Here is a 143,692-nt window from a genome sequence, read left to right as displayed (position 1 = left end):
CTGTCCCCCTCTCTCTGTCCCCCCCTCTCTCTGTCCCCCTCTCTCTATGTCCCCCCTCTCTCTGTCCCCCTCTCTCTCTGTCCCCCCTCTTTCTGTCCCCCTTCTCTGTGTCCCCCTCTCTCTGTCCCTCTCTCTCTGTCCGCCTCTCTCTCTTCCCCCTCTCTCTCTGGCCCCCTCTCTCTGTCCCCCTCTCGCTCTGTCCCCCTCTCTCTCTGTCCCCCTCTCGCTCTGCCCCCCTCTCTCTGTCCCCCCTCTCTCTGTCCCCCTCTCTCTGTCCCCCCTCTCTCTGTCCCCCTCTCTCTCTGTCCCCCCCTCTCTGTCCCCCTCTCTCTCTGTCCCCCCTCTCTCTGTCCCCCTCTCTCTGTCCCCCCTCTCTCTGTCCGCCCACTCTCTGTCCCCCTCTCTCTGTCCGCCTCTCTCTCTTCCCCCCCTCTCTCTGTCCCTCTCTCTCCGCCCCCTCTCTCTCTGTCCCCCCACTCTCTCTGTCCCCCTCTTTCTCTGTCCCCCCTCTCTCTGCCCCCTCTCTCTCTGTCCCCTCTCTCTCTGTCCCCCTCTCTCTCTTCCCCCTCTCTCTCTGTCCCCCCCTCTCTGTCCCCCTCTCTCTCTGTCCCCCTCTCTCTGTCCCCCCCTCTCTCTGTCCCCCTCTCTCTCTGTCCCCCCTCTCTCTGTCCCCCTCTCTCTCTGTCCCCCCTCTCTCTGTCCCCCTTCTCTGTGTCCCCCTCTCTCTGTCCCTCTCTCTCTGTCCGCCTCTCTCTCTTCCCCCTCTCTCTCTGGCCCCCTCTCTCTGTCCCCCTCTCGCTCTGTCCCCCCTCTCTCTCTGTCCCCCTCTCGCTCTGCCCCCCTCTCTCTGTCCCCCCTCTCTCTGTCCCCCTCTCTCTGTCCCCCCTCTCTCTGTCCCCCCCTCTCTCTGTCCCCCCCTCTCTGTCCCCCTCTCTCTCTGTCCCCCTCTCTCTGTCCCCCTCTCTCTGGCCCCACCTCTCTCTGTCCGCCCACTCTCTGTCCCCCTCTCTCTGTCCGCCTCTCTCTCTTCCCCCTCTCTCTCTGTCCCCCCCTCTCTCTGTCCCCCCCCGTTCTGTCCCCCCTCTCTCTGTCCCCCTCTCTCTGTCCCCCCTCTCTCTGTCCCCCCTCTCTCTGTCACCCTCTCTCTGCCCCCTCTCTCTCTGTCCCCCCCCCTCTCTGTCCCCCCTCTCTCTGTTCCCCCTCTCTCTGTCCCCCCTCTCTCTGTCCCCCCTCTCTCTGTCCCCACTCTCTCTGTCCCCCTCTCTCTGTCCCCCCCTCTCTGTCCACCCTCTCTCTGTCCCCCCCTCTCTCTGTCCCCCTCTCTCTCTGTCCCCCCTCTCTCTGTCCCCCTCTCTCTCTGTCCCTCTCTCTGTCCCCCCTCTCTCTCTCTCCCCCTCTCTCTGTCCCCCCCTCTCTCTGTCCCCCTCTCTCTCCCCCCCTCTCTCCCCCTCTCTATCTCCCCCTCTCTCTCTCCCCCTCTCTCTGACCCCCCTTTCTCTGTCCCTCTAACTCTGTCGCCCTCTCTGTACGCCCTCTCTGTCACCGTCTCTCTGTCCCCCCTCCCTCTGTCCCCCCTCTCTCCCTTTCCCCCCCTCTCTCTGTCACTCTCTCTCTGTCCTCCTCTCTCTGTCCCCCTGTCTCTGATCCCCCTCTCTCAGTCCCCCTCTCTTTCCCACCCGCCTCTCTCTGTTCCCCGCTCTCTGTCCCCCTCTGTCTGTCTCCATCTGTCTGTCCCCTTCTCTCTGTTCCCCTCTCTCTCCCACCTGCCTCTCTCACCCACGCTCTCTGCCCCCCTCTGTCTGTCGCCCTCTCTCTGCCTCCCCCATCTCCCATCCGCTTCCCTCTATCCCCCCTCTTTGGCCCCGTCTCTCTCTGCCCCCCTCTCTCTGTCCCACGCTCTCTCCCACCAGCCTCTCTCTGACCCCTCTCTCTCTCCCACCTGCCTCTCTCTCTGTCCCCTCTTTCTGTCCCCATCTCTCTCTGTCACCCTCTCTCTGTCCCCCTCTCTCTCTGTCCCCTCTCTCTCTGTTCCACTCTCTCTCTGCCCCCCTCTCTCTCTTTCCCCACTCTCTCTGATCCCCTCTCTCTCTGTTCCCCTCTCTCTCTGCCCCCCTCTCTCTCTGTCTCCCTCTCTCTCTGTCCCCCTCTCTTTCCCACCCGCCTCTCTCTGTTCCCCGCTCTCTGTCCCCCTCTGTCTGTCTCCATCTGTCTGTCCCCTTCTCTCTGTCCCCCACTCTCTCCCACCTGCCTCTCTCAACCCCGCTCTCTGCTCCCCTCTGTCTGTCGCCCTCTCTCTGCCCCCCGCCCATCTCCCATCCGCTTCCCTCTATCCCCCCTCTTTGGCCCCCTCTCTCTCTGTCTTCCCCTCTCTGTCCACCCCTCTCTCTGTCCCCCCTCTCTCTGTCCCCCTCTCTCTCTGTTCCCCTCTCTCTCTGTCTCCCTCTCTCTCTGTCCCCCTCTCTCTCTGTCCCCCCTCTCTCTGCCCCCTCTCTCTCTGTTCCCCTCTCTCTCTGTCTCCCTCTCTCTCTGTCCCCCTCTCTCTGTCCACCCCTCTCTCTGTCCCCCCTCTCTCTCTGTCCTCCTCTCTCTGTCCCCCCCTCTCTCTGTCCCCCCTCTCTCTCTGTCCCCCTCTCTCTCTGTCTCCCTCTCTCTCTGTCCTCGTCTCTCTGTCCCGCCCTCTCTCTCTGTCCCCCCTCTCTCTCTGTCCTCCTCTCTCTGTCCCCCCCTCTCTCTGTCCCCCCTCTCTCTCTGTCCCCCTCTCTCTGTCCCCCTCTCTCTGTCCCCCCCTCTCTCTATGTCCCCCTCTCTCTGTCCCCCTCTCTCTGTCCCTCTCTCTCTCTGTCCCCCCCTCTCTGTCCCCCCCTCTCTCTGTCCCCCCTCTCTCTCTGTCCCCCTCTCTCTGTCCCCCTCTCTCTGTCACCCCTCTCTCTGTCCCCCTCTCTCTGTCCCCCTCTCTCTCTGTCCCCCTCTCTCTGTCCCCCTCTCTCTCTGTCCCCCCTCTCTCTGTCCCCCTCTCTCTCTGCCCCCCTCTCTCTGTCCCCCTCTCTCTCTGTCCCCCCTCTCTCTATCCCCTCTCTCTCTGTCCCCCCTCTCTCTCTGTCCCCCTCTCTCTCTGTCCCCCCTCTCTCTGTCCCCCTCTCTCTCTGTCCCCCCTCTCTCTTTCCCTCTCTCTCTGACCCCCCTCTCTCTGCCCCCCTCTCTCTTTCCCCTCTCTCTCTGTCCCTCTCTCTCCGCCCCCTCTCTCTCTGTCCCCCCTCTCTCTCTGTCCCCCTCTTTCTCTGTCCCCCCTCTCTCTGCCCCCTCTCTCTCTGTCCCCTCTCTCTCTGTCCCCCTCTCTCTCTTCCCCCTCTCTCTCTGTCCCCCCCTCTCTGTCCCCCCTCTCTCTCTGTCCCCCTTTCTCTGTCCCCCTCTCTCTGTCCCCCTCTCTCTGTCCCTTCTCTCTCTGTCCCCCTCTCTCTCTTCCCCCTCTCTCTCTGTCCTCCTCTCTCTGTCCCCCCTCTCTCTCTGTCCCCCTTTCTCTGTCCCCCTCTCTCTGTCCCCCTCTCTCTGTCCCTCTCTGTCTCTGTCCCCCCCTCTCTGTCCCCCCCCTCTCTCTGTCCCCCCTCTCTCTCTGTCCCCCTCTCTCTGTCCCCCTCTCTCTGTCACCCCTCTCTCTGTCCACCTCTCTCTGTCCCCCTCTCTCTGTCCCCCTCTCTCTCTGTCCCCCTCTCTCTGTCCCCCTCTCTCTCTGTCCCCCCTCTCTCTGTCCCCCTCTCTCTCTGTCCCCCTCTCTCTCTGTCCCCCTCTCTCTCTGTCCCCCCTCTCTCTGTCCCCCTCTCTCTCTGTCCCCCTCTCTCTGTCCCCCTCTCTCTCTGTCCCCCCTCTCTCTCTGTCCCCCTCTCTCTGACCCCCCTCTCTCTGCCCCCTCTCTCTCTTTCCCCTCTCTCTCTGTCCCTCTCTCTCCGCGCCCTCTCTCACTGTCCCCCCTCTCTCTGTCCCCCTCTCTCTCTGTCCCCCCCTCTCTGTCCCCCTCTCTCTCTGTCCCCCTCTCTCTGTCCCCCTCTCTCTGTCCGCCTCTCTCTCTTCCCCCTCTCTCTCTGTCCCCCTCTCTCTGTCCCCCCTCTCTCTGTCCCCCCAATCTCTGTCCCCCTCTCTCTGTCCGCCTCTCTATCTTCCCCCTCTCTCTCTGTCCCCCCCTCTCGCTGTCCCCCCCCGCTCTGTCCCCCCTCTCTCTGTCCCCCTCTCTCTGTCCCCCCTCTCTCTGTCCCCCCTCTCTCTGTCCCCCTCTCTCTGCCCCCTCTCTCTCTGTCCCCCCCTCTCTGTCCCCCCTCTCTCTGTTCCCCCTCTCTCTGTCCCCCCTCTCTCTGTCCCCCACTCTCTCTGTCCCCCTCTCTCTGTCCCCCCCTCTCTGTCCACCCTCTCTCTGTCCCCCCCCTCTCTCTGTCCCCCTCTCTCTCTGTCCCCCCTCTCTCTGTCCCCCTCTCTCTCTGTCCCCCCTCTCTCTGTCCCCCCTCTCTCTGTCCCCCTCTCTCTGTCCACCTCTCTCTGTCCGCCTCTCTCTCTTCCCCCTCTCTCTCTGTCCCCCTCTCTCTGTCCCCCTCTCGCTCTGTCCCCCTCTCTCTCTGTCCCCCTCTCGCTCTTTCCCCCTCTCTCTGTCCCCCTCTCTCTCTGTCCCCCCTCTCTCTGTCCCCCTCTCTCTGTCCCCCCTCTCTCTGTCCCCCTCTCTCTCTGTCCCCCCTCTCTGTCCCCCTCTCTCTCTGTCGCCCCTCTCTCTGTCCCCATCTCTCTGTCCGCCTCTCTCTCTTCCCCCTCTCTCTCTGTCCCCCTCTCTCTGTCCCCCCTCTCTCTGTCCCCCCACTCTCTGTCCCCCCTCTCTCTGTTCCCCCTCTATCTCTGTACCCCTCTCTCTCTGTCCCCCCCTCTCTGTCCCCCCTCTCTCTGTTCCAACTCTCTCTGTCCCCCTCTCTCTCTGTCCCCCTCTCTCTGTCCCCCTCTCTCTGTCCCCCTCTCTCTGTACCCCCTCTCTCTGTCCCCCTCTCTCTGTCCCCCCTCTCTCTGTCCCCCTCTCTCTCTGTCCCCCCTCTCTGTCCCCCTCTCTCTCTGTCCCCCCTCTCTCTGTCCCCATCTCTCTGTCCGCCTCTCTCTCTTCCCCCTCTCTCTCTGTCCCCCTCTCTCTGTCCCCCCTCTCTCTGTCCCCCCACTCTCTGTCCCCCCTCTCTCTGTTCCCCCTCTATCTCTGTCCCCCTCTCTCTCTGTCCCCCCCTCTCTGTCCCCCCTCTCTGTTCCAACTCTCTCTGTCCCCCTCTCTCTCTGTCCCCCTCTCTCTGTCCCCCTCTCTCTGTCCCCCTCTCTCTGTACCCCCTCTCTCTGTCCCCCTCTCTCTGTCCCCCCTCTCTCTCTGTTCCCCCTCTCTCTCTGTCCCCCTCTCTCTCTGTTCCCCCCCTCTCTCTGTCCCCCCTCTCTCTGTCCCCCCTCTCTCTGTTCCCCGTCTCTCTCTGTTCACCCCGTCTCTCTGTTCCCCCTCTATCTCTTTCCCCACTCTCTCTCTGTCCCCCTCTCTCTGTCCCCCTCTCTCTGTCCCCCCTCTCTCTGTCCCCCTCTCTCTGTCCCCCTCTCTCTCTGTCCCCTCTCTCTCTGTCCCCCTCTCTCTCTGTCCCCCTCTCTCTCTGTCCCCCCTCTCTCTGTCCCACTCTCTCTCTGTCCCCCCTCTCTCTGTCCCCCTCTCTCTCGGTCCCCCTCTCTCTCTGTTCCCCCTCTCTCTGCCCCCTCTCTCTCTGTCCCCTCTCTTTCTGTCCCACTCTCTCTCTTCCCCCTCTCTCTCTGTCCTCCCCTCTCTGTCCCCCTCTCTCTCTGTCCCCCCTCTCTCTGTCCCCCCCTCTCTCTGTCCCCCTCTCTCTCTGTCCCCCCTCTCTCTGTCCCCCTCTCTCTCTGTCCCCCCTCTCTCTGTCCGCCCCTCTCTCTGTCCCCCCTCTCTCTGTCCCCCCTCTCTCTGTCCCCCCTCTCTCTGTCCCCCTCTCTCTCTGTCCCCCCTCTCTCTGCCGGCCCCTCTCTCTGTCCCCCCTCACTCTGTCCCCCCTCTCTCTGTCCCCCCCTCTCTGTTCCCCCTCTCTCTGTCCCCCTCTCTCTCTGTCCCCCCTCTCTCTGTCCCCCTCTCTCTCTGTCTCCCCTCTCTCTGTCCCCCTCTCTCTCTGTCCCCCTCTCTCTCTGTCCCCCCTCTCTCTGTCCCCCTCTCTCTGTCCCCCCTCTCTCTGTCCCCCACTCTCTCTGTCCCCCTCTCTATCTGTCCCCCTCTCTCTGTCCCCCTCTCTCTGTCCCCACTCTCTCTGTCCCCCTCTCTCTCTGTCCCCCTCTCTCTGTCCCCCTCTCTCTGTCCCCCTCTCTCTGTCCCCCCTCTCTCTGTGCCGCCTCTCTCTCTGTCCCCCTCTCTCTCTGTTCCCCCTCTCTCTCTGTCCCCCCTCTCTCTGTCCCCCCTCTCTCTCTGTCCCCCCTCTCTCTGTCCCCCCTCTCTCTGTCCCCCCCTCTCTGTCCCCCTCTCGCTCTGTCCCCCTCTCTCTGTCCCCCCCTCTCTCTGTCCCCACTCTCTCTGTCTGTCCCCCTCTCTCTGTCCCCCCCTCTCTCTGTCCCCCTCTCTCTCTGTCCCCCCCCTCTCTGTCCCCCTCTCTCTCTGTCCCCCCTCTCTCTGTCCCCCCTCTCTCTGTCCGCCTCTCTCTCTTCCCCCTCTCTCTCTGTCCCCCTCTCTCTGTCCCCCCTCTCTCTGTCCCCCCACTCTCTGTCCCCCCTCTCTCTGTCCCCCCTCTCTCTGTCCCCCCACTCTCTGTCCCCCCCTCTCTCTGTCCCCCCCGCTCTGTCCCCCCCTCTCTCTGTCCCCCCTCTCTCTGTCCCCCCTCTCTCTGTCCCCCCTCTCTCTGCCCCCCTCTCTCTGCCCCCTCTCTCTCTGTCCCCCCCCCTCTCTGTCCCCCCTCTCTCTGTTCCCCCTCTCTCTGTCCCCCTCTCTCTGTCCCCCCTCTCTCTGTCCCCACTCTCTCTGTCCCTCTCTCTCTGTCCCCCCCTCTCTGTCCACCCTCTCTCTGTCCCCCCCTCTCTCTGTCCCCCTCTCTCTCTGTCACCCCTCTCTCTGTCCCCCTCTCTCTCTGTCCCCCCTCTCTCTGTCCCCCCTCTCTCTGTCCCCCTCTCTCTGTCCCCCTCTCTCTGTCCGCCTCTCTCTCTTCCCCCTCTCTCACTGTCCCCCTCTCTCTGTCCCCCTCTCGCTCTGTCCCCCTCTCTCTCTGTCCCCCTCTCGCTCTGTCCCCCTCTCTCTGTCCCCCTCTCTCTCTGTCCCTGCTCTCTCTGTCCCCCTCTCTCTGTCCCCCCTCTCTCTGTCCCCTCTCTCTCTGTCCCCCCCTCTCTGTCCCCCTCTCTCTCTGTCCCCCCTCTCTCTGTCCCCCTCTCTCTGTCCCCCTCTCGCTCTGTCCCCCTCTCTCTCTGTCCCACTCTCGCTCTGTCCCCCCTCTCTCTGTCCCCCTCTCTCTCTGTCCCCCTCTCTCTGTCCCCCTCTCTCTGTCCCCCCTCTCTCTGTCCCACTCTCTCTGTCCCCCCACTCTCTGTCCCCCCTCTCTCTGTTCCCCCTCTCTCTCTGTCCCCCCCCTCTCTGTCCCCCCCTCTCTCTGTTCCCCCTCTCTCTGTCCCCCCTCTCTCTGTTCCCCCTCTCTCTCTCTTCCCCCCCTCTCTCTGTTCCCCCTCTATCTTTGTCCCCCACTCTCTCTGTCACCCTCGCTCTGTCCCCCTCTCTCTCTGTCCCCCCTCTCTCTGTCCCCCCTCTCTCTGTTCCCCCTCTCTCTCTGTCCCTCCCCTCTCTGTCCCCCATCTCTCTGTTCCCCCTCTCTCTGTCCCCCTCTCTCTCTGTCCCCCCTCTCTCTGTCCCCCCTCTCTCTGTCCCCCTCTCTCTCTGTCCCCCCTCTCTCTGTCACCCTCTCTCTGTCCCCCCTCTCTCTGTCTCCCTCTCTCTCTGTCCCCCCTCTCTCTGTCACCCTCTCTCTGTCCCCCTCTCTCTCTGTCCCCCCACTCTCTGTACCCCCTCTCTCTGTACCCCCCTCTCTCTGTCCCCCCTCTCTCTGTACCCCCTCTCTCTGTCCCCCCTCTCTCTGTACACCCTCTCTCTGTCCCCCCTCTCTCTGTCCCCCCTCTCTCTGTCCCCCTCTCTCTATCCCCCTCTCTCTGTCCCCCTCTCTCTGTCCCACTCTCTCTCTGTCCCCCCTCTCTCTGTCCCCCTCTCTCTGTCCCCCTGTCTCTGTCCCCCTCTCTCTGTCCCCCTCTCTCTCTGTCCCACTCTCTCTCTGTCCCCCCTCTCTCTGTCCCCCCTCTGTCTGTCCCCCTCTCTCTGTCCCCCTCTCTCTCTGTCCCACTCTCTCTCTGTCCCCCCTCTCTCTGTCCCCCCTCTGTCTGTCCCCCTCTCTCTGTCCCCCCCTCTCTCTGTCCTCTCTCTCTGTCCCCCTCTCTCTGTCCCCCTCTCTCTGTCCCCCTCTCTCTCTGTCCCACTCTCTCTCTGTCCCCCCTCTCTCTGTCCCCCCTCTCTCTGTACCCCTCTCTCTCTGTCCCCCCTCTCTCTGTCCCCCTCTCTCTGTCCCACTCTCTCTCTGTCCCCCCTCTCTCTGTCCCCCCTCTCTCTGTCCCCCTCTCTCTGTCCCCCCTCTCTCTCTGTCCCACTCTCTCTCTGTCCCCCCTCTCTCTGTCCCCCCTCTGTCTGACCCCCTCTCTCTGTCCCCCTCTCTCTCTGACCCCCCTCTCTCTGTCCCCCCTCTCTCTGTCCCCCCTCTCTCTGTCCCCACTCTCTCTGTCCTCCTCTCTCTGTCCCCCCTCTCTCTCTGTCCCACTGTTTCTCTGTCCCCCCTCTCTCTGTCCCCCCTCTCTCTCTCTCTCTGTCCACCTCTCTCTGTCCCCCCTCTCTCTCTGTCCCACTCTCTCTCTGTCCCCCCTCTCTCTGTCACCCCTCTGTCTGACCCCCCTCTCTCTGTCCCCCATCTGTCTGACCCCCTCTCTCTGTACCCCTCTCTCTCTCTGACCCCCCTCTCTCTGTCCCCCCTCTCTCTGTCCCCCCCTCTCTCTGTCCCCAGTCTCTCTGTCCCCCCTCTCTCTGTCCCCCCTCTCTCTGTCCCCCTCTCTCTCTGTCCCCCTCTCTCTGTCCCCCTCTCTCTCTGTCCCCCCCTCTCTCTGTCCCCCTCTCTCTGTCCCCCCTCTCTCTGTCCCCCTCTCTCTCTGTCCCCCCTCTCTCTGCCCCCTCTCTCTCTTTCCCCTCTCTCTCTGTCCCCCTCTCTCTGTCCCCCTCTCTCTCTGTCCCCCTCTCTCTCTGTTTACCCCTCTCTCTGTTCCCCCTCTATCTCTGTCCCCCTCTCTCTCTGTCCCCCTCTCTCTGTCCCCCTCTCTCTGTCCCCCCTCTCTCTGCCCCCCTCTCTCTTTCCCCTCTCTCTCTGTCCCCTCTCTCTGTCCCCCTCTCTCTCTGTCCCCCTCTCTCTCTGTTCCCCCCCTCTCTCTGTTCCCCCCTCTATCTCTGTCCCCCTCTCTCTCTTCCCCCTCTCTCTCTGCCCCCTCTCTCTCTGTCCCCCCTCTCTCTCTGTCCCCCTCTCTCCCTGTCCCCCCCTCTCTCTGCCCCCTCTCTCTCTGTCCCCTCTCTCTCTGTCCCCCTCTCTCTCTTCCCCCTCTCTCTCTGTCCCCCCCACTCTGTCCCCCTCTCTCTCTGTCCCCCCTCTCTCTGTCCACCCCTCTCTCTGTCCCCCTCTCTCTCTGTCCCCCCTCTCTCTGTCCCCCTCTCTCTCTGTCCCCCCTCTCTCTGTCCCCCCCTCTCTCTGTCCCCCCTCTCTCTGTCCCCCCTCTCTCTGTCCCCCCCTCTCTCTGTCCCCCTCTCTCTGTCGCCCCTCTCTCTGTTCCCCCCTCTCTCTGTCCCTCTCTCTCTCTGTCCCCCCTCTCTCTGTCTCCCCCTCTCTCTGTCCACCCTCTCTCTGTCCCCCCTCTCTCTGTCCCCCCCCTCTTTCTGTCCCCCTCTCTCTCTGTCCCCCCTCTCTCTGTCTCCCTCTCTCTGTCCCCCCTCTCTATCTGTCCCCCTCTCTCTGTCCCCCTCTCTCTGTCCCCCCTCTCTCTGTCCCCCTCTCTCTCTGTCCCCCCTCTCTCTGACCCCCTCTCTCTGTCCCACTCACTCTGTCCCCCCCCTCTCTCTGTCCCCCTCTCTCTGTCCCCCTCTCTCTCTGTCCCCCTCTCGCTCTGTCCCCCTCTCTCTGTGCCCCTCTCTCTCTTCCCCCTCTCTCTCTGTCCCCCTCTCTCTGTCCCCCTCTCGCTCTGTCCCCCTCTCTCTCTGTACCCCTCTCGCTCTGTCCCCCTCTCTCTGTCCCCCTCTCTCTCTGTCCCCCCTCTCTCTGTCCCCCTCTCTCGCTGTCCCCCCCTCTCTGTCCCCCTCTCTCTCTGTCCCCCCTCTCTCTGTCCCCCTCTCTCTGTCCGCCTCTCTCTCTTCCCCCTCTCTCTCTGATCCCCTCTCTCTGTCCCCCCTCTCTCTGTCCCCTCACTCTCTGTCCCCCCTCTCTCTGTCCGCCTCTCTCTCTTCCCCCTCTCTCTCTGTCCCCCCCTCTCTCTGTCCCCCCCCGCTCTGTCCCCCTCTCTCTGTCCCCCTCTCTCTGTCCCCCTCTCTCTACCCCCTCTCTCTCTGTCCCCCCTCTCTCTGTCCCCCTCTCTCTGCCCCCTCTCTCTCTGCCCCCTATCTCTGTCCCCCCCTCTCTCTGTCCCTTCTCTCTCTGTCCCCTCTCTCTGTTCCCCCTCTCTCTGTTCCCCCTCTCTCTCTGTCCCCCCTCTCTCTGTCCCCCCTCTCTCTCTGACCCCCTCTCTCTGTCCCCCCCACTCTCTCTCTTCCCCCCCTCTCTCTGTCCCCCCTCTCTCTGTCCCACCTCTCTCTGTCCCCCCCTCCTCTCTCCCCCTCTCTCTTCCCCCCTCTCTCTGTCCCCCCTCTCTCTGTCCCCCCTCTCTCTGTGCCCCCCTCTCTCTGTCCCCCTCTCTCTGTCCCCCTCTCTCTGTCCCCTCTCTCTCTGCCCCCCCCTCTCTTTCTCTTCCCAATCTCTCTCTGTCCCCCCCTCTCTCTGTCCCCACTCTCTCTGTCCCCCTCTCTCTCTGTCCCCCTCTCTCTCTGTTCCCCCTCTCTCTGTCCCCCCTCTCTCAGTCCCCCTCTCTCTCTGTCCCCCCTCTCTCTGTGCCCCTCTCTCTGTCCCCCCTCTCGGTCTGTCCCCCTCCCTCTGTCCCCCTCTCTCTGTCCCCCTCTCTCTCTGTTGCCCTCTCTCTCTGTTCCCCTCTCTCTCTGTCCCCCCCTCTCTCTGACCCCCCTCTCTCTGTCCCCCCTCTCTCTGTCCCACTCTCTCTCTGCCCCCCTCTCTCTCTGTTCCCCTCTCTCTCTGTCCCCCCCCTCTCTGTCCCCCCTCTCTCTGTCCCCCCTCTCTCTGTCCCCCTCTCTCTGTCCCCTCTCTCTGTCCCCCCCTCTCTCTGTCCCCCCTCTCTCTCTGTCCCCCCTCTCTCTGTCCACCTCTCTCTGTCCCCCCTCTCTCTGTCCCCCCTCTCTCTCTGTCCCCCTCTCTCTCTGTTCCCCCTCTCTCTCTGTCCCCCCTCTCTCTGTCCCCCCTCTCTCTCTGTCCCCCCTCTCTCTGTCCACCCCTCTCTCTCTCTTCCCCCCCTCTCTCTGTCCCCCCTCTCTCTGTCCCCCCTCTCTCTGTCACCCCCTCTCTCTCTCTTCCCCCCCTCTCTCTGTCCCCCTCTCTCTGTCCCCCCTCTCTCTGTCCCCCTCTCTCTGTCCCCCTCTCTCTGTCCCCCTCTCTCTGTCCCCTCTCTCTCTGCCCCCCCTCTCTCTCTCTTCCCAATCTCTGTCTGTCCCCCCTCTCACTGTCCCCCCTCTCTCTGTCCCCCTCTCTCTCTGTCCCCCCTCTCTCTGTCCCCCCACTCTCTCTCTTCCCCCTCTCTCTCTGTCCCCCCTCTCTCTGTCCCCCCTCTCTCTGTCCCCCCCTCTCTCTGTGCCCCCTCTCTCTGTCCCCCTCTCTCTGTCCCCCCTCTCTCTGTCCCCCTCTCTCTCTGTCCCCTCTCTCTCTGTCCCCCTCTCTCTGTCCCCCTCTCTCTGTCCCCCCTCTCTCTCTGTCCCCCTCTCTCTGCCCCCTCTCTCTCTGTCCCCCCTCTCTCTGTGCCCCCTCTCTCTGTCCCCCTCTCTCTGTCCCCCCTCTCTCTGTCCCCCCTCTCTCTGTCCCCCCTCTCTATGTCCCCCTCTCTCTGTCCCCCCCTCTCTCTGTCCCCCCCTCTCTCTGTTCCCCCTCTATCTCTGTCCCCCCCTCTCTCTGTCCCCCCTCTCTCTGTCCCCCCTCTCTCTCTGTCCCCCCTCTCTCTGCCCCCTCTCTCTCTTTCCCCTCTCTCTGTCCCCCCCTCTCTCTGTCCCCCATCTCTCTGTCCCCCCTCTCTCTGTCCTCCTCTCTCTGTCCCCCCTCTCTCTGTCCCCCTCTCTCTGTCCCCCTCTCTCTGTCCCCCCCTCTCTCTGTCCCCCTCTCTCTGTCCCCCTCTCTCTCTGTCCCCCTCTCGCTCTGTCCCCCTCTCTCTCTGTCCCCCTCTCGCTCTGTCCCCCTCTCTCTGTCCCCCTCTCTCTCTGTCCCCCCTCTCTCTGTCCCCCTCTCTCTGTCCCCCCTCTCTCTGTCCCCCTCTCTCTCTGTCCCCCCTCTCTGTCCCCCTCTCTCTCTGTCCCCCCTCTCTCTGTCCCCCTCTCTCAGTCCGCCTCTCTCTCTTCCCCCTCTCTCTCTGTCCCCCTCTCTCTGTCCCCCCTCTCTCTGTCCCCCCACTCTCTGTCCCCCCTCTCTCTGTTCCCCCTCTCTCTCTGTCCCCCCCTCTCTCTGTCCCCCCCCCGCTCTGTCCCCCCTCTCTCTGTCCCCCTCTCTCTGTCCCCCCTCTCTCTGTCCCTCCTCTCTCTGTCCCCCTCTCTCTGCTCCCTCTCTCTCTGTCCCCCCTCTCTCTGTCCCCCTCTCTCTGCCCCCTCTCTCTCTGTTCCCCTCTCTCTGTCCCCCTCTCTCTGTCCCCCTCTCTCTCTGTCCCCCCTCTCCCTGTTCCCCCTCTCTCTCTGTCCCCCCCCTCTCTGTCCCCCCCACTCTCTCTCTTCCCCTCTCTCTCTGTCCCACTCTCTCTGTCCCCCCTCTCTCTGTCCCCCCTCTCGCTCTGTCCCCCTCCCTCTGTCCCCCTCTCTCTGTCCCCCTCTCTCTCTGTTGCCCTCTCTCTCTGTTCCCCTCTCTCTCTGTCCCCCCCTCTCTCTGACCCCCCTCTCTCTGTCCCCCCTCTCTCTGTCCCACTCTCTCTCTGCCCCCCTCTCTCTCTGTTCCGCTCTCTCTCTGTCCCCCCCTCTCTCTGTCCCCCCTCTCTCTGTCCCCCCTCTCTCTGTCCCCCTCTCTCTGTCCCCCTCTCTCTGTCCCCCCCTCTCTCTGTCCCCCCTCTCTCTCTGTCCCCCCTCTCTCTGTCCACCTCTCTCTGTCCCCCCTCTCTCTGTCCCCCCTCTCTCTCTGTCCCCCTCTCTCTCTGTTCCCCCCTCTCTCTCTGTCCCCCCTCTCTCTGTCCCCCCTCTCTCTCTGTCCCCCCTCTCTCTGTCCACCCCTCTCTCTCTCTTCCCCCCCTCTCTCTGTCCCCCCTCTCTCTGTCCCCCCTCTCTCTGTCACCCCCTCTCTCTCTCTTCCCCCCCTCTCTCTGTCCCCCTCTCTCTGTCCCCCCTCTCTCTGTCCCCCTCTCTCTGTCCCCCTCTCTCTGTCCCCCTCTCTCTGTCCCCTCTCTCTCTGCCCCCCCTCTCTCTCTCTTCCCAATCTCTGTCTGTCCCCCCTCTCACTGTCCCCCCTCTCTCTGTCCCCCTCTCTCTCTGTCCCCCCTCTCTCTGTCCCCCCACTCTCTCTCTTCCCCCTCTCTCTCTGTCCCCCCTCTCTCAGTCCCCCCTCTCTCTGACCCCCCCTCTCTCTGTGCCCCCTCTCTCTGTCCCCCCTCTCTCTGTCCCCCCTCTCTCTGTCCCCCTCTCTGTCCCCCTCTCTCTCTGTCCCCCTCTCTCTGTCCCCCTCTCTCTGTCCCCCCTCTCTCTCTGTCCCCCTCTCTCTGCCCCCTCTCTCTCTGTCCCCCCCTCTCTCTGTGCCCCCTCTCTCTGTCCCCCTCTCTCTGTCCCCCCTCTCTCTGTACCCCCTCTCTCTGTCCCCCCTCTCTCTGTCCCCCTCTCTCTGTCCCCCCCTCTCTCTGTCCCCCCCTCTCTCTGTTCCCCCTCTATCTCTGTCCCCCCCTCTCTCTGTCCCCCCTCTCTCTGTCCCCCTCTCTCTCTGTCCCCCCTCTCTCTGCCCCCTCTCTCTCTTTCCCCTCTCTCTGTCCCCCCCCTCTCTCTGTCCCCCCTCTCTCTGTCCCCCCTCTCTCTGTCCCCCTCTCTCTGTCCCCCCTCTCTCTGTCCCCCTCTCTCTGTCCCCCTCTCTCTGTCCCCCCCTCTCTCTGTCCCCCTCTCTCTGTCCCCCTCTCTCTCTGTCCCCCTCTCGCTCTGTCCCCCTCTCTCTCTGTCCCCCTCTCGCTCTGTCCCCCTCTCTCTGTCCCCCTCTCTCTCTGTCCCCCCTCTCTCTGTCCCCCTCTCTCTGTCCCCCCTCTCTCTGTCCCCCTCTCTCTCTGTCCCCCCCTCTCTGTCCCCCTCTCTCTCTGTCCCCCCTCTCTCTGTCCCCCTCTCTCAGTCCGCCTCTCTCTCTTCCCCCTCTCTCTCTGTCCCCCTCTCTCTGTCCCCCCCTCTCTCTGTCCCCCCACTCTCTGTCCCCCTCTCTCTGTTCCCCCTCTCTCTCTGTCCCCCCCTCTCTCTGTCCCCCCCCCCGCTCTGTCCCCCCTCTCTCTGTCCCCCTCTCTCTGTCCCCCCTCTCTCTGTCCCTCCTCTCTCTGTCCCCCTCTCTCTGCTCCCTCTCTCTCTGTCCCCCCTCTCTCTGTCCCCCTCTCTCTGCCCCCTCTCTCTCTGTTCCCCTCTCTCTGTCCCCCTCTCTCTGTCCCCCTCTCTCTCTGTCCCCCCTCTCCCTGTTCCCCCTCTCTCTCTGTCCCCCCCTCTCTGTCCCCCCCACTCTCTCTCTTCCCCCTCTCTCTCTGTCCCACTCTCTCTGTCCACCCTCTCTCTGTCCCCCCTCTCTCTGTCCCCACTCTCTCTGTCCCCCTCTCTCTGTCCCCCCCTCTCTGTCCCCCCTCTCTCTGTCCCCCTCTCTCTCTGTCCCCCCTCTCTCTGTCCCCCTCTCTCTCTGACCCCCTCTCTCTCTGTCCCCCCTCTCTCTTTCCCCTCTCTCTCTGTCCCCCTCTCTCTGTCCCCCTCTCTCTCTGTCCCCCTCTCTCTCTGTTCCCCCCCTCTCTCTGTCCCCCTCTCTCTCTTCCCCCTCTCTCTCTGTCCCCCCCTCTCTGTCCCCCCCTCTCTCTGTCCCCCCTCTCTCTGTCCCCCCCCTCTCTCTGTCCCCCTCTCTCTCTGTCCCCCCTCTCTCTGTCCCCCCTCTCTCTGTCCCCCCTCTCTCTGTCCCCCTCTCTCTGTCCCCCCCTCTCTCTGTCCCATCCTCTCTCTGTCCCCCCTCTCTCTGTCCCCCCCTCTCTCTGTCCCCCCTCTCTCTGTCCCCCCTCTCTCTGTCCCCCTCTCTCTGTCCCCCTCTCTCTGTCCCCCCCTCTCTCTGTCCCCCACTCTCTGTCCCCCTCTCTCTCTGTCCCCCTCTCTCTCTGTCCCCCTCTCGCTCTGTCCCCCTCTCTCTCTGTCCCCCTCTCGCTCTGTCCCCCTCTCGCTCTGTCCCTCTCTCTCTGTCCCCCTCTCTCTCTGTCCCCCCTCTCTCTGTCCCCCCTCTCTCTGTCCCCCTCTCTCTGTCCCCCTCTCTCTCTGTCCCCCCCTCTCTGTCCCCCTCTCTCTCTGTCCCCCCTCTCTCTGTCCCCCTCTCTCTGTCCGCCTCTCTCTCTTCCCCCTCTCTCTCTGTCCCCCTCTCTCTGTGCCCCCTCTCTCTGACCCCCACTCTCTGTCCCCCCTCTCTCTGTCCGCCTCTCTCTCTTCCCCCTCTCTCTCTGTCCCCCCCTCTCTCTGCCCCCCCCCGCTCTGTCCCCCCTCTCTCTGTCCCCCTCTCTCTGTCCCCCCTCTCTCTGTCCCCCCTCTCTCTGTCACCCTCTCTCTGCCCCCTCTCTCTCTGTCCCCCCTCTCTCTGTCCCCCTCTCTCTGCCCCCTCTCTCTCTGTTCCCCTCTCTCTGTCCCCCTCTCTCTGTCCCCCTCTCTCTCTCTGTCCCCCCTCTCTCTGTTCCCCCTCTCTCTCTGTCCCCCCCTCTCTGTCCCCCCCACTCTCTCTCTTCCCCCTCTCTCTCTGTCCCACTCTCTCTGTCCCCCCTCTCTCTGTCCCCCCTCTCTCTGTCCCCACTCTCTCTGTCCCCCTCTCTCTGTCCCCCCCTCTCTGTCCCGCCTCTCTCTGTCCCCCTCTCTCTCTGTCCCCCCTCTCTCTGTCCCCCTCTCTCTCTGACCCCCTCTCTCTCTGTCCCCCCTCTCTCTGTCCCCCCTCTCTCTGTCCCCCCTCTCGCTCTGTCCCCATCTCTCTGTCCCCCCTCTCTCTGTCCCCCCTCTCTCTGTCCCCCCTCTCGCTCTGTCCCCCTCTCTCTGTCCCCCCTCTCTCTGTCCCCCTCTCTCTGTCCCCCCTCTCTCTGTCTCCCCTCTCGCTCTGTCCCCCTCTCTCTGTCCCCCCTCTCTCTGTCCCCCCTCTCTCTCTCCCCCCTCTCTCTGTCCCCCTCTCTCTCTGCCCCCCTCTCTCTCTGTCCCCCTCTCTCCCTGTTCACCTCTCTCTCTGTTCCCCGCTCTCTGTCCCCCTCTGTCTGTCTCCATCTGTCTGTCCCCTTCTCTCTGTTCCCCTCTCTCTCCCACCTGCCTCTCTCACCCCCGCTCTCTGCGCCCCTCTGTCTGTCGCCCTCTCTCTGCCTCCCCCATCTCCCATCCGCTTTCCTCTATCCCCCCTCTTTGGCCCCCTCTCTCTCTGCCCCCCTCTCTCTGTCCCACGCTCTCTCCCACCAGCCTCTCTCTGACCCCTCTCTCTCTCCCACCTGCCTCTCTCTCTGTCCCCTCTTTCTGTCCCCCTCTCTCTCTGTCACCCTCTCTCTGTCCCCCTCTCTCTCTATCCCCTCTCTCTCTGTTCCACTCTCTCTCTGCCCCCCTCTCTCTCTGTCCCCCACTCTCTCTGTTCCCCTCTCTCTCTGTTCCCCTCTCTCTCTGCCCCCCTCTCTCTCTGTCTCCCTCTCTCTCTGTCCCCCTCTCTTTCCCACCCGCCTCTCTCTGATCCCCGCTCTCTGTCCCCCTCTGTCTGTCTCCATCTGTCTGTCCCCTTCTCTCTGTCCCCCACTCTCTCCCACCTGCCTCTCTCACCCCCGCTCTCTGCTCCCCTCTGTCTGTCGCCCTCTCTCTGCCCCCCGCCCAACTCCCATCCGCTTCCCTCTATCCCCCCTCTTTGGCCCCCTCTCTCTCTGCCTCCCCCTCTCTGTCCACCCCTCTCTCTGTCCCCGCTCTCTCTGTCCCCCTCTCTCTCTGTTCCCCTCTCTCTCTGTCTCCCTCTCTCTCTGTCCCCCCCCTCTCTCTGGCCCCTCTCTCTGCCCCTCTTGCTCTCTGACCCCTCTCTCCCTGCCCCCCACTCTCTCTGCCACCCCCTCTCTCTGCCCCCTCTCTCTCTGCCCCCCTCTCTCTCTGTCCGCCTCTCTCTGTCACCTTCTCTCTCTGTCCCTCTCTCTCTGCCCCCTCTCTCTCTGTCCCCCTCTCTCTGTCCCTCTCTCTCTCTGTCCCCCCCTCTCTGTCCCCCTCTCTCTCTGTCCTCCTCTCTCTGTCCCCCTCTCTCTCTGTCCCCTCTCTCTGTCCCCTTCTCTCTCTCTCTTTCTCTCTCTGCCCCCCTCTCTCTCCCCCCTCTCTCTGCCACCTCTCTCTCTGTCCCCCTCTCTCTCTGTCCCCCTCTCTCTGTCCCCATCTCTCTGTCCCCATCTCTCTCTGTCCCCTCTCTCTCTGTTCCCCTCTCTCTCTGTCTCCCTCTCTCTCTGTACCTTCTCTCTCTGCCCCCTCTCTCTCGCTCTCTCTCTGCCCCCTCTCTCTGCCCCCCTCTCTCTCTGCCCCCTCTCTCTCTGCCCCCCTCTCTCTCTGTCCCCCACTCTCTCTGTTCCCTTCTCTTTCTGTTCCCCTCTCCCTTTGTCTCCCTCTCTCTCTGTCTCCCTCTCTCTGTGTGTCTCTCTCTCTCTGTCCCCCACATTGTCTGTCACCCTCTCTCTCTCCCCCCTCTCTCTCTGCCTCCCTCTCTCTCTCGCCTTCTCTCTGCCTCCACGCCCCCCTCTCTCTGCTCCCCTCTCTCTCTGCCCCCGCTCTCTCTGCCCCATCTCTCTGTCCCCCTCTCTCTGTCCCCTCTCTCTGTCCCCCTCTCTCTCTGTCCCCTCTCTCTCTGTCCCCTCTCTCTGTTCCCCTCTCTCTTTGTCCCCTTCTCTCTCTGCCCCCCTCTCTCTCTGTCCCCCTCTCTCTCTGTCCCTCCTCTCTCTGTCTCCCACTCTCTCTGCCCCCTCTATCTGCCCCCTCTCTCTCTGCCCCCCTCTCTCTCTGTCCCCTCTCTCTGTCCCCTTCTCTCTCTCTCTCTCTGCCCCCTCTCTCTCTGCCCCCCTCTCTCTCTGTCCACTCTCTCTCTGTCCCCCTCTCTCTCTGTCCCCCTCTCTCTGTCCCCCTCTCTCTCTGTTCCCCTCTCTCTCTGTCCCCTTCTCTCTCTGCCCCCCTCTCTCTCTCTGTGCCCCTCTCTCTGCCCCCTCTCTCTCTGCCCCCCTCTCTCTGCCCCCTCTCTCTCTGTCCCCCTCTCTATGTCCCCTCTCTCTGTCCCCTTCTCTCTCTGTCCCCCTCTCTCTCTGTCCCCCTCTCTCTGTCCCCCTCTCTCTCTGCCCCCTCTCTCTCTGTTCCACTCTCTCTCTGCCCCCCTCTCTCTCTGTCCCCCACTCTCTCTGTTCCCCTCTCTCTCTGTTCCCCTCTCTCTCTGCCCCCCTCTCTCTCTGTCTCCCTCTCTCTCTGTCCCCCTCTCTTTCCCACCCGCCTCTCTCTGTTCCCCGCTCTCTGTCCCCCTCTGTCTGTCTCCATCTGTCTGTTCCCTTCTCTCTGTCCCCCTCTCTCTCCCACCTGCCTCTCTCACCCCCGCTCTCTGCCCCCCTCTGTCTGTCGCCCTCTCTCTGCCCCCCCCCATCTCCCATCCGCTTCCCTCTATCCCCCCTCTTTGGACCCCTCTCTCTCTGCCCCCCTCTCTCTGTCCCACGCTCTCTCCCACCAGCCTCTCTCTGACCCCTCTCTCTCTCCCACCTGCCTCTCTCTCTGTCCCCCTTTTTCTGTCCCCCTCTCTCTCTGCCCCCTCACTCTCTCCCCCTCTCTCTCTCCCCCCTCTCTGCCCCCCCTCTGTCGCCCTAACTTTCTGTCCCCCTCTCTCTCTGTCCCCCACTCTCTCTGTTCCCCACTCTCTCTGTCCCCTACTATCTCCATCCCCCCTCTCTCTCTGAACCCCTCTGCCACCCCACTCTGTACCCCTCTCTCTCCCCCACTCTCTGACCCCCTCTCTCACCCCACTCTGTACCGCTCTCTTCCTGTCCCCCACTCACTGACCCCCGCTACCTGCCCCTCTTTCTGTCCCCCTCTCCCTCACACCCGCCTCTCTCTTTCTCCCTCTCTCTGTTCCTCCATCTCTCTGCCCCCTCTCTCTGCCCCCCTCTCTCTCTGCTCCCCTCTTTCTGTCCCCTTCTCTCTCTGACCCCCTTTCTCTCTGACCGCCTCTATCTGTCCCACTCTCTCTGTTCCCTCTCTCTCTGTCCCCTCTCTGTCCCCTTCTATCTCCCCCACTCTCTGTGCCCCTGTCTCTTTCACCTCTCCCTGTCCCCCCCTCCCTCCCACCCGCCTCTATCTTTTCCCCTCTCTCTGTTCCCCTCTCTCTCTGCCCCCTCTCTGTCCTCCTCTTTCTCTGACCCCCTCACTCTGTCCCCACTCTCTCTGCCCCCTTCTCTCTCTGCCCCACTCTCTCTGTCCCCTCTCTCTCTGTCCCCCTCTATCTCTGTCCCCTCTCTCTCTGTCCCCCTGTCTCTCTGTCCACCTCTCTCTCTGTTCTCCCCTCTCTGTCCCCCTCTCTCTGTCCCCCCTCTCTCGCTGTTCCCTTCTCTCTCTGTACCCCTCTCTCTCTGTCCCCCTCTCTATCTGTCCCCCCTCTCTCTGTCCCCCTCTCTCTCTGTCCCCCCTCTCTCTCTGTCCTCCTCTCTCTGTCCCCCCCTCTCTCTGTAACCCCTCTCTCTCTGTCCCCCTCTCTCTGTCCCCCCCTCTCTCTCTGTTCCCCCCTCTCTCTCTGTCCCCCTCTCTCTTTCTCCCTCTCTCTGTTCCCCCTCTCTCTGCCCCCCCCCTCTCTCTGTCCCCCTCTCTCTCTGACGCCCCTCTCTCTCTGTCCCCCCTCTCTCTGTCCCCCTCTCTCTCTGTCCCCCCTCTCTCTCTGTCCCCCTCTCTCTCTGTTCCCCCTCTCTCTGTCCCCCCTCTCTCTGTCCTCTCTCTCTGTCCCCCCTCTCTCTCTCTCCCCCTCTCTCTGTCCCCCTCTCTCTCTGTCCCCCCTCTCTCTGTCCCCCTCTCTCTGTCCCCCTCTCTCTGTTCCCCCCTCTCTCTGCTCCCCCTCTCTCTGTTCCCCCTCTATCTGTCCCCCCCCTCTATGCCCCCACTCTGCCCACCTCTCTCTGTCCCACTTTTTCTCTTACCCTCTCTCTCTGTCCCACTCTCCCTGCCCCCCTTTCTCTCTGTCCCCTCTCTCTCTGACACCCTCTCTCTGTCCCCCCTCTCTGTCCCGCCTCTATATGTCCCCTCTCTCTCTGTCCCCCTCTCTCTGACCCCCTCCATCTCCCCCACACGCTGTCCCCTCTCTCTGTCTCCCTCTCTCCTCACCCCCTCTCTCTGCCTTCCTCTCTCTGTCTCCCTCTCTCTGTCACCCTCTCTCTGCCCCTTCTCTGTCCCCCTCCCTCTGTCCCCCTCTCTCTGTCCCCCCTCTCTCTCCCCCCCTCTCTCCCCCTCTCTCTGACCCCCCTTTCTCTGTCCCTCTAACTCTGTCGCCCTCTCTGTACGCCCTCTCTGTCACCGTCTCTCTGTCCCCCCTCCCTCTGTCCCCCTCTCTCTCTTTCCCCCTCTCTCTCTGTCACTCTCTCTCTGTCCTCCTCTCTCTGTCCCCCTGTCTCTGATCCCCCCTCTCTCAGTCCCGCTCTCTTTCCCACCCGCCTCTCTCTGTTCCCCGCTCTCTGTCCCCCTCTGTCTGTCTCCATCTGTCTGTCCCCTTCTCTCTGTTCCCCTCTCTCTCCCACCTGCCTCTCTCACCCCCGCTCTCTGCCCCCCTCTGTCTGTCGCCCTCTCTCTGCCTCCCCCATCTCCCATCCGCTTCCCTCTATCCCCCCTCTTTGGCCCCCTCTCTCTCTGTCCCCCTCTCTCTGCCCCCTCTCTCTCTGTTCCCCTCTCTCTGTCCCCCTCTCTCTGTCCCCCTCTCTCTCTGTCCCCCCCTCTCTCTGTTCCCCCTCTCTCTCTGTCCCCCCCTCTCTGTCCCCCCACTCTCTCTCTTCCCCCTCTCTCTCTGTCCCACTCTCTCTGTCCCCCCTCTCTCTGTCCCCCCTCTCTCTGTCCCCACTCTCTCTGTCCCCCTCTCTCTGTCCCCCCCTCTCTGTCCCGCCTCTCTCTGTCCCCCTCTCTCTCTGTCCCCCCTCTCTCTGTCCCCCTCTCTCTCTGACCCCCTCTCTCTCTGTCCCCCCTCTCTCTGTCCCCCATCTCTCTGTCCCCCCTCTCGCTCTGTCCCCATCTCTCTGTCCCCCCTCTCTCTGTCCCCCCTCTCTCTGTCCCCCCTCTCGCTCTGTCCCCCTCTCTCTGTCCCCCCTCTCTCTGTCCCCCTCTCTCTGTCCCCCCTCTCTCTGTCCCCCCTCTCGCTCTGTCCCCCTCTCTCTGTCCCCCCTCTCTCTGTCCCCCCTCTCTCTGTCCCCCCTCTCTCTGTCCCACTCTCTCTCTGCCCCCTCTCTCTCTGTCCCCCTCTCTCCCTGTTCACCTCTCTCTCTGTCCTCCTCTCTCTGCCCCCCTCTCTCTCTGTCCCCCTCTCTCCCTGTTCCCCACTCTCTCTGTCCCCCTCTCTCTGTCCCCCCCTCTCTGTCACCCCTCTCTCTGTCACCCTCTCTCTCTGTCCCCCCTCTCTCTGTCCCCCCTCTCTCTCTCCCACCTGCCTCTCTCTCTGTCCCCCTTTTTCTGTCCCCTCTCTCTCTGCCCCCTCACTCTCTCCCCCCTCTCTCTCTCCCCCCTCTCTGCCCCCCCTCTGTCGCCCTAACTTTCTGTCCCCCTCTCTCTCTGTCCCCCACTCTCTCTGTTCCCCACTCTCTCTGTCCCCTACTATCTCCATCCCCCCTCTCTCTCTGAACCCCTCTGCCACCCCACTCTGTACCCCCTCTCTCTCCCCCACTCTCTGACCCCCTCTCTCACCCCACTCTGTACCGCTCTCTTCCTGTCCCCCACTCACTGACCCCCGCTACCTGCCCCTCTTTCTGTCCCCCTCTCCCTCACACCCGCCTCTCTCTTTCTCCCTCTCTCTGTTCCTCCATCTCTCTGCCCCCTCTCTCTGCCCCCCCTCTCTCTCTGCTCCCTCTTTCTGTCCCCTTCTCTCTCTGACCCCCTTTCTCTCTGACCCCCTCTATCTGTCCCACTCTCTCTGTTCCCTCTCTCTCTGTCCCCTCTCTCCCCTTCCCCTTCTATCTCCCCCACTCTCTGTGCCCCTGTCTCTTTCACCTCTCCCTGTCCCCCCCTCCCTCCCACCCGCCTCTATCTTTTCCCCTCTCTCTGTTCCCCTCTCTCTCTGCCCCCTCTCTGTCCTCCTCTTTCTCTGACCCCCTCACTCTGTCCCACTCTCTCTGCCCCCTTCTCTCTCTGCCCCACTCTCTCTGTCCCCTCTCTCTCTGTCCCCCTCTATCTCTGTCCCCTCTCTCTCTGTCCCCCTGTCTCTCTGTCCACCTCTCTCTCTGTTCTCCCCTCTCTGTCCCCCTCTCTCTGTCCCCCTCTCTCGCTGTTCCCTTCTCTCTCTGTACCCCTCTCTCTCTGTCCCCCTCTCTATCTGTCCCCCTCTCTCTGTCCCCCCCCTCTCTCTGTCCCCCCTCTCTCTCTGTTCCCCCCTCTCTCTCTGTCCCCCTCTCTCTTTCTCCCTCTCTCTGTTCCCCCTCTCTCTGCCCCCCCTCTCTCTGTCCCCCTCTCTCTCTGTCGCCCCTCTCTCTCTGTCCCCCCTCTCTCTGTCCCCCTCTCTCTCTGTCCCCCTCTCTCTCTGTCCCCCTCTCTCTCTGTTCCCCCTCTCTCTGTCCCCCCTCTCTCTGTCCCTCTCTCTCTGTCCCCCCCTCTCTCTCTCTCCACCTCTCTCTGTCCCCCTCTCTCTCTGTCCCCCCTCTCTCTGTCCCCCTCTCTCTGTCCCCCCTCTCTCTGTTCCCCCCTCTCTCTGCCCCCCCCCTCTCTCTGTTCCCCCTCTCTCCGTCCCCCCCCTCTATGCCCCCCACTCTGCCCACCTCTCTCTGTCCCACTTTTTCTCTTACCCTCTCTCTCTGTCCCACTCTCCCTGCCCCCCTTTCTCTCTGTCCCCTCTCTCTCTGACACCCTCTCTCTGTCCCCCCTCTCTGTCCCGCCTCTATATGTCCCCTCTCTCTCTGTCCCCCTCTCTCTGACCCCCTCCATCTCCCCCACACGCTGTCCCCTCTCTCTGTCTCCCTCTCTCCTCACCCCCTCTCTCTGCCTTCCTCTCTCTGTCTCCCTCTCTCTGTCACCCTCTCTCTGCCCCTTCTCTGTCCCCCCTCCCTCTGTCCCCCTCTCTCTGTCCCCCTCTCTCTCCCCCCCTCTCTCCCCCTCTCTATCTCCCCCTCTCTCTCTCCCCCTCTCTCTGACCCCCCTTTCTCTGTCCCTCTAACTCTGTCGCCCTCTCTGTACGCCCTCTCTGTCACCGTCTCTCTGTCCCCCCTCCCTCTGTCCCCCTCTCTCTCTTTCCCACTCTCTCTCTGTCACTCTCTCTCTGTCCTCCTCTCTCTGTCCCCCTGTCTCTGATGCCCCTCTCTCAGTCCCCCTCTCTTTCCCACCCGCCTCTCTCTGTTCCCCGCTCTCTGTCCCCCTCTGTCTGTCTCCATCTGTCTGTCCCCTTCTCTCTGTTCCCCTCTCTCTCCCACCTGCCTCTCTCACCCCCGCTCTCTGCCCCCCTCTGTCTGTCGCCCTCTCTCTGCCTCCCCCATCTCCCATCCGCTTCCCTCTATCCCCCCTCTTTGGCCCCCTCTCTCTCTGTCCCCCTCTCTCTGCCCCCTCTCTCTCTGTTCCCCTCTCTCTGTCCCCCTCTCTCTGTCCCCCTCTCTCTCTGTCCCCCCTCTCTCTGTTCCCCCTCTCTCTCTGTCCCCCCCTCTCTGTCCCCCCCACTCTCTCTCTTCCCCCTCTCTCTCTGTCCCACTCTCTCTGTCCCCCCTCTCTCTGTCCCCCCTCTCTCTGTCCCCACTCTCTCTGTCCCCCTCTCTCAGTCCCCCCCTCTCTGTCCCGCCTCTCTCTGTCCCCCTCTCTCTCTGTCCCCCCTCTCTCTGTCCCCCTCTCTCTCTGACCCCCTCTCTCTCTGTCCCCCCTCTCTCTGTCCCCCATCTCTCTGTCCCCCCTCTCGCTCTGTCCCCATCTCTCTGTCCCCCCTCTCTCTGTCCCCCCTCTCTCTGTCCCCCTCTCTCTGTCCCCCCTCTCTCTGTCCCCCCTCTCGCTCTGTCCCCCTCTCTCTGTCCCCCCTCTCTCTGTCCCCCCTCTCTCTGTCCCCCCTCTCTCTGTCCCCCTCTCTCTCTGCCCCCCTCTCTCTCTGTCCCCCTCTCTCCCTGTTCACCTCTCTCTCTGTCCTCATCTCTCTGCCCCCCTCTCTCTCTGTCCCCCTCTCTCCCTGTTCCCCACTCTCTCTGTCCCCCCCTCTCTGTCACCCCTCTCTCTGTCCCCCTCTCTCTCTGTCCCCCCTCTCTCTGTCCCCCTCTCTCTCTGACCCCCTCTCTCTCTGTCCCCCCTCTCTCTGTCCCCCCTCTCTCTGTCCCCCCTCTCGCTCTGTCCCCCTCTCTCTGTCCCCCCTCTCTCTGTCCCCCCTCTCTCTGTCCCCCCTCCCGCTCTGTCCCCCTCTCTCTGTCCCCCTCTCTCTGTCCCCCCTCTCTCTGTCCCCCTCTCTCTCTGCCCCCCTTTCTCTCTGTCCCCCTCTCTCCCTGTTCCCCTCTCTCTCTGTCCTCCTCTCTCTGTCCCCCCTCTCTCTGTCCCCCCTCTCTCTGTCCCCCTCTCTCTCTGTCCCCCTCTCTCTCTGTTCCCCCCTCTCTCTGTCCCCCCTCTCTCTGTCCCCCCCTCTCTCTGTCCCCCTCTCTCTCTGTCCCCCCTCTCTCAGTCCCCCCTCTCTCTGTCCCCGTCTCTCTGTCCCCCTCTCTCTGTCCCCCCCTCTTTCTGTCCCCCCTCTCTCTGTCCCCCCTCTCTCTCTGTCCCCCTCTCTCTCCGTTCCCCCTCTCTCTCTGTCCCCCCTCTCTCTGTCCCCCTCTCTCTGTCCCCCTCTCTCTGTCCCCCTCTCTCTGTCCCCCCTCTCTCTGTCCCCCCTCTCTCTCTGTCCCCCCTCTCTCTCTGTCCCCCTCTCTCTCTGTTCCCCCTCTCTCTCTGTCCCCCCTCTCTCTGTCCCCCCTCTCTCTCTGTCCCCCCTCTCTCTGTCCCCCCCTCTCTCTCTCTCTTCCCCCCTCTCTCTGTCCCCCCTCTCTCTGTCCCCCCTCTCTCTGTCCCCCCCTCTCTCTCTCTTCCCCCCCTCTCTCTGTCCCCCCTCTCTCTGTCCCCCCTCTCTCTGTCTCCCCCTCTTTCTGTCCCCCTCTCTCTGTCCCCCTCTCTCTGCCCCCTCTCTCTGTCCCCTCTCTCTCTGCCCCCTCTCTCTCTCTTCCCAATCTCTCTCTTTCCCCCCTCTCTCTGTCCCCCCTCTCTCTGTCCCCCTCTCTCTCTGTCCCCCCTCTCTCTGTCCCCCCTCTCTCTCTCTTCCCCCTCTCTCTCTGTCGCCCCTCTCTCTGTCCCCCCTCTCTCTGCCCCCCCCTCTCTCTGTGCCCCCTCTCTCTGTTCCCCTCTCTCTGTCCCCTCTCTCTCTGTCCCCTCTCTCTCTGTCCCCCTGTCTCTCTGTCCACCTCTCTCTCTGTTCTCCCCTCTCTGTCCCCCTCTCTCTGTCCCCCTCTCTCGCTGTTCCCTTCTCTCTCTGTACCCCTCTCTCTCTGTCCACCTCTCTATCTGTCCCCCTCTCTCTGTCCCCCTCTCTCTCTGTCCCCCCTCTCTCTCTGTCCTCCTCTCTCTGTCCCCCCCTCTCTCTGTCCCCCCCTCTCTCTCTGTCCCCCCCTCTCTGTCCCGCCTCTCTCTGTCCCCCTCTCTCTCTGTCCCCCCTCTCTCTGTCCCCCTCTCTCTCTTACCCCCTCTCTCTCTGTCCCCCCTCTCTCTGTCCCCCATCTCTCTGTCCCCCCTCTCGCTCTGTCCCCATCTCTCTGTCCCCCCTCTCTCTGTCCCCCCTCTCTCTGTCCCCCCTCTCGCTCTGTCCCCCTCTCTCTGTCCCCCCTCTCTCTGTCCCCCTCTCTCTGTCCCCCCTCTCTCTGTCCCCCCTCTCGCTCTGTCCCCCTCTCTCTGTCCCCCCTCTCTCTGTCCCCCCTCTCTCTGGCCCCCCTCTCTCTGTCCCCCTCTCTCTCTGCCCCCCTCTCTCTCTGTCCCCCTCTCTCCCTGTTCACCTCTCTCTCTGTCCTCCTCTCTCTGCCCCCCTCTCTCTCTGTCCCCCTCTCTCCCTGTTCCCCACTCTCTCTGTCCCCCTCTCTCTGTCCCCCCCTCTCTGTCACCCCTCTCTCTGTCCCCCTCTCTCTCTGTCCCCCCTCTCTCTGTCCCCCTCTCTCTCTGACCCCCTCTCTCTCTGTCCCCCCTCTCTCTGTCCCCCCTCTCTCTGTCCCCCCTCTCGCTCTGTCCCCCTCTCTCTGTCCCCCCTCTCTCTGTCCCCCCTCTCTCTGTCCCCCCTCCCGCTCTGTCCCCCTCTCTCTGTCCCCCTCTCTCTGTCCCCCCTCTCTCTGTCCCCCTCTCTCTCTGCCCCCCTCTCTCTCTGTCCCCCTCTCTCCCTGTTCCCCTCTCTCTCTGTCCTCCTCTCTCTGTCCCCCCTCTCTCTGTCCCCCCTCTCTCTGTCCCCCTCTCTCTCTGTCCCCCTCTCTCTCTGTTCCCCCCTCTCTCTGTCCCCCCTCTCTCTGTCCCCCCCTCTCTCTGTCCCCCTCTCTCTCTGTCCCCCCTCTCTCAGTCCCCCCTCTCTCTGTCCCCGTCTCTCTGTCCCCCTCTCTCTGTCCCCCCCTCTCTCTGTCCCCCCTCTCTCTGTCCCCCCTCTCTCTCTGTCCCCCTCTCTCTCCGTTCCCCCTCTCTCTCTGTCCCCCCTCTCTCTGTCCCCCTCTCTCTGTCCCCCTCTCTCTGTCCCCCTCTCTCTGTCCCCCCTCTCTCTGTCCCCCCTCTCTCTCTGTCCCCCCTCTCTCTCTGTCCCCCTCTCTCTCTGTTCCCCCTCTCTCTCTGTCCCCCCTCTCTCTGTCCCCCCTCTCTCTCTGTCCCCCCTCTCTCTGTCCCCCCCTCTCTCTCTCTCTTCCCCCCCTCTCTCTGTCCCCCCTCTCTCTGTCCCCCCTCTCTCTGTCCCCCCCTCTCTCTCTCTTCCCCCCCTCTCTCTGTCCCCCCTCTCTCTGTCCCCCCTCTCTCTGTCTCCCCCTCTTTCTGTCCCTCTCTCTCTGTCCCCCTCTCTCTGCCCCCTCTCTCTGTCCCCTCTCTCTCTGCCCCCTCTCTCTCTCTTCCCAATCTCTCTCTTTCCCCCCTCTCTCTGTCCCCCCTCTCTCTGTCCCCCTCTCTCTCTGTCCCCCCTCTCTCTGTCCCCCCTCTCTCTCTCTTCCCCCTCTCTCTCTGTCGCCCCTCTCTCTGTCCCCCCTCTCTCTGTCCCCCCCTCTCTCTGTGCCCCCTCTCTCTGTTCCCCTCTCTCTGTCCCCTCTCTCTCTGTCCCCTCTCTCTCTGTCCCCCTGTCTCTCTGTCCACCTCTCTCTCTGTTCTCCCCTCTCTGTCCCCCTCTCTCTGTCCCCCTCTCTCGCTGTTCCCTTCTCTCTCTGTACCCCTCTCTCTCTGTCCACCTCTCTATCTGTCCCCCTCTCTCTGTCCCCCTCTCTCTCTGTCCCCCCTCTCTCTCTGTCCTCCTCTCTCTGTCCCCCCCTCTCTCTGTCCCCCCCTCTCTCTCTGTCCCCCTCTCTCTGTCGCCCCTCTCTCTCTGTTCCCCCCTCTCTCTCTGTCCCCCTCTCTCTTTCTCCCTCTCTCTGTTCCCCCTCTCTCTGCCCCCCCCCTCTCTGTCCCCCTCTCTCTCTGTTCCCCCCTCTCTCTCTGTCCCCCTCTCTCTTTCTCCCTCTCTCTGTTCCCCCTCTCTCTGCCCCCCCTCTCTCTGTCCCCCTCTCTCTCTGTCCCCCCTCTCTCTCTGTCCCCCCTCTCTCTGTCCCCCTCTCTCTCTGTCCCCCCTCTCTCTCTGTCCCCCTCTCTCTCTGTTCCCCCTCTCTCTGTCCCCCCTCTATCTGTCCCTCTCTCTCTGTCCCCCCTCTCTCTCTCTCCCCCTCTCTCTGTCCCCCTCTCTCTCTGTCCCCCCTCTCTCTGTCCCCCTCTCTCTGTCCCCCCTGTCTCTGTTCCCCCCTCTCTCTGCCCCCCCCTCTCTCTGTTCCCCCTCTCTCTGTCCCCCCCCTCTATGCCCCCCACTCTGCCCACCTCTCTCTGTCCCCCTTTTTCTCTTACCCTCTCTCTCTGTCCCACTCTCCCTGCCCCCCTTTCTCTCTGTCCCCCCTCTCTGTCCCGCCTCTATATGTCCCCTCTCTCTCTGTCCCCCTCTCTCTGACCCCCTCCATCTCCCCCACACGCTGTCCCCTCTCTCTGTCTCCCTCTCTCCTCACCCCCTCTCTCTGCCTTCCTCTCTCTGTCTCCCTCTCTCTGTCACCCTCTCTCTGCCCCTTCTCTGTCCCCCCTCCCTCTGTCCCCCTCTCTCTGTCCCCCTCTCTCTCCCCCCCTCTCTCCCCCTCTCTATCTCCCCCTCTCTCTCTCCCCCTCTCTCTGACCCCCCTTTCTCTGTCCCTCTTACTCTGTCGCCCTCTCTGTACGCCCTCTCTGTCACCGTCTCTCTGTCCCCCCTCCCTCTGTCCCCCTCTCTCTCTTTCCCCCTCTCTCTCTGTCACTCTCTCTCTGTCCTCCTCTCTCTGTCCCCCTGTCTCTGATCCCCCTCTCTCAGTCCCCCTCTCTTTCCCACCCGCCTCTCTCTGTTCCCCGCTCTCTGTCCCCCTCTGTCTGTCTCCATCTGTCTGTCCCCTTCTCTCTGTTCCCCTCTCTCTCCCACCTGCCTCTCTCACCCCCGCTCTCTGCGCCCCTCTGTCTGTCGCCCTCTCTCTGCCTCCCCCATCTCCCATCCGCTTCCCTCTAACCCCCTCTTTGGCCCCCTCTCTCTCTGCCCCCCTCTCTCTGTCCCACGCTCTCTCCCACCAGCCTCTCTCTGACCCCTCTCTCTCTCCCACCTGCCTCTCTCTCTGTCCCCTCTTTCTGTCCCCCTCTCTCTCTGTCACCCTCTCTCTGTCCCCCTCTCTCTCTGTCCCCTCTCTCTCTGTTCCACTCTCTCTCTGCCCCCCTCTCTCTCTGTCCCCCACTCTCTCTGTTCCCCTCTCTCTCTGTTCCCCTCTCTCTCTGCCCCCCTCTCTCTCTGTCTCCCTCTCTCTCTGTCCCCCTCTCTTTCCCACCCGCCTCTCTCTGATCCCCGCTCTCTGTCCCCCTCTGTCTGTCTCCATCTGTCTTTCCCCTTCTCTCTGTCCCCCACTCTCTCCCACCTGCCTCTCTCACCCCCGCTCTCTGCTCCCCTCTGTCTGTCGCCCTCTCTCTGCCCCCCGCCCAACTCCCATCCGCTTCCCTCTATCCCCCCTCTTTGGCCCCCTCTCTCTCTGCCTCCCCCTCTCTGTCCACCCCTCTCTCTGTCCCCCCTCTCTCTGTCCCCCTCTCTCTCTGTTCCCCTCTCTCTCTGTCTCCCTCTCTCTCTGTCCCCCCCTCTCTCTGGCCCCTCTCTCTGCCCCTCTTGCTCTCTGACCCCTCTCTCCCTGCCCCCCACTCTCTCTGCCACCCCCTCTCTCTGCCCCCTCTCTCTCTGCCCCCCTCTCTCTCTGTCAGCCTCTCTCTGTCACCTTCTCTCTCTGTCCCTCTCTCTCTGCCCCCTCTCTCTCTGTCCCCCTCTCTCTGTCCCTCTCTCTCTCTGTCCCCCCCTCTCTGTCCCCCTCTCTCTCTGTCCTCCTCTCTCTGTCCCCCTCTCTCTCTGTCCCCTCTCTCTGTCCCCTTCTCTCTCTCTCTTTCTCTCTCTGCCCCCCTCTCTCTCCCCCCCTCTCTCTGCCACCTCTCTCTCTGTCCCCCTCTCTCTCTGTCCCCCTCTCTCTGTCCCCATCTCTCTGTCCCCATCTCTCTCTGTCCCCTCTCTCTCTGTTCCCCTCTCTCTCTGTCTCCCTCTCTCTCTGTACCTTCTCTCTCTGCCCCCTCTCTCTCGCTCTCTCTCTGCCCCCTCTCTCTGCCCCCCTCTCTCTCTGCCCCCTCTCTCTCTGCCCCCCTCTCTCTCTGTCCCCCACTCTCTCTGTTCCCCTCTCTTTCTGTTCCCCTCTCCCTTTGTCTCCCTCTCTCTCTGTCTCCCTCTCTCTGTGTGTCTCTCTCTCTCTGTCCCCCACATTGTCTGTCACCCTCTCTCTCTCCCCCCTCTCTCTCTGCCTCCCTCTCTCTCTCGCCTTCTCTCTGCCCCCCCCGCCCCCCTCTCTCTGCTCCCCTCTCTCTCTGCCCCCGCTCTCTCTGCCCCATCTCTCTGTCCCCCTCTCTCTGTCCCCTCTCTCTGTCCCCCTCTCTCTCTGCCCCCCTCTCTCTCTGTCTCCCTCTCTCTCTGTCCCCCTCTCTTTCCCACCCGCCTCTCTCTGATCCCCGCTCTCTGTCCCCCTCTGTCTGTCTCCATCTGTCTTTCCCCTTCTCTCTGTCCCCCACTCTCTCCCACCTGCCTCTCTCACCCCCGCTCTCTGCTCCCCTCTGTCTGTCGCCCTCTCTCTGCCCCCCGCCCAACTCCCATCCGCTTCCCTCTATCCCCCCTCTTTGGCCCCCTCTCTCTCTGCCTCCCCCTCTCTGTCCACCCCTCTCTCTGTCCCCCCTCTCTCTGTCCCCCTCTCTCTCTGTTCCCCTCTCTCTCTGTCTCCCTCTCTCTCTGTCCCCCCCTCTCTCTGGCCCCTCTCTCTGCCCCTCTTGCTCTCTGACCCCTCTCTCCCTGCCCCCCACTCTCTCTGCCACCCCCTCTCTCTGCCCCCTCTCTCTCTGCCCCCCTCTCTCTCTGTCAGCCTCTCTCTGTCACCTTCTCTCTCTGTCCCTCTCTCTCTGCCCCCTCTCTCTCTGTCCCCCTCTCTCTGTCCCTCTCTCTCTCTGTCCCCCCCTCTCTGTCCCCCTCTCTCTCTGTCCTCCTCTCTCTGTCCCCCTCTCTCTCTGTCCCCTCTCTCTGTCCCCTTCTCTCTCTCTCTTTCTCTCTCTGCCCCCCTCTCTCTCCCCCCTCTCTCTGCCACCTCTCTCTCTGTCCCCCTCTCTCTCTGTCCCCCTCTCTCTGTCCCCATCTCTCTGTCCCCATCTCTCTCTGTCCCCTCTCTCTCTGTTCCCCTCTCTCTCTGTCTCCCTCTCTCTCTGTACCTTCTCTCTCTGCCCCCTCTCTCTCGCTCTCTCTCTGCCCCCTCTCTCTGCCCCCCTCTCTCTCTGCCCCCTCTCTCTCTGCCCCCCTCTCTCTCTGTCCCCCACTCTCTCTGTTCCCCTCTCTTTCTGTTCCCCTCTCCCTTTGTCTCCCTCTCTCTCTGTCTCCCTCTCTCTGTGTGTCTCTCTCTCTCTGTCCCCCACATTGTCTGTCACCCTCTCTCTCTCCCCCCTCTCTCTCTGCCTCCCTCTCTCTCTCGCCTTCTCTCTGCCCCCCCCCGCCCCCCTCTCTCTGCTCCCCTCTCTCTCTGCCCCCGCTCTCTCTGCCCCATCTCTCTGTCCCCCTCTCTCTGTCCCCTCTCTCTGTCCCCCTCTCTCTCTGTCCCCCCTCTCTCTGTCCCCTCTCTCTGTTCCCCTCTCTCTTTGTCCCCTTCTCTCTCTGCCCCCCTCTCTCTCTGTCCCCCCCTCTCTCTGTCCCCTCTCTCTGTCCCCCTCTCTCTCTGTCCCCCCCTCTCTCTGTCCCCTCTCTCTGTCCCCCCTCTCTCTGTCCCCCTCTCTCTCTGTTCCCCTCTCTCTCTGTCTCCCTCTCTCTCTGTCCCCCCCTCTCTCTGGCCCCTCTCTCTGCCCCTCTTGCTCTCTGACCCCTCTCTCCCTGCCCCCCACTCTCTCTGCCACCCCCTCTCTCTGCCCCCTCTCTCTCTGCCCCCCTCTCTCTCTGTCAGCCTCTCTCTGTCACCTTCTCTCTCTGTCCCTCTCTCTCTGCCCCCTCTCTCTCTGTCCCCCTCTCTCTGTCCCTCTCTCTCTCTGTCCCCCCCTCTCTGTCCCCCTCTCTCTCTGTCCTCCTCTCTCTGTCCCCCTCTCTCTCTGTCCCCTCTCTCTGTCCCCTTCTCTCTCTCTCTTTCTCTCTCTGCCCCCCTCTCTCTCCCCCCTCTCTCTGCCACCTCTCTCTCTGTCCCCCTCTCTCTCTGTCCCCCTCTCTCTGTCCCCATCTCTCTGTCCCCATCTCTCTCTGTCCCCTCTCTCTCTGTTCCCCTCTCTCTCTGTCTCCCTCTCTCTCTGTACCTTCTCTCTCTGCCCCCTCTCTCTCGCTCTCTCTCTGCCCCCTCTCTCTGCCCCCCTCTCTCTCTGCCCCCTCTCTCTCTGCCCCCCTCTCTCTCTGTCCCCCACTCTCTCTGTTCCCCTCTCTTTCTGTTCCCCTCTCCCTTTGTCTCCCTCTCTCTCTGTCTCCCTCTCTCTGTGTGTCTCTCTCTCTCTGTCCCCCACATTGTCTGTCACCCTCTCTCTCTCCCCCCTCTCTCTCTGCCTCCCTCTCTCTCTCGCCTTCTCTCTGCCCCCCCCGCCCCCCTCTCTCTGCTCCCCTCTCTCTCTGCCCCCGCTCTCTCTGCCCCATCTCTCTGTCCCCCTCTCTCTGTCCCCTCTCTCTGTCCCCCTCTCTCTCTGTCCCCCCTCTCTCTGTCCCCTCTCTCTGTTCCCCTCTCTCTTTGTCCCCTTCTCTCTCTGCCCCCCTCTCTCTCTGTCCCCCTCTCTCTCTGTCCCTCCTCTCTCTGTCTCCCACTCTCTCTGCCCCCTCTATCTGCCCCCTCTCTCTCTGCCCCCCTCTCTCTCTGTCCCCTCTCTCTGTCCCCTTCTCTCTCTCTCTCTCTGCCCCCTCTCTCTCTGCCCCCCTCTCTCTCTGTCCACTCTCTCTCTGTCCCCCTCTCTCTCTGTCCCCCTCTCTCTGTCCCCCTCTCTCTCTGTTCCCCTCTCTCTCTGTCCCCTTCTCTCTCTGCCCCCCTCTCTCTCTCTGTGCCCCTCTCTCTGCCCCCTATCTCTCTGCCCCCCTCTCTCTGCCCCCTCTCTCTCTGTCCCCCTCTCTCTGTCCCCTCTCTCTGTCCCCTTCTCTCTCTGTCCCCCTCTCTCTCTGTCCCCCTCTCTCTGTCCCCCTCTCTCTCTGTCCCCTCTCTCTCTGTTCCACTCTCTCTCTGCCCCCCTCTCTCTCTGTCCCCCACTCTGTCTGTTCCCCTCTCTCTCTGTTCCCCTCTCTCTCTGCCCCCCTCTCTCTCTGTCTCCCTCTCTCTCTGTCCCCCTCTCTTTCCCACCCGCCTCTCTCTGTTCCCCGCTCTCTGTCCCCCTCTGTCTGTCTCCATCTGTCTGTTCCCTTCTCTCTGTCCCCCTCTCTCTCCCACCTGCCTCTCTCACCCCCGCTCTCTGCCCCCCTCTGTCTGTCGCCCTCTCTCTGCCCCCCCCCATCTCCCATCCGCTTCCCTCTATCCCCCCTCTTTGGCCCCCTCTCTCTCTGCCCCCCTCTCTCTCTGCCCCCCTCTCTCTGTCCCACGCTCTCTCCCACCAGCCTCTCTCTGACCCCTCTCTCTCTCCCACCTGCCTCTCTCTCTGTCCCCCTTTTTCTGTCCCCCTCTCTCTCTGCCCCCTCACTCTCTCCCCCTCTCTCTCTCCCCCCTCTCTGCCCCCCCTCTGTCGCCCTAACTTTCTGTCCCCCTCTCTCTCTGTCCCCCACTCTCTCTGTTCCCCACTCTCTCTGTCCCCTACTATCTCCATCCCCCCTCTCTCTCTGAACCCCTCTGCCACCCCACTCTGTACCCCTCTCTCTCCCCCACTCTCTGACCCCCTCTCTCACCCCACTCTGTACCGCTCTCTTCCTGTCCCCCACTCACTGACCCCCGCTACCTGCCCCTCTTTCTGTCCCCCTCTCCCTCACACCCGCCTCTCTCTTTCTCCCTCTCTCTGTTCCTCCATCTCTCTGCCCCCTCTCTCTGCCCCCCTCTCTCTCTGCTCCCCTCTTTCTGTCCCCTTCTCTCTCTGACCCCCTTTCTCTCTGACCCCCTCTATCTGTCCCACTCTCTCTGTTCCCTCTCTCTCTGTCCCCTCTCTGTCCCCTTCTATCTCCCCCACTCTCTGTGCCCCTGTCTCTTTCACCTCTCCCTGTCCCCCCCTCCCTCCCACCCGCCTCTATCTTTTCCCCTCTCTCTGTTCCCCTCTCTCTCTGCCCCCTCTCTGTCCTCCTCTTTCTCTGACCCCCTCACTCTGTCCCACTCTCTCTGCCCCCTTCTCTCTCTGCCCCACTCTCTCTGTCCCCTCTCTCTCTGTCCCCCTCTATCTCCCCCACTCTCTGTGCCCGTCTTTCTGTCCCCCCTCTCTGACACCCTCTATTTCCCCCACTCTCTGTCCCCCTCTCTCTGCCCCCCTCTGTCTGCCCCATCTCTCTGCCCCACTCTGTCTCTGCCCCCCTCTCTCTGCCCCCTTCTCTCTCTGTCCCCCTCTCTCTGTCATCCTCTCTTGTCGCCATCTCTCTGCCCTCCTCTCTCTGCCTCCTTCTCTCTCTATCCCCTTCTCTCTCTCTCCACCCCTTCTCTCTGTCCCCCCTCTCTCTGACAACCCCTCTCTCTGTCCCCTATTGTCTGCCCCCTCTCTCTGCTCCACTCTCTCTCTGACCCTCTCTCTCAGTTCCCGTCTCTCTGTCTCCCTCTCTCTCGCCCCCCTCTCTCTCTGTCCCCTCTCTCTCTGCCCCCCTCTCTCTCTGTCGCCTCTCTCTCTGTCCCCTGTCTCTGTGTTCCCCTCTCTCTCTGTCCCCCTCTATCTCCCCCACTCTCTGTGCCCGTCTTTCTGTCCCCCCTCTCTGACACCCTCTATTTCCCCCACTCTCTGTCCCCCTCTCTCTGCCCCCCTCTGTCTGCCCCATCTCTCTGCCCCACTCTGTCTCTGCCCCCCTCTCTCTGCCCCCTTCTCTCTCTGTCCCCCTCTCTCTGTCATCCTCTCTTGTCGCCATCTCTCTGCCCTCCTCTCTCTGCCTCCTTCTCTCTCTATCCCCTTCTCTCTCTCTCCACCCCTTCTCTCTGTCCCCTCTCTCTCTGACAACCCCTCTCTCTGTCCCCTATTGTCTGCCCCCTCTCTCTGCTCCACTCTCTCTCTGACCCTCTCTCTCAGTTCCCGTCTCTCTGTCTCCCTCTCTCTCGCCCCCCTCTCTCTCTGCCCCCTCTCTCTCTGCCCCCCTCTCTCTCTGTCGCCTCTCTCTCTGTCCCCTGTCTCTGTGTTCCCCTCTCTCTGTCCCCCTCTCTCTCTGTCCCCCCTCTCTCTGTCCCCTCTCTCTGTCCCCTGTCTCTGTGTTCCCCTCTCTCTGTCCCCCTCTCTCTCTGTCCCCCCCTCTCTGTCCACCCTCTCTGTCACTGTCCCTCCCCTCTGTCGCCTTCTCTCTGACCCCTCTCTCTGTCCCCTCTCTCTCTGTCCTGCCATCTCTCTGTCCACTTCTCTCTCTCTCCTTCCCTCTCTGTCCCCCCTCTCTGTCCCCCGTCTCTCTGCCTCCCCCTCTCTGTCCCCCTCTCTCTCTGTCTCCCTCTCTCTCTGTTTCTCTCTCTCTCTGCCCCCCTCTCTCTCTGTCCCCGTCTCTCTGTCTCCCGCCTCTCTTTGTCCCCCCCCGTCCCTCTCTCTCTCTGTCCCCTTTCTCTCTCTGTCCCTCTCTCTCACTGTCCCCCCCGTCGCCTCCTCTCTGACCCCACTCTCTCTGTCCCCTCCCTCTCTGTCCACTTCTCTCTCTGTCCCCCTCTCTCTGTCCTCCCCACTCTGTCCCCCCTCTCTGTACCCCTCTGTCCGCCCACTCTTCCCCCCTCTCTGTCCCCCGCTCTCTTTCCCCCTCTCTCTCTGCCCCCTCTCTCTGCCCCTCTCTCTCTCTGTCCCCCACTCCCTCTGTTCCTCTCTCTCTGCCCCCCTCTCTCTGCTCCACACTCTCTCTGCCCCTCTCTCTCTGTCCCCCTCTCTCTGACACCCTCTCTCTCTGTCCCCCCGTCCCCCTCTCTCTCTGTCCCCCCTCTCTCTGCCTCCCCCTCTCTGTCCACCCCTCTCTCTGTCCCCCCTCTCTCTGTCCCCCTCTCTCTCTGCCCCCCTCTCTCTCTGTCCCCCTCTCTCTCTGTTCCCCTCTCTCTCTGTTCCCCTCTCTCTCTGCCCCCCTCTCTCTCTGTCTCCCTCTCTCTCTGTCCCCCTCTCTTTCCCACCCGCCTCTCTCTGTTCCCCGCTCTCTGTCCCCCTCTGTCTGTCTCCATCTGTCTGTTCCCTTCTCTCTGTCCCCCTCTCTCTCCCACCTGCCTCTCTCACCCCCGCTCTCTGCCCCCCTCTGTCTGTCGCCCTCTCTCTGCCCCCCCCCATCTCCCATCCGCTTCCCTCTATCCCCCCTCTTTGGACCCCTCTCTCTCTGCCCCCCTCTCTCTGTCCCACGCTCTCTCCCACCAGCCTCTCTCTGACCCCTCTCTCTCCCACCTGCCTCTCTCTCTGTCCCCCTTTTTCTGTCCCCCTCTCTCTCTGCCCCCTCACTCTCTCCCCCTCTCTCTCTCTCCCTCCTCTCTGCCCCCCCTCTGTCGCCCTAACTTTCTGTCCCCCTCTCTCTCTGTCCCCCACTCTCTCTGTTCCCCACTCTCTCTGTCCCCTACTATCTCCATCCCCCCTCTCTCTCTGAACCCCTCTGCCACCCCACTCTGTACCCCTCTCTCTCCCTCACTCTCTGACCCCCTCTCTCACCCCACTCTGTACCGCTCTCTTCCTGTCCCCCACTCACTGACCCCCGCTACCTGCCCCTCTTTCTGTCCCCCTCTCCCTCACACCCGCCTCTCTCTTTCTCCCTCTCTCTGTTCCTCCATCTCTCTGCCCCCTCTCTCTGCCCCCCTCTCTCTCTGCTCCCCTCTTTCTGTCCCCTTCTCTCTCTGACCCCCTTTCTCTCTGACCCCCTCTATCTGTCCCACTCTCTCTGTTCCCTCTCTCTCTGTCCCCTCTCTGTCCCCTTCTATCTCCCCCACTCTCTGTGCCCCTGTCTCTTTCACCTCTCCCTGTCCCCCCCTCCCTCCCACCCGCCTCTATCTTTTCCCCTCTCTCTGTTCCCCTCTCTCTCTGCCCCCTCTCTGTCCTCCTCTTTCTCTGACCCCCTCACTCTGTCCCACTCTCTCTGCCCCCTTCTCTCTCTGCCCCACTCTCTCTGTCCCCTCTCTCTCTGTCCCCCTCTATCTCCCCCACTCTCTGTGCCCGTCTTTCTGTCCCCCCTCTCTGACACCCTCTATTTCCCCCACTCTCTGTCCCCCTCTCTCTGCCCCCCTCTGTCTGCCCCATCTCTCTGCCCCACTCTGTCTCTGCCCCCCTCTCTCTGCCCCCTTCTTTCTCTGTCCCCCTCTCTCTGTCATCCTCTCTTGTCGCCATCTCTCTGCCCTCCTCTCTCTGCCTCCTTCTCTCTCTATCCCCTTCTCTCTCTCTCCACCCCTTCTCTCTGTCCCCCCTCTCTCTGACAACCCCTCTCTCTGTCCCCTATTGTCTGCCCCCTCTCTCTGCTCCACTCTCTCTCTGACCCTCTCTCTCAGTTCCCGTCTCTCTGTCTCCCTCTCTCTCGCCCCCCTCTCTCTCTGTCCCCTCTCTCTCTGCCCCCCTCTCTCTCTGTCGCCTCTCTCTCTGTCCCCTGTCTCTGTGTTCCCCTCTCTCTCTGTCCCCCTCTATCTCCCCCACTCTCTGTGCCCGTCTTTCTGTCCCCCCTCTCTGACACCCTCTATTTCCCCCACTCTCTGTCCCCCTCTCTCTGCCCCCCTCTGTCTGCCCCATCTCTCTGCCCCACTCTGTCTCTGCCCCCCTCTCTCTGCCCCCTTCTCTCTCTGTCCCCCTCTCTCTGTCATCCTCTCTTGTCGCCATCTCTCTGCCCTCCTCTCTCTGCCTCCTTCTCTCTCTATCCCCTTCTCTCTCTCTCCACCCCTTCTCTCTGTCCCCTCTCTCTCTGACAACCCCTCTCTCTGTCCCCTATTGTCTGCCCCCTCTCTCTGCTCCACTCTCTCTCTGACCCTCTCTCTCAGTTCCCGTCTCTCTGTCTCCCTCTCTCTCGCCCCCCTCTCTCTCTGCCCCCTCTCTCTCTGCCCCCTCTCTCTCTGTCGCCTCTCTCTCTGTCCCCTGTCTCTGTGTTCCCCTCTCTCTGTCCCCCTCTCTCTCTGTCCCCCCTCTCTCTGTCCCCTCTCTCTGTCCCCTGTCTCTGTGTTCCCCTCTCTCTGTCCCCCTCTCTCTCTGTCCCCCCCTCTCTGTCCACCCTCTCTGTCACTGTCCCTCCCCTCTGTCGCCTTCTCTCTGACCCCTCTCTCTGTCCCCTCTCTCTCTGTCCTGCCATCTCTCTGTCCACTTCTCTCTCTCTCCTTCCCTCTCTGTCCCCCCTCTCTGTCCCCCGTCTCTCTGCCTCCCCCTCTCTGTCCCCCTCTCTCTCTGTCTCCCTCTCTCTCTGTTTCTCTCTCTCTCTGCCCCCCTCTCTCTCTGTCCCCGTCTCTCTGTCTCCCGCCTCTCTTTGTCCCCCCCCGTCCCTCTCTCTCTCTGTCCCCTTTCTCTCTCTGTCCCTCTCTCTCACTGTCCCCCCCGTCGCCTCCTCTCTGACCCCACTCTCTCTGTCCCCTCCCTCTCTGTCCACTTCTCTCTCTGTCCCCCTCTCTCTGTCCCCCCCCACTCTGTCCCCCCTCTCTGTACCCCTCTGTCCGCCCACTCTGCCCCCCTCTCTGTCCCCCGCTCTCTTTCCCCCTCTCTCTCTGCCCCCTCTCTCTGCCCCTCTCTCTCTCTGTCCCCCACTCCCTCTGTTCCTCTCTTTCTGCCCCCCTCTCTCTGCTCCACACTCTCTCTGCCCCTCTCTCTCTGTCCCCCTCTCTCTGACACCCTCTCTCTCTGTCCCCCCGTCCCCCTCTCTCTCTGTCCCCCCTCTCTCTGCCTCCCCCTCTCTGTCCACCCCTCTCTCTGTCCCCCCTCTCTCTGTCCCCCTCTCTCTCTGTCTCCCTCTCTCTCTGTCCCCCCTCTCTCTGGCCCCTCTCTCTGCCCCCCTCTCTCTCTGTTCACCTCTCTCTCTGTCTCCCTCTCTCTCTCTGTCCCCCCCTCTTTCTCTGTCCCCCTCTCTCTCTGCCCCCCTCTTTTTCTCTCGCTCTCTCTGCCCCCTCTCTCTCTGCCCCCTCTCTCTCTGCCCTAATCTCTCTCTGTCCCCCTCTCTCTCTGTCTCCCTCTCTCTCTGTCCCCCCTCTCTCTGGCCCCTCTCTCTGCCCCCCTCTCTCTCTGTTCACCTCTCTCTCTGTCTCCCTCTCTCTCTCTGTCCCCCCCTCTTTCTCTGTCCCCCTCTCTCTCTGCCCCCCTCTTTTTCTCTCGCTCTCTCTGCCCCCTCTCTCTCTGCCCCCTCTCTCTCTGCCCTAATCTCTCTCTGTCCCCCACTCCCTCTGTCCCCCTCTCTCTCTGTCCCCCCGTCCCCCTCTCTCTCTGTCCCCGTCTCTCTGTCCTCCCTCTTTCTGTCCCCCGCCTCTCTCTGTCGCCCCCGTCCCCCTCTCTCTCTGCCCCCTCTATCTGTCCCCCTCTCTCTCTATCCTTCCCTCTCTCTGTCGCCCCCTCTCTCTGACCCCCCTCTATGTGTCCCTCTCTCTCTCTGTCCCCCCATTCTTCCTATCTTGGTCTCTCTTTTCCCACCGCCCTCCGTTTCTCTCTAACCGAATCTCTCTCCCTTCTGTCCCGCCCTTATTCTCTCTCTCTGACACACTCTGTCTCCCTGGTCCTTCCCTCTCCCTCTGACCCAGAGACTGCAGGTTGGTGGTGAGTCTGCTTGTGGGGGTTGGGGGGTTGGGGGGGCTTGTGAGTGTGAGATGATCGAGAGATGTGGGAAGTGGGAGGTGGGGAAAATGGGGTAGAGCCAGAATTGTGAGAAGGAGATAGAGACGGCAGGAGAGAGAGAGAGAGAGAGAGAGAGGGTGAGGGGGAGAGAGAAGAATGGAGGCAGGTGGATAAACTCATGTTGGGGGTGTGAGAGAGAGAGAGGGGGAGAGTGAGGCAGAAAGAATAGTGGAGGCAGGTGGAGAAACTGGGGTTGGGGGCTCTGAGAGGGGACCAGAGAGAGTGAAAGGGAGAGGTGGTGAGAAAGAGAGATTGTGCAGGAAGGGAGAGATGGAGAGAATTGAGGAGGAAAAGTGGGGGTGAGGAATTGGGGAGGCCAGGTTGGAATGGGGGGGTCAGAGGGAGTTAAACCCAGCTCCTGAGCTCAGGGCGCGGTGCCCTCCCCTTCCCTGAGGACCAGGACTTGGGGCTGAGTCTGTCTCTCTCCAGTTCAGCTTCTCCAACACAAAGACACACAACAACATCGGTCACTCTGCTGCTCGGCATGCTTTAATCAACATTTTTATTGGTTACAAATGGAAGTGATGGATACAGTCAGTGGGATGGTGCCTTTTCTCACTGGCCCCTGAGTTGTGAGAAACATTGAAATGTTTCCCTGTAACCCCCCTGTGGGATAAGGATGGACAAACCAGCCCTACCCTCAGTCTGTTACCAGAGTGACAGGTTGCTCCATCGCTGAAACACTGAACTGAAATGAGAAAATCCCGGATGGATTGATTAATGAGGGAATTTGATGGATGGATGGATTTGGGTGAAGGGATATTTCAGCACATTCTTCAGCTGCTGCCTGAACTTAGTCTGGGTCACGGCATAAATCGCGGTGTTTGTGCAGCAACTGAGGAGCTGCAGCATGAAGCCCAATTCCCGCACAAAGGGATGGAGATACACAGACCGATACCCCATCCACCACATCCGGGCCCATATAGAATACAGCATTAACGTTGACCATAACAGGATGAAATTGGCCGAGATCACAAACAGTAAAATGATGGATTTTTTTCGGTTTCTCATTTCAGTGTCAGACTGAGCGTCCCCATTGGTGTGAGCGCGGAGTCTCCTGCGGGCTCTGCTGGTCACTAAAATGTGTCTGACGGTGAGAACATTGAGCAGCAGAATCAGGAGAAATGGGACACACGGGGTTAGAATGTGGTGGAGGAACTCGATTGTGACCCAGACACTGGAGAATCGAACAGCGAGTGTTACATCACAAAACCAGGGCTCGTTCATCAGCCAATACCGAGCCTCGAGCATAAAATACCAGGAAATGTTCTTTAAACAGCTCAGCACAGTCACTGCTCCCAGAACCACAGCCGCCGTTTTCTCACTGCAATATTTACTTTTCAGCTTCTGGCAACAAATGGCCACAAACCGATCAAAGGTGAAAGTGACGGTGAACCAGACAGAGCAGTCAGTGGCTGCATAAAGCAGGACCCCGTGGATATTACACACGGGGACGGAGTCCTTCAGGAAATAAAACTGTTCCTCATAAACAATGGGAATGTGTCTCAGGATCAGGTCGAGGATAATGACCAGGAGATCCGCCGCTGCCATGGCCCCCAGGTAACGTCTGACACATGGAGACAATCCACAATCTTTATAAAGCAGGACGTAGATGGTCACTACGTTAACTGTGAGGAAGGAAAACAAACCCATTATCCATCAGCCTGGAGGCAAAGGGATTCGTTTGATCGGGGACCCAGTGAGATTTTCAAATGTGTCCCTGTATTCAGGGATTTATTAAAATAATTGGAGCTGGAATAACAAATGGGAAGGTCGGAATTACTGACAAAAATGTGACATAAACCACAAGAAACCCTCCCTCCCCAAACACACAGAGACACATCCATAAGGACAGATGGTTTCTAGAACATTCCCACACACTCGATCACTCGAGAGCAGACACAGGTCACTCCTTCCCAGTTCCTAATACGGAGGGTGGGAACGTTGCTGTCCTGAAGGATTCTCTCCCAGTTTCCTGAAGACAAACAGAGTTTGGGAATTCCTGTATTTTGGTCTAAATTGTGGTCGATCCTGTGTCGTGGAGAAATGTAAACGCAGGGAAAACGTATTCACCCCTTTAACTGCCTGAGGGTCCTTCGGAACAGTGTCTCCTTCTCCCTGGAACGGGATCTCTTCCCTCGGGATCTTATCGTTTGTTCAATTCACTGACGTCCGGCCGTTCACAAACAATGTCAGGGACAGAACGTTCCGGGGAATGTCAGTTATAGAATGTCAGGGACAGAACGTTCCGGGGAATGTCAGTTATAGAATGTCAGGGACAGAACGTTCCGGGGAATGTCAGTTATAGAATGTCAGGGACAGAACGTTCCGGGGAATGTCAGTTATAGAATGTCGGGGACAGAACGTTCCGGGGAATGTCAGTTATAGAATGTCGGGGACAGAACGTTCCGGGGAATGTCAGTTATAGAATGTCAGGGACAGAACGTTCCGGGGAATGTCAGTTATAGAATGTCAGGGACAGAACGTTCCGGGGAATGTCAGTTATAGAATGTCAGGGACAGAACGTTCCGGGGAATGTCAGTTATAGAATGTCAGGGACAGAACGTTCCGGGGAATGTCAGTTATAGAATGTCGGGCTCAGAACGTTCCGGGGAATGTCAGTTATAGAATGTCAGGGACAGAACGTTCCGGGGAATGTCAGTTATAGAATGTCGGGCTCAGAACGTTCCGGGGAATGTCAGTTATAGAATGTCAGGGACAGAACGTTCTGGAGAATGTCAGTTATAGAATGTCAGGGACAGAACGTTCCGGGGAATGTCAGTTATAGAATGTCAGGGACAGAACGTTCCGGGGAATGTCAGTTATAGAATGTCGGGCTCAGAACGTTCCGGGGAATGTCAGTTATAGAATGTCAGGGACAGAACGTTCTGGAGAATGTCAGTTATAGAATGTCAGGGACAGAACGTTCCGGGGAATGTCAGTTATAGAATGTCAGGGACAGAACGTTCTGGAGAATGTCAGTTATAGAATGTCAGGGACAGAACGTTCTGGAGAATGTCAGTTATAGAATGTTGGGGACAGAAAATTCCAGGAATGTCAGTTATAGAAAGTTAGGGACAGAACGTTCCGGGGAATGTCAGTTATAGAATGTTGGGGACAGAATGTTCCGGGTAACCCCTTGACCTGTCCATGACCTTTCCCCCCTACCCACCCCACCAACACGATGTACTGTGCCTGGACACACTGTAACATTAATGGGGTGTGAGAGGGAGGGTCCAATCACAGGAATGGGAACTAAAGGCATTGCCAGATCAGCTGAAATGGTGAGATATACCACATTCTCAATCCACCTCCCAGAACCAGCCCAGACACCATACACCCAGAGGAGATATCTGTTCACTGTGGAACACGGTGCAGACCAGGCCAGTGTCCTGCTCAGTACAACCCAGCAATCTGTCCATATTCATCCATTACACTGGACAATACAATCCAGCAATCTGGCCAGAGTGGAAAACTGCACACAGATCATGTCAGGGCACTTATCTTCAAACGCAGGCTCGACATCTGTCCAGTTTTGGAAGCTGTGATAGAGAGAGAAAAGCTGCAGATGCTAGAGTCCAAAGAAGACAGGCAGGAAGCTGTGAGAACACAGCAATTCTGACACCATCAGGAGGTGTAACCATTCTGTAAGAGTCCTGAAGGAGGGCTACACCTGAAACATCAAATTGTATACCCCCTGATGCTGCCTGGATTGCGGTGTTCCTTCAGCGAGTATTCAGCATGGGAAGCAACGCAGACCACAGCAGTGCATTGATCTATAAACCCGGACTAGATATCTGTCCGGGAAGGGGAGCTGTGCAGACCACAGCAGTGCATTGATCTATAAACCCGGACTAGATATCTGTCCAGGACGGGGAGCTGTGTAGACCACAGCAGTGCATTGATCTATAAACCAGGACTAGATATCTGTCCGGGAAGGGGAGCTGTGCAGACCACAGCAGTGCATTGATATATAAACACGGACTCGATATCTGTCCAGGACAGGGAGCTGTGGAGACCACAGCAGTGCATTGATCTATAAACCAGGACTAGATATCTGTCCGGGAAGGGGAGCTGTGCAGACCACAGCAGTGCATTGATCTATAAACCAGGACTAGATATCTGTCCAGCACGGGGAGCTGTGCAGATCACAGCAGTGCATTGATCTATAAACCCGGACTAGATATCTGTCCAGGACGGGGAGCTGTGCAGACCACAGCAGTGCATTGATCTATAAACCCGGACTAGATATCTGTCCAGGACGGGGAGCTGTGCAAAACAGAACAGGACACTAATGTCTAAACCTGAAACAAATATCCATCCAGCATTGGGAGCTGCACAAACCACATCATTGTATTATCTATAAACCTCAACTAGATAGTCTGACCAGCACAGCGACCTGTGCAGTGATCACCCATGAATTCATCTGTAAACTAGGAGCAGCTACCCTCCCAGAATGTAGGATTATGCACACCACCGCATTGCATTAATCTGTAACCCAGGAGCAGTTACCCTCCCAGCGTGTAGGGCTGTGTACCCCACCCCAGTGCATTGATCTGTAACCCAGGAGCAGTTACCCTCCCAGCATGTAGGACTGTGTACACCACCCCAATACATTGATCTGTAACCCAGGAGCAGTTACCCTCCCAGCATGTAGGACTGTGTACACCACCCCAGTGCATTGAACTGTAACCCAGGAGCAGTTATCCTCCCAGCATGTAGGACTGTGTACCCCACCCCAATACATTGATCTGTAACCCAGGAGCAGTTACCCTCCCAGCATGTAGGACTGTGTACACCACCCCAGTGCATTGATCTGTAACCCAGGAGCAGTTAACCTCCCAGCATGTAGGACTGTGTACCCCACCCCAGTGCATTGATCTGTAAACTGGGAGCAGTTACCCTCCCAGCATGTAGGACTGTGTACCCCACCCCAGTGCATTGATCTGTAAACTGGGAGCAGTTACCCTCCCAGCATGTAGGGCTGTGTACCCCACCCCAGTACATTGATCTGTAACCCAGGAGCAGTTACCCTCCCAGCATGTAGGACTGTGTACCCCACCCCAGTGCATTGCTCTTTAACACTGTGTTATATCCCTGCCCAGTGTGGGGAAACCTGCAGCCCGTTCTGGAAGTGACAGGATGTACAGCTTCCATCCATTTCCAGCTCCATATCTCCATTGTTGCCATGACAAGGGGGTGCTGTGGGTATGAACCTCACTGCCAGAGAGAGATGGCGGGGGACTCAGTTTAAATATCACCACGTGGGAGGGGTTTGGGGTATAGACAGAGAGTGGGAGACTGAGAGACAGTGTCATGGAAGGATGTGTTCCCAGGTTGCAGAATGCTGAAATGTGGACACTTCGATAGCATCCTGTAACAAGAGCCAGTCTTCCCAGGAAAGATGGGAAAAAAGGATCTTGGTGTGAGGTCAGAAGAAACAACAGCTGCTGTGTGGTTTTGAAATTACGTTTATGTAATTTTAATAAGTGTCTTTTTGAAACAGTACATTACTGTAGAGTTGGAGTAGGGTAATAAGCAGTTAAAGAAAGGGGGTCTCAGAGTTGTGAACAGTTGATGTAAAATGTTCAGTTTCAAAGTTAAAAAAATAAATTGATGTTTTTATTTAAACAGTGTAATTTGGGAGTCCTCTGTCACTCATATTTTAACAGTTTACAAGGCCAATTGACCATTTCTTTATGTTTAGTTTATATTACCAGATGAGCTCAATGTTGTGTCCTAACAATTGCTGTGTGTATCTGTGTGTTTCTGTATGGGGCAGGTCTGGCAGTCTCCGTGGTGCTAAAAGTGATGCAATGCCACCCTCTGCTGGCCTCCCCACGCCACTGCACAGACATTGGCAGAGGGTGAAAACCAACAGGGATTCATTCAGAGAGGGGGAGGGAAAGGGCAGCTGCTCACAGCACCATCCAGACTGATGTCTTATCCATGGACTGATCTAAATATCCTTTAAATGTTGTAACTGTCCCTGCTTTCACCACTTCCTTTGGAAGTTCATTCCACACACAAGCCAGATTCGGTCTAAAATAATTACCTCTCGTGACATTTGCGAATCATTTTTCCTCACAACTTAAAATATCCCTCAGTTTTGAATCCCCAACTCTAGGGAAAAGACATCAGCCCTCCCTTCAGCTTCTCTGTACCCCCCATTATTTTATAAATCTCTGTAAAATTACTGCTTAATCTCATATTCTTCAGTGAAAAAAATCCCAGCCTAGCTCAATCCCTCCTTTCCCAGCAACATCTCGGTTAATCTCTTCTGAATCCTCTCCATCTTAATAATATCAAGGTCAGTAATATCAAAGTGAATAGTCAAGGTATTTTCTTAGGGTACGGGGAGACCAAAACTAGCGGACATCAGCTTAAGGTGAGAGGGGAAACATTTAAACGTGACCTAAGGGGCAGCTTTTTCACCCAGAGGGTGGTGTGCCTATGGAATGAGCGGGCAGGATGACCAGACTGGACACAGTATTCCAGTAGAAGTCTCAACAATACCCTGTACAACCACAACATGACGTCCCAATTCTGATACTCAAAGGTCTGATCAATGAAGACAAGTGTGCTAAACACCTTCTTAACCACACTATCTATATGAGATGCAAATTTTAAAGAATTAAACCTGACGCCCTTGGATTTCTGTTCTACAACATTGCCAAAGGCCCTACTTTTAATTTTATAGGTCCTGCTGTTGTTTGATTTACCAAATTCAATGCCTCGCATTAATCCAAACTAAACTCCATCTGCCACCCCTCAGCCCAGTGTGTGATATTACTGCCACCTCCCCCTCCTCCTTCAATTTTAAAATGCCCATCCCCCTCTCCAGAGTGCCTGCACACTCCAGCCTTGAGTTTCACTAAGACCCTGAGCTTGGTTTGCCTTGTGTGGTTAGGGGGAGGAGGAACAGATTGCAGATACAGTCAGTGGGGAGGAGAGACTGGGCAATAATCACCGGCCTGGTGTCACTTCATGGTTTTAAGAAGAGGGCAGTCGCACGTTAGAGGTGGGTAAGAGTGATCGGTATTTTGGGACCAGAAATTAAGCTCTTCCTTCGTCTCTGGGGTTCAGTAATAAATATCTATTTGAGACCCTTCATTGCGCAGAGTGTGTCTGCAGGATTTCTTTCCTTAATATTGCAGACTTCAGATAATAGCAATTAAAGATGGTCATAGTTAATTTCGATAGCATAGCATATAGACTCAATATCCTACAGTTGAGACAAATATAATAATACAAAGTGTTTTTTGTAATTCAGTAATGGCAACCTGATTATAATCATCCACACCGAACTGAAAATGGGCACTAAAATATGACCCAAAATCTGAGTATGGTAGTTGTATTGGGTAGTGTCCCTCTCTCTGAGCCAGAGCTCTGGATTTGATTCCAATTCCTGAACTTGTGTGGTAGTGTGCCTAGCTCTGGACTAGAAGGCCTGGATTCGAGTCCTGCCTGTTGCAGAGGTATGTCCCAGCATCTCAGAACAGTCTGATGAACAAACACACAGGAGAATAATGTTCCAGCTTTATGGGTATTGCTGCGTGATGCTAGGGGGAGGTGGCAGTAATATCACACACTGGGCTGAGGGGTGGCAGATGGAGTTTAGTTTGAATTAATGCGAGGCATTGGATTTGGTAAATCAAACAAGAACAGGACCTAAACAATTAAAAGCTGGGCCTTTGGCAGTGCTGTAGTACAGAAAACCTAGGCCGTCAGGTTTAATTCTTTAAAATTTGCATCTCATATAGATAGTGGGGTTAAGAAAGTGTTTAACACACTCTGCTCCACCAGGATCGGGTGTTCCAAAACAAGAGGGCATAGGTTGAAGGTGAGGAGGATTGATTTAGAAGGGACATGAAGATAAATGTTTCACACAGAGAGTGGTGTGTGTACAGAAAGTGCTGTCAGAGGAAGTAGTGAAGGTGGTTACAATCGCACATTTAAAAAGTATCTGAAAGAAGAGGGATATTTACCAAATGCTGGCAAATGGGACTGGATCAGATTTGATATCTGATCGGAGTGAACAGATTGGACTAACGGGTCTGTTTCCATTCTGCATGACTCTCTGAGTCTTCAAGAGGGATGACAAAAAATTCTGAAAGGACCTTTAAAGTCATAATTCTCTTCGCTGGATGTTTATCGTGCCTTGATGTTCATGTTGATTGAAAGCTGCGTTAGGTAAATATTTGACAGAGAAGTGAGTCATGCATAATGGGACGCAGACAGGAAAGTGAGGCTGAGACCCCAATCTGATCAGCTACAATTTTAGTGCCTGGTGGAGAAGGCTAAAACTATCTAATGACCCACTCCTGCTCCTCAGTCCCATGTTCCTGTGTTCCATTCAGCCCCTCAAACCTGCTAGACAGGAGCAGTTGGAGGTTACTTACTCCTATAACCTGGTGCACAGAAACAGAGGAGACCATTCGACCCTTCAAGACTGTCCCACACGGTTTGAGGTGATTTGGGAAATGTAATTGGAAAGCCCAGGCTGGGTATGAAAGAGGCCCCTCATCTCTCTTTACAGAGCTTCCCCTCTCTGCAACTTGTGCTCCATTTGTTGGTCATGTTGCAGACCCAAATTCACTGAGAATACAGCCCCCATACCTCACCCAGAGATGGTTCACAAAATCATCTGGTCTCCCTGACAGCAACATTCAATAACAGAACTTCCATGAAAATAACACCCACTAACTTTCCAATAACAGAATGGGAGAACATCAGAAACAGGGGCAGGTCATTCACTCCCCAAACCTGCCTTGCCCTTCACTAAGATCGTGACTGATCTGCTCTCGGTCTGAAATCCTCTTCAATACCCAATTCTTCATCGCCCTCAACTCTCTGACAGGTCAATATCCATCTACCTCCTCTTCAAACACTTTCAGTCGTCTTGGTCCCTAACTTTCTTGAGAAGAGAAATCCTGACATTCAATACCATTTGTTTGAAGAAAACACGTGTTGTTCCTATACCATGGCCTATTGATATGAACAAAAGAGGTTGGCTCAAGGGTTCAGATAAAAATGACTGGCCCTGATATCAAGGCAGTTGTTGACTTTTATTTACATAAAGGAGTTGAAAAAAACTGGACTTAATGGGAATCAGAGTAAACTCTCCAGAGTTTGGGGTCAAACATGGCACAAAGGAAGATGAACATCATCTCAGTCCTGGGTCACCTCTGTGGGAGATCCTCAGGGTAGCTTCCTCTTCACAAACATCTTCAGCTGCTTCATCAATGTCTCCCCGCCCCCACCCTCCCCACCATAAGATCAGAAGTGGGGATGGTCGCTGAAGATTCCACAATGTTCAGAACATTTTGTCCCCCGTCACCTCCTGAACTGGTCTTTGTCTGTAACTAGCAGGATCCAGACTCCATTGAGACTTGTGCTGTTAAAGTGTCGGTAACATTCATGTAACAGCACTGCCTGACACTGCACATTGCCACAGTAAAACAAGGGTTCATTCAGCACCTCACGCTGGTTTCACAGGAATATGAGGAAGCCATTCAGCCCATTGACACGATTGGAGAAGAACAGGGACAGCCCATTCAGTGCCTCCACCCTATTACTCAGGAAGAGAAGGAGTCTAGTGTGATGGAGCTCACCAGAGCCACTCGAAAATATTTGAAGGCGGTAGCCTAGATTCTAATGTTTTCTTATTTTAAAGGAAATGTAAAGTGTCTGTTCCAGATGCAATGTGACTGGTCAAACTACTCGGTGTGAGGCAAAACACCATCTACTTAAACACGAAAGAGAAAATGAAACCAAAGAAGAGGAATTTAGAATAACGCAATTCTATTGGATATTTTAAGAGAATAATACATCTAGGAACTAGTACTGATGAACTGTTCCAATATCGGGAAATCCCATAAACACAGCCCCTTGGCAAAAAGAAATATTCAGACACAGATTGTCACAAACATTTCTCCAATCCAAGAATTAAAAACAGTATCAAGAGGAATTTCAGAGAGAGTAGCAGCCAGGAGACATTCACTGAAGCTTCCAACTCTGTAGAGACCCCAATAGTTTCTAATGTTCCTGAGAAACCAAAACTCAGAGATCCTAATCTGTGAGAGCTGGCCACACCCATTCAGGCTGCATTAAAATTAACCTAAGGACTCCCTGGCTGTTACTCAAGTGGTCTTAACTAGCCAGCTTGGCAACAATCGTTCAATCTCTCTCATAAAATAAACCAGGACAAAATAACCTCTTAAACCTGCAACATTGTCACACTAGTCAGCACAATGAGCTGTCAAACAGGAACCAGGGTTAACCAGTCAGGCCCTTGGCCCTGTCCAATCGGACGAGGTTGAAGCCAATCTCTCCCTTGAGTCACTTACACAGGAACAGTAGGAGGCCATTCCCACCTCAATGCACTTACACGGGGGCAGAATGAGGTAATTTTTGCTGATTCCTGATGAATGTCTTATTCCTGAATGGTCGATTCTCCTGGTCCTCGGATGCTGCCTGACCCGCTGTGCTTTATCAGCAATTGATGCTCTACTCTGATCTCCAGCATCGGCAGTCTTAAGTGTCTCCGAATTGATGCACGAAGATGATGAACAAGTGGGGCAGAGGCTGCACAGACAGACTGTTCCACGTTGTTTCTCTTGGCTCCGTTGTTTATGATACACATGTGGGACTTTAACGTGGTTTTCTAGAGGTGGGCAGGGAAGCCATATGTCTTGTGTGAAGTCTCAAGAAGGCATCTTCCATCTCCACAAAGACGGCCTGGTGTTCTCTATGTCGGTCAGAAGCTGGTGGGAATGGCTACCTGTTTCAGACGGAAGGTATTGTGGCTGCTGTTGGGGATTGTAAGCAACCTGACGTTCAGTACAGGGTTCACTCGCCGACTGCACGATAACATGGGGAGAGTTAATTAGGAAAGTCACGTTAGACTGATGAATGGACTCTCTAAGTTCAAATAATGCTGATCTTGTTCATGTTGACCTTGTCTAGTGCACGTCCTGTTCAGTGCATCCTGTATGCCTTACTCTGTCCAAGTCTATTTCCACACTATGATCTGTCTGGCCATGCTTACTATGATCTTCCCCCACTACTCATAAGCAAAGTGTTTCCCTGGACTGAGGTACACGTGGCAATCAATCAAACCAATCAATCCTGAGTAAAGTATGGAATTTCTCTCCCTATCAATGTCTCTTTTGGAAATAAGAGATCGCTGCCACTCCTCGTGTTTCAGCATCACCATTTCTTCGTCTCTCACAGCTCTACAGATTAAACACTCAGCTTCTTTACTCTATCCTCATGTTACCATCACCCGTGTCTGTGGTAAGGAGATCATTCCTTTCAAAGGAGATCAAATCTGTCCAGAGTGCCCCATATGCTCTCTCAGCAAGGCTCTACAACAGCAGGAAGATGGCTTTACTTATGTACTCAGATCATCTTACAATGAAGGACAGCGTACCATTGTCTGCACCCATTACTTACACAGGGTTTGATTCGGAGCAGTCAGCATAGACTTGTGAGTGGGAGATCATGCTTCCCAAATTTCTTAGAGTCCTTTGATGAAGTTACCAGGACGTTTGATGAGGGCAGAGTGATAGACATATTCTCGATGGATTTCAGTAAGGCCTTTGATTAGGTTCCACATGGCAGGCTATTCAGGAAGGTTACATCTCGTAGAATGCGGGGGGAACTGGCCAATTGGATACACAGTTGGCTTGATGGTAGGAAGCAAAGGGTTTAGTGGAAGGATGCTTGTCAGACCGGAGGCTTGGTCCATTGCTGTTTGTTATCTATGATTTAGTTGAGAATGTACAAGGTATGATTAGTAAGTTTGCAGATGATACTAAAGTACGTGGGAGCATAATCAGTGAGGAAGTTTATCAGAAATAAGCATCAGGACCTTAATCAGGTGGGAAGTGGGCCGAGAAATGACAAATTGAATTTAATATAGAAGCGTGAGGTCTTGCATTTTGGAAACTCAAATCAAGGAGGAGATTCATGGTGAATGGGAGGGTCTTAAGGGGTGCAGTGGGCAGAGGGACCTTGGTGTTCAGGTGCACGGTTCTCTAAGAGTGGAGTCACAGGTAGACAGGGCAGTGAAGAAGGCTTTTGGCACATTGGCCTTCATCAGGCAGGATATTGAGTATAGAAGTTGGGAATTTATGTTGCAGTTACACCGGACTTTGGTAAGGCTGCCCTTGGAGTATGGTGTTCAGCTTTGTCACCTTGTTATGGGGAGGATGTTATTAAATTATAAAGAGTGCTGAAGAAATTTACAAGGACATTGCCAGGACCCAATGGTCTGAGTTACAGGGAGAGATTGGACAAGCTAGGACCTTTTCTTTAGCGGGTAAGAAACTGAGGGAGTCCTTATAGAGCTGTACAAAATCACGAGGGGTATGGAAGGGTTAATGCTCTCTGTCTTTTTCCAAGGTGTAGAGAATCGAGGATTAGAGGGGATCGGTTTAAGGTTAAAGGGGAAGGAATAAAAGGGAACCTGAGGGGCCACTTCTTTATACAGAGGGCTGGTACGTGGATGAGTTGCCAGCAGATATGGTTGAGGGGGGTACATTAACAACATTTCAAAAACATTTTGATAAATATGTGGATAGGAAAGGACTGGAAGGATATGGGCCAACTGCAGGGAAATGGGGTTAACGTGGATGGACATTTACAAGGTGGAGTCGAACCCCTCTGTTAATTAAACCCAAACACCCAGAAAAGCTCGCCTCACCTTGTAATCTGTTAAAATATGAGTGACACAGATCTCCTATATTCCACTATTTAAACAAAAATTATGAAGTTAGTTTCTTAACTTTAATAGTGAACACTAAACAACAACTATTCACGAATACAAGCCCCTCTTTTCTTACCTACTTACTATCTGACTCCAACTCTGTAAAAATATGCTGTTCCAACAACCCACATATGAAACATTAAAATCTCAAGACCATACAGTCTCCATCTTCCCCGCTATGTTCACTCTTCCAGCTACTGATCTCCCTGGGTCATGTTGTTTCTATTGCAAGTAGGTTTACATGAACATATATCTTTGATAGAGAGTATTTGGGATGGTCAGTTAGCACTCCTGCTCTACAGCAGTTACTCTGCTGTTGGATGGCAGTAGCTCTCCCACCAGTGTTCAAAATGCTGGATTTATATACGCCCCATGATACAATAATTCTCATAATTTGATTGCTGTCCAGCTGTCCAAACAATAATATTCAAATTCTGTTGGTTTCTTGTATCCTAAGCATTATTTAACCTCTTTGGTTGCGTTTGGATGGCTGTCAAAACAGCAACCAAAACTCAAGTATCCATTTCTCAGCTAATGGTGACATGTGGAACAGTGTGACCTTTAGGTGGCATCTGTGGCTTTAATTTCTATTCAACAAAACCCGATCTGTCTTAAAGTGCCCATACATGTTTTTGGCTTCATAACATCTTCCTGCTTCAGAAAATAAAGCGAACCAGCAGAATGAAAAGATGGCTACATTTCTTTTCCTCTAATTCTTAATCCCAATTATATGAAATACAAAAGTATTAATCTCAGTTATATCATTCATATTAATTCTGCACACCAATACAACACTGGAATAAGTCAAATCTTATCTACACTGCTTTCCTTTAAATCCGCGAAAACCCATCTGCTATCGCATTGTAGGAGCAACAGCATGTACATTTTGTGAGTTTAAAGTCAGTAAGGTAAGAATCCAATGAAATAGTCTCATATTCTGGTCTTTAAATATTCCAAAAAATGCGAGAGATTTGTCGTTGTCCACAACCATCTCTGACAATTTGTTTGTCTTATAAACATTAAAATATTGTCAGGCCAGTGTGGAACATAATCATTCTTTTTCAATAATGGAGATTTTGCATTTTTTTCTGGTGGATATTGAGTTTTTTAGCCATTCAATTCCATCATCCTCTTTCTGTATCAATACATCTCCGACCCCGATATCCCTAGCATCAAACACAATTTTCAAAGGGTTTCAAAATATTTGGTGTAGCTAAAACTGGTGTGGTGATTAATCCTGCTTTAAAATTCTCAAATGCCTCCTGGCATTTTTCTGTCCACCACAATTCTGTGTTCTTCTTTACTAAGTCCATCAGTGGTGCCAATACGCTGCTGAAGTTTGCAACAAACTTCCGATACAATCCAATCAGTTCCAAAAATCGAAGCACCTCTTTCTTCGAGGATGGTTGTGTAAATTCCACAAAGCCCTTCGTTTTTGTGTTCCATGGGGTCAACCTTCCATGTCCAATGTAATGTCCCAAGAACGTCACCTCAGCCATCGTGAATTCTGTTTTCTTTAAGTTTATTACCAAGTTTGCTTCTTGTAATCGTTCAACATGCTCTGCCAACTGTAAAGTGTGAGCTTTCAATCACTTGCTAAAGGTCACTACATCATACAGATAAACTACACAATTTGTTCATCTGACCATAACTCTGTGCCTGAGTCACTAAACCTGGCTTTGAAGGGAATTCCTATCACTGGTGGCAATACTAATACGTCATCCCCACAGGAAATCGTCAAACTTTCAGAGTTTTTATCTGCCACGTGCTTCATTCTATGCTGTGCTCTTCAGGTACTGTTTAGCGAACTCACCTACTCCATCTAATCTCTCCCTCACCTCACATGCATAATCCGAGTGTGAGATCTCTGACTTTGGTCCTGTCAATTTATATTCAATTAATTCCAAAGGACCTCTCACTTCAAATATTAACTCATTGGAAGTAAACTGAGTAGATTTATTTGGGGCAAATAATTTTTATATAATGGCAAACAATTCAATGAGACACCTTCATTCCAATCATTCCGGTAATCCTGACAGTACACTGTTAATATGGTCTTCAGTGTCTGATGCTAACTTTCCAAGGCTCCCTGGGATTTAGGATGCAACGCCCTTAATTTGAACTGCTGTTTGCCTAAGGTATCCATGACTTCCTTAAACAGCTGAGCGGTAAAATGAGACCTTGGTATGACTGAATCTCTCTGCGGAGCCCACAGTGAGTACAGAAAGCTACCAACTCCTCCACCTCCCTTTTAACTTAACACTCCATAATAGAACTGCCTCTGGAAATCTGGTAGACACATCCATTATGGTTAGCAAATATTAGTTTCCACTTTTATTTTAGATAGGGGAGCTACACAACTAATCATAACCTACGTGAAATGTTCTTCGAATGCAGGAATTGGTAACAAAGGTGCTGGCTTTATTACTGCCTGTGACTTACCTACCATTTAGAATGTTTGACATGTACGTCAAAAAATAATCACGTCCGTGTGCATTACAGGCCACTAGAAATGCCTCTGTACCTTAACCTGATTCTTCTGTACACCAAGGTGACCCCCTGCAGTTATTTTATGTGCTACCCGTAACACTGTACGCTACCTCAAAAACAATCTGGTGCACTGCGGCCCATTTCCCTTCTGCACTAAACTATCGGGGTCTCCATTTCAATTTTCGCATTCTATCTTTAAGTTAACAACGTTCGACAATATATTTTGATTCCTTTTCTGTGTGTGTGCATGTGTATGTGTGTGTGAATGTGTGTGTAGATATCTGTTGTAAGTCCATTAGCCTTTCTGGTCTAAACCCCTCTGACTGACCCTCTGCCTGTTCAGGTTTTTCCTGCACCGTGACATCAAACAGGGGGTCAGTTTATCGAGCATCAACTCCTTTGGCTTTTTATTACGGTTTTCCTTCCTGCTCTAACTTATGACAGTGGAATCTTGTCACTATACAGTCTGGAAAAATTCTGGGTATTTTTCTTTTAACTCCCCAATTCCCTAGTTTTCCTTTTGCCTTCTCCAATACAAGAGGTGCCACTCCCACCTTGGATCCTGTTAAATCGTTCACAAGAATAAACTGTATTCCTGGAAATGACACTCTGTTACTCACTGTCACTGTTACTTCCCCAACCTTGATTTGGCATTCCATCATGATGTTACACAAGGGAATACTTAATTTCTAACCCCATTCCACAAATTGTTACGATCTTGATTAATATGTCAGAAAGAGTGAAAATACTTTCATCTCTCACTATTCGAGGCCGAGAGAAAGTGAGGCCTGCAGATGCTGGAGATGAGAGTTGAAAAGTGTGGGGCTGGAAAAGCATAGCCAACCAGGCAGCATCTGAGGGGCAGAAGAGTTGACGTTTCAGGCATAAATTCTTCATCAGGAAAGTGGGAGGTAAGGGAGGGGGAAGGGGGCGAGAAATAAATAGGAGAGTGGGAGTGGAGCTGGGTGTAAGATAGCTTGGAAGGCAAGAGGTAGACGCAGGTGGGGTGTGATGGTGATAGCTCGGAGAGGAGGGTGTTGTGGATAGGTGGTAGGACAACTAGAACCCTCAAACTAGAACCATCATCCACGTTGACTTCACCAAATTCCAAATCTCCCCTCCCCCAACCTCTGCCAGATTGAACCATTCAATCTAGCACTGCCCTTGTGAACCGCCCTAACTGGCCAGCTTCCTTCCCACCTACCGACTCCACCCTCCAAACTGATATATCACTATTACTCCCACCTACATCTTCTTATTGCCTTCCCAGTGACCGTCCCACCAGCCCAGCTACTACCCTCGTATTTATCTTTCAGCCCCCTTGTCTCCCCCACGCCATTCCTGACAATCGGTTTCTGCCTGATATTCGATTGTCCTGCTGTCTGGATGCTACCAGATCTTTTGTGCTTTTCCGGCCCCTCACTTCTCAACTATTAGAGACTGAGCAGATCCCATATCTCACAAAATTATAACTTCTTGTCCTTCTCCTCCTGATCTTTCAGAGTAAACTTTATCTACAGAGGTGAATTCTTTCAGAGATCAGGTACCGACTCCATACCGAGCCCCTGCCTCGGCTGTGCACTCTCCTGCAGCTCCTCAGCTCTACTTGGGGTCTCCTTTACCAGTTTCACTAATGCCACTGGGCTTAGCCTCTTCTGCCACATCTTTCCCCAAAGTGCCTTCCTTCAACGACCATCACAGTGTGTCCCAGCTTACTGCAGTGAAAGCACCTTTTCCCAGTGCCCTCCTTAAACCATCAGCACTGTCATTTTATGTGTTCCACTCCCTTATACTGAGAACACCTGAGGCCTTTCACCTCCTTTCAACCCCTTTGGGCTTCTTTTTTCACCTGTGGTAAACTATTGTGCCCTACTGTTCGCTTTGTAATGTGTGAACTTCCCTTCTCCCAATTTCTATCCCTTATAGCATGAAAATTCTCCTGGACGCTAAATTTCATCTCATGCACCAATGCATATTTACCTGCCATTTCTGTCGCGCTTCTCGCTTCTTGAACTTTCTGTTCGTGCACATGAATTCTTACCATCTCTGGAAGTAAGTCTTTAAACTTCTCCAGCAGAATAACCTCCCTTCGAGCTTCACAGGTCTTATCTATTTTTAAGTCCAGCACCCATCTATCAAAATGACTGTAGTTAATTCTTTCAAACTTATAATAAGTCTGACCAGGTTCCGTCTCTATTTTTATGAACCTCTGTCTATATGCTTCTGGTACCAATTCATAACCAATCAAATAGCCAATTTGACATCTGCATAATCTATTGATCCCTCATCTGATAGCGCTGCACATGCCTCAACAGCTGTGCCCACCAGCTTAGTCTGAACTAGCATTACCCACAAGTTCACTGGACACGTAATCTGCCGAGTCATTTGTTTCAAATGAAATAAAAAAGGTTTTGACATTTTTCTCTCCGAAATATGGCAAGGAACTAACATAGTTGTATACATCCCGACGTTCTCCCTTCATCTCCATCCTGTTAATTTAACTTTCTTGTCTAATTCCCAACTTCTGAATCTCAAATCCCCTCTCTCTTTCTTTTTCCTTTCCTTCTCTTTTTTCTCTCTCTGTTTCCGTCTCTTTCTTTATCTTCTAACTTCAGTTGCCATATCTGCAATTTAAGTTCTTTCTAACTCGACTGCAGTTGTCTGTTTCTTTGATACATCAAAGTACTTGACCAACTCCATTATAATTTCTGGTTTCCTTTTGTCCCTGGTTAAACCCAATTCCAACCTATTTGCTAATTCTAAAAAATGTCTTTGCAAACTTTCTTGGCAAATTTGGGAACCTCTTTAGTAATGTTAAAAGCCATTTCCCTCACTTTTAATTGAAACAAGCACCAGTAAACAAAATTGAACAGATTTTCCGACTGGTTTTATTTGAAGATCTAGGTCACTAATTGCAACGTGTTGGAATTTGCTGGGACATTTTGTACCCAAAATCTGTTCAAATCTGTCCAAGTCCCTTACAGCAGGGCCCCAAACTGTAAAGACATCTATTTCGAGCCCTTCTGTTAATTAAAACCACAAACCCAAAAAAGCTCACCTCACCTCGTAATCTGTTAATACATGAGTGACAAAGAACTCCCAAATTCCACTAATAAAAGAAAAATAACAGTTTTTATATATGCAAGTTAGCTCGCTGTGCTTGAAGGTGTGTTTTCTGACAATTCGACACTATGACTAGGTAACATCATCAGTGAGAGTCTCTGCTGAAGTGCTGGTGGTATGTTGCGCCTCTCTATTTATAGGTCTTGGGTTCTTAAGATGGGTGATGTCATTTCCAGTTCGTTTGTTTTACAAGAGAAGGTAGACAGGATCTAAATTGATGCGTTTATTGATGGACTTCTGTTCAGACTGCCATTCCTCTAAGAACATCCTTGCGTGTCTTAGTATGTGTGTGCATTGTCCCAATCAAAGTGGTGCCCTTCTTTGTCTGTATGTATGGAACATAGTGATAATGGGTCATGTCTTTTGGTGGACAGCTGGTGTTCGTGTAGCCTGGTAACATGACAACGGGACAGTTTCAATGGCGAAAAATGATTTTATACAGACTTTTTAATTAATGTGTGTGTGCAGATATGTAACATTTTTTATATGTACACAACACATTCTAAATGAACAATGGAGACACAGTTAACAAAAAGTGATGCAAATGATGTATAAAATTTATAAAATATTATCTGATCCTCATCTAAAGTGATATGTTTCCCCTTCTCTCAACGTTCCCTTCTTTTCTAGAATTCTCTACTCCAATCTCTCCTTCTTATCAGGATGTGTGTTATAAATTCTTGCTTCTGGTTTCCCAACTTATTTCAGTTAATCCCCTTTCTACCAGAATTCAATATATTGGCCTGTTGGGTTCTTTTCAAAGCTAGTGTCTGTCATATTATTGGAAATAAACATTCTGACATCAGAGCCAGCATTTGAACACATTACTCTGTTGTCCATGCACTGTACAAAGGACCACAGCACACAGGAATTGCCAAAACATTGAGAGATGTACATCTAATTCTTTCATCTATGTTGTCCCTCATTCTTTCCCTCATATATGTTGTCTCGCCCTTTCTCTCTTTGTATCTAGTTAAGAAAATTACCAATTATTCTTTGCGTCCCTTCTCTCAAAGCTCCTTCTTTCGGTTTATATCAATTGCTCTCTTCTAGATGTAATGTGATTATAATTGAGCAATGTAACTTCAAAGGCATGTGGGAGGAGCTGGCCAGAGTTAATTGGAAGGGGAGCTGAGCAGGGCAGACCATGGAGCAGCAAAAGCAGGAATTTCTGGGGATATTTCGGAGGATATCAGAAATTCTCCCAAAGGAGATGAAACATACTCATGGGAGGACAAGGCAGTCATGAGTGATAAGGCATCAAACCAAAAGAGCAAACATACAATGTGGTGAAGATTATTGGGAATCCAGAGAATTCATTGGCTCTGAAACTACATAAGGCTGGCATCAGTGATATTACAGAGCTCTTAATCATGGTCAGGGAGAGAAACAGAGGAAACACATTCACTTTAAACACAGAAAATGGTATTACTCAAGGAAAATAATTCAGGTGAATTAAACTATTGAATTAAAAACAGTTAATTGGTTTTGCAGAATGTGTCAGATTGAAAGCATGACCCGGGAAGAGACCCTCAGCAGAATGACAGTATGAAAATGGAAGTGTTACCACATCAGAAACCAGAGTAGGTCACTGAGTACATGACTGATGGGTGAATGGGTCTCGATGTGAACTAAGGGACAGACAGCAGAATTGCATTGCAGATATTGCAGCTCAAAACTGCGTATTTATGTAGTGCTGTAGACTACAGCAGCAGAAGCTAAACAGCATTCAACCACAACCTGTAACTTTTAGCCTCGGATAATTTCCTCAGTCTGCCATTACCATCAATACGATCTATGTTTCAGTAATGACTGTGAGTGAACATGACAGGGTCAGAACCACGTGAACCTAAACCTGATGCTCACCCATTAAAGCTACCACACTTGACAAACAGATCTGATCGAAGCTCCGCAATCCTGTCACATTCTGTCATAAATGGTGATGGATAATTAAACAAATGACGAAGGAAAGGACTCCACAAATATCCCCATCCTAAATAATTGAACAGCTCTGCACATCAGTGTAAAAGACCAGGATGTGGTATCTGCACCACCCTCAGCCAGAAGTGTGGAGTTGATGATCCACCTCACCCTCGCCATGATAGCCAGAGAATCACAGATGCCCGTCTTCAACCAATTCGATTTGCTGTACGTGACATGAAGAAACAGCTGAACACAGTACGTACGAAAAAGGCAATGGTCCCTGACCCCATTCCTGTAATAGGACTGAAGACTTGTGCTGCACAACAAGCCGTGTCCCTGGGGAAGCGCTTTCATTCCAGCTCCAACTCTGACATCTACCAGGTAATGTGGAAAATTACTCAATTATGTCCAGTTCCTAAAAGGATTATAATTACAATCTGGCCAGTTACCTCCCCCTCAGTCCCACCTCGACAGTCAAATTGGTGGGAGTTCTTTTTGACAGAGTTATCAAGCAGCACAGAAATAACCTGCTCAGTATGATTTCAGATAGGTCCCCATGTAGAGATGGTGCAGCTGTGGAAAGGTCACTGGATTACTAATCCAGACCAGGCTAATGCTCTGGCAGCTGGTGGAAGTTAAACACAATTGACAAAATATTAAGATGCAAAATCTGGTGTCCGTAAATAGTGACCTTGAAGCCAATGTCGATTGTACACACCAATTTGCTTCACAAATGTCCTTTCAGGATGTGAATCTCCCGTGCTTTCCTGTCTGGCCTAAACGTGACTGCAGACACACAGACATGTGATCAACTTTGCAATGGTCTCTGAATCCGCCAAACAAGACATTCTATTGTATCAAACTGTTCCGAGGTCTAAAGGATAAAACCAGACAGGACACCCGGCCCCAGCCTCAGTATCGGAAAAAGGGAATGAGAAACACAGTCCTGTTGACCCTGCAGAGACCTCCATCCTAACATCTGAGAGCTTGTGATTAACCTTGGGAAGCTACAAAATGGGATGTGCAGTAGTCCATTTGGTCTGTCGATATTGCTACCCAATTCAATATAATGATACCTGGCCCTTTATTTCCATATCGTTCTCCTTCTCTCCCACCATTCCTTTACTGTCTCTAAATCCTTATTGATATTCAGTGTCTTGGCTTCCAGGTTCGAGCGCATTCCCCAGGTTCACCAGTCGCTGAGCGCAGACATTTATTGTCATCTCATTGCAGAATGGTCTGTCTGTACCTAATAATGTGGACCCTTGTTTTAGACACCACAGCCAGGGGAATTATTATCCCTGCTTCCAATCCATCTCACCCGGTCAGAGCTTTATATATCTCACTGAGATCTCCACCCATTTTCCTAAACCCCATGGAATACAGGCCCAGTCGCCCCAAACTCTGCTCCCACAACAAGCCTGTCATCACAAAGATCAGTCTGGTCATCCTTCACTGCTCCCCCTCAATGTCAGGTTTGTCCTTTATTATGTACTGAGACCAAATCTGCACAGAATACTGCTCAATGTTTGAGATAGGGTCTCACCAAAGCCCTCTACAGCTGCAGTAAGACACCCTTACTCCTGGATTCAAATCCCCCTGAAATGAAGGTCAGCACATCATTGATCTTCCTAACTGCTTTCTGCTCCTGCAATATTACTTTCAGTGACTGGTCTTCAGGGAGATCCAGATCCTTTGCAATGTTACAGCTCCCCACTTGGTAGGTCTATGTACACTGGGCAGCGTGTGAATGCCATTCCCAGTATTGCCTTGTGGGTTCAGACCTCACTGTGCTGCAGGGTGTATTTGGCTGGGCCAGAATTTATTGCCTGTCCCTAGTTGCCCCTTGAGAAGGTGGTAGTGAGCTGCCTTGTTGAACCGTCCACTGTGGATTCAGTGATGGTAACACCATTAAATGCCAAGGGGCAGGTTAGATTGTATTTTAGTGGTGATGGTCACGGTCTGGCATTTGTGTGACATGAATATTACTTGCCACTTGTCAGCCTGGATACTGTCCAGATCTTGTTGCATTTGGACATAGACTGCTTCAGTATCTGAGGATCCACAAATGTTGCTGAACATTTTGCAATCATTGGCAACCAACCCCACTTATGACCTAAGAATAAAGGCAAGGTCATTGATCAAGCAGCCCTGAAGATGTTTGGGCTGAGGTCACTGCCCGAGGGACTCCTCCAGACTTGTCCTGGAGCTGAGTTGACTGGCCTTTATCAACCATGACCATCTTCCTACGTGTCAGGTATGATTCTAACCAGCGGGGAGTTTGCCCCTGATACCCATTGATTCCGGTTTTATTTACGCCCCTTGATACCACACTTGGGCGAAGACAGCCCTGTATTAAAGGACTGTCACTCTCACCCCACCTCTGGAATTCAGCTCTTTTGTCCATATTTGGACCAAGGTAATGAGGTCAGGAGCTGAGTGACCCTGGTGGAGCCAAACTGGACTTCATTGACCACGTTATTGCTGAGCAAGTGCTGCTTAAAAGCACTGACACCTTCCACCACTTTACTGATGATTGAGAGTAGACTGATGGGGTGGTATTGGCCGGATTGGATTTGTTCTGCTTTTTATGCATAGGAGATACTTCGGGTAATTTTCGACGTAATTGGGGAAATGTTGTTGTAACGGGATTGGAACAGCTTAGCTAGGGCAGTGACAAGGTCTAGAGAACAACTTTTCAGGACTATTGCCAGAATGTTGTCAGGGTATGTACCCTCTGAGGTATCCAGTGTCTCCAACTGAATCTGGATATCGTGTGGACTGAACCAAATTGGCTGATGACTGGTAACTGAATTGTTGAGGGTCACTGGAGGAGGCCGAGATGGATCATCCACTCAGCGCTTCTGACTGAAGATTGTTGCGAATGCATGAATGTTATCTTTTTCACTGAAGTGCTGGGCTCTTCCACCATTAAGGATGGGGATACTTGTGGAATGTCCTCCTCCGATGACTTGTTTAATTGTCCATAACTATTCTCAACTAGATGTGGAAGGATTGCAGAGCTTAGATCTGATCCGTTGCTTGTGGGATCACTTAGCTCTGTCTATCACTTACTGCTTGTGCTGTTTGGTGCACAAGCAGTCCTGTTGGTGAATTCATCAGGCAGACACCTCATTTTCAGGTATGCCCGGTGCTGCTCCTCCCCTCCTGCACACTCCATTGAATCAAGGTTGATCCTCTGGCTTGATGGTAATTGTTGTTAGGGGGATATGCCAGACCATGAGGCTGTGTGGGAGTAAAATTCTGCTGCTATTGATGACCCACAACACGTTATGGAAGCCCAGACTTGAGATGCTAGATCTGTTCAAAGTCTGTCCTATTTAGCACGGTGATAGTACCACCCAAAATTGTGGACGTTATTCTCAATGTGCAGGGGTGACTTTGTCTCCACAATGACTATGCAGTGGTCACTCTTACCGATACTGTCATGGACAGATACTTCTGTAACTGGCAGATTAGTAAGGCTGTGGTCAAATATGGCTTTTACCTCTTGTTGGTTCCTTCACCACCTGCTGCAGACCGAGTTGAGAAGTTATTTCCTTTCGGACCCAACCAGCTCAATCAGTAATGCTGTAGCTGAGCTACTCTTGGTGGTGGACATTGAAATCCTCCACCCAGAGTACATTTTGTGCCTTTGCCACCCTCAGTGCTTCCTCCAAGTGTTGGTCAGCATGGAGGAGTACTGACTCATCAGTTGGGAGAGGCTGGTACATGGTAATCAGCAGGAGGCTTCCTTTCCCATGTGTAAACTAACGCCATGAGAGTTCATGGGATACAGAGTCACTGTTGAGGACTTCCAGAGCAATTCCCTTCTAACTGTATCCCACTGTGCCACCACTTCTGCTTTGTCTGTCCTGCTGGTGAAACAGGAGGTATCCGGGGAAGGTGATGGGGAGTCTGGGACATAGTCATACTCACAGAATCTTACCTTAAATACAATGTCAGGCTGTTGCTTCACAAGTCTGTTTATTTCTATTCACTGTCTCCTGCCAGCTGTCCCATTCTAGAAACATGGCCATATATTCGCCCCATTCCACTAAGATTTGATTTTGCAAACTGGGCTTGGAGCTTTACCAAATTTTTTCCGAAAATCCACATATTGTACATCCATTGCTTCTCTTTCATTTGTCTCCCAGTCTGTTTCTCATACATGATTCCCATTTCATAAATCTATGTTAGTGTTGTCTATGACCATTATTTTCAGCCTCAATAATTGTTCCTAAACCATTTAATTACTATGTTCGATGTTCCATGTACTATTTCGTTTTCCATACCGGAATTGGTTTTCCTGATATTGTCAGAAAGTTCTGTGAAGACAGAACTGAAGTCGTGGATTCATAGTTTTGCCATTTCCCTGTTTCCCATTCTCCATTCTCTGGTTTCAAACTAAAAGGAACCCGCACTGTTTTGTCATACTTCTCACATTGTCATAATTTGACAAACTGTAACAGTTCACTGTTATAACCTTTGTGAACATTATCTTCAGAAACCTATCAATTTCTTTCTTAAGCTGCTCAGCTCCACATTATACACGCACAGGAGCATAGCCTCTGTACCAACAGAAATACAGCACGATCTATATTAGTCCCACTTTCCAACACCAGGCACATAGCCTGGAATGTTATGACACTTCCAAGTGCTCGTCCAAGTACACTTAACTATTGAGAGGTTAGCCATGATAACTCCCCTCTCGGGAAGTACATTCCAGACCTCAAAACCCTCTGGGTGAATGAAAAGTAATCTTTAAATCCTCTCTGAACGTCAAACTCTTCACTTTAAGGTGTGCCCCCTTGTTCTTAACCCTCTGACTAAAAGGAACAGCTACTGTCTATCCACCCTGTCCATGCCCCTTGTTAACGTATCCTTCTGAATCACATCCCCCTCAGCCTCTCTGTCAAAAGTAAACAACCTGAGCTTATCCAGCCTCTCCCCATAGCTGATATGCTCCATTCCAGGGAACATCCTGGTGAATCTCCTCTGCAACCCCCTCCAGTACAATCACATCCTTCCTGTAATGAGGCTCCCAGAACGACATACAGTACTCTATCATGGACTAAACCAAGCCCTGTAAAGCACTTATACTCTACTCCCTGATTAATAAACGCTCCACCCAAGGTTCAATTCTTAACTAGTCCATTGCCCTGTTCAGTCACATTCAGGGATGTGTGGAGAAACACCCTCTGAGCTCCCTAGTGTGCTGCCAATCATTGTGTACACCCCATGTCTGGTGCCTCCTTCCAAAGTACATCACCTCACATTTATCAGGATCACATTCCATCTACCAATGATCTGCCCATCTGATCATCCCACTTGTATTTTCGTGTAAAACCAGAACTTTCTCCTCACTGCCAACCAACCGGCTAATCTTTGTGTCAAACACAAACTTACTTATCACAACTCGAACCCCTCCACCAACCGCCCCCCCCCCCCCACAATAGATTCACATCTACACCATTTATGAATGCTACAAACAATAAGGGACACAGCACTGGTCCCTGTGGTACACCAGGGGACACTGGTCTCCAGTCACACAAACAGCCTTCTCCCACCATCCTCTGACTCCTGACACTAAGACAATTTTCGTTGTAACTTTTCAAGTTGGCCTTGATACTCTGAGATTTTACTTTATTTTTTTCAGTTTCACCTTTGGAACTTTGTCAAAGGCCTTGCTGCAAAACTAAATAAGCGACCTCCTCAAACTAATTCAATCAAATTCATTAGGTGTGACTTCTCTCTGATAAAGTCATGATGATTATCCCTGATCAAACCTTGCGACTCTGATTGGAGTCCGATTTTCTCCTTCTCTATTTTCTCCAGTAGTTTCCCGAACAGTGATATAATACTCGCTCGTCCATAGTTACCTTGGCAAATCTCTACCACCATTACTGTGAAATGGAATCATATTAGCTGTTCTCAAGTCCTCTGGTACCTCCACTATGGTCAGATTCCAATTAAAATTTCCTCCCTTGATTCCAACAGTATCCAGATGTGCGGATTGGTCCAATTTTATACCAGACAAAAACTCAAACTCCTGCTCGTATTTTACATCAATCGCTTCAAGAGCTTTCCAGTCCATCTTCTCGAATTCTGTACCTGCATCCTCCTTCTCCCAAGTAAAACAGCTGTGATGTTTACATATAACAATCTATCAATGTTCTCCGGGTTGACGCACTGATTGCCCCTTTGGTTTCTAATGGACACTAACTGCTTGCTTATTATTCTGTTCTACTTGTACGTGTAGAATACCGTGGGATTCCCCCAATCTCGCCTGCTTGCACTTCTCCATGTCTGTCTGTTATTCAGTCCCCTCTATATTCCTAAGTTTCTAAGTTTCTTTACAATCACCTCTCATCTTTTGAAATTCGAGATCACAGGCTGAATGTCCCCCATTAGACAATCTTGCCATTTTATGGATTAATCTGGAGAATACCTTTTGCAGTTCCTCTGTAGTCAGTGTATTCTATCTTAGGTTGGGACTCCAAGCAGTACACAATACTCTAAATTTAGTCTCAGCAACACTCTATGCAGCTGGTGCACGACATATTCTATATTGCAATTACATACACATGAATGCAAACCTAATTTTTCGTTTCCTATTTGCATGCGTACTTCCCAATTCCTTTCAGTTTAACTTTTCTTCTGATGATAGTGGGAGCGTTCTTAAAAAAAAGATCCTCCTGAATATCCAACGATACGTTATCCATTAGCTCGTTGTTGCCTACGTCCACAAGAATCATCTTCAAACCATTACAAAAAAATGTTTGCCACGTATGGTTTTTGTTTCATCGATGCATTATCATCCTCCCCAGATTTCTCATTACCTTCTATATATCCAGTAACAAGTTCTTTGTAATTCAGCCCAGAGGCACCCGACCGCAGATTACAAGTTAACTGATCTGTAGTTCACCACTCTCCATCTTCATCCTTTGTTAAACAGTTGGATAATATTTATAACTTTTGCCATATTCAGATTGGCTAAATAGCTTTCCGGAATGTATTGGAAAATAACATGAAAATCTGAGATGTAATCAATACGTCTATTGCTGCTTCCTCTGAAATTCTTGTATGAAGTACTTCTGATCTGTCAGATTTACAAATACTCAATCCAGCTTTCTTTTAAATGATAACCTCAACACTGATAAGAATGATCTTCGACTTTACTTACATACACCCCATGGTCACTTGTTATTTCTGGGAGAATTTCTTGATATTCTGCCTTGAAGATAAACCCAAAGAAAATGTTTCTTTCCACTGTGATTTCTCTGTTCTATTCAATAAATTTATCTGTCTGCACACCTACTGTTCCACATTTGACCTTGTTTATACTTTTGTTTCATACACTGATGCACTTTTTTTTAAGCAGTCTTTATGTTTTTTTTAGCAGTCTTTATGTTTTTCTTTAGCGGTCTTTATGGTTTTCGTTTGCTTGCATTCTGTTTCTCTTTTTGATTTCCTTCTCAGTTTCTTGGTCATCCGTTGCTGAGTCCTACATTTCTCCGAATCCACTGGCTTACTACAACACTTGGCATTTTTCTAAGCTGCTTCCTTTGACCTAATAGGTAGTTAAAGGTGAGGCTGAAAGGATTAGGTCGGAGAAGAAGGTGGACCAGATTGATGGGAAGGAAGATGAACACAGAGGAACGTTCAAATGGGGGAGTGTGCTGAGTTGGAATATTGGACTGGGATAAGGTGGAGTTAGGGTAAATGGGGAAACTGGTGAAATCTGCATTAATCACCTGTGGTTGAAGGGTCCCGAGGTAGAAGAGGAACCTTTCTTCATCCATGCTTCGGGTGGTTAGGTTTTGGTGATGGAGGAGGCCCAGGACTCTCATTCCCTTGGCAGAGTGGAAAGGAGAGTTAAAGTGTTTAACCACAAGGTGGTGGAGTTGGTCAGTGTGGCTGTTCCAGCGATGTTCTCTGAAATGATCCACGCGTGTCTCGCTAATGTAGAGAAGACCACACTGAGTTTAAAGGATGCAGTAGATGAGGCATTCTGTCTCCCTTCATCACTTATCACTTTCAACACCACCTTCATCTACATATCGCATTCCAAGCTACCTGCCTCCTGCCACATCCCCTTCTCATTTATCTCTCAGCTGCCTTGACCCAGAAGCCTCATTCCTGATGAAGGGTTGTGCCCGAAACGTCAATGCTCCTGCTCCTAGTACGCTGCCTGACTGTGCTTTTCCAGCGCCACTGATCTCCAGCAGCTGCAGTGCCCACTTTCTCCTCACACCTTCAGGGCTTGTATGATTCAGATTTATAACAGTTAGTTCAAATAAAACAAAAACTACCGTGTACTCAAACAGCATAAAAGAAAAACAATGCATTGTGGTCACAGTTCCCAAAAGGCCCTTTCCAGCAAAGTTTTCAATTAGCTTTTCTGATCATCCAACATCAATTTCTAAAAAACCTGATCTCTAGCTCAGTGCTCGACAAAATGTTCATGCCACCATCTAACACATGCTCATGAAATCCATTTTTCCCAGCGTTAGCATTCAGTTGGGTTGTTGTGGTTCTCCGAGCTGGGAATTTGTTTTGCAAACGTTTCGTCCCCTGTCTAGGTGACATCCTCAATGCTTGGGAGCCTCCTGGGAAGCGCTTCTGGGATGTTTCCTCCGGCATTTATAGTGGCCTGTCTCTGCCACTTCCGGTTGTCACTTCGAGCTGTCCACTGTAGTGGCCGGTATATTGGGTCCAGGTCGATGTGTTTGTTGATAGAGTCTGTGGATGAGTGCCATGCCTCTAGGAATTCCCTGGCTGTTCTCTGTTTGGCTTGCTCTATAATGCTAGTGTTGTCCCAGTCGAATTCATGTTGCTTGTCATGATAATTTATTGGCTTGGATAGAGGATTGGTTAACCAACAAAATGCAGGCAGATGAATAAACTGTGTCAATTTCTATTTGAAAATGCAATTTGTTGGGTGCCATAGATTTCAGTTCTCATGCTTCAACTATTTGGGATCGACATTATTACTCGTTTGACGGGATAGAAAATACTATAGCTACATTTTCAGATGACACTAACATTAGTGGGAAATTAATTCGGAATGATGATGCAAGAGATTTAAAAACAATGTATATAGATTGGGTGAATGGGCAAACATTTGGCAATGAAAATTAAAGTGGATAAATATGGGGTTATTCAAGCTGGCCAGCCCAATGAAAAGGCAAATTATTATCTAAATGGAGAGAAACTTCAAAGTGCTTAAGAGCAGAGGGATCTGGGTGCCTGCTTGCATATCACAGAAAACTTACTTGCGAGTACTTCAAATACTGAGAAATGCAAGCATAACTTCATTGTATATTTGTAAAAGGATAGAGTAGAAAGGTTGCTGTAGCTATGCAAGGCGTTAGTGAGGCTGCAACTGGAGTACAGTTTGGGTGTCCTGCAGAATGAGGTATTTCCATTGGAGGCAATTCAGAAGAGCTTCAATAGATTAATTCCATATTTGAAGTGTTTGTCTTATGAAGAGAAATTGAGCAGTTTAGGCCTATACTCTCGAGTTTATAAGAATGAAAGGAGAGCTCATTGAGGTCTGTAAAATGCTAAACGTAATTGAAAGTGTAGCTGTGGAGTGGATATGTTTTGATGTGGCGCAATCTACAATAAGTGAATACAGTTTGAGGATCGAGAGATAGCAGGGATGTCGAACAGAGGCCGCGATGACATCAGCCATGATTGTATTCAATGGCGGAGCAGGTTCGAAGGGTTGGATTCCTGACTGATGCTCCTTGTTCATATTCAGCTTTACGACTGTGTTACACATTAATGGGGGAGGATTATGTATCAAACAGGAAGCAGGTACTCCGGATAAATCAGTCTAAATCAGTTTGACAGAACGTCACCAGTGGAGTCACACAGTGACCAGTGCTGGGTCCTCCACTATTTACAATCTATATCAATGATCAGGAGGATGGAACAGATATACAGATGCTGAGTTTGGTCATGTTGCTGTGATAAGCAAGAGATTAATTTATCAAGAGAGGGTGGAGGGTCTACAGATAGATACAGAGAGGTAAAGGCAATGGAGAATAATTTGGCAGCTGCAATATAACATGATATAATCTGTCATTTCATTTACAGAATAATGGAAGGCAGTATGTTACTGAAATGGAGAGGGATTACAGGGAATAATGATACTGTGTACTGGGGGGTTCACTCAGACCCGTTCAGACATGGGAGGTTTTGCTCCATCCCTGATCGTCTGCTCCTTGATGCTCCAAGTGCCCCCATTGCTCTCTGTACACATGGAATGTTTTGAAGTGTTTGGTTGGTGATGGGGGATGCTGTTATCAAACGTGTATCAAGGGGATGGCCTTTATCCAAGATACATTCATTCCTTTCTACATGGAGATCTGAAGACGATGGGAATGACTGCCTGCTTGTGAATGAAGAGGCTGTGGCTGCAGTGAGGACAGGGATATTCACCAACATGATGTACTGTGATGGACACGCTGCAAGATTAATACAGAGATTGCTCCTTCAGTTCCTCTACCTCTTTCCCCATTGACACGGCTACTCTGCAGATGCCATGTACACCATCGGGAATCCCACTATACTGGATACACCCGGCAGCTCTCTGCTGAGTGAGAAACAATGTATTTACCTCATCCACCATATATATCCTCCATCACTGAATGGTTATTTTGATGGCAACATACTGGGAGATGATGGATATATCACCCAGTTCTGTTTGAAAAGTTCCAGAACATAGAAGCTGAATGAAACTGTGACCTGAACAGCCACTGACAGCACCATCCTCCCCCTGGTGTGAAGCTGTAGGACGTGTTAAAGAAGGTGACACCACTCTGTGACCAGCTCCTTGTTCAGTCAGGGTCCCCACACACTCTGCTCCTGCGTCAAGTGGAGCTTGGGAAGCTGTTCCTGGAAAATCCGGGGTGGACACAGCAGATCCCTTTCCCCACACACACTCACTGCATGGTTTCAGATCTCCCCCTCTCTGCAGCCTCTGATCCATTTGTTGTTCACGTTACAGACCCAGATGCTGTAACTACCGTCCCCAGGCTCCATCCCGAGTTGGGTTACCAAATCCTAAGGTCTCCCTGAATGTTTGAGGCAGCTCACAGCACAACCTCCAGCAAACCATCCCCAGCTGCTGCACTAACTTTTCATTAACAGGAGTCAGAGGAAACCCCTCGTCTATAAGTGTTGTGGACCAGACCAGATTCCTGCAAAATATTTTAAGAAGGCCGCATAGACCCAAACCTTTCCTTATTTTGAATATAGATGGGAAGTGTGCTTTCCAGATATGTTGTGACTGGTTAAGCCACTCGACATTAAGCAAGGTATAATCTATTTAAATGATTTAGTTAAAATACAATCAAAGAAAAGAACATTTCAGGATGGCTTATATGTTGGAACACTTACACAAACAATAGAAACCGTACCTTCTTGGTATACACTGCTTGACAGAAAGATATATTCAAGTAGAGATCCTTACATGCAGTTTTGTGATCCAGGAGAAATCAACATCAACAGAGATCTCAGAGAGAAAAACAGCTGGGGATCATGTATTGAAACTTCCAACCCTTCTGGGACCCGAACAGCTTCTGAATGCTGCAGCTAAAAACAAAACGAGGAAACCTGGTCTGGGAGAGCTGGCCGCTGCCCTTCCATTGTTACCACCATTTTAAGAAAACCGAAATGCTTCCTCAGCTATTTATTTAAACTGTTTTCAGACACAGTTCTGCACCTCTGCCTTTAAAACGTCTCTTAAAAAAACCCAAGAGAAAATAACCTTTGTACAGTGATAGCATTCTCACAACTCTACCTTTAATAACATGATCCATTAATATACAAAAATTGATTCATTTTAGACCTCCTAATCTTCCTCTATTAGTAGACTGAAATGCATATATATTGCATTGACTCTGAGCATACAAATGTTCACAACTCGATTCGATTTCAGTCATTTTACTTCTGCCACAGAATGCCTTTTGTCTTCCTTCATCCAAGTCTCCACAACGTGTCAAAACTTACTTTTTCTCGCCCTGTCAACTTTATAATTTCAAACTGAATGGCAGCAAGAATAAGGTCAATAAAAACAGACTGGTATTTTTCTCCCTAAACTTCTCCACAAACTTTAAGGGGTCACGATCAGTGATAAAGATTTTTCTCATGTATGTTATTCGCAATGTAAATGCTGAAATGTTGTAACACCAACATCAAGCTCAAGGCCTCCTTCCTCATTGTGGAATAAATCTGTTGATGTTTCCACTGGACACTCTGACCACACGTTACATAATGGAGCACTTCACATCTCTCCAATACTCCCTCGGAATGACATAGCTCCTCATGTCTCAGCATAAAAATATTACATCCTTCTGTACCACTTAATGCTGTAACCGCTTCGCCTGCTACTCCTGTCCTATGCCAATAAACCTTACACTCACAGGGATACATTTTTTGAAAATCTTGCACATTCTTCTCAATCCCTCACAGAAACCAAACTTTGATTTCTGAACTCAATCATCATCAGCCATTTCAGTTTCTAACCTTGCCATTGTAACTCTCTGCCCTTCCACACGAGTTCTCACAACTGCAGGAAGTGAATTGTGGAAATTCTCCAAAATCAGAATCTCTCTAAGAGGGTCATAGGTTTGCTCTGTTTTTAATACCCTTCCCCACCTTTCAAAATTACTTTGTTTTATTCTTTCAAACACAACGTGCGTTTAACCCGGGATGCTATTTTAGATTCCTGAAACATTGTCGGCTTCGGGCACAAGCTCATATGCACTTCAGATGGCTTTCTTCACCTCCTCCGACAGGGATGCAAATACCTATCAGCTTTATTTGGATAAACTAAATCCACATGTTCTCTGGCCACTGCACTTGTTTAGCCACTTTCTGAAATGAAATTAAAAAGGCTCCGCCATCATTCTCATCAAATTTAGATAATGCCTGGATGTATTTAAACAAATCCTGATCAGGCCTTTGGCTACCATAGGGTTGCTCTACCTCACTATCCTCTAATGAAAATCCATACAAAATGAAGAGGAATTTAGAATAACTTAACTATTGGAAAACTTAACCGAATAATGGATACAGTACGTTCTACAAATGAACTGTTCAATCTATTAACATCACCTAAACGTACCCCTTGCCAAAAAGGAACATTCAGACATGCATTCTTGCATACAGTTCTCCAATGCAGGAGGAAACACCATCAAGTGAGGCTTTAGAGAGAGTAGCAGCCAGGGATAATTTACTAAAACTTTCACCCCTTTGGGACCCCAAGCACCCGGTGATTGTTCCAGCTCCAAGAATAAACAAACGAGAAATCCTGGTCTGTGTGAGTTGGCCATTGTTACGACTATTTATTAAAAACCCTAAAAGTCCCGTAAGTTATTTACTTGAGCTGTTTTCAGTCGGCAGTTTAGCCTTTATGGCCTCTTACTAAAAAAAAGAGAAACAAACGTTTTATTTAAAAAGTAACAGCATTGTCAGGCAATTCAGATGCCTGGTCCTTCACTCAGTGGGCTTCCTCGTCTTACTTATCGCAAGGTCACCTGAGAGGGACAGCCACAGGTACAGACCAAGTTACAAGGATGTGTCTCATAACTTCTGAAACACGCCTGTCCATGGACCATCACATGGGACATACCAGGAAGTGAACAACAGCCTGACACACCCCATTTCATTATTTCTGAGCTACACAATGCCAGCACTCGATACACTAGGGAGACAAAACCCAAGGCCAGGGAAAGATACAGAGGGACAGAGAGATTCACATTAAAGACAGAAACAGGAGGTTAATTAACTGAAAATATGTTGTGGAAATATGTGGAAAAAGCCAGGGCAGTGGGACTAACTGAGGAAGTGAGATATTCCTGAGTAAAATGACAATAATGAGAACATTGAATGAAGGCATTGTCAGATCAGCTGAAATGGTTTGTTACATCAAATTCTGAATCTGCTTCACCGAACACCACAAACAAACATAAATTGGGACAAGATGACAGCCCAGCATGGAGAGCTGTGCAGACCATGTTAGTGTGTTGCTCAGTAAACTACACTATCTGCCCAGCATGAGAATATTGCAAACTTTACTATCATATGCTAACTATCCTCGCATCAGATTACTGCCTGCAATGAGAAGGTTTGGTGTGTGTGTGTGTGTGTGTGTGTGTGTAGTTGAATGCGAAACTCGTTATTTGAGAAGGAACACACATGGAGGAAACTATTTTAAATACGAACAACTGGCAGGGTTTTTATTAATCAACAGAGAGAACGAGGGAAGTTTCATGGATAGATGATATAAAGTGTTTGAGAATGTTAAAATAAAGGCATTGCCAGACACAACAGCAATATACATCTGCGTGCACATGAATGACAGATGGATGGGAGTTTGGTGTGAGGTCGAATCAGATTTGCTTCGGCAGGTTTGAAGCCGGGAGCGTCAGCAGCAGATTATTGGCTTCATTAGGATTATTGACTTCATAGCTCAAGGTTGAACAACGGATGGAATTAACCAGTGAGATATATTCTGGAGTGGTGAGCATTTCAAGTTAGAAATGTTCAGGGTATGGTGTCAAGAATCAGCTCATATTCAAAGGGATCTCCCACAGTTGTGACTTGTCTGCTTCAGCTGCAGATATTGGCCAGGGATGGGATGGAAACAGTGGAAGGAAGTGGAGTTTGTAAACAGAACAGTAGACAGTGACCTCCATGCTCTTAACAGCAAAGGCAATGTTGCAATGCATTGTGGTTCTCCCCTGAAACTGAATAGGTCAACATAGAGACCGGTGAGTAACACTGCCAGAGCAGAGAGGGAGGCAGTAATTGAACACGTTCATTAATGTAGTTTGTAGTGGTCTGTAGAGTGAATATCTGGATTGAGAGATTCAACAGGAACAATAATAGTGACAAGATGTGTAGACTATATGAAATAACAATAATACAGTCATAACTGGTTTATAGAAAACAAAATCTGGACAGTGACACTTACCAGGAACACCAACGATAGCCAGGAAGGGATAATAAAAGTATTGAATAATGAGAAGAGCGTAATAGATCTGCGATGATAATGACAACCAATAAAATGCAGAAAGATACCAAACATAATCGGATAAGCTCCTGTATATTGCTGGAATATTCCTGTCTAATGTTCTCAGATTCTGATCCATTGTTGGAATATTTCAGTCTAATGTTCTCTGATTCTGATTCATTGTTGGAATATTTCAGTCTAATGTTCTCAGATTCTGATCCATTGTTGGAATATTTCAGTCTAATGTTCTCAGATTCTGATCTCTCCTCCCCCTCTCTCTGGATCTGCTGTTCCCTGTCAGTGCTGTCGGTGATGCTCCCGCTCATGTTATGGGTTGACACATTGAAAGGAGCCCATTTATCATTAAAAGATGGAAACCCTCCACTGGGATAATTAGAATCCATGGAGATTGGCTTTAATCTCAGTCACTGAACAAATAGGATCAGTTAACCTGTTCAAAACATCACTTTTCATTTACTGGTTTTGGATGGAATGGATGAGGGTTGCTGAGGAATGGATCATAAATCTTTAAATCTTTTAAATCTTTTTATTAAATTGGATATGAGAGGATTAACAGGACACTGCAGGGGTCTATATGTTCCACTCTGTTTATGAAAGGAAGCAGTTATAAAATAACAGATCGGCTACATAAAAAAAAAATCGGGTGGGCAAGTTTCTCGATACTTGAGTAGTTCAAGTTAGAAATGGTCCGGGTATGGTGTCAAGAATCAGCTCATGGTCAAAGGGATCTCCCACAGTTGTGACTTGTCTGCTTCAGCTGCAGATATTGGCCAAGGATGGGATGGAAAGTTAACAAATTACGGTACTTATTGACCTGTGTGCGGCCACTCCTGGTTTTGATGCCCTGTTATCAAATCCTTTCATAACCTTGAGACAGAGCATTGAGACTGCTGCTCAGGAACAGGCCGAAGCAATTCTGTCCCTATGGGACGCTTACAAAGGGATAAGAGAAGGCCATTCAGTCGATATTAGCCTGTTGCTACTTAAAAAGGTGGAAAGCTGGAATATTGGCACATTTTGCCGAAAGAATCATTCAAAACAAAGAGATGTTTCGTTGCAGCTGTATGAAGTGTTCCTGAGAGGGCACCTGGAGTAAATAGTGTTGTTTGTGTTTCTGTAACTGGGAAGGGATCGACCTCCATTAGATACAGTTTAACGGCTGACCATAATCCACAGGCTGTTGTCTCATTTAATGTCTCGGATCTGTTACACAGGGACAGGAGGAGGCCATGAAGTCTCTTGAGTCTATTTCAGAGGGACAAGAGGAGGTCATTCAGTCTCTCCAGTCTATTACAGAGGGACAGGAGGAGGTCATTCAGCCTCTCGAGCCTGTTACAGAGAGGCAGGAAGTGTTTATTTAGCATTCAAGTCTGTTACACATAAATATTAGTTTTAAACTATGTGTGGAATAGGAAAGACCTGATGTCAACATTAAAGTTCTAACTTTGAATAAGGCCAATTTTGAAAGTGTTAGGCGAGCCCTGTAAAAGGCCGATTGGAATAACCTATTCACAGGTAAAGGGATGGTTGGAAAATGCAAGGCCATCAAAACTTGGTTTCAGAGAGTCCAGAGACAAAGTGTTCCAATTAGTGAGATGGGCAAGGTTGGTGGGTGCAGGGAGTGCTGGATGGCTAGATATATAGATGCTCTGGTCAAGGTTAGCAAGGAGGCATATGTCCGGTAAACAGAGCTGAGATTAAGTGAATCCCGAGAGGAGTATAAGGGCAATAAGGGTATAGTCAATGGGGAAATTGGGCCAGAAAAATGTGGACATGATATGGCTTTAGAAATAGGGTTACCGAGGCATTGAAGCAACTCTACACATCCTTTAATTGCAAAATATTAACTAGGGAGAGAATAGGGCACCTTAAAGATCAGTAAGACTACGTATGTGTGGAACCAAAGGAGATGGAAAGGATACTAAACAAGTATTTTTCCTAGTATTTAATGTAGAAGAGTTTACAAGAGCGAGAGAATGAAGAAATACATAGTGATATCTTGAAAAGTATCTATATTACAAGGAGATGTTGGACATTTTTAAACATGTAAAGGTGAACTAATCCCTGGGACCTGATCAGTTGTATCCCAGAATATTGTGGGAAACTAGGAAAGAAATTGCTCAGCCTTTTGCTGATATATCTGTAACATTGAGTTCCACAGGGGAGGTGGCAAATGACTGGAGGGTTGCTAACATAGTGTCATTGTTTCAGAAATTAAGGAAAGCCCAGGTAACTATAGATTGGTGAGCTTGACGTCAATGGTGACTAAATTGTTGGAGGGGATTTTGAGGGTAACGATATATAAGCATTTGGAAAGACAAGGACAGAAGAGGGCTTTGTACATTGGAGATCACGTCTCACTGACTGGGTTGAAATTTTTGAGGAAGTGAAGATGGTGATTGATGAAGGCAGGACAGTGGATGCTGTCTTCATGGAATTCAGGAAGAAAACCAAAATGTTCTACAAGGTTAGCAAGGTTAGGCTGCCTAGGATCCAGGGAGAACTCGCCATTTCGGTCCAAACTTTACTTGAATATCGGAGACAGGGTGTGACAGTTGGCATTTGTTCATTAAACTTGGAGATCTGTGAACAGTGGCGTTGGTCGCAAAGATCAATAGTGGGTCCACTGCCTTTTGTCACTGATACAAATCATTTGCATTTGAGTATATGAAGTATGGTCAGTAAGTTTGGAGATAATACCAAATTTGGTGGTGTAGTCGACAGTGAGGACTGATCTCTCAGAATATAATGGGAACTTAATTAGGTGAGCTGAGGAGTGGCAGATGGAGTTTATTTTAGATAAATGTGAGGTGTTGCATTTTGGCAAGAAAAATCAGGGCCAGACATTTAGGTAGGATCCTGTCGAAAATTGCCAATCAAGGAGAACTCCATAGAAATTATAGAATCCCGACAGTTCGGAAACAGGACCTTCGGCCCATCAAGGCCACACTGTCCCTCTAAACAGTATCCCCCTGGACAAACCCCTACCCTATCCCTCTCAGCCTGCATTTCCCATGGCTAATGCAACTTGCCATCACATCCAAGGGTACTATGCACAATTTAGGATGGCCAACCTACCCTTACCTGTATATCATTATACTGTCGGAGGGAAACATAGCATCCGGAGGAAACTTACACAGACACGGGTAGAATGTGCAAATTCCACACAGCCAGTCATTCAAGGATGGAATTAAACCCCGATCGCTGCCCTGTGAGGCACCTTGTGGTGCAGGTTCTCCGTTCCTTGAAATTGCCGTCGCAGGACGGCAGTGCAGTGAAGAAGGCATCAGTGATCTTCCCTTTATTGATGTGTGCTTTGAGTCTATGCGTTTGCATGACATGTTGCATCTGTTCAGAACATTGGTTTGGCCACTTTTGTAATATTGCCTTTAATTCTGGTCAACCTGCTGTCAGAAAGACGTTGTCAAACTTGAAAGGTTGCAGAAGAGATTTAAAAGAATGTTGCAGGTGTTGGAGGGTTGGAGTTACAGGGAGAGATTGAATAGGCTGGGAGTATGTTCAAGTGTTGAGGCTGAGGGTGGACCTTAAAGAAGTTTATAAGATCAGGAGGGGCATAGAAAAAGTAAACACTCAATGTATGTTCCCAGGAGAGACAATTCCAAATATAGAATATAAAGGCTTAAGGTGAGAGGAGGAAGATTTAAAAAGGGACGTGAGGGACAACATTTTCACACTGCGTGTATGGATTGAACAGCCAAAAGAGGTGGTGGAAGCAGGCACAGTTACACCTTCTAAAAGGCATTTGGATGGATACATGCATGGGAAGTGTTTAGAGCGAGATGGGCCAAGTGCTGGCAAGGGAGACGAGATTAATTTAGGATATTTGGTTGGTATAGATAACCAGACCGAAGGATCTTTTTCCATGCTATACATCTCTGAGAGTCTATTGACTCTTGACAGTTTAACACGGGAACAGGAGGATGCTATTCAGCTACTGAATTCTGTCAGTCAGCTGGTTTGCTCAATTACTGACAATAAAATACAAAAACAAATCATTCATATTTTGATGGTGTTTTACAGAAACAGGAGAAAGGCCTTTAGTCAAGAAAAGCTGAAAAGAATGTGAAGAGGCCATTCAGTCCCTCACCTCCATTCCACAGGAGCAGCAGGTGAGCACAGAGCTACTGGAGCCTGTTACTCAGGAACAGGAGGAGGACATCTACTTTCACAAAACTTCGATTAGGGGGCAGTCACTCAACTGCTCGAGACTGGGACACAGGGACAGGAGGGAGTCACTCAACTGCTCGAGACTGGGACACAGGAACAGGAGGGAGTCACTCAACTGCTCGAGACTGGGACACAGAAACAGGAGGGAGTCACTCAACTGCTCGAAACTGGGACACAGGGACAGGAGCGAGTTACTCAACTGCTCGAAACTGGGACACAGGAACAGGAGGGAGTCACTCAACTGCTCAAGACTGGGACACAGGAACAGGAGCGAGTTACTCAACTGCTCGTGACTGGAACACAGGGACAGGAGGGAGTCACTCAACTGCTCGTGACTGGGACACAGGAACAGGAGGGAGTTACTCAACTGCTCGTGACTGGGACACAGGGACAGGAGGGATTCACTCAACTGCTCGAGACTGGGACACAGGAACAGGAGGGTGTCATTCAACTGCTCGAGACTGGGACACAGGAACAGGAGGGAGTCAGTCAACTGCTCGAGACTGGGACACAGGAACAGGAGGGAGTCACTCAACTGCTCGAGACTGGGACATGGGAACAGGAGGGAGTCACTCAACTGCTCGTGACTGGGACACAGGGACAGGAGGGAGTCACTCAACTGCTCGTGACTGGGACACAGGAACAGGAGGGAGTTACTCAACTGCTCGTGACTGGGACACAGGGACAGGAGGGATTCACTGAACTGCTCGAGACTGGGACACAGGAACAGGAGGGAGTCACTCAACTGCTCGAGACTGGGACACAGGAACAGGAGGGAGTCACTCAACTGCTCGAGACTGGGACACAGGAACAGGAGGGAGTCACTCAACTGCTCGAGACTGGGACACAAGATCAGGAGGGAGTCACTCAACTGCACGAGACTGGAACACAGGAACAGGAGGGAGTCACTGAACTGCTCGAGACTGGGACACAGGAACAGGAGGGAGTCACTCAATTGCTCGAGACTGGGACACAGGAACAGGAGGGAGTCACTCAACTGCTCGAGACTGGGACACAGGGACAGGAGGGAGTCACTCAACTGCTCGAGACTGGGACACAGGAACAGGAGGGAGTCACTCAACTGCTCGAGACTGGGACACAGGATCAGGAGACAGTCACTCAATTGCTCGAGACTGGGATACAGGGACAGGAGGGAGTCACTCAACTGCTCGAAACTGGGATACAGGGACAGGAGGGAGTCACTCAACTGCTCGAGACTGGGACACAGGGACAGGAGGGAGTCACTCAACTGCTCGAGACTGGGACACAGGGACAGGAGGGAGTCACTCAACTGCTCGAGACTGGGACACAGGGACAGGAGGGAGTCACTCAACTGCTCGAGACTGGGACACAGGGACAGGAGGGAGTCACTCAACTGCTCGAGACTGGGACACAGGGACAGGAGGGAGTCACTCAACTGCTCGAGACTGGGACACCGGGACAGGAGGGAGTCACTCAACTGCTCGAGACTGGGACACAGTGACAGGAGGGAGTCACTCAACTGCTCGAGACTGGGACACATGAACAGGCGGGAGTCACTCAACTGCTCGAGACTGGGACACAGGAACAGGAGGGAGTCACTCAACTGCTCGAGACTGGGACACAGGGACAGGAGGGAGTCACTCAACTGCTCGAGACTGGGACACAGGATCAGGAGACAGTCACTCAATTGCTCGAGACTGGGACACAGGGACAGGAGGGAGTCACTCAACTGCTCGAGACTGGGACACAGGATCAGGAGACAGTCACTCAATTGCTCAAGACTGGGACACAGGGACAGGAGGGAGTCACTCAATTGCTCGAGACTGGGACACAGGAACAGGAGGGAGTCACTCAACTGCTCGAGACTGGGATACAGGGACAGGAGGGAGTCACTCAACTGCTCGAGACTGGGACACAGGGACAGGAGGGAGTCACTCAACTGCTCGAGACTGGGACACAGGGACAGGAGGGAGTCACTCAACTGCTCGAGACTGGGACACAGGAACAGGAGGGAGTCACTCAACTGCTCGAAACTGGGACACAGGAACAGGAGGGAGTCACTCAACTGCTCGAGACTGGGACACAGGAACAGGAGACAGTCACTCAATTGCTCGAGACTGGGACACAGGGACAGGAGGGAGTCACTCAACTGCTCGAGACTGGGACACAGGATCAGGAGACTGTCACTCAATTGCTCGAGACTGGGACACAGGGACAGGAGGGAGTCACTCAACTGCTCGAGACTGGGACACAGGAACAGGAGGGAGTTACTCAACTGCTCGTGACTGGGACACAGGGACAGGAGGGAGTCACTCAACTGCTCGAGACTGGGACACAGGAACAGGAGGGAGTCACTCAACTGCTCGAAACTGGGACACATGGAACAGGAGGGAGTCACTCAACTGCTCGTGACTGGGACACAGGGACAGGAGGGAGTCACTCAACTGCTCGAGACTGGGACACAGGAACAGGAGGGAGTCACTCAACTGCTCGAAACTGGGACACATGGAACAGGAGGGAGTCATTCAACTGCTCGAGACTTGGACACAGGGACAGGAGGGAGTCACTCAACTGCTCGAGACTGGGACACAAGATCAGGAGGGAGTTATTCAACTGCTCGAGACTGGGACACAAGATCAGGAGGGAGTCATTCAACTGCTTGAGACTGGGACACAGGAACAGGAGGCAGTCACTGAACTGCTCGAGACTGGGACAGAGGAACAGGAGGCGGTCACTCAACTGCTCGAGACTGGGACACAGGGACAGGAGGGAGTCACTCAACTGCTCGAGACTGGGACACAGGATCAGGAGACAGTCACTCAATTGCTCGAGACTGGGACACAGGGACAGGAGGGAGTCACTCAACTGCTCGAGACTGGGACACAGGATCAGGAGACAGTCACTCAATTGCTCAAGACTGGGACACAGGGACAGGAGGGAGTCACTCAATTGCTCGAGACTGGGACACAGGAATAGGAGGGCGTCACTCAACTGCTCGAGACTGGGATACAGGGACAGGAGGGAGTCACTCAACTGCTCGAGACTGGGACACAGGGACAGGAGGGAGTCACTCAACTGCTCGAGACTGGGACACAGGATCAGGAGACAGTCACTCAATTGCTCGAGACTGGGACACAGGAACAGGAGGGAGTCACTCAACTGCTCGAAACTGGGACACATGGAACAGGAGGGAGTCATTCAACTGCTCGAGACTTGGACACAGGGACAGGAGGGAGTCACTCAACTGCTCGAGACTGGGACACAAGATCAGGAGGGAGTTATTCAACTGCTCGAGACTGGGACACAAGATCAGGAGGGAGTCATTCAACTGCTTGAGACTGGGACACAGGAACAGGAGGCAGTCACTGAACTGCTCGAGACTGGGACAGAGGAACAGGAGGCGGTCATTCAACTGCTCGAAACTGGGACACAGGGAAATCTGGAGGCTAGTGAGGCCCGAAGATCCTGTTACGCAGGAACAGGAGGAGGGGACTAAGTCCCTACCTGTATGGGACCCTGGGAAAGAAGGGGAGTTTGCTTGGAACAAACGCAAATATATGAATAAGTTGCATTCGTGGTCCACACAATCGTGCCCCAACATTCAAAAAGACCACGGCTGATCTGATGGTGATTCCCTCATTCCATTTTACGGAGACTGTCCTCTCTGCAGCCTCTGCTCCATTTGTTGGTCATGTTGCAGACTCAGATGCTGCAACAACAGTCACCATGACTCATCCAGATGTTCGGATCTAACCGGATGAGTCAGTATTTGAAGGGTCCAATAACAAGAATGAAAACATAAAATCAAGGTTTAGCCAAATGTTTAGTTCCCTCACATTCGCAATCCAACTCACATAACCTGCCCGTCCATTATACTTTCAGGATGGAGCACTGTGTAGATATGGCGAGCGTACTGCAGAATACAACCCAGCAATGTCCAGAATGGAACTCTGTGCAGCCCTCACCAATGCTTGATCTATAATCCTGGGCTAAATGTACAGCGTGGGGAGCTGTGCAGACCGCACTGGTTCATTCATATGTAAACCCAGGCTGATGCATTGTTCGGTAAGACTGTGTTAGATCACTGCCCAGTGTGGGGAAACTTGCAGCCAATGTTGGAAGTGACAGGATATGCAGCTCCCATCCATTTCCAGCTCCATAACTCCACTGTACCTTGACAAGGCGTGCCATGGATGTGAAAATCACTGCGATGTAGAGATGTAAATGGAAACAGTTTAAATACCAATAGTTCTGATTAAGGCGAGTATCACACCAGTATTTAAAGTTGAAATACTTGCTTTAATATCCAAAGAGGTTCCGTGAATGGTGCAAAGTAGTTAGAGGGGGATGGTAATGTTATAGTGGTTGCACTATAATCAACAATGTGAATTAGAGGAATAAATATGCAGGGGGACTGAGGAGACTTGCAGGAACAGTAGGGTTGTTATAATAGGTGATTTCAATTTTCCTAACATAGACTCGGTTTTCCAGATGGTAAGAACTTCGATGGAACGTAATTTGTTAAGTGTGTTCAGCGAAGTTTCCACAATCAATATATAGAGTATCGTACTCGGGAAGGGACAAACTCGACCTACTGTTGGGAAATAGGGCAGGATAGGTGAAGGAGATAAAGTGGGGGAGCATTTTGGTATGAGTGTTTAGAGTTGTATTAATTTTAAAGTAGTTATGGTAGGACCAAAATTGCTCCACAGATTCAAGTTCTAAATTGGGGCAAGGCGTATGTTGTCGGAGTTAGACAGTGGATTGCAGGGGATGATTGGAGTTGTTTGATTCCAGGTAAAAGGATCTCGGGCAAGTGGGAGGGCTTTAAAAGTGAGATAGCTCCAGTTCAAGGTTTCCATTTTCCTGTGAGGGTGAAGGTTATATGAGACTGGAAGAGAGAACTCTGGACGTCAAGAGATATTGAGGCTTTGACCAGAAAAAAGGAAGCGTGGCTCATGTTCAGGCAGTTCATATCAAGGGAATCCCTGGAGGTATACAGGGAATAGAGGAGTTTACTGAAGAAGGAAATCAGCAAGGCCATAAGGGAGTATGAGGTAGTCTTGGCTGAGAAGATTAGAGTGAGTCCAAATTCAGTATAGTAAAGATAAAGAGCAACTAGAGAGAGAATAGGATGCTTTAAAATCCAAAACCGGCATGCATGTGTAAAACCTCAAGAGATGGGTGAAGTCCTCAATTTCTCCTCTGTGTTTATCATGATGAAAGACATGAAGACCTGTGGCCTTTGGGACGTTAGTTGTCATATCTTGGTACTGTCCATATCACAGTAGAGTTGCTGTTGGACATATTAGAACACACAAAGTCAGACACATCTCTTGGTCCTGACCAGATGCATCTGAGAGCACTGTAAGAGGCGAAAGAAAAAGCTTAGGGACCAAGGTACCGGAAGACTGGGCGGTAGCAAATGTTGTGCCCTTATTCAAGAAGGGCTGCAAAAAAAAGCCTAGGAAATATAGACCAGTAAGCTTCATACCTGTTTTCGGTAAACCACTTGAGAAGGTTCTGAGAGATAAGATGTGCATGCATGTGGAAAGACAGAGTTTGACTTGGAGCAGTCAGCATGGCTTTGTGCCTGACGTATCATACCTTACCAATTTTGTTAGAGATTTTTGAGCAAGTGACCAGAAAGGCCGATGAGAGCAGGGATGAATGCATATTCCGTATGGATTTCAGTAAGGCCTTTGATAAGGTTCCACATAGTAGGCCGCTCTAGAAGGTTAGATCGCATGGAATCCAAGGTGAACTGGCAAATTAGACTGAGCTGCCAGTGGAAGTGGTTGAAGTGGGCACACTAACAACATTGAAAAGGCATTTGGACAAATACACAGATAGGAAAGGATTAGATGGATGCAGAGCAAAGGCAGGGAAATGGCAGATTGGTAGATAAGGGGCAATTACACCATGGTTTGTTGACGGAGCACAGTGGGCGTATTGTATGGGCGAGTACAGAGGGGGAACATTCCCATCCCAGAGGGTGCCACACCAACAGATCCACCAAGCATGGTCTGTGCTCACTACCAAATTCAGTGCAGTATTTCAGGTGTGAAGAAATGTCCAGCAATACAGGACAAGCATCAATAACCTTCTCCGCTCTGTCAGGATAAGGGTCACCGTATTCTGTCTGCTCCCTCACCCTCACTGTATATCTGTGATTGCAACTACTCCCGAACAAGGCTCATGATCCCCCACTCTCATTACTGCATGCAACACCTTCTCTCTCTCTCTCTCTCTCCTTTGCAATACCTCCCACACAGTCATAGAATATTCTGGTGAATGCTCCAGAATGCTCCAGATAATGTTGCAAATATTTCCCAATTTCAGGAAAATGTTAGTGTCCCAGTGTGCAACAATTAAGAGTCAATTGACTCACCTTAATGATATTAAACCAAAAACAACTTCTAAACACGTCTTGTTACAAATACAAATTCGAGCAGAGAACATTTTAACTCTCAGGCGTTATCTTCACCATTATCTGAACTGTACCACTTTCCTTATTATGAATGTTTCTCTTACCCTTTGTCTGTGACTGTTTCTGTCTGTAACAGTTACACAGTCTCCCACTCAGTTGGCAGGACGGCCGGTTTGTGATGTTGAGGCAGGGCAACAGCGCAGGTTCAGTTCCTCACACTGACAGAGATTACCATGAAGGGGACGCTCTCTCAGCCTCACCCCATCACCCGAGATGTGGTGATCCTCAGGATAAACCACCATGAGTGGTCTCTCTAATGAGAGTTTTTTGGGACTGTATTCTATCAATGTTAGCATTTTAATTAAAAAAATATTTAAAAAGAGATTTTTAATATTATAGTAAACCAATAACAACACAACTCAAATATCTGAAAAAAAATTACATCCAATTGCATGTACATACAAAACAAGTTAAAACACTACACAGACAGAAGAAAAAACAAAACTAAACAATAAATAATGAATAAATAATACAGCTCAGCGTAACAAAAGGACAGCTCTTGTTCATCAAGAGCATTAACTGATACACATTTTTATGTTCATAGTTCTTCCTATCTGGGGTTGGGGGAGTTCAGACATCCAAAACAACAGAATATTTTTCCTAGCACAGAAAGTACGGATTGTAAGGATATATATTTTTTTCCCATATTCATCTGTGGAAAGTACCTTGGGCAGGCCCAGGAAAACAGAAACCAAGTCCATCTCCAATTCAGTCCCCACTCTATCACATCTGACACAGTGCTCCAATATAGATGAAGTCTGCAGCAGAACCACAAACAATGAGTAAGAGTGCCTGTAGTCATTCTGCATTTAGGACATGCTGACGATAATCCCACTTTGAATTTTGAGAGACAATATTGGGTCAGATAGACCCTACGAAGAATTTTCAACTGCATGGAATGGGTCCTCTTACAGAGCAAAATCCTTCAAGCATTTTCACAAATATCCTCCCATGTCTCCTAAGCGTTCTGAACCCCCAACTCTCTAGCAGACAACACAAAGCTGCACAGTCTCGTCTGAGGGGACACTCTCTAACTAATGATAAAGGCTAATGACAGAGAGTGTATTCTAAGCAATAAGCGCCCTCTTCCCTTTATCGGATCTGTAAGAGTGTGGTAAAAGTGTGTTATTTTTCAATCGAATCTCTGATCTAGAAAAAATACAGAAGAGGTCTCCACTAGGTAGTCCAGACGTACGAGTTATTTGACCAAATGACATCATTGTTTCTCCATCAAATAACACGTGGTGGCTCAGTGGTGAGCATTGCTGCCTCACAGCACCAGGGTCTCGGCTTTGGTTCCGGCCTTGGATGACTGGCTGTGTGGAGTTAACATATTCTCGCCGTGTCTGTGTGTGTTTCCTCCCACAGTACAAAAATGCACATGTTAGATGAATTGGTCATTGATAAATCACCCATAGTGTTCAGGGATGTGTAGGTCTGGGCATTAGTCAGGGTAAATATAGGATGGTAGGGGATTGGGTCTGGGTGGGTTTCTCTTCAAAAGGTCGAAGTGGACTTGCTGGGCCCAATGGCTTGTATCCACACTGTAGGGATTCTACGAATTCTAAATCACTCAAGCAAGGTACACCACTTGCTGCCACAGTTTAAACCTGGAATCCATTATCCCCGGATGGTAGCCCAGTGTACCAATTACAGGGGTAAGAAACATGATTTTGGTTGTATTGCCCTCAATCTAACGCATTGTCACTCATGCTTCAACAGTATTGATAATTATTGGGTTATGACAATACTCCATAAATGTTATCATTTTGCCTACGAACAACCGTGGGCCGCACAGTGGCACAGTGGTTAGCACTACTGCCTCACAGCGCCAGACCTGGGTTCAATTCCCGCCTCAGTCGATTGACTGTGTGGAGATTGCACATTCTCCCCGTGTCTGCAATGGCTCTTCTCCGGTTGCTTCGGTTTCCTCCCACAGTCCAAAAAATATGCAGGTCAGGTGAATTGGCCATGCTAAATTGCCCGTAGTGTTAGGTGAAGGGGTAAATGTAGAGGAATGAGCCTGAGTAGGTGGCGGGTTGGTGTGGGCTTGTTGGGCTGAAGGGCCTGTTTCCACACAGTAATAATCTAGCAATAAGAGTTCACTTTGTCTGAGAGGGTTCAATATCTAACCGTATTGACGCCGTGCACTAATGTATGTTAAAAAGAGCTTAATTGATAGCTTTTAATCTGGGAGATCTAATCCCCCAATCTGGGGGTAGTTACAATTTGGTCAGGTTGATAAAGAGTTGCTTATGGTGCCAAATAAAAGCGGTAAACCAGCCATTATGTCTCCTAAATATCTGTCTGGGAAACACCAAAGGAAGCATTCACATGGGGTACAGTAAATGAGGAAGGACATTCATTTTAATAAGATCTTTCGACCTAGCCAGGATATTAGAAGTGCCTCCCATCTTTGAAGGTCTTGTTTAATTTTGTTAAACACATGGACATAGTTCACGTTAAATACATTATCAAAGACAGATGTAATGAATATACCGAAATAGAGAACCCCCCCCCCCCATCATGATTATTTAAAAGGGAACCAGGATTTTCCCTCATCAGGTATTGCCCTAAGGCCGCCCATAGGCATGGCCTCCAACGTTGTGACATTAATCTTATAGCCTGAAAAGGCGACAAGCGAATTAATGCATTACATCACGTGAGCTGCTGAAATTGTGGGATTTGACAAAAATATAAGACCCTCACTTGTATCCAACATAATATTATGTGGCATCTATCTCACTTCTGGACCAGGTATATTGGGGTAACATTCCCAATTGTGCAGGACGCCACCGAATTTAAGATTGTTGCAGTGATGGGGAAGAGATAGTATTTCTGTGGGTTAAAGAAGAAAATAAAATCCCTGCTTGTGAGGTAGATCTGCCTCCAGACATCTAGTTCTGCACACACATCCACTAATTGCTTATATTATAACGGGGATTTTGGGGGCCGTTTGAACATTCTGCCCATCATGAGGTCCATAACACAGTTGAAATCTCCTTCTACAATAATGTGCCACGTTGCAAGATAAATTAATTTGGCAAATGCAATTACCAGGATTTTAAGAGGGTGAGCTGGTTGGCAATAAACATTCAAAATACTGTATTATTTCCCATAGTTCAAGGCTTTATGGATTATGATCCTCCTGTGAGTGTCTAAAACAATCTAATAATTTAAATGGAAGATTCTTCCTGTCCAGTATGGCTTCTCCCATGCTCCTAGTATTAAAATATGAGAAATAAACCCGATAAAACCCGCCCTGCTGTAACGTCAAATGTTTCTTGTCATCAAGATGCATCTCCTGCAATAGGACAACATTCACCCTCTCCTTTTTAAGACGAGAAAGTATATTTTTCCTCTTGACTGACAGATGGCTCCCCTTAATGTTTCAGGAAAGCACATCATTATCTATAACACACTGTAGCAACATTTCAACTCTCGACTTTCACATCGAATTACACATCACTGATCATTAATGAAAAAAGACTCATAGAGCCTAAAAACTGTACAAAGTAAAACTACTACACATAACCAGCTCTCAAAACTTTCCAAAGCTAAACACATAATAAAAAAACAAAGAACGAAACAAAGACCAAAGTGCCAATGACACTTGATAGGGTAATTTACTGCCACACCACCCCTGCCCACCGGGGACGTTGACATATCACAAAACTTTATCTTCTGCCCATTACCAATATGGCATCCAGGGCAATTAACAACAAAACTCCAGCTTGAACTGCCGGTGGGCACTGAGCAAATAAAGAGAAAGTGAGTAGTAATACTCATGAAGAAGTTAAAAGTGACTACTCTACCCATCCCCGACTATAATTAAACACTGGTTACTACCAGAAAAATACAAGAAAATTTCTTTAAGAGAGAAACATGATTGTCTAAACATCCAGCTTACTTTAAAATATCCAAAAAGTTTTCGCTTACTCTGGAGAGTCAGACAGGTTCACGGATCCATTCAAAGCAATACGGAGCACCGCTGGGAACCATAAGGAATACTGAATCCCGAGTTCCCTTACTCTTCTCTTGATATCATCAAAAGATTTTCTTTCTTGAATCAACGCTGCTGAAACGTCCTGAAAGATCATAATCCTAGAGCTCTCGTAAATTAAAGCCATTGGATCATTCCCCTGTGTTCTGGAAGTTTCCATCAGTCTTTGTTTGTCCCCATAACTATGTAATCGCTCAAGGACAGGGCGAGGGCGCTGGTCTGAGGCTGACCTCCGCGTCATAACCCGATGAACTGTCTCACTCTTCACCCGTCCCTCTTCAGCTTCGAAGTGAAGGAATCACTGCAGGCAGTTCTCGAAAATCCTCACTGGCTGACCACCTGCCGTCTGGTCCAGCAGACCGACGATGTGAACATTTTTCATCCTGCCCCTGTTCACAAGGTCGTGATCTTGTTTCGTTCAGGTGCAGACCTGTTTTTCAAGGGCGAGCATCCGCTCCTTGGAGAAATCAGTTGTAGTCTCTGCCACTGCAGTTCGGTGCTCAAACCCATCCATTCTGTTTCCAAGGCTTTCAAGTCATGTTTTTGGAGCACGGCTGAGAATGGCTCTAGCCTACTGCTGAACATTTCTTTAATCATGCCTTGAATCATTTCACATAACTTGGTGAACTCAGTGACCAAGGCCTGGTGAGTAACTGGGTCTATGGAACGAGCAGAGTGGGTTAGAGCTACAGCCTCAGGCATGCTCGATGCTTCTGACGGGTGCACCGTGTGTTGGGACTTACTCGATCCTTTCCCGTGTTTTGTCATTTCCACTTGATAAACCGGGATTAATAAAGATTCTATAGTTCTTTTAGTGTTGAATTTTAAGAAAATGGCTGGATGGAGTGGGTTAGAGTACCACTTTGCCTGTTCTGTGATGCAAAGCCCAGCAAAGCAGACCTTCCAGATCGTGGCCATCTTGGATTCCCCCTTAAAATTTCATCAACATTTTAATTTCGTTTTGCATTTTATTAATGAATTTTCTGGAGCCGTGTCATTTGTCTACATTTCCCCCCACACTGCACTTTCCTGCCAATCCCCGATAATCCTCGACTCCGTTGTTATTTATGAAACTTCTGTCTGTGCCTCAAAAACATTCAATATCTCTGCCTCCATTGGTCTGCGGGGAAGAGAGTTCGAAAGACCTACAATGCTGAAAGAACAAAACATAAACCTCAAGACCTGAGTTTGAGATTAGTTTTTCTTTGTCTCCTTATCTGAGAAAGGATATAATTACATTGGAAGCAGTTCGGAGATGTTTCACTTCATGGATTCCAGGGATGAGGGCTTTATTATGAAGGCTTTAACAGGTTACACGTGGAATGAGAGGTGATCTTATTGAAACATACAAGACCTAGAGGAGAGTGGATCAGATATATACCCACTGGGTATTGCCCAAATTTCTTGTCATTTTTGTAGAATCTCTACAGCGTGGAAGCAGGATATCCCATCCATCAAGTCCACACTGACCCTCTGAACAGCAATCCCCCGGAGCTTCCCCCCCACCCCCTTCCCTGTCCATGTAACCTTGCATTTTCCATCACTAACCTATCTAACCTACACATCCCTGGGCACTATAGGCAATTTAGCTTGACCAATCCACTCTAAGCTGCATATCTTTGGACTGTGGGAGGAAATTGGAGTATCGTGAGGAAACCCACACAGATTCCTGCATAGACAATACTCAAGCTCCACGCAGAGCATAGCCCAAGGTTGGTAGTTAACCCAGCTTCTTGGTGACGGGAGGCAGCAGTGCTAACCACAGATCCACCATGCACATCCGTTAATCCTATTAGTTACTTGTGGCTGACTAAAGAAATCTGCCTGCCTTGTTCCTATCACTGAACCTGATCCAGTCTGAGACCTTTATCATTGGCCATATCACGAACCTGGTTACATTTAAAATTTGTTGTGAGCAGTGGAGGAGATGGACTAGAAAAGGAAACAGAAACACCATCCAAACTCAGTCAGAATAGAAATTAGGAAAATTCATTCAAGTAGGAATTCTCTTTGTGATACATGAAACTTTTTTTTATATTGAGGCTGGTTTCGTCTGGTTGTCCATAGACGGTGGATCAGGGATAATAGTACATGGAGATAAAAGTGTAGCTGGGACCACAATGAGATGAGCCATGACTTTATTTAGTGGTGGAAAAAAAGCAAATTACTGTGGATTCTGGAATCTGAAACCAAAAGGGAAAATGCTGGAAAATCTGAGCAGGTCTGGAAGCATCTGTAAGGAGAGAAAAGAGCTGACGTTTCGAGTCTAACTGATCCTTTGTCAAACCTAAAAAAAAGTGTGAGCCTTTGTTTTTGACCCATAGAGGAAGAGAAACAGCTGCTGATCCTTGGATGCTGCCTCAACTGCTGTGCTCTTCCAGCACCACTAATCCAGAATCTGGTTTCCAGCATCTGTCGTCAATGTTTTTACATTGTAAATAACTGATGCCATTTGACTGATATTTGTGGTATTCCAGCAGATAGACCTTGATCATGAAGATCCATTAATCCTGACTCTCCGATTTGTATGTGTTATCCCATGTTATAACATTAGCCGTCATCCTACGAACTTCAGTCTTGTTTAAGAACTTTTATTCTGTACTACTTTGTGGAAAAGCTCTGGAAAGCATGGTTTCTACCAGATCCACTTAATCAAGTCCGCTTGTTACATTCTCTGGCATCTCCAGAAGTTCTTTGCATGATTTTAAAGGGCAAAGTATAATTTCCCTTTCACAAAACTACACTGACCCTGTGTGAAGCTTTTCTAAATGTCCATGCTGGCCATTTTAAGCTCATCTCATCTGCTTTCATTTGGCCCATATGCCTCTAACTGTTTCCCATTCATATGTTTGTCCAAATGAGTTTTAAATGTTGCCGCTGTACATGCATCTACCACACTTCCTCTGGCAGCTCATTCCATACACACACCACCCACTGTGTAAAACTGTTGCTCCTTAGTTCCTTTTAAATCTTCCGTCTTTCACCTTAAAACTATGCCTTGTATGTTTGAACTGCCCCATCCCATCGAAAAGACCGTGGCTATTCACCCTATCCATACCTCTCATGATTTTATAAACTTCTACAATGTCACCCCTCAACCTTCTACACTACAGTACTAACTTCAAGAACAAACATTTAAAGGTAATCACTGGAGTTTTCATGTGTTTGCCTTCTTATTGATACTAGTAAACGTTTCTTGCTGTCTTAGAATTTTGAAATAAGGAGAAAAACAAATAACAATATGAAGTTTGGGCTGAGTATTGTTTTACTGCCACGTTTAATATCGTGTCAAATTAAAAGGGGTGATGATCTCGACAGTGAAAATGTAATTATGGCCAGATCTATATAATGTCACATAGTCAACATTCTCCCTCCTGGCCTCCCTGTGTGATTGTGTCTTATTTATCTTGCACTCAGTAGAGAGAATCCCTTTCCCCAGCCACGTCTTAATTTAAACCCGTTCGTTATCATCTTCTTGTTCACCACTGTTAAAAGCCTGCTTATCTTTGCCACACCCTCTTTTCCCTGTCACCCATCCCCCACCTCTGGCAAGAGATTAAAAATTCCAGTTTCCAATCCTTTTCAGTTCTGAAGAAGTGTCACACTGGGCTTGAAACGCTAACTCTGTTTCTGTCTCTGCAGATGCAGACAGACATGCTGAGTTTCTCCAGAAATGAATAGTTACAGAACAAATTTTCAATTAAACAAATAACTATGGATACTGCAAATAAAAGTACAAAAAATGCTGGAGAAACTGAGAGCTTTGTAGAGGGTCACTGGACCTGAAAGTTTCACTCTGCATTCACTTCAGAAGATGCTGCAACATCGTCTGCAGTTTTTTCAGCAATTTCTGTTTTTGAACAATTTCCAAAGAAGTATGTCAAAGATGCTCAAACATCCCATCCAACCTGGAGCGCTGTACACTGGGGACTGAACGATAATGCATGGTGACAAGTTCCTTGATTCTGAAACTGCATAAGACTGACATCATTGACACTACGGACATCTTAATCATGGTTAGGGAGAAAAACAGGGAATCATATTCACTTCGAACACAGAAGATGGCATTGCGGATGAAACGTTGTTGAGTGGATGAAACACCTCACCCTCCTCATGATGCCCACAGAATCACAGATGCCAGTTTTCAATCAATTCGATTCGCAGCACGTGACATGAAGCAACAGCTGAACACAGTAGATATGACAAAGGCAATGGTCTCTGACCCCATTCCTGTAATAGGACTGAAGACCTGTGCTGCACAACAAGCCGTGTCCCTGGGGAAGCTGTATCATTCCAGCTCCAACTCTGACATCTCCCTGGTAATGTGGAAAATTACTCAACTATGTCCAATCCCCTAAGAGGGGAATAACTACAATCTGACCATTTACCACCCCTTCAGTCCCATCACGACAGTCAAATTAGTTGGAATTATTTTTGACAGAGCTTTCAAGCAGCACAAAACTAACCAGGCCAGTGTGGTTTCCGATAGGTCCCCATGTGCAGATGGTGCTGTTGTGGAAATGTCACTGGATTACTAATCCAGACCAGGCTAACGGTCTGGCAGCTGGTGGAAGTTAAAAGAAATTAATAAAATATCGAGACCTAACATTTGGTGTCAGTAATAGTGATCTTGTGTCCAATGTTGATTGTAAACATTGATCGTATTACCAATATGCTTTCAGGAAGTGAATCTTCCGTGCTTTCTTGGTCTGGCCTAAAAATGACTCCAGCCACACAGACATGTGATCACTTTTTCAATAGTCTCTAAATCGGCCAAGCAAGACACACTATTGTATCAAACTGCTCCTAGATCGTAAAGGATATAACCGGACAGAACACCCGGCCCCAGCCTCAGTATCGGAAAAGGGAATGGGAAACACAGTCCTGTTAACCCTGCAGAGACCCCCTTCCTAACATCTGAGAGCCTGTGACAACATTTACAGAGCTTTCCCACAGTGTGCACAGAAACATTGGGAAAGGAGGAGGTCATTCAACATATTGAGCTTTCCCCATGCTCATTCATGGCCAAAAGTCTCCTCAATGGAGTTTTCCCCAAACAGTGTTCATTTCACTGAATATGTTTAAACATTGTGAAATATAAAATAAGAACAGCTGTAAACCCTTCGCTCCATCAATTTTGTAGCACCATTCAATATACAGGCAGTTCTCCGATAACACACATTTATTAAATACAATATGGCTGTGGCCCCTTGCTTTAGGCATGCCAGCCAGGGGAACTATCATCCCTGCTTCCAATCTGTCTCGCCCTGTCAGAGTTTTATATATCTCAATGAGATCTCCACTCATTTTCCTAAAGCCCATGGAATACAGGCCCAGTCACCCCAAACACTGCTCCCACAACAAGCCTGTCATCCTAGAGAACAGTCTGTCATCCTTCACTGCTCTTGCTCAATGTCAGGTTTGTCCTTTATGAGGTACGAAGACCAAAACTGCACACAATACTGCACAATGTTCGAGGTGAGGTCTCACCAAAGCCCTGTACAGCTGCAGTAAATGACCCTTACTCCTGCATCCAAATCTCCATGAAATGAATGTCAATACACTATTTATTTTCCTAACTGCTTACTGCTCCTGCAACATTGCTTTCATTGACTGGTCTACAGGGAGATCAAGATTATTTTCAATGTTACAGCTCCCCACTTGCTGGGTCTATATACACTGGTCACCGTGCCAAAGCCATTCCCAGTATTGACTTCCGTGTTCAGAACTCACTGCCCTACATGGTCTCAGAAGGCTGCACAGAAATCAATAACAATGCAGCTTAACTTCCTTTATAGAGCAACATTTGTTCAACCAATCTCTTTTCAAATGATAGGCTGCCATTCTATTGTTCCCATCAATGTACACAACATCATATCTCTCCCAATGATCTCCATCTGCCAGGTATTTGCCAGTCACTCCACTTGTCTCAATCACCTTGGAGCTTTTTTACATCCTGCTCACCCACTCACAAGCTGACATCGTTTAGTGCTGTCAGTGAACTTGGGAATATTGCATTTGAGCCCCTCAACCAAATGTGTACTGGAAATAGCTGGATTCCAAATCCCGATCCTTGTTATATCATCCAAGCATTCCATTCAAAAATCATGGTTTTATTCCTTATCAGTGTTTCCTGCCAGCTCTCCCATTCTAAAACCATGACCACATATTAGCCCCAGTCCCACTGGATTCGAATTTGCACGAAAGGCTTGGGGCTTTATCAAAAACCTTTCAGAGATTTCAGTCGTATTGCATTGATACCTTCTCCATAATTTTGCTAAAAGCCACTATCTCAAATATGATTCCCATTTCATAAATGTCTGTTCACTTTGTCTATGTCCATTACTTTCAATCCAATACTTTCTCTAAAACTGTTAGTTGCTAATTTCATTGTATTCCCTTTTTCTCATCAGACTAAAGTTCCATAGTATTGCTTGGAAGTTTTGTTTTGTTTTGCTTTCTTCTGTGAAGCCTTAACTGAAGTATTTGTTCCATTGTTCTGCTATTTCCCTGTCCTCAATTATCCGGTAACAGACTGTAAGAAAGCTGCACCTTTTTCTTTTAATTTTGCCAATGATATATTTTCAGAAGATATTAGAAGTTCACTCATATAAGTTTGGTAAGATATTCTTCAAAAACCCATCAATTCCTATCTTAAACTACTCAATGATTGACCTTCCACAACCATACAATCACAGAAGCACAGACTCTGTACCATCAGAAATACAGCACGGTCTACATTAGCCCTACTTTCCGACTCAAGGCGTGTAGCCGTGAATCTTATGGCATTTCAAGTGCACAACCGTGTATTTTCCAATGGGTTGTGAGGTTATCATAACAACTCCCATCTCAAGAAGCGCATTCCAGACCCCAACAACTCTGTGTGAAGAACAGTCCTCAAATCCGCACGAAACCTCAAACACTTCACTTTAAAATTGTGGGCCTTTGACTAAAAGGTACAGCTGCTGTCTATCCACCCTGTCCATGTCCCTCGTAATCTTATCCTTCTGAAACACGGCCCCCTCAGCCTTCTTTCCTCCAAACTAAACAACCCGAGCTTATCCAGCCTCTCTCCATGGCTGATACGGTCTATTCCAGGGAACATCCTGTTGAATCCCCTCTGCACCCCCTTGAGTGCAATCACATCCTTCCTGTAATGTGGTTACCAGAACTACACACAGTATTCCATCTTGGCCAAACCAAATTTCCGCATAGCTCTGATAATCTATGCTTCGATGAATAAAGGCTGTGTTAACGGTCCACTATGCTTTCTCAAATTGTGTATTAACTTGTCCGGTCACATTCAGCGATGTGTGGAGAAGCACACTCTGAGCTCCCTAGTGTGCTGCCATTCATTGAGTCCTCCCCGGTCTGGTTCCTTCTTCCAAAGTGCATCACCTCATATTTATCAGGATTACATTCCATCTGCCATTGATCCACCCATCTGACCATTCCATCTGTATCTTCCTGAAACATAAGACTTGCCTCCACACTGCCAACCACCCGGACAATCATTGTATCAAACACAAACTTACTTATCACCCCGCCCCACTCCTCGTCAATATTCACAGCTGTATCATTTATGATTATCACAAGTAATACAGTTAAAAATCACACAACATTGGCTTATAGTCTAACATGTTTATTCAGAGGATCGAGCATTCAAAGCGTTGTTTCTTCATCAGATGTTTGTGCATTTTGATGAAGAAGCAGCGCCTCGAATGCTCGTGCATCTGAATAAACCTGTTAGACTGTAAGATGGTGTTATGAGATGTTTAGCATTGTCCACTCCAATCCAACACCAACACATCCGATTCACCAATAATAAGGGACACAACACTGATCCCCAGGGTACACCATTGGACACTGGCCGTCAGTCACACAAACAGCCTTCTACCTCTAACTCCTGTCTACTCCCACTGAAGTTGATTTGGATGCAACTTGGCAAGTCACGAATGAGTACCTAACTGTTCCCTGGATATTCTGTTCCGTTTGACACACTTGCGGATTATCTGGGGATACTCCCTAATCTTGCCCTGCCAGCAGCAGGTTTCCATGCCCCTGTGTTTGTTAGTCCCCTCCAAGTGAAGAATTTCCTCCTTATTGCAGGCTTAACTGGTCTGTCCCAGATCATTACATTATTTGCCTTGAATGTGGATTAGAGAGCCAGGGAAGTATTCTGTTAATTTCCAACTTGTCATATGTTTTGTGAATGTTCTAAATTTCACGGTGACCCAGCTCTCATTCTTTGAAGCGCTGGAGAAAAAAGGCCGAGATTCCTCATCAGGCGATCTCGCTATCTGAGCGATTAATCTGGAAAATGCCCATTGCACATCCTCTGTTGTCAGTATATTCTTTCTGAGATTCGGTCACCAAAACTGTGAACTATACTTCAGGTACAGTCCCATCAACACGCTGTGAAACTGCTTCAACGTGTCTTTACATCAATCTTCTGACTCTCTTAAATGAAGGCGAACCAAACTTTAACTTTCCACTTTCATATATTCCTCCAAATCCCCTTCACATTCATTGCATTTAAGAACTCATTATTTGAGTTCTTATAGAAATCCTTCCGAAAATCCAACATATGCCTCTTCTCGTGGTTCCCCATTATCTATGCTGTAAGAAACAATTTCAAACAATTCCGAAGTTTATCAAGTATGATATCTCTATCAGAAATGCATCCTGATTCTCTCCTTTGTTGCTGTTAATTTCTAAATCTCAAAAATCTCATCCTGTGTAATAGATTTCAAAAATTTCCCTACAGCTGTCAAATTAATTGGTCTGCAGTTCTCCACACTATGTCTGTTTCCCATTGTAGCTGTTTGGATCCCTTCTATTCATCTATAGTGCTTGGATCACGTTTACTAACTTTCATTTATCTACAATAGTTTCTGCCCTCTGCAGAATGTACAGGAAAACAAAACACAGTCATCGACAGTGCAATTAATACTTCTATTGGTGATTTATTTCTGACATTTTGATAGGAAGTACATCTGACTTAGCAATGCTCCTCCAGCTGCATTACCTTGTTACTGATTTGAATTGACTTTATGTCTTTAGCTCCATGAGTCCGATATGATCACTTGGTATTACTGGGGGATTTTCTGGATATTCCTCCATGAAGACAGATGCAATGTAACTGGTTATTTCTTGGCCATTTCCCTGTTCTCCACAATGACCTCTCATCTCCTGATTACAAATTTCCACATTTGACCTTGTTTTTATTTTGTTTCCTTAAAAATATAAATCGCAGATTGATGCAGACTTTGTGGACCTGTTTGCTAGCATGTATGTTCGCTTTTTGATTTCCTTATCAGTTTTATGGCCTTCCTTTTTTGGATCGTTAATTTCTGAGAATTCTCAGGTTTCCACAATATCTGGAATTCTTCTGAAGTCACTTCCTATGATTAACGTATTTTCTAATTTTTTATGTTAACCTTCATTGAGTCACTTTCTCACTCTTTGGTGTTTGTACCTGAAATAAATAGACGTATCTTTCAGAATTTGCAGTATTTCTAAAAAGTCCCGGTCCTGAGCAGATATATTCAGGAACACCACAGGAGGATAGGAGGATAGAGAGGAAATTGCGGGAGCACTGCTTGGCTCTTTTCTATCATCGCTGACCAAAGAGTAAGGGCCTGGACGACTGGAGGGTAGCGAATGCTGAGCCGTATTCAAGAAAGGCTACAAAGATAAACCTGGGAACTAAAGACCAGTGAACCAAAAATCTAGTGGGTAGGTTACTTGAGAAGATTCAGATAGATTGGATATATATGCATTTGGAAAGACAGGGTGTTGTTCGGAGTAAGATTAGAATGGTGCTGGAAAAGCAGAGCAGGTCAGGCAGCATCCGAGGAGCAGGAAAATTGATGTTACAGGCAAAAGCCCTTCATCAAATTCAGCACGGGAGTTTGTGCAAGGGAGATCATGGTTCACAATTTTGTTGGAGTTCTTTGATGAAGTGACCAGCAATGTTGAGGAGGTTCTCCTGGTATACGTAATCTAGGTGGATTCCAGTAAGGCCTTCAATAAGGTTCCACATGGTACCCTGCTCTGGAAGGTTAGATCGCATGGAATTGAAGGGGACCTGACAAATTAGGTACAAAATTACCTTGATGGTAGGTAGCAGAGGGTAATACTGGAAAAATGCTGGTCAGACTGGAGGTCTGTGACTAGTGGAATGCCTCAGAGGTTGGTACTGGGACCACTACATATTGCATATATCTATGATTTACATGAGAATGTACAGGCATGATTTGTAAGTTTGAAGACGGCACTAAAAAAAGGCGGCATCATGGAGAGTGAGGGAGGTTATCAGAAATTTCAGAAATTACAGCAGTACTTGATCATCTGGAGAAGTGGCTGAGAAATGGCAAATGGATTTTAATATAGATCAGTGTAAGTTCTTCCATTTTAGAAAGTCAAATCACGGTTGGAGTTTCATGGTGAATGGTTGGGTCCTAAGGAGTGTCGTCGAACAGAGGAATCATGGAATTCAGGTACATGGTTCTCTGAAAGTTGATTCACAGGTAGACAGGACAATGACGAAAGCTTTTGACACACTGGTCTTCATCAGTGTATATCACTGAGTATCGAAATCAGAGAATTACGTTGCAGTTAATAGGATGCCGGTGAGGCTATACTGGTAGCGCAATGTTCAGTTTTCTTTTTCAATTTGCTATAGTAAGTGTGTTATTAAATTGGAAAGACTGCTGAAGAAATTTACAAGGATGTTACCGTCTCAATGGTCTGAGTTATAGGGAGAGTTTGGACAAGCTGGGATATTTTACTTGTGCCTGAATGACGTTGAGGGGATCTGACAGAAGTGTATGAGATTATGACAGGCATGGACCGAATGAATGTACTCAGTCTTTTTTCTCAGGGTTTGGCAATCACAGACTAGAGGGCATCAGTTTAAGGACAGAGGGGAAAGAGGGGAAAGACTATAAGAGAGCCTGAGGAACAACTGTTTTACACACAGGCTGGGACACATATGGAATGAGCTGCCAGCGGAAGTGTTAGAGGCGGGTACATTAACAACATTTAAAAGGCATTTGGACAAAACACGGATAGGGAAGGATTAGAAGGATATGGAGCAATGACAGGGAAATGGGGTTAGCGTGGATGGACTTTTTGGTCAGAATAGACTAGTTTGAGCCGAAGGGCCTGTCTCCGTGCGGTAGGACTCTATGACTGTAACAATCATTGCTTGTCTCCCACTGAATGTTATGTTGTATTTTCCCAATTCACTGAAGCTAACTTGACCCTCTAACCTCCAGTCTTCCATGATGTTTAACCAGAATGTATGTTGTATCCAGGCACCGTGTAAAGTGCACCTTATTAATGCCACTATTCCTTAAAAGCTGCTTCAGAGCAAGGTTATAAATTAGCTCGCCTGACCACATGACACCAAATCCAAAATAACCTGCTCTCTAGTTTGCTTCACAACATACTCTTCAACCCACCTCATATACACTTATTTTTCACAACATGAGCAGTCACTTAGTTAATGCAGTTTCGATGCAACTTGAGCCCATCCAATAAGACTGCAGTATACACAATACTTGCATATCTAATTTCCAGAGCATATGATAATCTGATTTTTCACAACTGTTTTGGTTTAGATATATAACGCACCAATATTTGCTTCTCCTTGCTATTTGTAAACTCCACTTGAACTGATTCTGTGGAATCTGAGGAACAGTGTCTGTGGTGTTATTAGTGATAGACTTGAACAAGATATTCGGAGAGGCTCACCTCGACTCTGAGATGATCTGAAGAAACGTCCATCAATTCAGGACAAGCAACAATATGCTCCCCGCTCTGTCTGGATAAATGTTACTGCATTCTATTTGCTCCCTCACACTCACTGCATGTCTGTTATAGAACCTACCCCCGAACAAGGTTCACACCCTATCTCCAAATAAGGCTCTGGCACGACCACTCTCACTACTGAATTCAGCAACTTTCTTCCTCTCTTTCTCTGTCGCCTACTCAGTAGCCCCACACTAATAATACTATATTGGTTCAAACTGTTGACTGACTCCTTCCAGACACCTCACAATTCCCCCCATGGACACGGGCACGAAGAGCAGGGTCACCCATTGCCACTCTCCCTTCCCCCTCCCCCCTCACTTTCTCCCAATGCAGGAGAAGCAGCCTGGAATAGGACAGAATAGCTATTGCAGTGATATTCTGCTGCCCCAGTCCATGTGTTGCTCCCTCAATCCACCTCTCGAGGCTGATACAGAGATATACTACTCCCCACCCCATGTTTTGCTCTCTCAATCCACCCCTTGAGGTTGTTACAGTGATATACTGCTGCCCCTGCTCCATGTGCTGTTCTCTCAATCCAATCCTCAATGCTGTTACAGGGTAGGGGATCACACCATTCTGTCAAACAGAATCGTTACAGTGAAACAGAAGGAGACCATTCTGCCCCTCTAAGGATCCACACAGGAATATGGAATGAAGTAATTCAGCTCGTTGAGTACATTACACAGCCCAGGAGGAGGCCATTCAACCTGCCTGAACTGCTACACAGGAACAGGGAAGCTGTTGTTAACAGGAAATAGAGAATAGAAATAAGTGTTCATTTTCAGGTTACAAAGCTGTAACTGGTTAGTGAGCAAACCTGCAGCGCCAAGAACATTAGGTGAGTTGTCTATTTTGGCATGAAGAATAAAACAATGGGAAACAATTTAAATGGAGAGAAATTGCAGAATTCTGTGATTCAGGCGGTGTCTATGTTCCTGGAACATGAATCACATGAAGTCAATCTGCAGATGTTGCAAGTGATTTGGGTGTAAGTGCAATGATACAGTTATTAACAAAGGGTATCAGGTTTAATATCAGGAATGCTTTACTGCATCTGTACAGGGCATTGCTGAAACCATATCTGATACACTGCGTGCGTTTTTGATCCCAGAAACTAAAAACAGGATATAATTCTTTTCGAAGATTTTCAAAGAGGTTTCCCTTTACTCAGTCCTTGAATGAGGGCCTGTTATTATGGGGGAGTTATCAGTTTTGAACTTACCTGGGAAATATTATTGAACCATCCATGACTTTCTGAAAAGTGCATCAGCTTGACGCATATTTTCTCTTGATAGGGAGACTAAAGCTAGGGAATACATTTTATGAAAAAGGTGTATTGATATGAACATATGTACTATGAAGACACCTACCAATATTTACAAATTGCACAGATACATGAAAGCATGTCAATAATTCATAAAGTGGGAACATTTGTTTGCGATCGGAAGGCGCTGTGTACAACAAAAACAATGATGCACCTGCGTATAGTCCATAATCAGGTTTTCAAGAGAATGTTTCAGGAGATCGCACATGGTCCAGTTTGGTGTTCCGTTGATGTTATTGTATGTTCCAACACAGAGATGGAGAAAAATGCTCCCTGCCTGAGAAACAGCAGCCGATTGATCCCTCTCTCTTACTTTGTTCCGCCCAATAGCAAAGCGTGAGACCATAAAATCCCTGAGTTATCTTTACCATTCGTGAAGGATTCCTGGTGAGGATTCATGGGAATCTCCCCACTGCCTGAAACAAACGGAATTCAGCCAAATCCAACTGTTGCAGAAAGAAATCCCATTACCAGCATCTTGTGTGAGCAAAATAGACTTCAAAGGCAGAATAATGTTTGGACAGTCTGCCAATTTACCATTTGCTATGAGTTCAAAGTACTGTGTCTCACTTTTTTTTCTAGAAAATGAGCTACCCTGATGTCTATGTCATTGGCCACCTAACTAAACTGGTTGCATTTAAAATTTGTTGTAACCAGTGGGGGAGTGGGACTGGATAAGGAAACAATGAGCCTCCTACAGTGGTTGGAGCACAAATGAGAAATTCTCAAAGGATTGTTCAAATGGAAATTCCCTTCCCCAGAAGTTTGTGGTGCCTGGATGATTACATTTATTCAAAGTTGTGTTGCATTCAAACATTTGACAAACACGTGAATTTAGGAAAATGGTGTACAGGGAGAAAGGTGGTGCTGAGACCACACTGACATCACTTTTTGAGTGGTGGAGCAGTGACAAATTGTCTAATATCCCACTCCTGCTGCTCAGTCCTATGTTCCTATGTTCCATTCAGCTCCTCACAGCTCCTTAAAGTACCAGATGGAGGCCACCTGCTCCAAATGCCGTTTCCACAGTAACACAGGATATCATTAAATCCCTCAAGACTGTCACACACGGTTTGTCGTGGGTTAGAAAACGATATTTGGAAAACCATGTTGGTTTCGAAAGATACCTCTGGTCTCTTTACAGAGTGTCTCCTCTCTGTAACTTGTGCTTCATTTGTTGGTCATGTTGGAAACCCAGATTCACTGTGAATACAGCCCCATACTTCACCCAGAAATGACTCACAAAATACTTTACTCTCTCTGACTGCAACATTCAATAACAGAATGTTCAGGAAAATTACAATCATTAACTTTGTAATTACAGAACATGAGAACATAAGGTGCAAGATTAGGTAACTCGGGTGATCAAGCCATTGTATACCATCATGGCTGATCTACTGTTGGCATTAACTCGTCTTTAATATCCAATTCTTCACACCCCTTAGCTCTCTGACAGGTCAAAAAGTCATGTACCACCTCTTTCAATAATATCCGTGATGTAACTCACCTCAATCTCTAACCCAAATAATTCCTGGCATTGATTACCGTCTGTGATAGGAAAATACTCCCTACACATACACTATCATCCATTGATATGAACAAGAGGTGAACACAGGGGCTCAGGAAAGAGTGAATGGCCTTGATAACAAGGCCGTATTTGAATGAGGATGGCATCAGGACCACCTACTTATTTGAGCTTAATGGGAATCATTTGTACCCACACCACTGGTTTGGGGTCTTTCAGAGCACAAAGGAAGATGTTTGTGGTCGGCGACCGACGATCCTCTCAGTCCGGGGACATCTCAGCAGGAGATCCTCGGGGTAGCTGCCTCAAAACAAACATCTTCAGCTGCTTTATCACTGTCTTTCCTCATCATAAGATCTGAAATGGTGATGGTCACTGAAGATCACCCAATGTTCAGAACAATGTGTCACACCTCAGCGCCTGAACCAGTCTATGTGCAGTAAGACCCGGACAACATTCAGGCTTGTGCCGTTAAAGTGTCGGTAACATTCATGTAACAGCAAGGCCAGACAATTTACATTTCCACAGTTAAATGAAAAGCTCATTCAGCATCTCAAGCATGTTAGAAACGGATTTGTGGAAGCCATTCAGCCCATAGAAACTACTGAACAAAGAGAGGGATAGTCCATTCAATCCTCCTGTATGTTCCACAGGAAGAAGAGGAGTCTGGTTACCACATCGATCTGTTAAACAGGAACAGGCAGGGTCAAGTCAGACCCATTAACCTGTTGCATGGGACTTGGAGGAGGCCATTCAGCACCTCGAGACACAGGAGGGTGTCATTGATGCTCCCACCTGACAAATCAATGAAGCAGAGAATGCATTCAGAGACGGCTCCATGATATTCCTCGTGGCTCCATTACATGTGGGACACATGACATTTTAACGTGGTTTAACGCTGGCAGTGAGGAAGAAAGCCAGATGTTTTGTGTCAAGTCTCAGAGAGGCATCTTCCATCTCTGAGAAGGCAGACCCATGTTCTCCAAGTCGTCAGAAGCTGGTGGGAATAGTTATCTGTTTTAGAATGAAGGTATTGTGGATATTGTCGGGATTGTGGATAACATGACGTTCATAGCAGGATCACACACTAAAAACACTATATTAATATGGGGAGAGTTTATTCAATGACTGACCCTCTGTCGCTCTCAATCAACATGTGGAGTGGGGGTGGGATGAGGGGGACGTCCTCAGAGACTCTTTACCTATTGAGAACCATGAAACCCGAGTTAAAAAAACAAAGCCATGGAATTTATCACCGTATCAGTGCCGTGTTAGAACATCATGAGTGACTGTCCATCCCCCTTAAGGTTCAATGCAACCACCTCTTATTCTCTCACTGAGCTTCACTCTCTGCGCATGGTGCCATTATCCCAGGGATTAGTCTGGTGAAACTTGAGAGGAAATCTATCCACAGTACCCCAAATACTGCCTCAACAACACTCTCGGGGATGATCGCAATAAACATTTTCTCTCACTTAGATATCGCAGTTTCTTCCCTGTGCCACAAAAAGCCATTCCTTCTCTTTGCACTACGACTGACATGGAATTTATTTACCACTTACATCTGTACGTTAGCATCAATAAATCCAACACCAGATTTGCGTATGGAGACATGCATCACTTTCGGGGAGAATTTCAATGAGTTTGAATTCACCTAAAATTGGGAATGATCACCGACCTGAATAGAAATGAGCTGTAGGAATACGGGAAACAGATATAGGAAGGGAGCTAAATTTACTTCTGTTCTTCTCTCACAGGTTGTATGCAGCCCTAGTCAGGGCAGCATGTTATGCCGACCTTGAATTGAGTGTTTGGTTCAGCTGTTCCACTGGACAGCAAAGAGTAAAACACATGCCTGTGGGGTTGTAGTGTTACAACATAGGATAAATTCTCCTGCTTAATTTAAAACCAGCAACAGGGAAAAGTTTTATCCACTGCATATTCTGTGACAATTCTAGAATGCAAAACCAATTAAACTAAAAATTAACAACTTTATTTCTTAAAATATAACAGGGAATAAGAGACGAACGTCTATTTACAACTTCTTCCTCTAATCCATCTTTTACCTCCTCCACCCCCACGATACTCGTCCGGTTATACTCATAATTAAGACCTACAAAACAAAACTTCTAATCTCAAAACCAAGAAACTTTCGGTTCTTCTCTATATTCCTGTCTTGGTTTCTTCTTTGGGATCCAGCTTTACCAGTTACTAATCAATACAGGTACCGAGAGGAGAGCTATGTTTCAGGCAATCTTTGCATGCTGGTAACTTAGCAGTGAACTGCTCATTTTCCCATGGTCTTGTACCCCCCAAACAATTGGATCGTGTCATTGGCTTTTAAGATTCTCAATAAACTAAATTCAAATTTGATTGGAGGTGGGTATTTTGAGGTGTAATTCAAAGTGTTTGACTGAATTTATTTTTGCCTTGAGACAATGAGCTAATCGAGTTGTTCAACCAAATGTTACACTAAATCTATTTTTCGGAAGACTTGGTGCTTTCAGGTAGTTATTGCTGGCTTTTAATTCTTTTAAAGGTGCAGTACACCCACATGTTCATCACAGAAGTCACACTGAAATCTAACTAGGGAAGAAGGGCACATTGACTTCCCTAAAGAACTTGAGGCAAGCAGAAGGGCTTTTAGAGCAAATGAAAATAGTTACTTTTAAATTCCACCAATTTCCCTCATGGGATATCAACAGAGTATTATTCTGTGGCTTTAGAGTATGAGTCAATCGCTTGAACACCATAAACTGTTGTCCCGTTTGTGCAGAGAACAAGTTAAACATCCTCAACAACAATTATTTAGTGACCGACATGTGGCTAGAATGAACTTGAAACTGTGGCATCCGAATTTTAAAAAGGCACAAATCATGGTTTATTCAGAAGTTGCACTGAAACTGAGAACAAGACTGGGATATCATGACGGTGGAATTGGATAGGGTTGGTGAGTGGGGAGGAGCTGGAGATGTAAATCTGTGAAGGACAAAATGGATTATGGAGTTTGAGAACATTCTGGTTCCTTGTCGCATATCAGTGAGTAATTTATGAATAGTAGTTTGTGAAGAGTTTTTGTTTGGAACTGAAGACATTGTCTTGTACTTTCCAAAATGTATATATCATGAGCAGAAATTCAGTCCAACCCGGTTTAGTCGACAAATATAATGACTTACCAGGAACACCAACTATAGCGAGGATGGGATAGTAACCACCTTGAATAATCCAAAAGATGTCTTCGATCCGTGATGCTAATGATATCCAAGGCTGAGAAAGGTAGTAAAGACCCAAGGATAAATTCCTGTCTGTTATTACAATGTTCCAGCTAATGATCTCAGATTCTGATACATTGTTGAACCATTCCAACCTAATGATCTCAGATTCTGATACATTGTTGAACCATTCCACTCTAAAGTTCTCAGATACTGATACACTGTTGTACCATTCCAGTTTACTGACCATAGATTCTGATCCATTGTTGGAACATTCCAATCCAAGGTCCTCACATTCTGAACCATTATTGTAACGTTCCAGCCTAATGTTCTCAGATTCTGATCACTTCCCCCCTTTCTCTCGAGCAGTTGATCCCTGTTAGTGCTGTCAGCGATGCTCCTACTCATACTATGGGATAACACATTGACAGAGCCCATTTATCATTCAACGATGGAAACTCTCCACTGGGATAATTAGGATCCAAGGAGATTGACATTAATTACAGTCACTGAACAAATATCTCCAGTTAACCCCTTTCAATTCAATATTGGTTTTATTAAAATTAAAAAGAACGTTTAAAATTTACATATTTGGCATGGAATATGTGGGGGTGAGAGAGGGAAGGAATATTGGAGATGGTAGATTGAATGCGTGTAATCATTAAATCTGCATTAGATATGTGAGTACTGTCAAAGGTTTGTCAGAACATAAACAAGTTTCTCCGTTTATAAATGGAAACATACAGTTTGTAACTACTGATCAGTGATTATAATGTCAGTAAAATATGGAGAGCACTTTTCTTGTACGTAATCTGACAGGAAAATACACCGACGACAGCATGAGTGATAACACACACATGGCATGGATATGTTAACAGAAAATATGAGGGCAGGTGAGGGTCATGCTGTTAATGTTATCGATCTCAACCAACTGTGATTACATACCATTCACTGGATTCCAGTTGCAGTGTGATTATGATATTGGGGGCATGGCTGCTGAGACTGGAGTGAGGGAACATGATATTTCCCAGTCATCAGTACTGAAATGTTACTTTTTATAAATCATTTGAAGATCAAATTCCAGGATACAACTTCAATGAGGAATGAGGAGAGCCAATATTTACCATATAACCAGAAGATATTGGAGCAGAAATTTGGTTATGAGGCCCATTGAGCCTGCTCCTCCATTCAATGATGGCTGTTAAGCTTCTCAACCCCATTCTCCCGCTTTCTATATGTAACCCTTGATCCCCTTTACAGTCAACAACCTAACTGTCTCACTCTTACATATACTCAATAATCTGGACTCGACTGACTTCTGTGGCAGTGAATTCCATGGATTCACCACTCTATGGCTGAAGAGGTTTCTCTTTATCTCTGTTCGAAAAGGTCTTCACTTTACTCTGTCCCCTCATGTACTCGTCTCTCCTATCATTGCATATATTTTCCCAACATCCACTCTATCCCAGGTCATTTAGTATTCTGTAAGTTTCAATTAGACCTCCTAACATTCTTCTGAACTCTGTCAAATACAGACCCAGAGCCCTCAAATATTCTTCATATGCATGCCAGCTTTGCATTCTTGGCACCATTCTCGTGGATCTCGTCTGAAAACACTCCAGGACCAGTACATCCTTCCTGAGATAGGGGACTCAAAACTGCGCACAATAGTCCAAATGTGACGTGACTAAAACCTTGAAGAGCCTTAGACGTACATCCCTGCTCTTATATTTAAGCCCTTTTGAAATAAATGCCATCATTGTCTTTGCCTTCCTAACTAATGACAACCTGCAAGTTTACCCTTTCAGGAGTCCTGGACTAGAACTCCACAGTCTTTTTGCACTTCAGACTTCTGAATTTGCTCGCGTTTAGAAAAAAAATAGTCCATGCCTCTATTCATTCTGGCAAAATGCATTCCCACACTTTTCCACATTGTACTCTATCTGCCACTTCTTTGCTCACTCTCCAAACCTGTGAAAATCCTTCAGCAGGTGAAAGTGAGGACCGCAGATGGGGGAGATCAGAGTCAAAAAGTGTGTGCATAGAAAAGCACAACCTGTCAGGCAGCATCCGAGGAGCAGGAGATTTGACGTTTCAGGCATAAAGCCTTCATCAGGAATGTGGGCTGTGCGGGGAAGGGCAGAGAGATAAATGGGAGGGTCTGGGGCTGAGAGAAAGGTAACTTGGAAGGCGATTGCTAGATGAAGGTGGGTGGTGATAGTGATAGGTCAGAGTGGAAGGTGGAGTGGATAGATGGGAAGGAAGATGGACAGGTAGAACAGTTCAAGAGGGCAGTGCTGAGTTGGAGGGCTTGATCTGTGATAAGGTGGAGGGAGTGGAGATGAGGAAACTGGTGAAACTGTCCTTGATACCATGTGTTGGGAGGGTCCCAAGGCAGAAGATGATGCGTTCTTCCTTCAGACATCAGGTGGCTAGAATTTCGCAGTGGAGGAGGCCAAAAATTTGCACGACCTTGGCGGAGTGAGAGGGGGAGTTGAAGAAGTCAGCCACAGGGCAGTGGGGTTGTTGGGTGTGTGCGTCCGAAAGTGCTCCCTGAACCGTTCTAAAAGTTGACGTCATGTCTTCCAAATGTAGAGGAGACCAGGAGCAATGGACAAACGAGATGAGATATTTGGATGCACAGGATGTTCTCTGCCTGATGTGGAAGGATGCTTTGGGGCCTTGGGAGGAGGTGAGAAGGGAGGTGTTGGCACAGATTTCATACCTGTTGTAGTGGCAAAGGGAAAGTGTCGAGAGTGGAAAGTGGCTTGGTGGGGTTGCGTGGACCTAACGAGTGAGTTTGTGAGGGAATGGTCTCAGCAGTATGATGATAGGGGTAGGGAGGGAAGTATATCTCTGTTGGTGAGGTCTGACTGTTGGTGGCACAAAAGGCAGAGCATGATGCGTTGTAGCCTGAAGTTGGTGGGATGGAAGGCAAGCATCAACAAGGTTCTAACTTTTTGAAGTTGGAAGGATGGAGTGCAACAGCGGTGCTGTGGGAAGTTAAGGAGATGCGCTCGAGCACCCTCCTGCAGCCGAACTACCTCTTCTATGCTACCTGTCCCTCTATCTATCCTTGCACTGTTTGAAAGCTAAGCCAGAATGCCCTCAGTTCCTTCATATTGATAATGAATGCACAAAATGAAAAGTTGTGGTCCCAACACTGAGTCTTGTGGAACACCACTTGTCACTGGCTGCCATCCTGAGAAGGACACTTTAATCCTCATTCTCTTCTTTCTGTTAGACATGCCAAACTTCTATCCATGCTAGCTCCTTGCCTCTAACACCGTGGGCCCATACCTTTCTCAATAGCCTCATGCATAGCACCTTGTCAAAGAATTCTTGAGATGCAGACGGATAACATCTATTGGTTCTCCTTGATCTAATCTGCTCATTACTCCCTCTAGGTATTCTAGACGGTTTGTCTGGCATGTCCTCCCTTTGATGAAACCACGCTGACTCTGTTCTATTTTACCAAATATCCAGAAATCCCATTCTTCACGATGGAATCCATGATTTTACCCACAACCAAGCTAATCAGTCTGCATTTTTCCATCTTGTGCTTAACTCCCTTAATAAACGGGGTGTCATGCTCGCAATTATACAGCCCCATTTGGCCCTTTCCTGATTTTAGTCATTCCTGAAAGATTACCACTGACGCTTGCACTAACTCTTCAGCTATCTCCCATTCAAGGCTGGGGTGTAGTCCATCTGGTCCAGGTGAGTTATCCACATTCAGGCCATTCCGTTTTCTAGCAAGTTCTTCGTGGTGATGGCCACCGTATTCAGGACTACCCTCTCACTATCTTGAATTCTTGGGAAATAACTCGTGTCTTCCACTGTGAAGGCTGATGCAAAATTCCTCAGCCATTTCTTTGTTTCCCACTACTGTCTCCAGCATCATTTCCCAGTGGTACATATTTACCTTTGCCTCTCTTTTGCACTTTATATATCTAAAGAATCTCTTATAGTTTCCTTTATATTTCTGGTTAGCTTACCCCCACATTTAATCTTCTCCCTCTTTATTTATTTTTTCTTGCTTTCTGTTGGCCCCAATTCTCCAGTTTCCCTCTGCCCTTCACCGCATTATATACTTGCTCTTTTGCTTATATGCAATCCCTGACTTCCCTCGTCAGCCCTGGTTGCCTCATCCTCCCTGTACCATGCCTCTATTACTCAGCATGAATCTCTGCAGTTTCTCCTGCATTAATCTTGGAATCACCTGCCATTGCCACTTCCCTGTCTTTCCTGCTAGACCCCTGTCCCGGTCAACTCTACCCAGCTTCTCCCTTATGCCTCTCCAGTTGCCTTTATTCAGCTGAATTATTGTTAACTCTGATTCTAAATTCTCTCTCAAATTGCAAAATAAATTCAACAATGTTCTGATCACTGCTTCTGAAGTTTTCCTTCACCTTGTGCTGCCTTATCTAGCCTGCATCATTAAATCCAGTGTCATCTGTTCCCGAGTGGGCTCCACCACATGATGTTCCAAAAAGCCAGCCTGTATACATTCCTCAAATTCCTTTTCTTGCGATCCACTCCCAACTTGGTTTCCCATTCCACTTGTATATCAAAATACCCCATGATCACTGTAACTTTGCCTTTTCTACAGATCTTTTCTATATCCTGGTGTATCTTGTGCCCCAGCTTCTGACTACTCTTTGGAGGCCTGAGCAAGTCTCCAACTGTGGTTGTCTTAACTTTGTGGTTCCTCAATTCTACCCACGCAGATTCTACACCATCTGACTTTACTTTCTTTCTTACTATTGATTTAATTTAATTTCTTAATAATAATGTAAACCCACTCCCTCTGCCACCTATCTTTTCGATAGGATATATGTCCTTGAATATCCTGATCCCCATGCAGCCACCTCTCTGTGATGTCCATCACGTCATACCTACCAATTTCCATCTGTGCCTTAAGCTCATTTATCCTATTCCTTATACTGCATGCATTCAGGTCTAACCCCTTCAATCTTGTATTAAAGGTCTCTCCTCTCATTGTCATTTGTTTGTCCAGTGTGATTGAAGTTTGATTGCTTACACTTTTCATACACTCTGTCCTCTTTGCATCTGTGCTGGAGATTTTAATAACCTCTTCTGAGCTCTGTACTCTTACCTCCTCTTTTCTAATTAAACCCTATAACGGAACCTCCACCCTGCCAACGCACACACACTGCTAATCAGTTTTGAGCTCTGTCTACAGCCTTAGTTAGGATTCACTCGGACTATGGTCCCAGCACAGTTCAGACAAAGACTGTCCTATCAGAACAGGTTCTTTCTTCCTCAGTAACAAAATGTGTTTATTTACCACAAAATACAGGGACAAGAATAAAGCATTTCTGCACATACCAAAACATGAAAACTACAAAGAGACAAGTCTGTTAAAATACACTTAAAATGTGGAGCTATATGAATTGAAAGGTGAATTACAAAACCACGGACGAGGTGTTCAAGCTTTATCAGTCATCATTTGACCCACAGCTGAGATGCTGATTTCCCCCCAGTCAGTGATCCCCTCACTGAGATTCTCTCGCTCTGTCTCTCACACATTGTCTAGAGGGACTACAGTTCCTGTTAGCCCAGAATATTTAAATTAATTCACCTTCTCCCTGGAACCAATCTAATGCTATTTTGGACCTTGTTCAGCCGTCAGCGACCCAGCTCTGTGACATTATTGGCGATTAATGATTTGGGATGACAGCATAGTGCTCACAGGGTACAGCACCAGACAAAGGGCTTGCAATCTGTGGTAGTTCTACATAAAATTTCTGTGTATTTGTCCTCATGCTGTTTTCTGATCTAACTTCACACTCATCTGACACCCCTTGATCTCACTTACTCTGTCGCTCCGTTTTCTATCCATTCCTTTTATCTCTCTTGACTTCCTTTTTCTCTGTTAATTTTTTTCTCCCTCTCTCTCACACACACACACACACACACACACACACACACACTGTTCTTTCTGTTTTCAAATTGTGATGTTGGAGAGCTCGTCATTGTACAATGTGTTAAATGGCCTCTTCAGTGCTCTTATTAATTCTGAAGCTCTCTAAGCCACAATAAAGACATCAGGTGCCTTGGGAGACAAGCTGGCCCTACGAAGGACACAGAGCAGAATCATCCTTTATCTCATCCTGTTGTCTGATATGCAGCGGCCTTGAAATATCTGTTCAAACAAAATAGAGTGAAATTCGTGCTGTCGGGAGGACGTTCACCAGATGATTATACTGTCAGGATTTAACAAGCAGTTCTTACATACACAATGTGGATTTGCCTGATAGCAGCTCCTCCCAATTGACACGTCCTCGCTCTGCCTGATTCTGAGATAATTTGCCTTCCGCCAATTCAATAGCTTCACACAAGGTCCTGACTTATCCGTGTTCGTAGCTATCTTAAATCTGAAGGAGCTGTGATCACTCTTTCTAATATTATGTCCCACTGAAAGGTCAGTTACCTGGCCAGGCTCATTAGCCAATACGAGGTCCAGTATGGCTCTTCCTCTCAATGGACTATCCACATACTGTTGCAGTTAACAAATTCTGCTCCGTCTAAGCCTCTTGCTCCAAGGGACTCCCGGTCATTATTGGGGATGCGAAAGTCACTCACTATGACCACTCTGTTTCTAATACACCTTTCCTTAATCGACTTACATATTCGTTTCTTCATCCCTCCGTGGCTGTTGGAGGGATTATAATAACGCAGTGCTTGCAGCCATCTAATTTTTGAGCTTTACCCATATTGCTGCAGTGGATGGTCCCTCCTGTATGTCCTATTCAAGTGCACGTGTAAAACACCTCGTCCACCTCTTTTACCTTCCTCTCCATCTCGCATAAAACAATGAAACCCTGGAATGTTGAATGGCCAGCCCTTTCCCTCTCTCAACCAAGTCTCTGTAAACCCGCAACATTATAGTCCCAAGTTCGGTTTCAGGCTGTCAGTTCATCGGACTTACCCATAATTATTCTTGCATTGAAATAAATACAATTCAGCCCAACTCCATCAGATCCTGACCTGAGTTTCTCTGATGTAAATTCTCCTCGACAATTCTCTGGTAACAGGTGATTACAAAAGACTGTCAGTAAAGCAGAAAGACTGTCAGTAAAGCAGTAAAACAGTAAAAAAGACAATTTATGCTTCCTCCCTTGTCCCTTCAATCTGTACATTGCATCACATTCTGTCCAATTCTACCAAACTGCTGGATGATTATTATGCTTCAAACAACAGCCTCCAGCCTCTCACTGCACATTATTCAACTCTCTCTGGATCCATTTAATTGGCAGTTTTCTGATTTCTCTCTCAACCAAATCTCTGTAATATTTATAAAATTGTTATATATACTCATTCAAACTCCAAGCTCCAAGCTCATCTGTCTTACCTGTCATACTGCTCACATTAAAATCAGCACACTTCAGACTGCCAGTCCCATTGTGTTCACTCCCCACTGCCAGTTTGTTGTTGTTCTTAGCTGTACTGGGATTAGTCTCCAACTACTCTTCAGTCACTGTGCTTGTGGATGTACTGCTCTGGCTCCACCCTCCCTCCCCCACCACCACCACCACACTAGTTTAAACCCTCCTGAGTGACAATAACAAACCTGCCTGCCAGGAAATTGCTGCTGGTTCACGTCCATCCCGTCCTTCTTGTGTATTTCATACTGACCCAGGAATCCCAATGACCCACATATCGGAGATTGTTGCCAGTTTAGATGCATCCCGTCCTTCTTGTGTATATCCTGTCGACCCAGGAATCCCAATGATCCACATATTGCAAGTGCTGCATCCCTACTCTTTGGCCGTGTTTTGAACTGTACTACCTTCCTATTCCTAACCTCACTGGTACGTCACATAATCTAGTTTCCCCAACATTCAGATATCCTTAAAGCACAACTCTGGCAAGGCCTTTACTTTAAAATGGATAGACTTGACAATAAAGACTTAGTGTGATCTCATTAACCAAGAAAGTGGAGCCCAACGAATCAGTCGCAATGACCATAGGATCTGATATCTATCACCTTCACCAAACCTGTGTGACAAGGTATACATATGGAGCATCTATTTATAGATGGACGAGGATAAACAGAACTTAGTCCAAAAGACCAGAAAATGTCAGAACAGATGGCTGCCATTCAGCCTGTTTACTCTACTTTGCTGTTCAATTGGATTTCAGCTATTCTGTTCTTTTAAATGTCAGGGTCTTTACCCCGCATCCCAAGCAGTTCAGAACGTGCCCAGTGTCTTTGTGCGCTCCCTTCATAGGGAGCATCCAGTGCCAGGCGATGGGGTGTGGGAATCCAGGGGTGGCTCGATGAAAGGCTGCATGCAGTGACAGATGGACTCAGGGATTGAGAGAGACAGAGTAGGTAATCAGGGACATGAACTCACATAAGTATCTGGGCAAGAATCCCAAGCACACGGGGAGCCCGAGCACCAATGCCACTTTTACAATAAAGCCGTCATACTTGCAGCAATTCTCCATCAAACACAAACAAATATACTGTAGATAGCAGAAATCTGAAACAAACACAGAAACATATTGTGAAGAGAGAAAGTAGTTAATCCTCCCAATGCAGACACGGGGAGATTGTAAAAAGCTCCACAAAGAAAGGGTCCAGAGATTGGAATTGAACCCGAGTCCCTGACCCTGTGAGGCAGCAGTGTTGTGCCACCACGCTACACAATGATGGGCAAAAGGATTTGTATAGTTACATTAATTTATTTTCGACAATCAGTTAACAGGAATGCTCTCACTCAGCCTGTCTAAGATTGGGAAGCCTTTATACAGCAGCAGAGTACAGTTTAAGAAGCAAGAAAGCGGTGAACATGAAACATGTAAACTAGTTCGCTTTAGAAAAGGAGATTGCATGAGTTTTGTTAAGATGTATGAAAGGGGAGAGTGAACATTGGACAACCAGAAATTGAGGCTGACTGCAGAGAAATGGAGAACAAAGAATTGGAGAATGAATTGAATAGGTGCTTTCCATCAATCCTCACAATGGTGGACACTACGAACATTCCAGAACTTCAAGCGAGTCAAGGGTGAGAGATGGATGTAATGATCGGCGCTGAGTAGAAGGTACTGGGAAGCTGCAATGTTTGAAAATGGATAAATCACACAGACTGGACAGATAACAACCAAAGTTCTGAAGGAATTAGCGGAGGAGATTGTGAAACCATTGGTCGTGACTGTTCAGGAATAACTATCATCAGACAGAGTCCCAGAGAACTGGAAAATGGATAATGTAAAATCTCTGTGTAAGAAGGAAGAAAGGCAAAATACAAGAATTCATAGGGCAGTTTAGCCTGGCATCGGTCGTTAATCGGATTTAGAGTGCATTGCTAGTAATGAGATTGCAGAGTACCTGGAGGTGCATGGTAAAATAGGACTGAGTCAGCCTGGCTTCATCAAGGAGTGGTCCCACTGACAAGTCTGTCAGAATTCTTTCAGAAGATAATGAGTAGGTTTGACAAAGGGAGAATGTGATCCGATTTGCTAATAGGGAGTGGGTTAAATTTGAATCTGTGTTAAATTGAATCATGTTAATTTATTGGTTACAACTTGCATAAGCAGCTGTACAAAAACAATTAAAAATTGTAAAGGAACAATTCAATAATAGTTAATTAAAATAAGTATGCAGGGTCGGGTGATGTGTTGTTTCTCTATGATGTCGGAGTGGTGGACCCCACTGTGGATCCCAGTGACCATGTCTGGAGTAAACGTTGCAAGCTAGAAGAACTCTGGCTCTGTGTCGATGAGCTGGAGTTTGAGCTTCAAACAATGTGAGGTATCAAGGAGGGGAAGAGTTCCCGGGATGCTGTGATTCAGCAGACAGTTACACTCCTTAGATCAACTGACTCAAATTCAACCTGTGGTTAGAAAACGGAGGGTTTGGCTGTGAGTGAGGCAGATAGAGGGATCCAGGAGGTAGAGTTGCAGGAAACCTCAGCCCCTGTCCGTGTCGAAAAGGATCAAGAGTTTTCTTCCCTGTGTGGATGGAAATGGGGACTCCAGGGAGGATGAGCATATTGGCCACACACCGAGTTGAGGGAAGCTTTCAAGTGGGGCAAGCGAAGAGAAATGTAATTGTAATTGGGGATAGTATAGTTAGCGGCATAGTGACTGTTCTCTGTGGTCGGGATTGAGAGTCCTGAAAGTTGCATTACTTACTGGTGTTTGGGTAAGGGATACCTCATCTGGGCTGCAGAGGAACTTGGAGTGGGAAGGTAAAGATCCATTGGTCGTGGTCTGTGTAGGTACCAACGAAAGAGATAAAACTAGGGCAGACGTTCTGCTAAGGAATACAAGAGTTCAGAGCTAAATTAGAAAACTGAATCACAAAGGAAATAATCTCTGGATTACGGCCTGAGCCATCAGTGAATTAGCACAGGGTCAGCAGGAAATTGCGTGGCTCAAAGTTTGATGTGAGAGAAATGAATTTGTATCATGGGACATTGACACCGGTACTGGGGAAGGAGGAAACTGTTCCGATCCGACGGTCTTCATCTGAACCGTGTTGTGACCAGAGTCCTAGCAAATCGCATAACTAGGGCTGCAGCCTGGACTTGAAGCTCAATGGGGGTGGGGTGGTGTCAGTTTAGGGAAAATTAGAAAACCCGAATTAAAGGAGGGGTAAGACTGCAGAACTCAAAAAGAAGGCGTTTTTTATGTTTTCCTTTATTGGTCAGAGCATTGAGTACAGGAGTTGGGAGGTCATGTTGCGGCTGTACAGGACATTGGTTAGACCACTGTTGGAATATTGCATGCAATTCTGATCTACTTCCTATTTGAAAGATATTGTGAAACATGAAAGGGTTCAGAAAAGATTTACAAGGATGTTGCCAGGGTTGGAGGACTTAAGCTACAGGGAGAGGCTAAACAGGCTGGGGCTGCTTTCCCTGGAGCATCAGAGGCTGAGGCGTGACCATATAGAGGTTTACAAAATTATGAGGGCATGGATAGGAGAAATAGACAAAGTCTTTTCCCTGGGGTCGGGGAGTCCAGAACTAGAAGGCATAGTTTTAGGGTGAGAGGGGAAAGAAATAAAAGAGACCTAAGGGGCAACATTTTCACACAGGGGGTGGTACGGGTATGGAATGAGCTGCCAGAAGAAGCGGTGGAGGCTGGTACAATTGCAACAGTTCAGAGACATAAGGATGGGACTAGATTGGGTTGAGATATCTGTTCGGCATGGACGGGTTGGACCGAAGAGTCTGTTTCCATGCTGTAAATCTCTATTACGGTATGACTCTAAGTTATTCAAATCTCCGACAGAGACGCAGAGAGCATGAAAAGTGTTAGTAATCAAACTTCAAACACACAGGAAAAACAAATAACAATGAGAAGAGAAAAGGCTAATACAGGGTTGAACTGTTATATCAGAAAGCATGCAGTATAACGAATAAGGTAAATAAACTTGTGACTCATACACAAATTGGCAGGTCGCCATTACGGAGACGTCGCTGCAAGAGGATCAGGACTGGGAGCTGAATCTTCAAGGATATGCATCCTATCAAAAAGATGGGAATTGGACAGAGGGGATGGGTTTGACTTATTATTAAGAAATGAAATTAAATCAATAATAAGAAATGAAGTAAGGTCAAATGTTATAGAGTTTGTGTCGGTAGAATTGAGAAATCACAATGGTTAAAAAAAAGTAGTTAGAGTTCTGTTCAGGCCACCAAACAGTAGTCAGGAGCTGGGGTGCAAGATACACAGGAGCTAAAAAGATGTGTAGGAAATACAAAGTTACAGTGATCATGTGGGTTTTCATTACGGAGGTGGGCTGGGAATTCAGCTTGATGGTGGTTTGGAAGAAAAGGAATTTGTAGAATGTCTATGAGATGGCTTTTTGGAGCAGCTTGTGCAGGCAGACTAGATGAGGGAGCTTAAGGTGAAGGAAATCATAGGAGGCAGTGATCATAATATGATTGAATTTACTCTGCAGTTTCAGATGGAGAATTTAGAATCAGAGGTAACGGTATTAAAGCTGAATAAAGGCAATGATAGAGGCATGAACGAGGAGCTGGGTAGAATTGACTGATAGAAGGGCCCAGCAGGAAAGACAGTGAAGCAGCAATGGCAGGAGATTTTTGGTGTTATTCAGGATGCAGCAGAGATTTACCCCGAGTAAAAAGTGGCATGGTACATGGAGAATGAGGTAAGTATGTCTGACGAAGGAAGTCATGTATAGCATAAAAGCAAAAGAGAAAGGATATAATGTGGCAAAGTGCAGTGGGAAACCACAAAGTAGGGAAACTTACTAAGACAAAACAGAGGGCAAACAAAATAAAATATGGAGGGAGATTATTAAATATGGGGGTAAGCTAGTCAGAAAGATAAAAGAAGTCTGTAAGAGTTTCTTTCGATATATAAAATATAAAAGAAAGGCAAAAGAGGGCATTGGATTGATGGAAAATGACACTTGAGAGATAGTAGTGGGGGCCAAGAAAATGGCCGAGGAATTAAATAATTACTTTGCATCAGTTTCATGGTGGAAGACACGAATAATATCTCAAACATTCAGGAGAGTGAGGGGCTAGAGCTTAGTATGGTGGCCACCACCATGGAGAACATGCTAGAAAAATGCTGAATGGCTAAAGTTGGTTAAATAACCTGAACCAGAGGGATTAAATCCCTGTGTTATAAGGGAGATAGCTGAAGAGTTAGTTGACGTGATGATGGTGATTTTTCAGGAATCACTCGAGAAAGGAACGATCCCAGAGCATTGGAAACCCACTAACGTGACATCTGTTTTTACCCAGGGAGTAAGGAAGAAAAGAGAAAATAAAACGTTTAACTTTTGTCATGGTTAAGATCCTGGAATCCATTGTGAAGAATGAGATTTCTGAATACATGGAAGAGTTTGGTAAAATAGGGCAAAGTCAGCATGATTCCATCAAATTTGTTGGAAATCGTTGAAGAAGAAATGAACAGGCTCGATCAAGTACAGCCAATGGATGTTATCCACCTGGACGTCAAGAAGGCCTTTGACAAGGTGTCACACAGGAGATGATTGAATATGATAAGGGTCCGTGGTGTTAGAGGCAAGGTAGAGGCATGAACAGAAGCTTGTCTGTCCGTCAGAAAGCAGAGAGTGGGGATAAAATGATCCTTCTCAGAGTGGCAGCAGGTGACAAGTGGTGGTCTGCCAGGCACAGTGTTGGGACCATAACGTTTTACCTTATTCATTAACAGTCTCGATGATGGACTGAGGGCACTCTGGCTAAGTTTGCAGACGAAACAAAGATAAGTCGAGAGTCAGGTCGGAGAGTGGAGGCGGAGGGGCTGAAGAAGGAGTTGGCCAGGTAAAGGGGTTGGCAGATGCATTCCAATGTCGGAAAGTGTGACGTTGGAAATGGTCTATTTCCTCAATGGGGAGAAGATTCAGAAATCTGAAGTGCAAAGGGACTTGGGAGTTCTAGTGCAGGGTTCTCTTAAGGTAAGCTTGTAGGTTGAGGTAGCAGTTAGGGGGGCAGTTTCAGTTATTATTGATGGCATTTATTACGAGAGAAATTGAATATAAGAACAGGCAGTATACATCTTTGGTCAGACTACATTTGGAGTGTTGCGCGCACTGTTGAGCCCCATATCTCAGGAAGGATGTATTGTCCCTGGAGAGTGTTCAGAAGATTTTCAGGGGAACAGTCGTAGGAGTGAAAAGTTTATTGTGTGAGGAATGTTTGAGTCTATACTTGATATAGTTTCGAAGGAAGAGGGGAAATGTAATTGAAACATAAAGAATACTGAATGACCTGAACAGTGTGGATGTTCATACGATGTTTCCATTGGTAGGAGAGACTAGGAACCAAGGACACAGCCTTAGTTTAAAACGAATACCTTCTAGAACGTTGATAAGGAGACTTCTTTAACCAGGGAATGGAGAATCTTTGCAATTTATTGCCAGAGAAGGCTGTGGGGCCATGTCATTGAGTATATTTGAGATGGTGATAGTTTTTTCATTATCCAGGGCATCAAGGATTATGGGGAGAACGTTGGAGAATGGGCTTGAGAAACGTAGCAGTGATGATTGAATGGTGGCGTAGACTTGATTAGCAAACTGGCCTAATTTCTGCTCCTATATCTTATAGTCTTATGGTCTAAACGTTAAGGAGGCACCTTGCATCTCTGAGAATATGGATTCATGTCCTTCATGAATGTCAGTAGCTGGTGGGAAGAGTGAACTGTTTTAGAATGACAGTATTGTGGCTGCTGTCGGGGTGGTGGATAATATGACATTCAGTGCAGGATCACACACCACCAGTACTATATTAATGTGGGGAGAGTTTATTCAAAACATGGACCTCTCTGTATCTCTCAATCACCGTGGGGATTGGGGGTTGAGGTGGGTAGGCGTAACGTCCTCAGAGGCACTTAAACTATCCAGATTTATGCATCCTGAGTGAAACAAAAGTGATGGAATTTATCACCTTCCAATTGTCTGTTTAGAATAGAAGGAGTGATTGTCCATCCCTCTCAAGGTTCACTGCAATCACCTCTTATTATCTCACAGCGTGACAGATCAACCTTCACTCACTCCTCATGGTGCCATCATCCCAGGGATTAATCCGGTGGAACTCCTGTTTATTATTTCTGTGATAAGGAGATCACTCCTTATAAAGAAGATTAAATCTGTCCGCAATACCCCAAACACTGCCTCAACAACGCTCTCAGAGTTGAACACAATAATTCCTGTCCCTCACTTAGCTGGCTCCATTTCCTTCATGTGACACAGGAAGCCATTCATTTACGATGCACTGTCACTGAGTTGGAATTTAAAACATCCTTACATCTGTAGGTCAACATCAATAAAGCCAGCACCAGAGATGCCTATAGAGATGGACATCACTCTTGGGGAGAGACCCAATCACAAAGAATACATATAAAATAGTGAATGGCCACCTACCTGAATGGAATTCACCTGCAGGAATGTGGGATACAGGCAGAGGAAGGGAGTTATCTTTCATTTTGGTCTTCCCTCACGGGATGTGTGCAGCCCTGGTCAGGCCAGCATGTTATGCCAGCCTTGAACTGAGTGGCTGGTTCAGCTGTTCCACAGGACAGTAAAAAGTAAAACACAGTGCTGTGGGTTTGCAGTCACACAGAGACCTGACCAGAGAAGAATGACCCATTGCCTTCTGTAATGGGCATAAGGCAAACCGATATCAACAGATTATAATTTTGTGGCTCTAGATTATGAGCCAGTGACGTAACCACCATACACTGTCTTTCCATCTTTCTAATTCTGTGCAGGGAACAACGTAAACATCTCAAGTGCAATTATTTTGCAATGGACACGTGGTAAGAAGGGACTTGAAACAGCTATTTACGGAGATTAACAAAGGCACAAACAATGGTTTATTCAGGAGTTGTACTCCGGCTGAGGAGGAGACTGGGATGTCATGGTGGCGGTACTGAACTGGATTGGTGAGTGGGTGGATATGGAAATGTAAACTTGTGCAGGAGAAAATGAATCATGGAGAACAGTCTGTTTCATCCCCGCATATTGGTGCATAATATTTAAAAAACCATTTGCTAGTTATAATTTGTAAAGAATGGACTCTTTGATTGGAACTGAAAACATTGACTTGCATCTTTCCAAAATTTCCATATCATAACCATCAATTCAGTTCAGACCATTTCACTAGACAGATTGAGTGACATACGAGGAACACCAACTATAGCAATGATAGGATAGTAACCAGCTTGAATAACCATCAGTGCATCTTCAACACGTAAAGTGGAGGAAGCAAGGGTCTTGTTCAGCTCGACGGGATTACAGGCAGGCGAGGAAGGAGCTCAAAAATGGCCTGAGGAGACCCAGGAGGGGGAAGGAAAAAGGCTTGGCAGGAAGGATTAGGGAGAATCTAAAAGCGTTTTACACGTATGTGAGGAATTAGAGAATAATCAAACAAACAGTAGGGCCGATCAGGGATATCATAGGGAACTTGTGTATAGAGTCTGAGGAGGTGGGGGAAGCCATAAATGAGTTGTTTGCTTCTGTTTAACTAAAGAAAAGGACCTTGTAGTGAATGAAACCATTGAGGAGCAGGTAAACATGCTAGAACGGATAGAGATTGAGGAAGCTGATGTGCTGAAAAGTTTGACAACCATTAAGATTGACAATTCGCCAAGGCCAGACAAGATTTGGCCCCGGCTGCTTTGGGAAGCGAGAAATGTGATTGCTTCGCCGCTTGCAAAGATCTTTGCATCCTCGCTCTCCACTGGATCCATACCTGAGGACTGGAGGGAGGCAAATGTAATTCCTCTCTTCAAGAAAGGAAATAGGGAAATCCCCGGCAATTACAGACCAGTAAGTCTCACATCTGTCGTCTGCAAGGTGTTAGAAAGGATTCTGAGGGATAGGATTTATGACCATCTGGAAGAGCATGGCTTGATTAAATGCAGTCAGCACGGCTTTGTGAGGGTCAGGTCATGCCTTACAATTCTCTTTGAGTTCTTTGAGGATGTTACTAGAAAAGTTGATGAGGTTCGAGTGGTGGATTTGGTGTATATGGACTTCACCAAGGCATTTGATAAGATTCCACATGGTAGGCTCGTTCAGAAAGTCAGGAGGAATGGGATAAAGGGGAATTTAGCTGTCTGGATACAGAATTAGCTGGTCGACAGAAGACAGCGAATGGTAGCAGAAAGAAAGTATTCTTCCTGAAAGTCAGTGTTGAGTGGTGTTCCACAGGGCTCTGTTCTTGGGACTCTACCATTTGTAATTTTTAATAATAATTTGTATGAGGGGCTTGAAGGATGGCTTAGCAATTTTGCAGACGACACAAAGGTTGGAGGTGTCGTTGACAGTATAGGGGGCTGTTGTAGGCTGCAGCATGACATTGACAGGATGCAGAGATGGGCTGAGAGGTGGCAGATGGAGTTCAACCTGGATAAATGCGAAGTGATGCATTTTGGAAGGTCGGACATGAAAGTTGAGTACAGGATTAAAGACAGGATTCTTGGTAGTGTGGATGAACAGCGAGATCTTGGTGTGCAGGTACATAGATACCTTAAAATTGCCGCCCAAGTGGACAGAGTTGTTAAGAAAGCATATGGTGTTTTGGCTTTCATTAACAGGGAGGTTGAGGTTAAAAGCCATGAGAGCTTGTTGCAGCTCTATAAAACTCTGGTGAGACCACACTTTGAATACTGTATCCAGTTCCGGTCGCCCTATTATAGGAAAATGTGGATGCTTTGGAGAGGGTTCAGTGGAGGTTTACTAGGATGCTGCCTGGAATGGAGGGCTTATCTAATGAAGAGATGTCGACTGAGCTCGGACATTTTTCTTTGGAGAAAAAGAAGGAAGAGAGGGGGCCTAATTGATGTGAACAAGATAATGAGAGGCATAGATAGAGTCAATAGCCAGAGACATTTTTCCCAGGGCAGAAATGGCTAAGACAAGGGGTCACAGTTTAAAGCCGCTTGGCGGAAATTATAGAGTGGATGTCAGAGGCGGGTTCTTTATGCAGAGAGTTTGGAGAGCATGGAATGCATTGCCAGCAGCAGTTGTGGAAGCGAGGTCATTGGGGATATTTAAGAGACTGCTGGACATGCATATGGTCACAGACATTTGAGGGTTCGTACATTAGGTTTACCTCACATGAGGATCAATGGTCGGCACAACATCGTGGGCTGAAGGGCCAGTTCTGTGTTGTACAGTTCTATGTTCTATGTTCTTACATCTGAGGGCTTAGTGCCAATATTGTGATAACCGGCTTACAGATTAGTCAAGCAACAGCCTGACATAGTCATGCTCACGAAATTATACCTTTCAGAAATACCCCAGACACCACCATCACCATCACTGGATATGTTCTGGCCCAAGGTGAAGACCGATCCATCAGAAAGAGCAGCTCAGTGCGATACATTCTGGAGGTAGTTGCTCTGCGAGTCCCCAAAATTAACTCCGGACCCAATGAAGCCCCATGACTTTAAATTAAACGTGGGCAAAGCAGCCTTACTGATTATCATGTAACGTCATTCCTCAGTTGAATCAGTACTCTTCCACGTTGAACAAAACTTGGAGAAAGCACTCACTATGAAAAGGGGCACAAAGTGTATTCTGGCTGAGGAATTTCAAAGTCAACCACCAAGAATGGTTTGGCAGCAGTACTACTGATCACGTTGGTCGGGTCCTAAAGGACATAGCTACTAGATTGGGCCTGCAGAAGTTCGTGAGGGAATGAACGAGAGGGAAAAAACATACCTGACCTACCAACTGCAGGTGCATCTGTCCATGACAACATTGGTAAAACTGACCACCGCACTGTTGTTGAGCAGGCAAAGACTCACGGTCACATTGAGAATAAACTATTGTGTTGTGTGGCACTATTCCCATCCTAAATGGCACAGACTTCCAACAGATCTAGCAACTCAAGACTGAGCATCCATAAGATGCTGTGATCATCAATAGCAGAAGAACTATACTCCAGCAAAATCTGTAATGTCATGGCCCAGCATATAAACCACTCAAAAATCCCATCAAGCCAGCGGAGTAACCCTAGTGCAAAAGAGAGTGCAACATTGGGAATGCAACAATGCAACTATATCCGAGCCTTGCACGCATCCCTGGAATATTTGGACATCAAGGACACCTACACCAGGCTCCTGCTCATTGACAAAACCTCCACCTTCAAAATCATTTTCCCTGACAGACTAATCACAAAACTCCGCGACTTTGGTCTCGGTTCGACTCTCTGCAACTGGATCCCCAGGTTTCTGACCCACAGACCACAATCGTGAAGATCGGTAAAATCACTTCCTCCACAATAACATTCAACACTAAAGCTGCTGAAGGACATGTTCGCTACACCCGACAATACTCCCAGTAAACCCACGGCAGTACCCTCAGCTCCCTACTGTACTACCTATACATCCATGGCAGTGCCCTCAGCCACTAAACGTACTCCCTCCCTGTACACCCACAGATGTGCCCTCAGCCCATTATTGTACTCCCTGTACATCCACGGCTGTGCCCTCAGCCCATTAATGTCCTCCATGCACACCCACAGCTGTGTCCTCAGCCCCCTACTGTATTCTCTGTACATCCACGGTTGTTTCCTCAGCCCATTAATGTCGTCCATGCACACCCACGGCTCTGCCCTCAGCCCCTTAGTGTACTCGCTATACACTTAAGGCTGTGCCCAGGCCAACTACTGAACTCCCTGAACACCCACAGTTGTGTTCTCAGCCCCCACTGTCCTCCATGCACACACACGGTTGTTTCTGCAGCCCCCTACAGTTTTCCCTGTACTCCCAAGGTTGTGTCCTCAGCCCACTAATGTCCTCCCTGTACACCCAAGGCTGAATTTCCAAATTCCAAACAACGCCAGCTACAAGTTCGCTGATGACATCACTATAGCAGTACGGATATCAAACAACAGCGCGTCAGAATGTAGAAAGGAGATATCGGGCTTGGTAGCATGGTATATTGATAATGACCTCTCTCTAATCCTGTAAACGTAAAGGAGTGATAATTGACTTTAGGAAGAAAAAAAGGGAACACACCCCATCTACATCAACCGTTTGAGGGAGTGCAGAGCATCAAGTCCCTCGGAGTGATGATAACTGACAACCTGTCCTGAACTTCTCACATAGGTCCGACAGTCGGGAAGGTTCAACAATGCCTCTCCTTCCTCAGTTGGTTCAGGAAATTCAGCATGCGCTACTTCTACAGATGCACCATTGAGGGCGTACTGTCCCGGTGCATAACAGCCAGGTACGGCAACTGCTCGACTCAGGACCGTGAGAAACTACAGAAGGTTGGGTGCACAGCTCTGACCAACACGGACTCTAACATCCCAACCATTGATTCCATTTACATGGCTTGTTGACGCAGAAAGGCAGCCAGCATCTACCCCAGATTACTGAGGGAAGGGAGGGAGGAAAGAGGTGGGGCATTAATAGATATCTTTGTAGCATCCTTGAACACTGCTGAGGTCCCGGAGGGCTGGACATCGGCACAGACTTGGACGACCGAATGGCCTGTTTCTGTGCTGGAATGTTTTGTTCTAACATTATCAAAGACCAATCACACCCCAGTAATGGTCTCCCACAACCTCTTCGATCAGGCTAAAAGATATGGAAGCTTGAAAACACAGAGCAGTTGGTTCATTAAAAGTTTCTTCCTGACTGTTATTAGATGGATGAATGTACTCTCTAATCTCAGATAACGCTGATCTTGTTCGAATTAATCTCGCCTCGCGCACGCCCTGTGCAGCGTAACCTGCATGCCTCTCAGACATGTTTTACAGCCATTGTTCTGTACATCCTTGCTTAATATGAGTTGCCTGTACAAGTTGGTACATGCCAATTTTAAATTCTCACCTCCCTTCCCCCAGCTCCCTCCAGTGCTCGCTCCAAGGTCTCTCCAGTCCTCACCCCCAGCTTCTCCCATTCCCCATCCCTTGCTCACTGTGACCCCATCCCCAGCTCCCTGTGTGCTTTGTCTCTCACTGTTTCTCTCACACTGTCTGTTTCCCTGTGTTTTCTTTTTCTCTGTCTTCTGTTTCTTTGTCTGAACTTACTATCTCCCCTTCTCCCTGTCAATATGACTGTTTGATTCTTGTTTTGTTTCCTTTCTCAGTTTAACTCTCTGTCCGTCTGTTTCCATCGCTGTGTTCTCTCTCTCCTTATACGTGTCTGTCTCTTTTTCCCTCGTTGTGATGGTGATGGCTTCTCTATTCTTTTGAAGCATGTGATGGCTCCTTGGTTAGATGTTGGCAATTCAATAAACTCAATTGTGTTTTGGTACCTTGGACATAATTTAAATTTATTGGTTAAATTTCAATTGTTGTCAAAACAGCAAGCAGAACATCGATATCCATTTAACCACCAATAGTTGCATCTAAATATTTTGGAACTGTCTTCTCCCAGTGCTCTGCATACTGACAACTGAAAGCATTCTGTTCATGTGCATAATAGTGTGACGGTAACTGCTCTTCCCAGGACCAAAATAAATTGCAGAATTTTGTGTGCACAGACCATACTATCATGGAGGACAACCTTCCATCCATTTATACTTCTCGTTGTCAGCGAAAGGCTGGCAACATCAAATATCTCTCCAAAACCTGTAATCATCTCCTACAACCTCTTCCAAAAGGGAGGAGATACAGAGGCATGAAAACATGGGCCTACATGCTCAGGAACACCTTCTTCCCTACTGTAATTAGACTGACGAATTGAAGTCTCTAATTTTTAAAATAATATTAATCTTGTGAAAGACGATCTTGCTTTGCACACCTCCTGTGCAGCTGTCACCTTGTCCGCCTCACTCTGTCTAAGTGCCCTGTGAGGCTCAAGGTCTTCTCAAGGGCAATCAACAAAGTGAACTAATGCTGGCCCAACCAGCCATTCCTATATCCCATTAATAAATATAAGAACACGACGACACTCAGGGAACACAGTTGGGATCAAATCGCTTTAAACATGATCTTAGATAGACAGCGATTTCCCTCGGTATCTGAAAGTAGAGCGTTCCTACAAAGCCTTTCATAAACTGATTCAGCGTAAAGCGAAGAAGCATTAATTTATGCGTGAAAAATTTACCTTCCTTGTTAAAAGTGAAAATCCTCTTCGGATTTGTTTTCGTTAATGAAAACAGGACCTAATGGAGGATTTTCGGAAAGGGAAGTGGCAAAAAGCGAATTTTTGAAAAGCGACATGGGCATGATATTCAGGAAGATGGGAAAAGTTAAAAATAAATGAGGTGATTCTCACATTTTATTCCCACCCCAGCTGATCATCATTCCCTTTGTTTGCTCTTTGTCTTCTATCTCTCTCTTTCTCTATCGATTCAACTCACTCCTCCTGCCCTTCAAAGCAGACTTCCCTGTTACCAGCATTGTTCACACTATTTTCCAGCTGCTTTCAGTTCAGAAAAACTCCCCAGCACTTTCTGATCTTTTCTTTGCATTTTTTATGCAATTTCAGATCTCCAGCATCTATCTTTATTTGGTTTAACTTTCAAATGTGTTATTCAATGGGAAGTCCGCATCTCTGCCCAGGGCAGCATTTGTTAATCATCACTAATTGTCCTGACTGTGAGGCCATTCCACAAACCAATATAAAGTGAAGCTCAATGATATGGGTCTGAAGTCACACTTAACCCAGACTGGGTAGTAGTATTGGACTTCTTTACCGAAGATCATCAGTGAAACAGGAAGGTTTTCAGACAAAATGTGGGTTTTATGGTTGTTTTTCGTGAAATTCACTTTTATTCCAATTCTTATCATTTTTATTTAAGTTCTACCATCAGCTGTAGTAGGACTTGAAACAAATCGCTTGAAACCATGTGTTTCGTTTAATAAGCTTTGCTCCTGAATTACATCCAGCGACATTCCTACTCTGATACATTGTCCTAATCATGAAGTAATGTCCGAGACAAGAACAATTTTGTGATTGAAATACATGTAACTGGAAAAGTGGCCAGAAGAGAGTTTGAAATATAAGGTCTGAATTTTACCAACGTGCAGACAATGGGTTGTTCAGCCACAGCACTGACGCAGAGATGGAGACTGGGGATATTGTGAGCTGGTAGTGGACAGGGTTGGTGACATAGAGAACAAGAGATATAAATCAGTTCAGGGCAAAAAGCAGTATCGAGGTTGTGCACAGTTTTGTTCTTAGATGTTTGTAAGGGAGTGGTCTGCAATTCAGTTTATTCAATACTGCAATACTGGTTTATTCAAATCCATCTGAGTTGCACTAGCAAACCTCCCCAGGAGCATGTTGGTGCTCGTCCAGTTAAGATACAATCTGTCTTTTTTGTACAGGTCCCAACCTGCCCTGGAAGAGATCCCAATGATACAACAATCTGGAACTCTCACCCCTGAACTAGATTTTTAACAACATGTTAAGCTCTAATGTCTTCCTCATCCTTCCCTCTTTTCCACATGGCATGGGGAGTAATCCAGAGATTACAGAGGATTATTCTCTCTCACTCTCTCTCTCACACACAAACACATTCAAACACACGCAGAAAGAAACTATATTACTTTTCAGAAGAATACAAATAACCTTAAAATAACCGGAATGATAAGTGGAATGAAGTATTTAGTTAAAGGGAGGATGAGAGAAATTGTGCTTCTTCTGGATGTCAGTTTGCTCGCTGAGTTGGAGAGTTCATTTTCAGATGGTTCATCACTGTACGAGGGAACATTATCAGTGAGCCTCTGGTGAAGTGCTGGTGTTATGTCCCACTTGCTATTTATGAGTTTAGGTTTCCTTGAGTCAGTGATGTAATTTCCAGTATTGGTGATTTTATGTCCAGTTCTTTTTGTCAGAGAGTGTTCGATGGGATCAAAATCGATGTGTTTGTTGATAGAGTTCAGGTTGGAATGCTATTTTTCTAGTAATTATCGTGAGTGTCTCTGTTTGGCTTGTCCTAGATGGATATTCAGACACAGTCTAAATCGTGTACTTCCTCATCTGTATGTAAGGATACTAGTGATAGTGGGTCATGTCTTTTTTTCTGGCCAGTTGTTGTTCGTGTGTTCAGGTGGCTAGTTTTCTGACTGTTTTTCTGATGTAGTGCTTGTAACAGTTCTTGCAAGGCTTATTCTTACTTGAGCATAACAAACAAATATGTGAACTAATTGCAGTGCTCAAACCTATGAAAAAAAGTTGGAGAGCAAAACAGGAATACTCTGTTTCCGTTAGTTGCAATTGCAGCATCAAGGAGTTCTAATTTCAAGCTGGCCAGCAAAAGAGCCAGAAATGAGATAAGGAAAAACTTCTTTATTGGGTGAGTTGTTAGGATTTGGAATGGAACTGGCTGGGAGAGTTGTGGATGAACATTAAAAAATAGAACGGGATATGTATTTGCAAATATGAATTTAACAGGCTGCAGAGATAGGGCTGGCAAATGGGAGGGACTTGGGAGATATTCCTGGAGCTGATGTACACACAGTGGCCCATGGCCTCCTCCTGTTCTTTATCATGTGTCTGATGTGAATAAAATTCAGGATCCGATTATTTCCCATTCTAAATGCTCGCGAATATCTGTTTATTTAGTGCAGCATAAGCATTTAAAATGCAACTATTGCAAGGCCAGCTTCATTATATAGTCTAATTATTGCTCAGAAAATGAATATTTTAAATGTTGTATTCCAATTACTCAAACAAATTTGTCATTGCTTTGGCTCAAATCTCTTTGAAAAGGTCTAACTTTTCACTCACACGATTATATGTTCATAATATGTGCATCGTTTTTGTTCACTGTCCACATTTCATATTAAACAAGATTCTTTCTAAAAATTAAAAGTTTTCAAATTATAGTTCACTAAAATTTGATAGCACAAATCATTTTTTTAGTTGAATATTCGCAGTCAACGCTGAAGTATAGCTGTTACTAATTCGCTGGCAAATAACTGAAGCTTGTACATGTCGTTGAGAAATTAAACTGATTGTTTATATATACATATATAAGAACGCTAATTCTATTTGATTGTTCAATCGTTCGCTCGCCCTGAACATGCAATCACTCAGAAGCCAACCACTTTCAAAATGTTGGAGTGATAATGCATTGTTCTGAATCCTGACATTGTGTGTGTAATTCTGATCGCCAAAAGAGTTACATCCATGTTGTTTGTTCGATAGAAAATCAAATGTACATTCTTTATTTCTGTGTTAGAAAATCTTGACAGGAGTTTATATTTTTGTTCCATAAATATAGAATCAACATAATGCTTTTCAGAGATTATAGTTCAGTCGAAAAATCATAGTTGGCATCTTATTTTTGCCTAATTCACGAAACATAGCAAACATCTGATTAATACATGGGTCACCCAACTGATTGTATCTGAAGAAAGCAGCAGCAAATGACAAGTCAAGAATCGCGTTAATAAGTGAAATTGGCGGAACGTGCGTGATGTAGAACACCACACATACTCTAATGGTATTCAGGTGAATGTAACAATGAACAACATAACTGGATGTTTTGGGCTAACGCCCCTCCCCAACTTCCTAATTTCACACACATCGCTCCCGCACGCATTCAACAATTGATAAGAGACGACAGGCTGCGTGAAACATAAAACACAGAACAGTACACCACAATATAGACCCTTAGACCCTTGACGTCCAGCCGAACCTTTATCCTACTCGAAGGTCAGACTAACTGACATATCCTTCATGTGCCTATCCAATAGTCACTTATATATCCCTAATGCAGCTGACTCTACCAACGCTGCTGGCAGTGCATTCCAAGCACCCACCACTCTCTGTGTAAAGAACCTATCTCTGACATCTCCTGAAACCTTCTTGTAATCACCTTAAAATTATGCCCGCTCGCGATAGCCATTTCCACTCTGCGAGAACGACTCTGGCTACCCATTCTACCTATGCCTCTCATCATCTTATACACCTCTATCAAGTCACCTCCCATCCTTCATTGCTCCAAGGTGAAAAGCTCTAGCTCCCTCAACTTTTCTATGTAATACATGCCCTCCAGTCAAGGCAACATCCCGGTAAATCTCCCCAGCACCCTCTCTGAAGCCTCAATGTCTTTCCAGTAATGAGGCAACTAGAACTGAACACAATATACTGAGTGTAGTCTCACCAGAGCCTTTTGGCGCTGCAACATAACCTTGTGGCTCTTAAACTTAATTCCAGACTAATGAAAACATATTACATCTTAATAATCTTATCAACTTGGTGACACCTTTGAGCGTCCTATGATATGGAACACACGATCCCTATGGTCCTCCACACTGCCAATAATCCTGCCTTTAACCCTGTATTCTGCATTCACATTCAACCTTCCAAAATGAATCACTTCACACTCATCAGGGGTGAACTCCATCTGTCATTTACCAGCCCAGTTCTGCATCCTGTCAATGTCCAATTACAACCTACAACAGCCCTCCGCACTATCCATAACTCCAACATCTTTGTTACATCATAAAACTTACTAAACTACAATTCACTTTATCATCCAAGTCATTTGTAAAAATCACAAAGAACAGCAGTCCCATAACTGATTCCTGAAAAACGCCACTGGTTACCAAGCTCCAGGCTGAATACTTTCCATGTTCTACCACCATCAGTCTTCGACAGGCCAGACAATTTTGTATCCATACAGACAGATTTCCCGGTTTCCCTGAATCCCATGCCTCCTTACTTTCTGAATGAGCCGACCTTATGGTAACTTATCAACCACCTGGCTAAAATCCATGTACATCACACCCACTGCTCTACCTTCAATGTGCTTGATCCCATTCTGAAAGAATTCAATAAGTTGTGTGAGGCATGACTTGTCCCTCAAAAAGCCATGCTGACTATCTCTAATCAAACTATGATTTTCCAAGTAATCATAAATTCTGTCTCTCAGAATCCTTTCCAATACTTTGCCCAATACAGAAGTACGACTGACTGGCCTGTATTTCGCAGGATTATCCCTATTGCCTTTCCTGAATAAGAGAATAACTTTTGCCACCCTCCAATCATCAGGCAGTATTTCACTGGAAAGTGAGGACACAAAGATCATCGCCAAAGGCGGAGCAATCTCTTCCCTCAGTTCCACTGACAACCTTTAGTGCTTCCTGTGTGGTCCAGGGGACTTATCTATCCTTCTGTTTGGACTTCACTCATTCTGTACTTCACCTCACTTTATCTGCTCCCTGTCCAACCAACTGATTGACTGCTTTCCATTTCAGGGCTATATACAGTGCTGCCCTCCTGAGCAAGTTAAATTCCAAATATTCTATGAATCATGGAATGGAAAAAAATTGAACATACCAATGCCTTCCTGATGAAGGGCTTATGCCCAAAGCTTTCACTCTCCTGCTCTTTGGCTACATCTTGACTCGTTGTGCTTTACCAGCACCACACTTTTCGACCCTGATCTCCAGCATCTGCAGTCCTTACTTTCTCCATTACTGAGGGCTGACCCCGCTGCACACTGAGCAGGGAATTAATCAGCAGGAATTTATTGTATTTGAAGCTGACTGTTCAGTTCTGGAACGTTGCATTTGATTAACACATTAATTAAAAATAAATTACAATTCAACGATTATTCATACAGTCCCAGAGTTACAGTTTTAGTTCACGGAAAGGCAGCTTGATAAAAAGTAATTGGCTGAAGAACTCCGAGGTACAGAGTATTCCAGGTGCTATATTCCAGGCTGGATGTCCATGACCATAATGCTGGGAATATTATCAGATCTTCAGATTTGATAAGGGAACGAGGTGACATGGGGAAGTGGATATTGTTGCCATCACATAGATGCGTTTGAGGGAGGTTAGCGCTGACAACTCAATATTCTGTGGTACAAGAACTATGGGCAGCATAGGAGAGGGGCAAAAGATAAGGTGGTGTTGCCTTATTAATTATGGAGTCAAAGACTGCAGTAAGGGCGGATGATATCTTGGAAGGGCATTCAAATGACGGTTTGTGGATTGGAATTAGGTTCACATCAATGACAGACACACTACTGGGGACATATTATAGGCCCCCAGATAAAATAAAATACAGGGGCAGGTACATAACCAATTCACTGAGGTGTGTCAATGCAATAATAGGATCATTATATTCAGGCATTTCAATTACAAACATTGATTAGGGCAGCGATAATTATTTTTAAGAGGGCAAAAATGCCTTGACATTTATTCCAGAGAGCTCCTCATATAAACATGTAGCAGATACAACAATGGGTGGGGCTGTGCCGAGCCTCACTGTGGAATGAAGCCAGTCAGGTGTTGCAGGCAGGATTGGCTGAGCATTTCAGGATCAGTGACCATGACTCAAGCATTTTTAGCTTATTAAGGAAAAGACCAAAAGAAAAAAGGCTTGAAAAATAAAAATAATTTGGATGATAGAGGCAGGTCTTATCAAAAGAAAGACAGGATCTGGCCACCGTATAATTACTTCTGGGTGAAACTTTAGCAGAACAGCGTGGGCGTGGTGGGGATCACATGCTCAAAATGGAATTGATGAAGGTGTCACCACAACATGTTACAATAAAGATAAAAATGAGGAAAACAAGCCCAGAGAGTATGGAATGTCTACAAATATTCAGAACAGAATTAAAAATGAAAGAGAAGCTTAAAGCACGCATAAAGTGAGCAGGTCAATGGAGGTCCCAGAAGAGTAGAGAACGTGTTGGGCTAAATTCAAGAAAGTAAATAGAAGAGCAAAAAGCGGGGTGATAAAAACATTAATGGGCAATATTATCAAGAATTCAGACATTTTATCGGTTTATTAAGGGTAAGAGGGTAACAAGAGAAAGAATAGGGAGTATTAGGGACCGAGGAGGCAAACTGTGCAGAGAACCTGTGAATGTCAAACACGTACTGCATATTGGTCTTCACTTTGGAGAAGCAGTTCCTGGACAGAAGCTGAGGAATAATTGAAAGTTGATGCAGGATAAAAAGTGGGCAAATCTCTAGATCTGGATGAACTGTATCTTAGACTGATGTGAAAGATGAGGGAGGAGATTACAGGCTCTTACATTTTGTGCTTTATTTTGTTTTGCCTTTGGCCAGCGAGGTGGTGTGATCAAACAGAACAACATCGAATGTAGGTTCAACTTCCACACAGAGTGCTAGAAAAAAAAGCCATGGGATGAAAGACCACTAAGTCTCACATCAGTGGGAGGGAAACAATTGCAGAAAATTGTGAAGGCTGTTAAGAAATGATCACTAAATATCTTCAAGGCTGAGATCCACAGATTTTTTTAAAAGGGTTACAGGGAAAATGCAGGAAAATGAAATGGAATGTTATCAGAATAAATGTACCCTAATTGAAAGTAAACGCAGAGTTAGAGAGCGGATGGACATACTGTCGCTCGTATGTCCATTGGCAAACCTTTTTTAATAGGCTGTACATACTGGAATATCAACATCTCTCACTCCGGAGTGAGACACAGTTTCGAATACAATCAGTAGTTACAAGGAATTCATAAATGCAGTACTAGGAGACCGAAAAAAACAGAGGTCTGCGCCAACGCGGATGGGCTGTCAGGGTGAATATTTGCATCAGCGCAGTCACCACTACTAGGAGGAAGACCTCAGCAAGACAACCCCACCCCCACCCCCCATGTCCAAGCATGGGCCTGGTGTTTAGGAGTGCTTAAGGCCCAAACAATACATCACTGTAGTGTCTCCATCCTACCCTAACCAAACCTAAATGTGGAGTGGTCTATTAACGTACTGTGAGTGGCAGAATAGGTAGTAATGCTTTGGTTCCAGAGAAATCGGTGAGCAGCAGTTCAGCAAAAGGTAAAGGTAAGCTCAGATAAACTCTTTTTTAACGCTAGTCTGACAGCAGTGGAGATGGCAGTTAGGACAGTTGTATGTTCCTCCTGCGGTTTGTGGGAGCTCAGGGAGATTTCCATTATCCCCAATGACTACACGTGTGGGCAGTGCACCCTGCTGCAGCTCCTGGGAGACCGTGTTCAGGAGCATTATGGATCATCCGAGATATGGAACACTTCATAAATAAAAGCTTTAGTGAGGTGATCACACCCAAGTCCCTCCCTTAGCCATGTTTCTGTAAGGACTATAATATTCCAGTCTCATGTCAAGATCCACGCCCTGAGTTCATCTGCGTTACCTGTCAGCCCAGTTCCATTTAATTAAAAGCAATTTAATCCAACAGGCTTTCCTTGCTTCCTGTCGTGTTCCAAGCAGAGAGTATCTGGGCGACCACCAGGAATGGCGAAGGGAGTAGGCAGAAAGTGCAGGAATCCCCTGTGGCTATTCCTCTCGAAACCAAGTATACCATTCTGGATACTGATTTTGTGTATGTTGGGAGATGGGCTCGGTGTCAGGGAATGATTGTTCAGGGGAAAGCAGCAGTAGCCAAGATGGATGCGCTGGATCTGGGGGGCAGCAGGAAAGGATAAAGGTAAACAGGGTCTTAGAGATAGGAGATTTGATTGTTAGGGGGCACAGATCGGAGATTCTGTGGCCTCAAAATGGAAACTAGGATCTTGTGTTGGCTCTCAGATTTCAGGATCCAGGATGTTTCTGAGTGGCTGCTGAATGTTCTCAAGAGGGCGGGTGAGCAGCCAGAAGTCATTGTGCACGATGGTACAAATGACACGGTTAGATATAGGAATGTGTTTCTATAGAATGATTAACTGAGAACTAGGAGAAAAGTTAAAAACCAGGACCTCGGTAGTGATAATTTCCAGATTACTTCCTGTGTCATGAGCTAGTGAAGGTAAGAATAGGAGGATATCAAGATATGACTAAAGAATTGGTGGGAGGGAATCATATTTTTAGACCATTAGGAGCTTTTCTGTGACAGAGTTGACCTGTTCAGGAGGGACTGGTGACAGATCCACTTGAGGGGGAATCAATATCTTCGCAGTCAGTTTTGCTAGTACAACAGGGGAGTGTTTAAACGAGATTGGCAGGAGGTGGAATCCTCAGCAGCAGGGAAGCAAGTGAGAGGCTGGATGGAGATACAGTAATCAAACATAGTACGTTGAGGAGCCATATCAGGCTGGACCACGATAGGGAACAAGAAATGCCGATGGATTAAATTGTGTTTATTTCAGAGCAAAAGAGCTGACAGTTAAGGCCGATGAATTCAGCATGTGGATAGGTTATCGGCGCTCGATAGTTTAGCTATTACAGAAACATGGCTGAGGGATGGATAGGACTGACAGCTTAATGTATCAGGGTTAAATGCATTCGAAGGAACAGAGATTGTGGAACGAGAGGAGGGGAGTTGCATTTCTGAATAAAGGGTGTATCGCAGCAGTGATCAGAGATAAAATAACTGATGGATCATCCAATGAGGCTTTGTGGGTGGAACTAAGAAATAAGAAGGGGATGGTGACATTATTGGGGTTGTACGGTAGGCCCCCAAATTGTAAACAGAAATTGCAGGAACAAAAATATGTAGAGAGATTGCGGAGACTTTCAGGAACATTTTGGTTGTCATAATGGGGGCTTTAATATTTTTTATAACACAGACTTGCACTGCCAGAGCATTAAGGGATTTGATGGGATGGAATCAATTAAGTGCGTCAGGAAAATTTCCCCAAGCAGAATGTCGAGGGTCCTAATCGGGAAGGAGCAATATTTGTCCTACTCTTAAGAAATAGGTCAGGACAGGTGAGTGAGGTGACAGTAGATGTGCACTTTGGGACCAGTGACCATAGATCTATTAATTTTAAAATAATTATGGAGAGGGAAGAAATTGGTCCACAGATTCTAGTTCTAAATCAGGGCAAGGTTAATTTTGATGGACTCAGGCAGGAGTTTGCAGGGGTTGATTGGAGTAGTATGTTTGGAAGCAAAGGGACCTCCAGCAAGTGGGAGCTTACGATCTATATGTTCCTGTGAGTGTGAATGGAAAGTTTACAGGAATGAGGTACCCTGAATTACAAGAGATGTTTAGGCTTTTACCAAAAGATATGTGGAGGCGTGGCTCAGGTAGAGGCAGCTGGGATCAAGCGAATCCCTGAAGGTGTACAGGGGATACAGGAGTTTACTGAAGAAGGAAATCAGAAGGGAGAAAAGGGCGTATGAGATAACTTTGCCTGAGAAGATCAGGGTGAATCCAAAGAGATGCTTTAAGTATATTAAAGGAAAAGCAGTAGCTAGAGAGAGAATAGGACCCCTCAATGGATATGTATGTTGGGAACCATAAGAGATGAGCGATGTCCTCAACAAATATTTCTCAGAGCAGGGGCTAGAGAAGAACTTACGGGGGCCCTGGCTGATAATTTTGATCATCAGTTACCACAAGTGAGATCCCAGAAGACTGGAGGAAAGCAAGAAGGACTGAAAAATAATGTCTGGGAAATATAGACCAGTAAGCTTAATACCTGTGTTAGGTAAATTAATTGAGAAGATTCTGAGGGATAAAATGTATATGCATTGGGAAAACAGGGTTTCATTAGTAATAGTAAGAATGGCTTTGTCAGTGGAAGTTCATGCCTGTTCTTTGATGATGTGACCAGGAAGGTTCAGTAGGGCGGGCCGGTTGACATCTAAACGTGTGGTGGTGGAAAAGCACAGCAGGTCAGGTAGCATTCGAGGGGCCGGAGAATCGACGTTTTGGGCACAACTCTATCATCAGGAATGTTCAAGACATCGATATTCCTGCTTCTCGGATGCTGGCTGACCAGCCGAGCTTTTCCAGCGCCACACTTCTCAATTCTGATCACCGGCATCTGCAGTGATGACATTCTCCAAGGGTGGTCGATCTGGTGTATATGGATTTCAGTTACACCAGAACAGGATGTGGCTTCTCAGCCCCTGGACCATGATATACATTTACAGGAAGAGACCAATCAGCCCCTCCAATCTATAGAACTAGACCCAGTTTAGATCATGCAGCAACAATGTCAACCTATTCAGCTACTTCAAGTACCACAGGATATGGAAGAGGCAATAAAGTGACTGGGCTATAGGGTTTATTGTAATAATACCAGGCTATATAGCCCGTCAAGCCTGTCCTTCCTTCAGTAAGGTCAGGGCTGATCTCTCTTGGCCGCAATTTCTCTTTCATGCCCAATTCTTTGTAGCCTTAACTCCCTGATGTGTCAACATTCATTAACACCACCCTGCTCCCTCAAACATTCAGAGCTGTAGTTGTCTGGGATAGAGAGGTCCCAACAGTCACTACCCTCTGAGAGAAGGAAACAGTTCCCACACATTTACCTTGGCCGTTGACATGAACAAAAGCTATGAAGTTAAAAATCTCACAACACCAGGTTATAGTCCAACAGGGTTAATTGGAAGCACACTAGCTTTCGGAGCATCGCTCCTTCATTAGTTGATGGTGGAGGGCTCAATCGTAACACACAGAATTTAGAGCAAAACTTTAGTGTGATGTAAATGAAATTATAACATTGAAAAATTGATAGTCTGTTGAGTCTTTCATCTGTTTGAATACCATGATATTTAATTTTGTACACCCCAGTCCAACACCCATCTCCAAATCAAAAGATATGAACACAGCGTCAGAATGACTGGCCCTGAAAGGACATGACTGAACAAGATGTCAAGGAGGCTGAATAAAATTGCACCTAATTGGAATCAGTTGTAAATATCCCAAGCTGTTGGGCCATTTGGAGCACCATGTGGCTGATGGAGATCAATCCTCTCAGTCCCTGGATATCTCTGTTGGCGGTCCTCAGGGTAGCTTCCTCGGCACAAACATCTTCAGCTGCTTCAGCAACGTCTTACCCTCCGTCATTCGATCAGAAGTGAGGATGCTCAGAAAAGATCGCATAAAACAGCAAAACATGGACAACATTCAATTCATGCTGTTACTGTGTAGGCAACATTCATGTAACAGCACTGCTGGACCCTGAACATTTCCACAGGACTCAAAATGAGGAGCTCATTCAGCATCTCAAGCTGGTTTCACAGAAACATGAGAATGCCATTCAGCCCATAGAAGCTATTGGATAAGTAGAGGCACAGCGCATTCACTCTCTCTTACCTATTACACAAGAAGAGATTTTTTAAAAAAAAACTACAAATGTTGGAATTCAGGAAACTGGAAGACCACAACAAGCCAGGCAGCATCAGGAGAAAAAGTCCACATCTTGGGTATAACCTTCCTTCATGTCTGGGGGTGGGGGCAAGGGTGTGTACTGATAATGAGGCGAGGTGGGGAAATAGGAGGAGACGGCGTGTTGTGGTGGCGAACACAGGTAAAGGGTACCACCAGGTTGGCCAATGGGAAGAATGAATCCAGTTGACAGTTGGAAGATGGGTTGATCAGAGGAATGGAAAGGGGAGGGGCTAAGCAGGAGATCTGGGGATTGGAAGGGAGGTTACTAGAAATTGGAGAACTCAGTGTTGAGACCCCCGGCTGTAGGCGACACAGGTGGAATATGAAGCGTTGTTCCTCCAATTTGTGCTTTGGTTCTTTGTGGCAATGGATGAGGTCAATGATGTCATGTCGGAATGGGATTGGTAGGTGTAATTGAAATAGGCAGTGACTGGGAGGTCAGGTCAGCCCTTACAGGACCAGCTGAGATGCTCAGCAAACCATTCCCCTTAGTTTGCATTTGGTCTCCCCGATATAGAGAAGACCACAACAGGAATGGCAGACACAGTAAACTAGGTTGGATCCCATTACCTGGCACATCTTCCACAAGGACTGATCCCTTCACAAATTTTGTTTCGTGCCATACTCCCCACCAAACCTGTCAATCCCCATGGGCAACTGACACTTGCAGATGAAAAATAAAATACATCACCTGCTGGCACACACCTCCCTCACCTCTATCCAGCGCCCCAAACAGTCCTTCCAGGTGAAACAGAGGTTCACCTGCCTCTCCTTCAACGTAGTTTACTGCAATAGGTTCTCCTGATGTGGTCTTGTCTACATCGGGGAGAGCAACGTAAACTAAGTGCACATTTCACCGAGCATCACAGCCCGGTCCAAAGGGGCTGGCCTGAGCTCCCAGTCACCACCCATTTCAATTCCCCTTCCCAATTCCTTTCCAACATGACTTCCTTGGCTTCCTCTGTTGCCACAGTGAGTCAGACCGCAAATTGGACGAACAACATCTTACCTTCTGCATGGTTAGCCTACAGCCTGGAGGACTCCACATTGAGTTCTCCAATTTTAAATAACCATTCCAGCCCCGCCTCCTCCCTTCCATTCCACCAAATGACCCCACCTTCTAGTTCCCAACTATATTCATCCCTCCCATCGACCAACCACGTTGCACCCACCACTTGTGTCCACCTATCCCCTACCTCACCATCCTTCTGCTCTCCACACCCCAACCACTCCTTTCCCTCTTTATCTGCAGTTCCCCCTACCCCCACCTGCAATCCTGAAGAATGGGTATACTTGAACTGTTGACTTCTTCACCTCCTGATGCTACCTGACTTGCTGTTTCTTCCAACCTCCTGTTTGTCTAATGTTACACAGGAATATAAGGAATCTAGTCAGCACAGCACGCAGGTAAGCAGCTACCACGGGTCACCCAATAATAAGCCTCTTCCCTGGAACGAGGAAGAGGACATTCAGCCACCCGAGACACTGACACACGAACAGAAGAGGCCATTCAGCCCCTCCAAACTGTTACACGGAAATAGGAGGTTGTCATCGATGCTGTAACCTTACAAACCAATGAAGCAGAGAATGCACAAACAGACTGTTCCATGCTGTGCCTTCTGGCTCCATTGCTAATGTTTCATGCGTGTTGCATTAACGTGGTTTGCTGATGGTAAGGAGGCACAGCTGATGATTTGTGCCATGTCTCAAGGAGGCATCTTCCATCTCTGAGAAGACAGTCTAGTCTTCTGCATGGAGGTCAGAAGCTTTTGAGATAGGGGATTAAAAAGAGAGGAGAAGGTTCTCAGCTGAGCAAAGGGAGAGTGAATTTAAACTTGATAAGTTGTGATTTAGTAAGCAAAGTCAAGTGAACAGGCTGGAGAGTAAAAGGGACATTAGTGATGTATACAACTATGTCAAAATTCTGCCACATTTTGATGAGAAAGA

The sequence above is a fragment of the Chiloscyllium punctatum genome, unplaced genomic scaffold (assembly GCF_047496795.1).
Source record: "Chiloscyllium punctatum isolate Juve2018m unplaced genomic scaffold, sChiPun1.3 scaffold_171, whole genome shotgun sequence".
Classification (NCBI taxonomy): domain Eukaryota; kingdom Metazoa; phylum Chordata; class Chondrichthyes; order Orectolobiformes; family Hemiscylliidae; genus Chiloscyllium; species Chiloscyllium punctatum.
Note: the sequence above shows the minus strand (reverse complement) of the source record.